Genomic DNA, 144,179 nt, shown 5'->3' on the forward strand with positions numbered 1-144,179 from the left:
AATTTCTTCTTCCGCATTAGCCAGTTATAGGTGGTCAGGATGTTTCCTGTGAGCTGACCAAAGGCATTTTATTTTTCCCCCTTTATGTCAAGCTTTGTGCTTATTTTTATTTATTTATTTTTAATGGAGGTGTTGGTCTGTGTTGGTTTCTGGTGTACAACAACACGAATCAGCCATAACTATATACATATCTCTTCCGTCTTGAGCTTCTCTCCCCACTCCAGCCCACCCCTCTCGGTCATCACAGAGTGCCAAGCTGAGCTCCTTGTGCTACAGTAGTTTCTCACTAGCTATTTCACACATGCTAGTATATATATGTTAATGTGACTCTGGCAATTCATTCCACCCTTTCCGTCTCCCACTTTGTCCACAAGTCCATTCTATGTCTGCATCTCTATTCCTGCCCTGCAAATAGATTCATTTGTACTGATTTTCTAGATTCCATATATACGCGTTAAAATATGGTATTTGTTTTTCTGTTTCTGACTTCACTCTGTGCCCTGGCTATTGTAAATAATGCTGCTTGTTAATGTTCGTAACAAAGGCACTTCACTTAAAGTTATTCATGGGAAGCGGGGTTCCCAGAGATGGGCCATTATCAGGCTATAGGCAATATCCCTTTAGTGATTAACTTATTAATATCAAAAGCAATACAATACGAAAGTTAAAGAAACAGATCTAATATGGAGTCATATTTGTTCTTCTCTGTTATACATCCCTCTTTACCTATTTTTTTCCTCAAGAACATCCATCACCAAAAGCAAAACACCGATGATGATATCACAAACCCCCTTCAGTTCTATTCCTTCTTTACAGCTCAAATTGCACTATGCATTTTCATAGGAATAGTTGTGTGTTTGTGGCTTATACAAAACTCACAAAGTAAAAGACACAAGTCACTGAATGTCTCATTTCTTACTAGTTTTGTGGTAAAAACCAAATTGATACTCTCTTTTCTCCTCCCCACCACAGGACAGATTCTCATTTCATGCAGTAGTATAGATAAGTGTCAACACTACACTCTCACTGGGAATAATTTATGGTTCAGTGAACATCTAATGAATTTAAAATATGATTCTGATTCCATCTAAAAAAAAGACAGCATTCTGCATAAAACAGTATTCCATCAGGATAAATTCTGAGCTTTTATTTTTCCATCATAAAATTCATGTTGGGAAGGTGGAGGGTTGGTCCTCCCACAAAGACAAGCATGTGATAAAGGCTGTATCCCAGAATTTTAAACTCCATCTAACACATTATCCAGACAGAGAAGATTAGGGCTCTTGGCAGACTCACTGACAATTTGCCTCCATTAGAAGTGAGAGGGCTCAAAGAGAAGACTCTACAGTGTATTCCATCCGTTCCTTTGGCAACAGGGATCTTCCCTTGTTTTAAACCAAACAAACATTAACAAGGAAAACCAGCTGCTTTTACAATGAATAAACCCATTACCTCAACTCTTTGTACATTACTGAGGTATTTTTACTTGTCAGATTTTCTGTTTTGTGGAGGCTTGGATATTTTCAGTACGCTGTCAATGCAGACAAAACAGAGCTGGTTTTAGCAGCAGTACCAGATGTGGATGAGAACATGCACCTTCCTGGCCCTTTGATTCCAGCGTTTGGTGGTAAGTTACTGCTGCCGTCAAAAATAGTAACAACAGCATTTGGCATCTTGACACCACGCTGCCTGGCGCTGGCTCACTATCTGCACAGTAGCCGACAGAGTGGAGGCTGCACGCAGAGGGCGCCCCCAGAGTTTCAACTCAGACTATGCATCCAAAGTCAGCCCCGCTGTAGTCTCCACCGCAGGAAGGAAAACTGGTTCGAATCGATCCAAGGAGCCAACTGATCCTGAGGGTCACTGCGTTTGACCCACGACAGTCGTTAACGGTGCCCAGGGAACAAATGAACCCTAAAACAAGAGCAGAGGGGTTTTTGCAAAAGTACCGGCATTAGGGTTCCTTCCCCTTCCCATAGTCCCTCTCTTCTAGATTATTAGGTACCATACATGCTCAGCCTAAGAGGGGCTGGTGTTGGGAGTGCCATATGCTCCTAGAATCTGTCAGAGCTCCCCGTGACCCACAGGTTAGGAAACTCCGGTCTACAGAGCCAGACAGGAGCGTTGTTTGACTGGTAGAGTGGAGACAACAACCCCCACTTAAACAAGTGGAGTCTACAGGAAAGGTCAAACTGTCACAAACTAGCACAGTGACGCAAGTTTGGAGGTAGGACCTCCAAAATGATTTGCAGTGGAAGCTAAGGGTGTAGCCTTAAAAAATGTGGCTGTACACCTAGCCCCTTCTGACAGTTAGCCTCCAGCCTTGACCTCCAATCCAGTTTCATCTAGTTTTTATGGAGTCTAGGCTATGGACTGAGTATGACTTCAGACTATTTCTGCCTCGATCTTGGCACAAGCCCTTATTAACCAAGTGACTCTGAGCAAGTTTCTTCCATGCTGTAGCCTTCATTTTTCTCACTTACACAGTGGGGACAATGAAATAGTATCCAGGCTTCCCTGGTGGCTCAGGGGGTAAAGAATCTGCTTGCAATTCTTGCAGTTGAGACCCAGGCTCAATCCCTGGGTCAGGAAGATCCCCTGGAGAAGGAAATGTCTACCCACTCCAGTATTCTTACCTGGATAATCTCATGGACAGAGGAGCCTGACAGGCTATCGTCATGGGGTCACAGAGAATTGGACACAACTGAGTGACTAATACTTTCCTAGAGCTTATTGTGAATATTTACTGAGATGATGCATGAAGTACACTTATCACAATGTCAAACATAAAGTCAGCGCTCAATAGATGCTGCTGCTGCTGCTAAGTCGCTTCAGTCGTGTCCGACTCTGTGCGACCGCATAGACGGAAGCCCACCAGGCTCCTCCGTCCCTGGGATTCTCCAGGCAAGAACACTGGAGTGGGTTGCCATTTCCTTCGCCAATGTATGAAAGTGAAGGGTGAAAGTGAAGGCGCTCAGTTGTGTCCGACTCTTCGTGACCCCATGGACTGCAGCCCACCAGGCTCCTCCATCCATGGGATTTTCCAGGCAAGAGTACTGGAGTGGGGTGCCATTGCCTTCTCCGCAATAGATGCTAGTATGGCTTTTAGACAGCAATCACAATGTTTCCCTTTCAATGGCGGCCCAATGCCCATAAGAACACTATGAAGTCTGATATGGCTGAGAGAGTCTTCATATTGGGGTCCCTGCCTCTTACTAACCTTGTCTCTCAGCATTCTCCCCTCTGAATTTAATGCTCCAGAGATGTTGAAAATCATTCAGGTCCTCAAAAATCTGATGTTCTCTCTAATTCTCAGGCCCTGGGACATACCCTCCCTTTCTGTGGAACACTCTATCCGCGCCTGTTAGTCATTCAGGCCCTAGTCATTTCACGCTGACTGTGGTCTCCCTGCCCCGTGCTTCCCAGAGTACACATTCTATTATATAAACTTGTTCAGTACTGGTCTTCTCTATGTGACTGACAGCTTCCATGACAGCAGGGACAATGATGGACATCTTACTATCCATGAACTCTAGTAGGGGTCTCATCCCATAACAGGTGTTCTGTCAATATTCATTGAAAGAATGAAGCTATAAAACCACGCAGGGAACTCAAACTTATGAATACCCTCCTTCCAATTCAGAAGTCAGTAGACCTGAGTAGGATAAGAATAGCTGAGTGAGTATCAGTACAGAAGTGAGTCAGATATCTCTTTTTCTCTAAAGAAATGGATTTGCTGTAGAAATGATTAGCTGTCTCCAAATACATAGTCTATTCTTCTTTCATAGCAATAGAAGTTCTGACTTTTTATTGAGTCCACGGTCATTAAAAAAAGACAAAAAACCTTTCCTAACATCCTTTGCAGTCAGATGTGATCAGGTTTTGGATAAGTTCTGACCAATAAAATATAAGCTAAATATTTCCCCCTTTTACTCCATTCTCTTTATAAAATCCAGGTTATAAGCATATAGTCAAAGTCATAAGACCACCTACCACCTGCTGGCTGTGTGTTCTGTGACAACCTGTGGCAATCCACCTTGAAAGACAGAATGATCTTTGTTGTCGTTCAGTCACTCAGTTGTGTCCAACTCTTTGCGACCCCATGGACTGCAGCACTCCAGGCTTCCCTGTCCTTCACCGTCTCTCGGAGCTTGCTCAAACTCATGTCCATTGAGTCGGTGATGCCATCCAACCATCTCATCCTCTGTCATCCTCTTCTCCTCCTGCCTTCAATCTTTCCCAGCATCAGGGTCTTTTCCAATGAGTCCATTCTTCCCATCAGGTGGCCAAATTATTAGAGCTTCATCTTCAGTATCAGTCCTTCCAATGAATATTCAGGGTTGACTTCCTTTAGGATGGACTGGTTTGATATCCTTGCTGTCCAAGGGACTTTCGAGAGTCTTCTCCAACATCACAGTTCAAAAGCATCAATTCTTTGGCACTAAGCTTTCTTTATGGTCCAACTCTCACAAACATACATGGCTACTGAAAAAAACCATAGCTTTGACTAGACAGACCTTTGTCAGCAAAGTAATATCTCTGCTTTTTAACATGCTGTCTAGCTTTGTCATAGCTTTTCTTCCAAGGAGCAAGCGTCTTTTAATTTCATAGCTGCAGTCACCATCTGCAATGATTTTGGAGCCCAAGAAAATTAAATCTGTCACTGTTTCCATTGTTTCCCCATTTACTTGCCGTGAAGTGTTGGGATTGGATGCCATGATCTTTATTTTTTGCATGTTGAGTTTTAAGCCAGCTTTTTCACTCTCCTCTTTCACCTTCATCAAGAGGCTCTTTAGTTTCTCTTTGCTTTCTGCCATAACGGTGTTGTCACCTGCATTTCTGAGGTTATTGATATTTCTCCCGACAATCTTGATTCCAGCTTATGCTTCATCTAGCCTGGCATTTCTCATGATGTACTCTGCATACAAGTTAAATAAGCAGAATGACAGCATACAGCCTTCTGTTGAAAGGAGTACAACATACTCCTTTCCTGATTTTGAACCAGTCTGTTGTTTCATGTCTAGTTCTAGCTGTTGCTACTTGACATGCATACAGTTTTCTCAGGATGTAGGTAAAGTGATCTGGTATTCCCATCTCTTAAAGAACTTTCCACAGTTTGTTATGATCCACACAGTCAGAGGCTTTAGCACAGTCAATGAAGCAGAAGTAGATTTTTTTTTCTGGAATTCTCTTGCTTCTTCTATGATCTTATGGATGTTGGCAATTTGACCTCTGGTTCCTCTGCCTTTTCTAAATCCAATTTGAACATCTGGACATTCTCGTTCCACATACTCTTGAAGTCTAGCTTGGAGAATTTTGAGCATTACTTGGCTAGCATGTGCAATGAGTTCAATTGTGGGGTAGTTGGAACATTCTTTGGCACTGCCTTTCTTTGGAATTGGAAGGAAAACTGATTTTTCCTATCCTCTGACCACTGCCAAGTTTTCCAAATTTGCTGGCATATTGAGTGCAGCACTTTAATAGTATCATCTTTTAGGATTTGAAATAGTTCAGCTGGAATTCCATTACCTGTGCTACTTCCTCAGGCCCACTTGACTTCACACTCCAAATGCCTGGCTCTAGCTGAGTGATCACACCATCATGATTATCTGGGTCATTAAGATCTATATGGTCTATAATGCTCTTTTTTCCCTTTTCCTCGATTCTGATACCTGGAATGAAGGTAAGACGGCTGGAGCTTTGGCAGCCTTATAGGACTTGAGGAACAAGGCTGTCCTTTAGTGCAGAGATGGAAGGAGTTTGGATCTCTGAGTATTTTAGGGAGCTAACCACCATACCAGCTCTGGACTGCTTACTCCGACTTTTTCATTTGCTTAAACTATTGTTATTAATTTTTCTCTGTTACTCACTGTTGGGATTCAAAGAGAACTCTTTATTATCAAGAACTGCATTACAAAGATAATTATTCAAGCTGGAGGAAAAAGACTTAAAGAATTCCAAAGCTATTTTTACTGAAGATCTTTTATAATAGAATTTCAATAACAATAATGCATTTTACTAATGCTAAATAAAGATTTTTAAACATCTTGTAAAGTGAAGTGAAAGTCGCTCAGTCATGTCTGACTCTTTGTACAGCCAACTCATTGGAAAAGACCCTGCTGCTTGTAAAGATTGAAGGCAAAAGGAGAAGGAGGTGGCAGAAGATGAGAAACTTGGATAGAATCACTGAATCAATGGACATGAACTTGAGCAAACTCCAGAGACAGTGAAGGACAGGAAAGCCTGGCATGCTGCCGTCAGTGGGGTCACAGGGAGTCAGATACAACTTAGCGACTGAACAACAACATAACTAAACAAATTATAAATGTCCCAAAATATTAAACCAGAGTCGATGAATTTCCAGATTCAAAACACACAGTAGAACAATACAAAACTACCATCAGTGAACAAAAGAATATAATGTCTATTGAGCAGCCAGTCACTCTAGAAAGCTGCTCTGTTTTTCAAAGCAGAGTTCACAATGCCATTTTTTTTCTTAAGTTCATGGTGTGTGTGTATGCACGCGCGCTAAGTTGCTTCACTAGTGTCTGACTCTTTGTGACCACATGGACTATAGCCTGCCATGTTCCTCTGTCCATGGGATTCTCCAGGCAAGAAGACTGGAGTGGGTTGCCATGCTCTCCTCCAGGGGATCTTCCCAACCCAGGGATGGAACCTGCATCACCTGTGTCTCCTACACTGTGGGTGGATTCTTTGCCACCGAGCTGCCAGAGAAGCCCCTATGCTCGCGGCACTATTTCTCAATTACAGGCCCATGATAACTGGGAACAATATTCAAAATGTTTATCAATCTGTACAGTCTAGATGCTGTAACATCAGAACAGATGCTGGCTGTAGAACAACGAATATTTCCATCCTGGTGCCAACTGATGCCTTGCCAGCCTGAAGACACCCACCGCAGTCTGTATGGAAGTCTTGCATCCTAAAGAACTGGCCATGTTCTGTGTTTTCTGTGGTAGAACACAGGGGAGAAAGCCTAGACTGTGCACATAATGCCCTGGTCTACACAGCTCTTTGCCTTTTGTGAGTTTCCTAATGGGTTGATTTAGAAGAAAAGGAGACTCATGGATCCGTTGAGAGATTTTTGGGATATGATAAGCTAGCTTTTTAGCATATACTTTCAGTAACCATTGTTTGCCTGTGTTCAAATGAGTGCTTATGCACAAGCATGTGTACACACAGACACATGACACATAAAGTAGTGTGATTGCAATCACAAGTGCATTGAATTGGACCTGGGACAGCAACGCTACTTCCTTTCATTCCAGGAACAAGAAACATCAGAACCCCCAGCATCCTGGATCTGCTTCTGGCATTCATGTCGCAGCTCCCAGTGTCTAAAAGACTACTATTTTTGATGCGCAGCTGTTGAGTTGAAACATCTGATAGTTTCTCTTCTCCAGGCGGGTTTGGTGCAAGATACCAGTAAACGATCATTTGTTTCAGTTCTTATAAGCGTCGAGAGACTAATATTAGAGAAAGCGTCGAGAGACTAATATTAGAGAACAGTTCCTCCCACACAAGCTCCTTCTCTTCTGGCTTTCAGCCTAGGGGATCTTAGACCCCAAAGGAACCATGAGAGCTGTGACCAGGCAGACCTGGGCTTTTAGCCTCAGTGCCTGTGGGGATCCATCTAGCTTATAAGACTGGTCAGTTGGAGAACAGGCACATCCAAGGTTACCCCCAAGGTCACCCCCATACCTTGGAGTCCACACTAAGTCCTTGCTGTGGCTAAATGAAGCTCCTTTTGCCTTCTTCCCTGTGGATTTATAGACTCACTGCTCTGATTCACTGAAACAGTCGTTTGTGTACTCGGAGACCACTGGTGAAATATCCCTTTCAGTTCCGGGGAAGAGAGTGGTCAAAATAGTTAACAACTGGTAAGATTTATACTGCAAGGAGATCCAACCAGTCCATTCTAAAGGAGATCAATCCTGGGTGTTCATTGGAAGGACTGATGCTAAAGCTGAAACTTCAATACTTTGGCCACCTCATGCGACGAGTTGACTCACTAGAAAAGACTCTGATGCTGGGAAAGGTTGGGGGCGGGAGGAGAAGGGGACGACAGAGAATGAGATGGCTTGATGGCATCACTGACTCTGTGGACATGAGTTTGAGTGAACTCCGGGAGTTGGTGATGGACAGGGAGGCCTGGCGTGCTGTGATTCATGGGGTCGCAGAGAGTCGGACACAACTGAGCGACTAAACGGAACTGAACTGAACTGAACTGAAGATTTAACAGGGTGTCCCTGGTGGTTCAGACTGTAAAAGAATCTGCCTGCAATGCAGGAGACCTGGGTTCGATCCCTGGGTGGGGAAGATCCTCTGGCGAAGGGAATGGCTACCCACGCCAGTATTCTTGCCTGGAGAATCCCATGGCTGAGACCACAGCATTACCCAGCTGGATCAGCTACTGGACACAGAGCTTGAGCAATTTCCTGAAGGATCCTTGTCATTGACTCCAGGGACTCAAGGAAGCAGCTTTTTGCTTGTTGGTGTAGGACATATCTCCACATCTTAACAATAGGCAGGTCTGCTCCAGACTGTTTCTAATGGAGAATATCTAGCCTCAAGTCTGACTAATCACCTTGTTTATCTATCCTCAAGGTATTTATCAATCTTGCTCACATGATGACCCACAACTGGATAATTCACAAGGTCAGAAAGACATCCCTCTATGTCAATAGCCAGATGGTCTTTCCCCATATCTGGAGAATTATTTAAGATCATTTACAAAAACATAATCAAATTGTTATCGTGTGCAAATGAGAGATTATAATAACATAAATGCCAATTTGAAAAAAAAAGTTAAAGTTTTAGTTGCTCAATCGTGTCTGACTTTTTGCGACCCCATGAACTGTGGCCTGCCGGGCTCCTGTGTCCATAGAATTCACTAGGTAAGGATACTGGAGTGGGTAACCATTCCCTTCTCCAGGGCTTCTTCCTGACCCAGGGATCGAACCTGGGTCTCCTGCATTGCAAGCAGATTCTTTGCCATCTGAATCACAAGTGAAGCCCAGTTTGCACCAGGTTATTGCCAGTTTAATTCTGACATAGAGTATACTGAAGTTTGTTGAAATCGGCAGTGGAGGGTCAGGTGTTAAAATGACCATTTCAGTTTTCTGCAGTGTGAGTGTGATGTTGTATGGTGCTTGCCAGTCAGGCTGTACCTGTTCTCTGGGCTCTTGTCCTGGCCACCACATTTGTGGAGAAAGTGAGACAAGAGTGGACATATCCATGTATGGGTGAGGAGTCCTAGAAATGTGGCATGTGTGTAAGACTGAGGGATGTTTCCCTAAGGGGGGACATTTTCATGAGGCTTTGTTTGAAGGAAGAGATAGACTTATTCTGGGTTGCCTCAAAAGGATGAAATAGGGGCAGTGAGTAGAAGTTAAAGGCAGGGAGAATTGGGTTCAATCTAAGGAAGAGTTAACAGAAAGAAAATTAACTGTATAGCAATGTAAGTTCAAGGTCATTACAATTCATTTTAAGAAACATCTGTGAGACACTCACCATGGCTCAGTTACACGCAATGTTGTAGACATAAAGAAGAGTATAGGAACGTCAGTCTGCAATGAGATACAGACATGGAAAGAATTAATAAGAAAACATCAGACATGTGCCCTAAGAGATGCTTTTATAAGAGTACAAAGGAGTAAGGAAGTGATTCATTCTTCTGAGGGGATTGAGAACGTGTCTCTAAAAGAATAAATGACAGATCTAGCATTTGAAGAATGAATCCCTGTTTGAATAAAACAGACAGATGGACAAGAGATGGAAAGTATTCCAGGGTGAGGGAAGAGTTGTGTGTAAAGCCTAGGGAGGCCCTTCAGGTTGTATCTAGAAAACTCTAACAGCTTTGGAACTGATTATTTCGTTAGGGAGCACTGGCTGATATTCTCTTGGGATATTCTACACACACGCAATGAACCAGAATTTTAATTCTTCTTTCATTGGGAAGCATTGTTTATGTTTCTACATTTGTTTGCTTTTCCTTGTTCAATACTCTTCCAGTCACCCTGGAAGGAAATTAACTAGCAAAAAACACTTTGAATTTAGGGAAAGAGAAACATTCAAATATGAGTAAAATTTAAGTTAGTTTTGGTTTCAATGTGTTTTTTTTCCCCCAATTTGGCCTTTTTTTTTTTTTTTTTACTTTACATAAGAATAAGTTTCTACATTAATGGCTTTGGAGAGTGTGTTGCAATTTAAAGAAATATATACACTATCCTGAACCTTGGTTGTTGGAGGGTAGATTGGAAGTCTGCAATGGCTAAAGATTTGGTGAAAAAGATGGATAGTACATGAAGGGTAGTACCAGTGTTAGTTAAAAAAATGAAGGGTCCCACACTCAATTAGATATAGAAAAAATTTTTAAATTGCTTCAGATAATTTTTATTAAAACACTGTTTATGAAAATTGCATGTATTAGATTTTTTTTATTCCTTTCAAGTAGCTTTGGTATTTGCTTTATAGTAAAAAATAAAAATAATGAAAAAAACAAAATATTTCCAGGTGGGGTCTCCTGATACTTAAGTATAGAAAGATCTCTTTGGAGACTGATAGACTGATATTAAAATTATTCTATTTACCTTTAAGCATAATATATTATGTTACAGAAAATGATGCTTCTCGCAAACTAAATTCTATGAAGTTCTTTTCGCCCCTTAAGGTCTTTCTGCATTTTTATCTCCGCACAGGGACTTCTTGCCAGTGCAGTTCATCGTGTTTGCTTGTTGCTGAAATCAGCATCAGTTTTTTGTCTTTATGCCTGTCTCTTTTTTTTAAAAAAAAATAATTTTTATCAGAGCATAGTTGATTTGAAATGTGTTAGCTTCTGCTGTACAGCAATGATTTTTAAATTCTATTTATTTTATATCCAAACCTTGAGGTTCATGGTCCTCTATTCATTAAGCTAGAACCACAGAATGAGGACGAATGGACCCCAGGAACCGAAAATTATGGAGAAGTGGGCTGGTTGGTGGCAGCTGAGCCAAGAGGCAAACCTCTGCTTCTGTCAGGCCTGGGGACTTAGGGATGTTCTGGTGCTTGTCTGACAGTCCTTCTTCTGCCTACTACAACCCACCCTATCACTACCATGGGGGCTGGGGAGGGTCGGCTTTGTGTTCCCCTGACAAACACAGATGTCACGCCTGGATTTGAAAAGTATCCCTCCCCCCGACCCCTGCATTTGTGTGCAAAATAAAAATTACTAATATTCCCAAACCAGAAGCTGATGACTTCCAAATAGCAAACAAATGTCCTTAAATGATCACTATTTTATACCCTACTTTAACAGAAATGTCTGTTGGGTTCGCTGCCAGGTGCCACATTATCACTTAACCAAAAAGTTCTCTGCAAAAATAACTTCCCCGACAGGCACAGTGGTATGTGTACAGAGGGATCTATTTATGTTTCAGTTCAGTTTCAAAGATTTTTTGAGAAATGAGCTGAATGGATAGAATTTAAGCGATATATGCACCTCTGGAAAGACGTGGCAGATGTTAGCTCTTGAATGGGTGGAAATAGAAATGGCAAACGTGCATTCCATGAGTAGACTTATTTAGGTTTGGGGGTGTTGTGCTGACTTTATAACATAGTCTACAGCAGAAGTTCCTTAATGTGAACCACGCTTATCTTATGGCTAAAACTTTTGGTTTGAGGAGTTGCTGGTCATCCTTCGGCCCTCTGGATGTCAATGCTCCATAGAACAGAGGTTCCCAGAAGGGATGCATTAAGTGTGCCAAAGTGCTGGCCACAGGGACAGGCGTTTTACACAGGTTACCTCCTTTAATCCTCACACACTTTTGAAACAATTGCTCTTTGCAGGTAAGGAAAGGAGGCCCAGGGCAGCTGAGCTACAGGGCTCCGAGGTCCTGAGATGTCTCTCTCTTTATGCCTCTTATTACCTCAGCAACCAAGTTCAGCCCTTGGTTCCCAGTATGCTCTGAACTTGCCCCTTTGGTGAACTCGTCTTGTATTTTAATTACCTCCTCCTGTTGGATGTCAGGGATGGGTCATGTTCACTGCCTCATCCCCAAGACCAAGCACAGAGCTGGGAACCTCACTGGGGCTTGTGTTTGATGAAGGAACTGAAGCCATACAAGTAACCAGAGCAGAAAGTGTCTTCAGAGGCCCAAGAGGGATCAGCCTGAACTGGGATGAATGGGAAAGGATTCCTTGAAATGGAAGTTGCAATTCACCTTCAAGAAAACCACCACAATATTGTAAAGTAATTAGCCTCCAATTAAAATAAATTTTAAAAAATAGGATGAGTAGAATTTCAAGCCAGGATGCTAATATGGAACGGGTGGGGCTGAGAAGTGAGGGGCAAATGGAGGCCTTTTTGTCAAGAAAAGTGAACAGAATTGGATGAGGCAATTCTTTCATCCTAATGTGTCTTGGTTTTCTTCTACCTTTCTAAAATCATACCTGGCAATTTGGAAAAATTGAGCTTTTCTTCCTCCCAAAGTAGAAATCTAATTTCACTTGTCATAATAAACACAAATTTATTTAGTGCTCATTCACGGGTTTTGGCCACTTAATTGAAGATATATAGCATGCATTTAATATTTTCAATTTAGGAAGATGCTTTATATTTTTAATCTGAGCTTATTTAAGCTGTCTGTTGTTCAGATAATGCAAGTTTAACTTTTCTTGTAATTAAGAAACATTTTACATTTTGGAGAAAGTTTAATATTCTAAGATACTGAATCTGTTGGTTCTTGACACTATGGTTAGGAGCAAAATTCTATAAAAGGAGGTTAAATACATATGCATTCTTTATTGTTTGCCTTTTAATCTTTTAATGAGCTTGGACAGGCTCTAAGGAAAACTGCTCCTTGGTATTCAAAACAAGAGACCAATCTCTTTAGAACATGAATGTGCAGTCAGATGAAGGCTTCCAAGCTTTCAGGCACTCCTGTTTCTGAGTTGAGCTCTCCCTACTACTGGAGGAAAGGTGGACGGAAAGAAGCTAATGTTACAAGCTAATGTTAATGTTTCTCTCAAGGCAATTAACCTGTCTCCACCTCCTTCCCTATACATAGAGCCTTTTGATGCCAACCGGCCAGGAGCCATGCACTCAAAAACAAACATTTCCCAGTTCAAAGAGGCAGTCTTAGGCTTCTGCTTAAAGTGAGATTGAAAGAGTTGTTTGCTTTCTTACCTCTCTAGACTAGCGAAGGAAAGATGGAGCCTCCACAGGGGGTTCACTTTTTCAACAGCAACCTCTTTCCAAAGATAAGCTTGCTGGGGAAAGAGATGGACTTTCTCAAAGGCACTCATGGAAGGTGGATCTGATTCACCTTGGACAAGACCAGGTGACTCGACCGAGTGAAGAGAAGCAAGATGTCCTTCTCAAGTGAGCAGATGAAAATAAGCTATCAACAAACCTAAAGAGATCTTTAACAGAAAATATGATAATGTTTCAGGAAGCATCACAGATCTGCAGGATGACAGGGGCTTGAATGACAATAGCCCAGCAGAGGGGGTTCCAGGGACATCATTGATCTCAGGGGAAGGTACCTATGCTGGGAAAAGGGGATACCAGGGCACAAGCCTGCTTCCCGAGACAAGTGAAGCCACCCAGGAGACAGAAATTGAGTTCACTGGCTTCAGAGTCACTGAAACTGGCACTCAGACTCCCCCACATACCAGAAGAGGGTGCGAGGTGCTAAAATAAATGACAAGTAGGAGGCGGGAATGCACACTGACTCAGGGAGAAGAAATGAGGCTGAGAGCTTCTCAGGGTGGATCCCAATGTTCAAACCCTAATCTTCGAGGCATGTGCCTTTGTAAGGCCGAAAGACGTCCCCTCAACACATTTTGAATTATCCACGACATTGATGTCTATGGTCGCAGTTATGTTCTGCAGAAAGGACTAATGGCAATTGTTTATCCAAGAGGTATTTAATAAATATCAGCGATGTTATGACATCATGCTAGGACTTGTGAAGCATGTGAAGATATGCAAGAACTGTGTCTCAAAGTTATTTAAAGGGCTTATTCATTATTTTTAAAGGGTGTGTACACACACACACACATAAATATAATATACATTGATGTTGTTCAGTTGCTAAATTGTATCTGACTCTGCAACCTCAAGGACTGCAGGATGCCAGGCTTCCCTGTCCATCACCAGCTCTCAAGAGTTTGCTCAGACTCATGTCCATTGAGTCGGTGATGCCATCCAACCATCTTGTCTTCTGTTGCCCCCTTCTCCTTTTGGTTTCAATCTTTCTCATCATTGGGGTCTTTTCTAATGAGTTGGCTCTTCACATCAAGTATTGGAGCTTCAGCTTCAGCATCAGTTCTTCCATTGATTTCCTTCAGGATTGATTGGTTTGACCTCCTTGTTGTCCAAGGGACTCTCAAGAGTCTTCTCCAGCACCACAAATCAAAAACATCAGTTCTTCAGTGCTCAGCCTTCTTTATATGTACATACGTGTATATGCACATGTACGTATATGTACCTATACACATGTATATATTCTCTTTCTAAGTTATAAATATGTTGATAAAACAGTTTTTCAAAAATTGGCTAGAATTATAGATTTTGCATGAGGTTGTCTGGCATTTCATCCGTCGATGAAAAAGAGGTTTTGGTCTTTGCTATTTTAGAAGACCCTGGATAACTTTCTAAGCACCAGAGAAAAACTCTTCCATGGTTGGAGAAGAGCTGTGAAAAACAGCTGAATCTATAAAGTAGCAAATAAAAGGGTTCTGACTCAGCAATGCCCCTGGGTAACTGTGGATGGGTTTCTTTTTTTTTTCCCCTTTGATTTTTAAAAAAATTATTGGAGTATAATTGCTTTACACTGTTGCCTTAGTTTCTGCTATACAACGGAGTGAATCAGCTATGGGTGTCCATATATTCCCTCCCTCTTAAGTCCCCCTCCCACTCCACTCCCATCGCTTCCCTCTAGGTCATCACAGAGCACCGAGCTGGGCTTCCTGTGCTACACAGCAGCTTCCCACTGTGCTCAGTCATATGGACTCTTTGTGGCCCCAAGGACTGTAGCCCCCCAGCCTCCTCTGTCTGTGGGATTTTCCAAGCAAGAATACTGGAGCAGTTTGCCCCTTCCTACTCCAGAGGATTGTCCCAACCCAGGGGTCAAAATGTGTCTCTCGAGTCTCCTGCATTGGCGGGCGGAATCTTTACCATTAGTGCCACCTGGGAAGCCCGAGCTTCCCACTGCTGCTGCTGCTGCTGCTAAGTCGCTTCAGTCGTGTCCATCTCTGTGTGACCCCATAGACGGCAGCCCACCAGGCTCTGCCGTCCCTGGGATTCTCCAGGCAAGAACGCTGGAGTGGGTTGCCATTTCCTTCGCCAATGCATGAAAGTGAAAAGGGAAAGTAAAGTCGCTCAGTCGTGCCTGACTCTTAGCGACCCCATGGACTGCAGCCTATCAGGCTGATCCATGCATGTGATTTTCCAGGCAAGAGTACTGGAGTGGGTTGCCATTGCCTTCTCCGAGCCTCCCACTAGCTAAAGCAATTTGAAAAGTCGTGGACGGTTTTACTAAAGACCGAAGACTCAGTCTGCAGGAAGAAAAGCATCTCCTTCAAAGCACTGGGTGAGGAGTCCATTTTCTAACAGTGGCCTGTGGCAGATTCTCTGTAAATATCAGTTCTTTCCCCAAGATACTTTCCCTTCGGTTGTGTTTCAATACCCTGGAATAACAGACTATTTCATACACTGAAGTCGTTTGCACACATTGACTGCATTAAGGAGCAGGTTGGCTTCTTTGGCAATATGGACCCCAACAAATCCTAAAATCTGCTCTTTTCAAACCATGTTATGACGTTGGATCAAGTATTAAACGATTTTTAAGTGCATGGCTTGGGGATAATAAAGCAAAGCAAGAGCACAAATCCAGAGAGGTGAGTGCTAAAACTGTCAGCAGCCCAAGTTGCCCTGCTATTCTGGGAGGCTAGAGCTTTGGATTTAACTTGGCAGTGAGCTGATGGTTTAGGTGAACCCACGTAAATCTAGGATCTTCAAAGGCTCATGCCCTCTGTGAAAGGATGAACCAAAGTATATCCTTCCACAAAATGTAAGTGACCAGGTATGTTATCTGAGAAGGAAATGCAACCCACTCCACTATTCTTGCCTGGAGAATCCCACGGATAGAGGAGCCTGAAGGGCAATAGTCCATGGGGTAGCAAGAGTCGGACATGACTTAGTGACTAAACCACCACCAGGGATGTTATCTAGTGTCAGTGTTGATTCTGGTAAGAGGAAAGAAGTGTTCTCTGAGAACTTAAACAACTGCACATGGGTTTCAGACATTATTCCTAGTAGGCAGGTGGTTGGCAAAAATCAAGCTGAGAGGGTGACATTCTGGTGCCAGATTGGTGGTGGCTCCAGGCACTTGGGACCTTTACTCTTCTCAAGAACAGATTCAAAGAAAGTTCCAAAATTCCTGAGTTAAAAAAAGATCATAGAGTACATATGTAAATAAGGAACAACGAACAAGGGTCTGCATAAACAATATACAGCTGAATAAAGCCAGAGAATATCAGATATTGAATTTACTAGATGAAAATATAAAGTAACTATGTTTAAAATAGGAAAGATCCCCTGGAGGAGGGCATGGAAACTCACTCTAGTATTCTTCTTGAAGATTCCCCTGGACAGAGGAGCCTGGTGAGCTATGGTTCCAAGGGTCTCACAGAGTAGGACATGACTGAGGCAATTTAGCACATATGCTTAAAATAAGAAAAGGATAAGTTGAAAACATGAAAAAAAAAAAAGCCAGTATGAAAATTGATGAGTCATATTTGAAAAGCAACAATGCATTGTCCAGAAATAAATCAAAAACGAATAAAGTTTGAAACTCAGTGTTGAGACTAAAGGCGGTTTAGACAAGCTCCATTGGAGAAATCCCACCAGAGAAGTTCCCTTAGAAAAGCTGAGCAGAGAAATGGAGAAAACCAAGTGAATCTTGGAAAGTTTTCCTGACTTTAGTACAGAAGTGGAAACAAGGAAAACACGGTCGGAAATGCACATAAAGTGAGAAGGTGCATAACTTAACCCACATTCAGCTGGTCTTATGGAAAGCTATGATAAAATGAATACAGGGCTATTCACCTAACATTGAACAGGTGGTGGTCAATATTCTTGAATTCATGAAACTTGTGAATTTCTAAATTTAAGAATTTTAATGCATTGCAATTAAGAGAAATTGTACTGATTTGTTGTAGTGAAACAGCTGAAAACCTGTTTGAAAAGTAGAGGAGAGAAAAGAGGAATGACCTAAAAGGAGATACAATTAGACAGGAAGTTGCTTCTGCAATGGGGACAGTAGGAGGTAAAATGAAGAGCAGTCACAAGTCATATGTATACTTATCGCTGATTCATGTTGATGTTTGACAGGAACCAGCACAGTTCTGTATAGCAATTATCCTTTAATTAGAAGAATAAATAAATTTAAAATTAAAAATAAAAACAAATTCAGAGGGCTGGGAGAAAACAACTCACCCCAAAGCTGTGTACCCAGTGGAAATGTCTTTCAGCAAAATAAAGATATTTTTCAGGCAAACAGTAATGAATGAGAGAATCTATTAAGCAGATCTTCACCCTTGGAACTTCTATAGAGGATACACTCCATAAGAAAGAAAAATGACCCCAGAAAGATGGTCAGACACAGATGAAGGACTGATGAGCAAGGAAAATACGTGGCCATCACAAACACAGTTGCTTTTACAGATTCATTCATTCATCAGAGAGCCATATGCAAAGGTTTAAGTACTCAGTCGCTCAGTCGTATCCGACTCTTTGCGACCCCATGAATCACAGCACGCCAGGCCTCCCTGTCCATCACCAAATCCTGGAGTTCACCCAAACTCATGTCCATCGAGTCAGTGATGCCATCCAGCCATCTCATTCTCTGTCATCCCCTTCTCCTCCCACCCCTAATCCCTCCTAGCATCAGAGTCTTTTCCAGTGAGTCAACTCTTTGCCTGAGGTGGCCAAAGTATTGGAGTTTCAGCTTTAGCATCAGTCCTTCCAATGAACACCCAGGATTGATCTCCTCTAGAATGGACTGGTTGGATCTCCTTGCAGTCCAAGGGACTCTCAAGAGTCTTCTCCAGCACCACAGTTCAAAAGCATCAATTCTTCGGCCATCAGCTTTCTTCACAGTCCAACTCTCACATCCATACTTGACCACGGGAAAAACCATAGCCTTGACTAGATGGACCTTGGTTGGCAAATTAATGTCTCTGCTTTTTAATATGCTATCTAGGTTGGTCATAACTTTCCTTCCAAGGAGTAAGCATCTTTTAATTTCCTGGCTGCAATCAGCATCTGCAGTGATTTTGGAGCCCCAAAAAATAAAGTCTGACACTGTTTCCACTGTTTCCCCATCTATTTCCCATGAAGTGATGGGACCAGATGCCATGATCTTTGTTTTCTGAATGTTGAGCTTCAAGCCAAACTTTTCACTCTCACTTTCATCAAGAGGCTTTTTAGTTCCTCTTCACTTTCTTCCATAAGGGTGGTGTCATCTGTATATCTGAGGTTATTGATATTTCTCCCAGCAATCTTGATTCCAGCTGGTGCTTCTTCCAGCACAGCGTTCCTCATGATGTACTCTGCATATAAGTTAAATAAGCAGGGTGACAATATACAACCTTGATGTACTCCTTTTCCTATTTGGAACCAGTCTGTTGTTCCATGACCAGTTCTAACTGTTGCTTCCTGACCTGCATACAGGTTTCTCAAGAGGCTATTTCAAATCCTGAAAGATGATGCTGTGAAAGTGCTGCGCTCAATATGCCAGCAAATTTGGAAAACTCAGCAGTGGCCACAGAACTGGAAAAGGTCAGTCTTCAATCCAATCCCAAAGAAAGGGAATGCCAAAGAATGCTCAAACTACTGCACAATTGCACTCATCTCACATGCTAGTAAAGTCATGCTCAAAATTCTCCAAGCCAGGCTTCAGCAATATGTGAACCATGAACTTCCAGATGTTCAAGCAGGTTTTAGAAGAGGCAGAGGAACCAGAGATCAAATAGCCAACATCTGCTGGATCATGGGGAAAGCAAGAGAGCTCCAGAAAAACATCTATTTCTGCTTCATTGACTATGCCAAAGCCTTTGACTGTGTGGATCACAATAAACTGTGGAACATTCTGAAAGACATGCATGCTTAGTCGAGTCCAAGTCTTTGCGACTTTATGGACGGCAGCCCACCAGGCTCCTCTGTCCATAGGATTCTCCAGGCAAGAATACTGGAGTGGGATGTTGTGCCCTCCTCCAGAGGAGCTTCCCACCCCAGGGATCGAACCCGTGTCTCTTATGTCTCCTGCACTGGCAGGCAGGTTCTTTACCATAACGCCACCTGCGAAGCCCTTATTTTTATACCTTGAATGTAACGTACATGCACATGTATTCTTTGGTATGCCTAAACCATTTCTTAATATAAAGGCTTAAATATAGCTTCCAAATCCACCTTGGTTATTATAGATAGCAAGAAATTTTGAATAAAAATTTCAAAAATTTTCTTAGCGTGTTTTCATTTCTGCAAAAGTGGGGAAGATGAGAATCAAGAGGGAAAAGGAGAGAACTTGGCAGTTAGAGAACGCAGGACTCTCTAGAAGCTCTTGACGTCCACAATTCGGTAACAGATGAATGTCAGGAGTAATGCCGTTTGATGATGCAATCTGTCAGAGTATTTCCAGACACAGTGTGCTCACGTGGTCTCCTGTGTTTCCTTCTTCACTGTGGTCTAAAGGAAGCTCAAGCCCAGTTTGTGGCCAGCTTCTAAGGTTTTCCCTGCAGCGGGGGTCTAACATGGCTTTCCTCTCTGAGGGTTCCTCAAGGCATCCCAGCGCCAGGCCCAATTTGAGGCTGGGGGCTGGTAGCTTTGGGCAGCAAGAGGGAGTCTTGCAGTCCAGTGGAGGATAACCCAGGAAGGGGAACACAGCAGAGGTGGGTACAGAGTTCCCTGTGCTTCCTCTGTCAAAGCACTTCCCAGGCTGCACTGTCAGGGGCTTTTTCTCCCCTGGACTGCACGCTCCTTGAAGGCAGGGTCCCTATCCCTGTGGTTGTGCACTGTGTAGCCAGCAGTACAGGCACAGGGGAATGACCCATAGGAGGAATTCTACAAATGTACATCAAGTGAACAAAGAAACGAAGCATCGTGGGCCAGGCAATCCTGGTTTTCCTACAGATGTCCTCCTGTGATTGAGCCAAGACAAAATGTGTTCTGAGCATTTGAATCCTTTATAAATGGTCCTCTGATGAGTGAATTAATATCTGAGTTTTACATCTTTTGTTTTGCATTACGTTGGTGAGACCCGTGTTTCCTTAGTTCTGTTACTATCCCACTGTTCAGTGTAGAAGACATGGGCTCACAAGCATGTGTGTGCTTGTGAAGACATGTACATCTGTGCATGCCCACACACACACCACACACTCACACACAACACACACACAACCCACACCATATATTACACATACCACACACAAAACTCATATAACACAGCACGCACTGCACACTTACACATGTCACACCACACACAAAAATCACACACTCACATATTGCACACACATCATGTCTAACAGTGCACATATGCATCACCCACACTCACCTTCCACACACACCCCATACAACACACACTATATATTACACACATCACACAAAACACACAACACAACACACATACACACTTATGCACACCACACCGCATACACAACACGCACTCACACCATACACACACACAAACACACCATACACCACACAACATACGTCCTTTACAAGCGAACATTCCACAATGCTTTCCTGCCACCATCTGAGAATTCTAAAGAAAATATCAAATGAAATATTTTAAGTTACTTCACACACGCTATCAGGGCTTCCCAGGTGTCACAGTGGTAAAGAATCCACCTGCTAATGCAGGAGACGTGAGTTCGATCCCTGGGTGGGGAAGATCCCCTGGAGGAGGAAATGGCAACCCACTCCAGTATTCTTCCCTGGAGAATCCCCACGGACAAAGGAGCCTGGTGGGCTACAGTCCACGGGTTCGCAAAGAGTTAGACATGACTGAGCAACTGGGCACACACACCAGCTCACAAGAGTATGAATTCACAAAAGAATAAGACACTGCAAGTGAAGAAGCGCTAGACAACAGACGTCATCTGCCTTCAGAGGGGAGAGCGACAGGCAAAGCGACAGGAGTGTCAGGCAGGACTCAGAGGCTGTGCGTGGGCCTTTGGGGACCCCTCTAGAAGGCTGTTTCCACCTTCCAGGAAGAGAGAGGGGCCTGAGGATTTCTGAAAAGTCTTTTTGTTTACTCCGACTGTGTCACCTCCCCGACTCTGTGCCCCTGGCTGTATGCCCTGTTTCTGGCGGGAACTCTGACCTAAGTTCCTTTATTTGAGAACTAACGAGAATTTCTTGCTGTCTCTGGGCCGCAGGAGTGGGATAGCGGGCCTGAGACTCTCACAGCTGGATCCACAGGCAGGGCTGTTGCAGGGACAGCGAGTCTGTGACGGGGTCCCTGCAGAGGGGTGGCCATTCTCAGGTGGCCTCTCATTGCGTCTCCTTCTCCAGGAGAGCTTATCTGGTTGTGGGGACGTGGCAGACCTGGAGATGGGTACCCTGGTTTTTGTAGGCTGGGTTAGCTCTCTAGATGGGACGGGAATCTGAGAGCTGCTGACTTATTTGCAGAACTGTGTCTCCCTTTCTGGCTTGTCCCCTCAGTGGCTCAGGATTTAATCAGAGGATAAAAGGCATGCAACCTCCATGGGAGTCCTGGAGCAAGGTAGTCGGTGAACTAAGTGTGCTCACTTAGCGTCGCAGTGTGTCCAGGAAAGCCTTCCCCCTCAGCTTCTGGAAAGATGGGGAGTGGGGCAAGGTAGACCCCCAGTCAGAGCCAAGAAAGATCCAGTGTTCTTATAAGCAGCCCTTCCCTTCTCACTTATCTGTCTAAACCACAGACCTCTGACCCTCCTCCTTCAAGACTTTTCTAAGACTTCATTTGCATGAGTGAGTTAGGTGGGTGGGAAAGAGAGAAATGAAAATGGAGTCTGCCTTGCCCCAGCCCCGCCCCAGGACAAACCTTGGTCTTGGGGTCAGAGACCCTTCAGTTTGGAGGGGAGGAAGCAGAGCAAATTGCTGAGGAGTGGGGAGAAGGAGGGCAGGTGGGAGGGGTCGGACGGATAGGACCACAAGGAGGGACTTCCCCAGAAATCTGGCTCCTGCTTTGCCAGCCCTTTCAAACGTGCTGCGCTCCACTGAGATCAAATGCTTAGGAACTGGGCAGTTTTCCAACCTGTCCTTAATTGTACTCTTGACAGCATGGCTTTATTATTGGTTTCATAAGTGTGGTGAATGCCAAGAAAATCAGACACCATAAAATGAAGGCTAGATTTTTAAAGCCAAATATTAACCATACCTTTCATGTTGATATATTTCCCAGTAGACAGCACATTCTTGTACCCATTTTGGAATGTCTCTTCATCATCATAGGATGAGTTATGCAAAGACTTATGCCCACGTTGCACAGGAAAAAAACCTGAAGCTCAGAAAGGTGAAGTAATTTGCCTCAGGTCACACAGCTAAGTCAGGGGAGAAAGCAGGACTAGCAATCAGGGCTTTCTTTCACCTCAGTGAAATGGCAGGCCTCTGTCCCATCTGCTGTTGATTAACACTTGACCCTAGCTTTGCTACAAGGGTACAGATAATTCACGCGTTGACAGTCCTCACCCCCACCCTGTGTTCTTACACTTTCTCAATGAAGTTGGTCATGATTCATATAGTTAGACATCCCTGAAAGTTGAAAATAGGAGGGATTCCGGATTGTAACATCAAGAAAAAGTGTCTTCTGAGCTATAAGGAAATGCTGTGGAAAGGAGTTGAATTCGTCACAGTCTCTTGGGTAGATAATCCACTTCTGTACATTCTCCCGGGGACAATCCATAGGCTAGAGAATTCATCAGTTATCAAGTTCTGGAAAGGTAACTGCACTGTCCAAATTTAGATGAAGACTCCACTCAGAAGGTGGCATGAAACGGATCTAGGGACCATAAATCCTGCACCCCCCTCCCTTATTTTTTGCCAGTGCAAAGCAGGCAGGTTCCTTTTGGAAGCAAAATGCTTCCAAGAATTGGGTGATGATTTATAAGAGAAATTCTGGCACTGCAGATCAGATGTGACCTTCACAAAAGAAACATCTAGTTTACAAGCCCAAGAAGTCCCATTCTTCCCTCTTTATTGCCCTCCATAAAAGCAAGAGTTTGCCTGACCAGAGTAGTTCCTTGTCATCTTGTTGAGCAATAAAAGTAAACACATCTGGATGGCCTATGACTGTAGAAGTTTGCATATCAAAAATTATTTGGTGGGGCCAGGAGGTAAATAGTCTTTCAATGTGGTGCATCTGTGTGACAGTTCCAAAGAGAAAAAGAAATAGAAAGTTTGGGTGTTCCATTTCATGCCACGGGGAAAATGTCCCTGATACACTGTTGTTTGATATGAAAACAACTCAGTGTTTTGGAAAGCAAAATTTAGCAGTTTCTCTAAGGTGCGAAATATGCCAATTTTTTGACCCAGCAATGCTTCCTCTAGGAGTTTATCATAAAGAGATATATCCAGATGCATACAGAGAGGTCCACTCAATGATGCTTGTCTCAGCATGATTTATAAAAGTAAGCAACTAGCAACAGCTCGTCTGTCAGTCAGTGGGGAACGGGTTGGTTAAGTGGTGGTCTAGTTGTGTAGTAGAGTATTATTCGGTTAATGGAGGAAAAGAGATCGACTTCTATGTACTACTGTGAATCTATCTCTACCAGGCATAAAGCAGAAAAAGCAAACTACTGGATAGTTAGAATATTGGGTTTCTATGCTTTTTTTACAAAGAATAAAAGTAAAAGGACATATATACATAATATAAGGTTATATGTTCATGGGCTTCCCCGGTGGCTCAGCAGGTGAAGAACTCGCCTGCAGTGCAGGTAAACAGGAGATGTGAATTTGATCCCTGGATTGGGAAGATCTACTGAAGGAGGAAATGGCAGCCCACTACAGTATTCTTGCCTGAAAAATCCCACCAACAAGGGAGCCTGGAGGGCTACAGTCCATGGGGTCACAAAGAGCCAGACACAGCTGAACAGCACAGTATCAGTGGCATATATACATCAACCCCAACCTCCCAACTCATTCACCCCCCTTCCCCCTTGGCATCTGTATGTTGGGATACCAAATAAAAAGTAAAAATAAAAGGGTATATATGCATAAAATATGTTGAAGATTCAGTTTAGTTTCTAACTCTTTCCAACCCCATGGACTGCAGCACACCAGGCTTCCCTGTCCATCATCAACTCAAACTGAGCTGACTCAAACTCATGTCCATCAAATCAGTGATGCCATCCAACCATCTCATCCTCTGTCTTCGCCTTCTCCTCCCACCTTCAATCATTCCCTGCATCAGAGTCTTTTCAAATGAGTCAGTTCTCGCATCAGGTGGCCAAAGTATTGGAGTTTCTGCTTCAGCATCAGTCCTTCCAATAAATATTCAGGACTGATTTCCTTTAGGATGGACTGGTTGGATCTCTTTGCAGTCCAAGGGATTGTCAAGAGTCTTCTCCAAACCACAGTTCAAAAGCATCAGTTCTTCAGTACTCAGCTTTCTTCACAGTCCAACTCTCACATCCATACATGACTACTGGAAAAACCAAAGTTTTGAATAGATGAACCTTTGTTGGTAAAGTAATGTCTCTGCTTTTTAATATGCTGTCTAGGTTGGTCATAATTTTTCTTCCAAGGAGCAAGTGTCTTTTAATTTCATGGCTGCAGTCACCATCCGCAGTGATTTTGGAGCCCTCAAAAATAAAATCTCTCACTGTTTCCAGTGTTTCCCCATTTAAGGTTATATGTTCATAAATAATGGACTGTGATTCATGGGGTCGCAAAGAGTCGGACACGACTGAGCAACTGAACTGAACCAAACTGAACGGAGAAAGAGACACCAGGCTTGAATGATTTTCACGCATTGGGAGAGAGAATGAGGAGAGAGCTTCCTTTCCTCTTCTTTTTTCTTTCCTTCCTTCCTCCCTTCCTTTCTTTTTGTACACAGTCCAGCATTTTTATGTTTTTGTTTTTTTCTTGGAGCAAGTACTACTTTCAGAACTTCAAATGTCAATATAAATTAAGGAAGAGATAAACAACTTGTCTGGGGAGCTTGTTGTGTTCTAGGCAGAATGCTAAATATCACGCATGTGTAGTCTTGTGGGCTACTCACCATGGCTCTGTGAGGTAGGAAATGACTTGATCCTGTCTTACAAATGAGGACGACGACAATCAGAAACCCAAGTTTACATAGCTGGTGAGAGCAGAGCAGAGACCCACCCGTCTTTTGGCTCCAGACAAGGAGATCACGTTCTTCCCCCCACACTAGGACTCCCACCATGGTGGGTGGTCTATGTTGGAAGGTCTATAGGAAACCATGGAAGTATCTGAATGGGGACCAAGAGATTTGATTTCTCCCAGATAGGGACTTCCCCGGTGGCGCAGAGGTAAAGAGTCCATCTGCCGATGTAGGGGATGCAAGAGACGTGGGTTCAACCCCTGGGTTGGGAAGGTCTCCTGGAGTAGGAAATAGTAACCCACCCCAGTATTCTTCCTGGAAAATTCCCTGGAGAGAGGAGCCTGGTGGGCTATAGTCCCTGGGGCCGTAAAGAGTCGGACATGACTGATCAGGGGCACAGACAGAGGAAGGCTGCAGCTCCCCACCCCTTTCTTTTTCCCGCAGCCCCAGAGGAGCAAGCAGAGACTTTAATTAGGGGAGTGAGGACCCACCAGAATAAGGTGGTGTGATTTTTCTGTACCCGGCTGGTGACACAGTGATGGGAAGTCTCGGGGGCACAACCCCTGGGCTTCGTTTTCAGGGAAGAACACAATCTTTAAGTGTCAACATAATAGCTTCCCCATCCCCGCTCTTGAAGAAAGCCCAGGGCAGCTCACTGTCAGTCATGCTGTTTTCCTGGGTGATCTGGGTCGAAGGTGGGGAAGGGAGAGAGGCTGCCCCATGGGTACTGGCATCACTTCTTCTGGGAATAGGGTTTTGGCTCCTCTGCAAGTGGCCACGGAGATCTGGTTACAGCCGGGCTGAGCTGGAGTCAAGGCCAGGCCTAGGGTCACGCAAGGCCTGAGAAGTGTCCGGGAACTAATTTATCCTCAGCCAAGTGGGGCAGGTCTCAGGGCCCCCTGCCCTCACCTCTCAGAGGCCAGACAGCACCCTCCTGCCAACTTCCCGGAGGCACTGATGACAAGGAAGCTTGAGAAACTGAGCATGTGAAGGTTCAAAAGTTCTCGCGAAACCACTTCAAGAGGCCTGTCCTTTGACAAGGTGCACAACCCTGCTAATACAAAGTTTAATTTCTATCCTGAACTCCTTCATCTTAGAAAGCTTTTGTCTACCTGGACAAGTCTTCCTCTTTTAAGATTCAGCACAGTTATGGCTTTCCCCGGCCTGGTTTGTCCAGCTCTAGACTGGGAAGATCTGCTGCCCTGAGAATCCTGGGAGTCACATCCCAACCCCCCAAACCCTCCCAACCCTCCCCTTTCCACGGTCTCTGCTCCTTTACACATTTCTCTCCTCTACTCCACAGGGAGACCTGGAAAGGCATCAGGGACGCAACCCCCGCCCCCAGCACAGAGCTGACACAGTCAATAGTTCCAACCTGCTTGCACTGAATAGTAAGAGCTCCTCTCTGCCCAACAGAGATGGAGATATGAGCCACCATGCAGGGCCCTAGTGTCGGGTTTGGGTCCCCCCTGGAGAAGGCAAATCCTTCCAAAAGAAGCCTAGGGAAAAGGGAAGGAAAAGCAGCCTGTGAGCACTCTCAGAGGTGAAAGACCCACAAGGTATAATGAACACCTTATCACCTTCCTTTAGAGGGGAAAACAGTGGAAACAGTGACGAACTTTATTTTCTTGGGCTCCAAAATCACTGTGGATGGTGACTGTAGCCATGAGAGTAAAAGACGCTTGCTCCTTGGAAGAAACCCTGTGACCAACCTAGACATTATATTAAAAAACAGAGACATTACTTTGCCAACAAAGGTCCATCTAGTCAAGGCTGTGGTTTTTCCCGTGGTCATGTATGGATGTGAGAGTTGGACTATAAAGAAAGCTGAGCGCCGAAGAATTGATGCTTTTGAACTGTGGTGCTGGAGAAGACTCTTGAGAGTCCCTTGGACTGCAAGGAGATCCAACCAGTCCATCCTAAAGGAAATCAGTCCTGAATATTCATTGGAAGGACTGATGTTGAAGCTGAAACTCCAATACTTTGGCCACCTGATGCAAAGAGCTGACTCTTTTGGAAAGACCCTGATGCTGGAAAAGATTGAAAGTGGGAGGAGAAGGTGAATACAGATGATGAGATGGTTGGATGGCATCACCAACTCAATGGAAATGAGTTTGAGTGAACTCCGGGAGTTAGTGATGGACAGGGTGGCCTGGTGTGCTGCAGTCCATGGTGTTGCAAAGAGTTGGACACGACTGAGTGACTGAACTGAGCTGAATTGAACTGATCACCTTCCTTGCTGATGAGTCAAAACAAAGACAGACATTTAGGAAGACACATTCAAACAGAGAGAGTACTCTCAGGAGACAAATGGCAGCAAACCCTTTGAGCTCCCGCTTGGTCCCTTCCAAGCTGATTGTGCACGTTTGTGCAGCACACTAACTGCAACCAGACACGGCGGCCCTAAAATAACATTCAGTACCACATGCGGAGCTCCTGCTGAAGCTTGAGTCTAGTTCAGCGGCTGTGCACCTGCTACTTTACGGAACCTCCACATCAATTCTATAAAATGGTGATACTATCTTCACTTTAAAGAGAAGATAAAGTGAGGCTTACAAAGGACGTTTTCTCAAGGGGATCCAGCTCATAAGGAGACACTGGCATCTGATAGCACTGTGCTGGCTCTGCTTCTAACTGACAAGCGACTTGGAGTCAGGAAAAGAAAGGCTAAGAAAGGGACTTCCTTGGTAGTCTGTTGGTTAGGACTCACTGCCAAAGGCACGGGTTCAATCCCTGGTTGGGGAACTAAGATCTCTAAGTTCCTACAGGCTACCCCTTGTGGCAGAAAAAAATAAATAAAGCCAAATGCCATCACCATTCCCACGGCACAAGAAGCTAGTGGAAGAGGGGAAACATAGTCAGGCAAAAGAAAGCCACTCTCTTCAGAAAATCAGATTTCATACCAAGGAGAGATATCACCCTGGAAATTTTACAAGACAAGCTGATGGCAAAGCCAACAGGTTTCTGCAGGAGGTGCAGCACCTGCCCGTGTGTTGGGACCTGGGTGGTGGAGAAAAGGTGACACAGTGACATCTGTTCTCTTAACCTGCCATGGCAGAGGCTTTGAGACAGCTGGCAAAGATTACAAGACAGAAGGATGGGCAAGCTCTGGCCTCAGAGAGCCAGGTGGTGGGAAAGGTAAAGATGAAACCACAAAGAATTCTGGTTGGGTGTGAAGCGCTTGCAACAGCAGCAGTAGCAAAAATTCTCAAACCATTAAGTTCGCAAATAAAACGGGAAAGAAATGGGTTGGGAGATGATGACTCAGCATAAGATGAAGTAGAAGCAGCAGATGAAAAAAGAAATGACATTTTCAATCCATTTATTGAAACAAACTATTCCTAAGTATATAAATGAACAGTTAGAAGAATGTATAGACCTGTTTTCTGAGGAATTCTGGGAGAAGCTTGTTTAATGGTAGAAAGAAAAGTATAAATATACTTGATTCATATATAATATTTTATTTTTTTAAAATACGCTTGCTATGAACACACTAAATAATTTGTATGAAAGTAATCAGCATGTAAGTCTAGGTTTAAATCTAAGGTATAGTTAAGATCAATCTACAACTGACATTAAACAGCGTAAGTTTGAACTGTGTTGGGTCCGCCACACACAGATATTTTTCTGTAGTAAATACTACAGTACTACACGGCCCATGGTTGGTTTCATTCAAGGATATGGAAGAACCATGGATAAGGATTGGCAACTCTGAGTTATATGTAGATTCATCCCCTCACTGTTAAAGGGTCAACTGTATTTCAGAAGCAATTATTAAGCAAATAATATCAGTACAAGACCCTGTGGTAGGTTCCAGGGCCACCAAGAAGAACTGGACATTGATTTTGCCTTTAAGTTAGAAGTAAACAATAATGGCCCAAGGGCGGGCAGTGGGTACAACCCAGATTTGGCAACAAGGGGGTGCGTTTTCCACAGAGAATTTTAAAAAATAATAAAACTGACTAAGAGCCATTCTAAACAAAGTCAATGATAAAATACTCCACCTTCCAAGAAAGTCTTTTGTTGATTTAAGTCAGGGTTTGGCAAATTATAGCCTGTGGGCTAAATCCAGTTGGCTGCCTGGTTTTGTAAATAAAGGTTTATTGGAACTCAGCCATGCTCATTCATTTACGTATTATCTATGGCCCCTTTCTTTCATGCTGTAAAGGCAGAATTATGTAGATGTGATGGAGACCAGATGGCTGCAAAGAATAAAATATTTGCTAACTGGCCCTTACAGAAAAAGTTTGCTAACCCCTGGTTTAAGTTATAAACAACAGTTGCAGTTACTATTGAGTTTTGATGCTATACATGTCAACTTCACTTAACACATTTTTATTACTTGTCCTTCAAGCTAGGCTTCAGCAATACATGAACCGAGAACTTCCAGATGTACAAACTGGGTTTATAGAAGGCAAAGGAACAAGAGATCAAATTGCCAACATTCGCTGAATCATAGAGAAAGCAAGGGAATTCCAGGAAAAAATATCTAGTTCTACTTGATTGACTACACCAAAACCTTTGACTGTATGGATCACAACAAACTGTAGAAAATTCTTAAAGAGATGGGAATACCAGACCACTTACCCATCTCCTAAGAAACCTGTATGTGAGTTAAGAAGCATCAGTTAGAATCAGACATGAAACAATGGACTGGCTCAAAATTGGGAAAGGAGTATGACAAGGTTGTATATTGTCACCCTGCTTATTTAACTTATACACAGAGTACATCATATTGGGCTGGATGACTCACCAGCTGGAATCAGAACTGCAGGGAGAAATATCAACAAGCTCAGATATGCAGATGATACCACTCTAATGTCAGAAAGTGAAGAGGAACTAAAGAGTCTCTTGAGGAAGGTGAAAGAGGAGAGTGAAAAAGCAGGCTTAAAACTCAGCAATCAAAAGACTAAGATCATGGCATATGGTCCCATAACTTCATGGCAAATACAGGAGGAAAAAGTGGAAGCAGTGACAGATTTTATTTTCCGCAGTCTAAAGTCACTGTGGACAGTAACAACAGCCATGAAATTAAAAGATGCTTGCTCCTTGGAACGAAAGCTATGACCAACCTAGACAGCATCTTAAAAAGCAAAAGCATCACTTTGTCGACAAAGGTGTGTATAGTCAAAGCTATGGTTTTTTCCAGTAGTCATGTCTGGATGTGAGAGTTGGACCGTAAAGAAGGGTGAGTGAGAAGAATTGATGCTTTTGAACTGTGGTGTTGGAGAAGACTTTTGAGAGTCCCTTGGACTGCAAGGAGATCCAACCAGTCCATCCTAAAGGAAATCAGTCCTGAATATTCAATGGAAGGACTGATGTTGAAGCTGAAACTCCAATACTTTGGCCACCTGATGCGAAGAGCTGACTCATTGGGAAAGACCCTGATGCTGGGAAAGATTGAAGGCGGGAGGAGAAGGGAAAAGAAGAGTGCAGCAGAAACTGAGATGGTTGGCTGGCATCACTGACTCAATGGCTATGAATCTGAGCAAACTCCAGGAAGTAGTGAAGGACAGGGAGGCCTGGCACGCTGCAGTCAGTGGGGTCAGTTCAGTTCACGAAAAGCTAAATACTGCTTAGCAACTGAACAACAATAAACACTGTATCCTACAGGGAAGTTAATTCTACAACTTCTAGGCTATATACTCTAGCCTGAGGGCTAATCTATTTGCATTTGTTTTGAGAGTAAGTTTGTCTCTGGTTGGGCTTGGTTCCCCTCTCCAAACCTTATAATATTCTTACCTCTAAGGAGCAGAGTTGGACTGTGAAGAAAGCTGATCATCGAAGAATTAATGCTTTTGAACTGTGGTGCTGGAGAAGACTCTTGAGAGTCCCTTGGACTGCAAGGAGATCCAACCAGTCCATTCTAGAGGAGATCAATCCTGGGTGTTCATTGGAAGGTCTGATGCTGAAGCTGAAACTCCAATACTTTGGCCACCTCATGCGAAGAGTTGACTCACTGGAAAGGACTCTGATGCTGGGAGGGATTGGGGGCGGGAGGAGAAGGGGACGACAGAGAATGAGATGGCTGGATGGCATCACCGACTCGATGGATATGAGTTTGAGTGTGAACTCCGGGAGTTGGTGATGGTCAGGGAGGCCTGGCGTGCTGTGATTCATGGGGTCGCAGAGAGTCAGACACGACTGAGAGACTGAACTGAACTGAAGGAGCAGATTCAAAATGAGTGATGGTAACACTCTGATTGTAAAGCAGAAGGAACAAAACTTGAGTTACTACAGTTATTTTGTTCTGTGTGTCCGTTTATAATTTTAATTCACATTTAAAACCTAAGATAATGAAGCAGTGTGTAAACTGCAAAGAATAATGATTTTACTCCATAAGTGCAAATTTTAGTTCCTGCATGTGCTATTTTATAGAATTTGAATAGTATTTTTTAAAACCCAAATTAATTTACTAAAAAATATTATTTGGTTTAAAACTAAAGATAAGTTAAGAAAATCATGGTTACTATAGGTTTTATATGATTATCACTGAAAATAATTTTGTAAAAAAAAAAAGAGTTTCAAAGACACTACACCTTCAAGGGTCTGTGACCACGTCATTAGGAAAGTCAGAGGTCGTGGGAAAGTGCAAGGGTCATGAGAAATACGTCAGGATAGAGGGTCCCTAGTGGCTCAGATGGTGAAGAATCTGCCTGCAATGCAGGAGACCCGGGTTTGATCCCCAGATCGGGAAGAGCCCTTGAGAAGGGAATGGCTACCCATTCCAGTATTCTTGCTTGAGAAATCCCATGGACAGAGGAGCCTGGTAGGCTACAGCCCCTGGGACTGCAAAGAGTCGGACACGACTGAGCAGCCAAGCATACAGAGGGTCGTGGAGGTTTCAGATGAGGATGGTCCTCTCATGTGTAGGAAATCAGCGTGTGTCCTGTTTGTAGAAAACCCTTCTGAATAACCATGCTTATGAAGGTGTGAGTGTGGGCATCAGTTTGTGTACCAGCCAGCATGAGCATGCGCAAACACTGATCTTTGCTGGCGGGTTATTCCACTCCTAGCACACATGTGTGATGCAAGACCATCCTCAGGACTGCACTGGGAGAAGGGAAATGAAAGTCAGAATGAAAGTCAAAAGGACCTCCTCCCTTTCTTCCAGAGATATGCCGTGAACACATACCATGTGCTAAGCATTGAGCTAGATTTGGGAAACACAGCCCCCACTCTAACGCGACTTACAGTGGGTCGGGTGTATAAATGTGTGCATGTCCTTCTTGCGGAAGAAGGGGAAGGGTTCACAGAGACTTGGGTGCTTATTCACGTAGCAACTTCAACACTAGAGATTCCTGAAAAAATCAGACGATTGGATAGACTGGAAGAAAGGTGACGAGGATGCTCCCCAGCGCCCCCTGCTGGGCATCTTCACCACAGTTGGGGCGTCTCAGCTCACAAGTCTCAGCCCTTGTGCAGACCCACAGCTTGTGAGTCAGTGAGGACTCAGAAAAGTGACCCCAACCGTAACAAGCATAGCCATGCATTTACCTCTTGAAACGTGACCGGCCGGCCCATTAATTTTGCAGCATTAATTCTAAAAGGAAATTAGATTCCAACCAGAGCCGTTAATCTTTTAAAAATAGAGCCCACAAGAAGAGAGAACACTGATAATCAGAATGTAATTTTCTGAGTTAGGAAGTGGTCAAGACGCTGGTGTCAGGGCTCCTTATGTATGTAGGGTTTCTGAGGCATTTTCTTGAACAGCTTAACCAGGTCAGATCAATAGTTTTAAGTCTGGAGAAAAGACCACTTCAAAGGGCCATTGCTTTAAGACCGTTCTTTAGCAGCGATGAAAGGAGTCACATGAACCGAATCATGAACGCCAAGCCATCAGTTATTCTCCCAACAAAATACACTTCTTACCAAGGCAGGTCTATTTCAGACACGGGTTTACACAGTATTGCTGCTCAGGATGCCTCAGTGAAATGACCCATTTATACTCTTTTGTTTAAACTTGTTAATCCTTCTATAGACAGTCAGCTCTTAAAAAATAATGATGTTTTTCATTAAAGGGAACTAAGTCTTTCTCAATAATTTAATCAGAACATCCCTTAACTAGTTTGTGTCCTTTTAATTTAATTTTTTAAGTCTTCTGTAGACTACTAAAACTGAAATATTACTAACCCAGATTTGTCTTTTTGTTAAATTCATCTCTCTTATTTTTAGTCATTCAATTCCAGGTCTTTAAAGAATACACTCCTATTGTCCTAAGCTTCTAAGGAAAATTTGCTGTTGAGAGTATGAATAAGTATTTTTCTATGTCACCTACTTTTTATAAAATTAATAAAATGAGTAAACAGAAAACCGAGTGATCTGTGCATTTACTCTATCACTCGTAGGCCCAACCAATTTAACTACTTTTCATTGGTAATTAAGGTCTTCAATAGGTTTTGCTATATCTGCACTTAATTATTCAAAAGTTGTAACTATTTGTATCATCTGCCATAATGGAAAGAAGAAAGACAGGCTCAAGAGGACTTAAAATTAATGCACAATTTTCAGGTCACAATAAGAAGGACTGGCGATTTTGGCCAGAACCCAACACTGACAAATCGAAGTTTGCTTTGGTTTCACAATTATTCCCATTGACATGAGAGACTACACATAATCAAATCAGAATCAAGAGGCCATTCAAATTCAATGTGACCTCTACAGATCTTTATGAAAAACATTTTCTCATCTGCTTAGCTCTATTTCTTCTAAAAATACCTCCTTTTTTCCTGTTGCAAATCAATTGCTCTTATTGTTCATCACCAACTATCTAATGTTTTTCTTGCCTCTTTATCCCTAATCCATTGTACATTAAACTCCCCATATGGCTTAGGTTGTATAAGAGATTGTATGTCTACAAACACAGATTGGGATTGTTTGAAAACTCATCAGGAACTGTTCAGAGAAAAGAGGTTCATCTTAAATATTTCTCTGTACTATGGTGGGAACAACACATCTGTCTACTCTGCTGTGGACAGGAAAACGCAAAACTTTTGTCTATGAATGTACCAACATTTCTGCTTATATCTTCATATGCCCATTGGTTTAATATATATTCATAGCCAAGAAAGAAGTAAATCTACGCTGCTTATTTTCCATAGGAAATCTTCCACCTATCCAGTTATCACAATGTGTTTATGATAAGGGTGTCACCAGTTTATGCAGAAACTGTCATCTATTAATGCTGGATATACAATGATGTCACAAAAAGCAAATTTAAAACTTAGAAAAGGTTTCTTTCTATTTACTGGAAACACTGAAATAGAATAAGTACTAAATATTGGCAAATTACTATCCCATGAGACTTCTGGGTTGAGATGTTCGATTTATTTTGTGGATGAGAAATATCTTGATGAATGTGTCATTTAATTCCTATGTCAAGGGCAAATTAATTTTGTTAGAGAAGAAAAAGTGACTTTTATTTTAAATTCAAAACAGCAGAAATGTCAGCAGCCTAAGTGACTGTTGGTGTAACCACATCTTCTCTAAATTGGCAACACAAGGCAGTGGCCTAAATTTAAGCCCTGCAATTGTGGCTTCGGTATCAGAACCATCGCACAGTTGCTAGTTACCATCCTTGAGCAGAGGAAAAAACTGCTCAGGGTAGGAAAGGAATTTGCAAGCTGCCCAGCAGGTTAATTTAGACCAACTTGGACCTCAGTCATAAGAGTTGCAGATGCCTCCTGGAATTATTTGGCCAAGCTTGTCTTGGTTAGATCAACAAGAAAAGACTGCTCTGGTTTTTTAAATTAAAAAGACAGAGAAATGAGAAAAGACATTTCAAAATCTAATGCCCGAGCAATGTTTTCAAATGTAAAAATACCTTCGCTGGAAACTGGAATTTTGAAGACTAACTTTTGGGCTTCAGGATCTTTCAGCCTGCCTATGATAATCACCTATGGCGATTCTTGCACAGAGGTTTGAAATCAAGATTTGTGTTTTGTGTCATGCCGTAATTATGCCATCATGACATGTTACTTCTTTTTGCCTCATTTTTTTTTTACAAGCATAAAATGGGCTCCACGTTTCCAAGGTGATGTGTAATGAAGATGGCAATGATAATGTTTCCATTCATTCATTCAAACAACCCAGAAATTTCACTCCAAGTTTCTACTCTAGAGGAATTCTTGCATCTGTGTATGAGAACACACAAACAGGAATATTTTTGGCCAAAAACGGTAAACGTATAAAAAGCACCGACATTTTTAACACCAGGAGACTGGATTACAAATGGAACCCATGTTATGTATATCAATTTCTGTGTTAGAAGCTACTGTTGTTCAGTCACTCAGTCATGTCCAACTCTTTGCAACCCTATTGACTTCAGCACACCAGACTTTTCTGTCCTTCAGCATCTCTTGGAACTTGTTCAAACTCATTTCCATTGAGTCAGTGATGCCATCCAACCATCTTGTCCTCTGTCGTCCACTTCTTCCTACTGCCCTCAATCTTTCCCAGCATCAGGGTCTTTTCTAATGAGTCAACTCTTTGCATCATGTGGCCAAAGGATTGGAGCTTCAGCTTCAGCATCAGTCTTTCCAGTGAATATTCAGGGCTGATTTCCTTTAGGATGGACTGGTTGGATCTCCTTGCAGTCCAAGGGACTGTCAAGAGTCTTCTCCAACACCACAGTTCAAAAACATCAATTCTTCGGCACTCAGCCTTTGTTATGGTCCAACTCTCACATCCATATGTGACTAATGGAAAAACCATAGCTTTGACTAGATGGACCTTTGTGGCAAAGTTAATGTCTCTGCTTTTTAATATGCTGTCCAGGTTTGTCATAGCTTTTCTTCCAAGGAGCAAGGAAGTATTAGAGGACAGATATGTAAAAACAATGTAATATAATTGAGGAACAAAATATATGTACCAACATGGATATATCTCCAAACACAAAGTTTTAGATGAGAAAAAAATAATAAAGAATGGTACATAGGTATAGTGCCATTTATTTGGAGTTTATCTGCATGTTCATACTTTGTTGTGTTTTAGAAAAACTTGTCGTAAAGCTATAAATCAACACATGGGAATGAGAAATGTTAAATCCAAAGTATGGTTCTTTCCCTGAGGCTATGGGGAGAATGATATCAAGGGACTCGGGCGATGTTTAATTTCAAATACTTCATTGGATAGTACGCACAAGAGTCAGTATTGTACCGCTATTATTAATTTTATTGACTAGTCAATAAGATATATTTCATTATACCCTTTTTTATCCCTTTCTGTATATATGAAATGATTCATGTTTTTCCAAAGTCTAGGGAAAAAGAGGTAGATGGGGCAAGGAGCTGGAGACAGATTCTTTCTAGATACTTACTAGAGAAAGCAACCTGTCGTAAAGGTGAGCAGCAGGGGTTAATCATAACCAAGGTTGTCTGTTTAGTTTAGAGGGCAAAAGTAAGGAAGCCAGTGGGAAAAGAGAGATTTGCTATTCTCTTCAGAATGATGGTTTACATGGTGGGGTGCCCGAGTAGGGTGAAAAAGGTGGAATGAAAGGGGCAGATAGAAAGGTTGACATCATGAAGAATGAGCAGCATTTCCTCTGAGGCTGAAATGGAGTTAAAGATGGAATCAGAGAGAGTGAAATTCTTTGACATTCAGAGGAAATTAGCTAAGGAAGTTCACAGTAGACACTACTGATTTCATCAAAGAAAGAAGGGGTCCTGGCCCCAAGTCTCACATTGTTTCCCTTTCTTCATGCCTTCTTCCGTCACTATCTCAGAAAACTCTGCGTGCCTATGGATCCTCTCCACAAGCCTCTACCACCACCACCACGTTCTTTGAGGGGAAGTTCAGTGTCTGCTTTCTTTATTCTAGGGTCTTCAGCATCTGCATTCTCTTTCAGAACATGTAGGAGAGGGTCAGAAAACCCTCTCCTTAGAAAAAAGTAAAAGGCAAGAAGTAATGTTAAAATTAGATTTCCAAAGAGAAAGGGCAATCTGTAACTTCTTGGCAATACATGTAAGCTCTGTAGCCTAAAGGAATGAAAGTTTTATGGATTGGAACCCAGGTTGCACAATGCAAGGGTGAGGTCTACAAATGCCTGTGACAGTCTTCACTGAAGTCTAAAATCAAGAACTGAAAAGGGACTTTGGAAGTGAGCTGGGGTTGTGGTTGGCTGGGCAGACTCAAGAGTAGGTCAGAGGAGCCTTGAGGTTCTGGGTTGAGCGTGAGAGCAAAGTTGAAGTGTCTGACCACAGAACGTCAGCTGGAATGGGCTTAGGAGCTGTGAGTGGGAAAGATGAAGTGAAGCAGAAATGGGGAAGATACTGGAGGTCCCATTTGGGACAAAGAGCATGAATGTCAGAGGTGGTGGCTGAACTGGTTGGTGACTGTGAGTAAAGTTGGATATCTGTGGAGTCATCTGGGTTATAGGAAAGAAAATTGTGCTTCAGCCACTAGTAAGGTGGCTGTGGAAGGTGGTGACAGTGGGGAAGAGGATCTGTACAGCTGGCCAAGTGGCAGGGATATTAGAGGGAAAATGGAGTGAGGTTCAGGGCTTCCCTGGTGGCTCAGACGGCAGATAATCCGCCTGCAATGCAGGAGACCTGGGTTCGATTCCTGGGTTCGGAAGATCTCCTGCAGAAGGAAACAGCAACCCACTCCAGTTTTCTTGCCTGGAGAATCGTATGGACAGAGGAGCCTGGTGGGCTACAGTCCATGGCATCTGTAGATTCCCGGACTCTACAGTCCGGGCTAGAGTCAGACACGACTGAGGCAACTTAGCACGCACAGAGTGATGTTCACAGACCAGTGGGACGCAAAGGAAAGGCAGGTTGCTCTCCCCTCATCCAACAATGATCTTAACTTTCTAGATATACGATTAGGTCAGTAAAAAAAGTACAAAGAACCAACACTAAGGATAAAGTCCCTGTGGGCCACTGAGAATGATACACTGAGAACCATGATGAGATGGGCACTCTGACATCTCTACCACTGAATACGGTCTTCACCGCATCATTTTCCATCCACATCCCACTGAATTGTGCTGACTTTTCCACACATGCCATAGGACCAGCTAAACTTTCATTTAGGGACTTCCCTGGTGGTCCAGAGTTAAGAATCTGCCTTGCAAGGCAGGGGGTGTGGGTTTGATCCCTGGTTGGGGAAGTAAGATTCTACACAGCAAAGAGCAGCAAAGCCGGTAGACCAGATGACTGAAGCCCTTGCGCTCTGAGCCCTCTTGCTGCAACTGGAGAGTCTGTGCCCTCCAATGTAAGATCCTGCATGATGCAAAGGAGATCGTGCATGCCACAACTATGAGGTAGCCAAATAAACAAATGAACATTAAAACACTTCCATTTTATAATAAATGTACCCAATCTGAGCTTCCCTAGTGGCTCAGACAGTAAGGAACCCGCTTGCAGTGCAGGAGACTCTGGTTCGATTCCTGGGTTGGGAAGATCCCCTGGAGAAGGGAATAGCAGCCCACTCCAGTATTCTTGCTTGGCAAAGCCCATGGGCAAAGGAGCCTGTGGGCTACAATCCATGGGGTCGCACGACTGAGTGACTAACACACACACAATCTGATATATGAATGAATTAAGATGGTAAAAAATGATAAAAATGCACATGTATATTGTTTCTAGAAATATTATTATATAACAAAAAATATTTGGCAATAATAAATAACTGGTCAATAAACAGTGGAAAGAAAACAGCTTTAGTTTATCATGCTGTAACACAGAAAGCAAATTAACTGAACTTTGTAACTTTATCAAGCAAATTAACTTGATAAACTTTCATTTATCAAGGACAGACAACATGAAAGAGTTGTGAAGCCTTCAAAAGCATTGACTCTGATTCTTAGGGTGAGACAAGTGGTTTCCAAATTAAAAAATATATAAAACAACATTCAAATCCAAACGCTATGAGAGGAGGGGAGTGTAAGAACTAGTTTGCAAAATCAAGCTCACGTCTGTGGAGGATTATGGCCCTTCCAGCTTCCTGGTTAAAATGGACTTCAGAGAAAGAGTCAAGAGATGGTGAAAATATTATTTGCTGCCTATCTTCAACAGCCCTTAAATATAATCTGATGTTAAAAATAACCTGAGGGGCTTCCCAGGTGGCTCAGTGGTAAAAAATCTTTACTGCCAATGCAGGAAACGTAAGAGATGTGGGTTTGATCCCTGGGTCAGGAAGATCCCCTGGAGGAGGGCATGGCAATCCACTCTAGTATTCTTGCCTAGAAATTTCCATGGACAGGGAAGCCTGGCGGGCTACAGTCCCTGTGGCTGCAAAGAGTAGGACACGACTGAGAACTGAGCACACACACACAAACATAAAAAGGATGATTAGGGAAAAAAATATTCAAGCCTATGATTCATAGTGAGGGCAAGAGGAACAGGGCAGTTGTGAACAAGAAATTAATCTAGATCTAATGCCTGATGATCTGAGGTGGAGCTGATGTAATAACAATAGAAATAAAGTGCACAATAAATGTAATGGGCTTGAATCATCCCCAAACCATGCCCGCCTTCCAGTTCGTGGAAAATTTGCCTGGTCCCTGAGGCCAAAAAGGTTGGGGCCCACTGGAAAGATGGTTCCGTTCCGTTCCTCAGTAGTGTCCGACTCTTTGCGACCCCGTAGACTGTAGCCTACCAGGCTTCTCCATCCATGGGATTCTCCAGGCAAGAATACCGGAGTGGGTTACCATTTCCTTCTCCAGGGGATCTTCCTGACCCAGGGATCGAACCCGGGTCTCCCACATTGAAGGCAGACACTTTAACCTCTGAACCACCAGGGAAGTGCGCAGTTAAATTGTTTGGTCCCTGGAAGAAGGTTAAGTAAATCGTCCTTCCCCATGCAATTCTTTTCCTTTTTGCAAACCTAAAAGGGAACATCCCACACTATGTCTAATAAAATGGTAAGGATCCTCCACTGCTAAATAGGAAGAAATAGTCAGGGAGAAATTGGGTCTTTAAAATGCTGCTTCAGAGCATGCATATTCCAGCAATCTGACAGCAATGGCTAGCCTAAAGCCGGGTGATCATTTCTCTGAGAGCCGTGTTTACCTAATTAAGAGCTTCTTTGTAGTCCCCAGCTACTTAATTGTGTCATTAGCGGCAGTTTTGACATGAAGAGTAACTTGTATCGGGAGCGGGAGCCTGGCCTGTGATAGGAAGCCCAACAGAGTGGCTCCCGGGGGCGGGGGGGGCGGGGGCGGTGGCTGGCAGGGGTCTGCTGCAGTATGGACAGCACAAAATAGAATAATTGGTCCCTGGAGGGGCTGTCTCTTCAGCTGCCAATAGGGATTGTTTTTTGCCTTGTGATTTAGAAGCCAGGCCTCCTCGACTCCTCCGCTGACTGTTCAATTGTGGCTCTGGTGCTCAGCGGCTTATGGGAGGCACTAGGCCCCAGCCATAGTCGCGGCCATCCTGCCGTTTATGACCGTGGAAAATCGACAGTCCTGAGCAAGGGAATAACGAGGTCAAGCTTCCTGGAAGTCGGACTAATAAAATGTGCAGTGTGCCGTAGAAGTCTCCAACGGTGCGGGATCACAGGGGTTAAACTTCAGACGCAGGGTAGAAAGGAGGCTATGCCATTCTGTACCATGACTTAGCAAAGGGCCCAAACTGCCCCTGACCATCAGGGGGGCCGCTGGGAGCCTCCTGCTGCTCATTCCTTTCTCCAGCAGAAAGAACAGAAGGAAAAGAAGGGTTACCAGCAGCGGGGACAGGGACGGGGGAAGGGACAAATAGGGGAGGGAATTAAGAGGGAGAAAAGATTGTGTAGAAAATGAGCTACAAGGATATGTTGTACAACACAGGGAAAACAGCCAATGTTTTATTAATACCTGTAAATGAAACATGACCTTTGCAAACAGTGAACCACTATATTTTACAGCTGTGACTTATATATGTACTCAGTCATGTCCAGTTCTTTGCAACCCCATGAACTGTAGCCCACCAGGCTCCTCTGCCCATGGAACTTTCCAAACAAAAATACTGGAGTGGAGTGCCATTTCCTACTCTAGGGCATCTTCCTGAGCCAGGGATGTAACATATAATACTGTACACCAGCTATACTTCAGTTGAAATATAAAAATTCAAAAGAGTTAAATGTCTGTGTGTGTTAGTTATTCAGTCACGTCCGATTCTTTGTGACCCCATAGACTATAGCCCGCCAGGCTCCTCTGTCCATGGACTTCTCCAGGTAAAGGTACTGGGGTGGGTTGCCACTCCCTTCTCCAAAAACGAGTGAATGCAAGCGCTCAAAAAGATATTCCTAGGAAAAGAATATCAGCTACTTCTCGAAAGTTTTTTTAAGTTTTTTTTTTCATATTGAAATATGATTCACATGTAATAAATTCACCCCTTAAAAGTGTCCAATTCAGTGACTTTAATATATCCCATTATTGTGTAACTGTCACTGCTGCCTAATTCTAGAATGTTTTTATTACTTCTATAATAAGATTAAGAGATCCAAACTATTATGTATAAAATAAGATACAAGGATATATTGTACAACACAGGGAATACTGCTACCCATTCTTGGGCTGCTACATTTCTTATAGATAGTGGAAGATATGTACATCTCTTTCCAGGGTTCAGATTCAGTTATTCTGAACACAACACCTCGTTAGTTTCATGAAGGCTAACATCAAACAATCCTCAGTTTGTTAAAATAAGATTCAAGTTAAGTGGGCTATATCTGATGATTAGATATCATATTCATTTGTTTTTCAACCACAGATAGTGGAGGAATAAATTTCGAAGACTCTGCTGGAGGAAGGAAACTTGGTAGTAGCCTTAAAAACGTACATGTCCACTTTTGAGAATTGGTCCTAAGAAGATAAACAGATTCATTCAGAACTAGATAACTATATATGAATGATTATTAACATATAGCTAATAATATTGACCGGAGAAGGCAATGGCAAGCCACTCCAGTACTATTGCCTAGAAAATCCCATGGATGGAGGAGCCTGGTAGGCTGCAGTCCGTGGGGTCGCTAAGGGTCAGACACGACTGAGCGACTTCACTTTCCCTTTTCACTTTCCACTTTCACACATTGGAGAAGGAAATGGCAACCCACTCCAGTGTTCTTGCCTGGAGAATCCCAGGGACGGGGGAGCCTGGTGGGCTTCCGTCTATGGGGTCACACAGAGTCGGACACGACTGAAGTGACTTAGCAGCAGCAGCAATAATATTGACAACTACATAGCTAATAATTGGAGAATAGGCAATAAAATTTTGGTATAGCCATAAAATGGAATACTAGGAAGCTATCAAAAACTATAATGTAAATGTGTACCTATTAATGTGGAAAATTGACCAAAATATTGTTAAGCAACAAAGTAAGTTAACAAACTATATGAATCCATTTACTTCAAGTTGTACATGCCTAGAGATCTATTGACCTAGACACATGTTTACCAAATGTTTTACTGTGCTCGTCTCTAAGTAGCACTGTTTCAGGAGAAGTTTTCTTCTGTACGTTCTTTATATCATTTGGGATTTTATAAGTTACACTATTTTATTTTGCAATCTGAAAAAACAAAACAGTAAAGTCATTTTCATTTTGAGATAAATAGACTCTAGCTTTCAGTTTGGGTGAAAACATGTGGGTAGCTCCTACCTTACCAAATTGAGTCTGGGTGTGCTACTTGCTGCAACAAAATGGGATAATTAGCTGACTCAGGGTGCATTGCCACTCCAATGACACATAAGATTTTGACTGGTTTACCTCCGTATGAGTTGAGCAAGATTTGCTAACTCTAAATTTACATGAGCCAAAAATAATTTACCAAAAAATCTGAGGATTCTATCTTTCCACATGTCATTAGCGGGCGCACCTGGTGTGCCCAATATACAAATCACCCAGCCCCAAATCTTGTTGTTGGTTTGCTCAGAATACAAGTGAGTCATTCACACTGAAAGACTGATGTTTGGGACACAGAAACTAAAATCAGTACCAAAGACTGCGTCCCCGTGATTCTCTAAACATCCTTCTTCCTTCTCAATCCTTCCTAGTATTTGCCAGGTTCATCTGAAATTCATCCCTTGCCTTGTCATACTTCTTGGACATATGATTCAATTTCCTAATGAATGCATTGGTTTAAAATATTTTATGCAACCTGTCCAATAGCATATGGTGAGACTATGCAAACTATAGATCACATGTTGATAAAGTCTATTTTGTCAGTCTGTTAATTAGATTAATACACTAATTAATTAGATTGATCTGTTAACTAATTAATAAGCTTGTCAGAGCTTCACTGCTGTAACACTAAGGATTGTCTTACTGATGACTTAGAAGCACATATACCTTCTGATTCATCAAAAGACAATAATTCGAGGGCAGTAATTATTCTTCAAATAATTACTTTGTGTTCTAATGTTCTGAATGAGTGTTAATAGCTCAGTCATGTCTGACTCTTTGTGACCCCATAGACTATAGCCCGCCAGGCTCCTCTGTCCATGGGATTCTCCAGGCAAGAATACTGGAGTGGGTTGCCATTCCCTTCTCCAGGGGATCTTCCCAAACAAGGGACTGAATGCCGGTCTCCTGCACTGAAGGCAGATCATTGACCATCTGAGTCACTTGAGTCCCTGCACTAATGTTCCATAATTCACATGCGATAGTTACAGAAAGTTTTGGTGAATGAAACATCCCTTTCCTTCTTGATGTGAACCGAAGAATTCACTGCATCGTTGTCACATATATGTCTACCTGTGGCTTTGTAAGTATTCTGTTTTCAAGTCCGTATCTTTTTCCTCCCTGGTTGGATAAAAGTCATCCACTATATTCTGAGATCTGGAAGAAATAGCACTACATCTTGGAATCCCCAGTGCTCAGTCATGTCCTGCACCCTGGAAACCCTCCACTCAGGACATGAACATGAATGACTGAAATCTCTGTCTGTCCCCCCTAGGATGTGACTGGCTATCCAAGAGCAGATAATCAACGCTTTAAGTAATAAGAGTTTTGGAGAGGAATCTGAGTGGCCTCTAAAAACAGGACTTTGCTGGGGGAAGCTTGGCAAGAGAATCAGCTGCAGTTGCCATTTTCTGACTTGCATTTGACTGTGGTCCTCTACCCTCAGTGGGTTTGCCAGATGGCACTAGTGGTAAACAACCCACCAGCCAGTTCGGGAGCTATAAGACAAGGGTTCCATCCCTGGGTTAGGAAGATCCCTTGGAGGAGGGCACAGCAACCCACTCCAGTGTCCTCGCCTGGAGAAGCCCATGGACAGAGGAGCCTGCAATCTATGGTCCATGGCATCACAAGAAGTCAGACACGACTGAAGTGACTTAGCATGCACACATGCACTATTTCTTCAGACTAACTACTCCAAGCTTGGATGGATCGAGGTAGAAATTCACAGCTGGGTATCTGCAGAGGACTCTGTCTCTGATACAACCCCTGGGACTTACATTTTGTTTGCCTTTGTTGTTTTTGTTGTCTTTAGAACACAAAGGTTTTAATGAACAACTTTCACTTCAATTCAGTTCAGTTCAGTCGCTCAGTCGTGTCCGACTCTTTGCGACCCCATGAATCACAGCACGCCAGGCCTCCCTGTCTATCACCAACTCCCGGAGTTCACTCAAACTCATGTCCACAGAGTCGGTGATGCCATCCAGCCATCTCATTCTCGGTCGTCCCCTTCTCCTCCTGCCCCCAACCTTTCCCAGCATCAGAGTCTTTTCCAGTGAGTCAACTCATCGCATGAGGTGGCCAAAGTATTGCAGTTTCAGCTTTAGCATCAGTCCTTCCAATGAACACCCAGGATCGATATCCCTTAGAATGGGCTGGTTGGATCTCCTTGCCAGTCTCTCCAACACCACAGTTCAAAAGCATCAATTCTTCAGCAATCAGCTTTCTTCACAGTCCAGCTCTCACATCCATACATGACCACGGGAAAAACCATTAGGCTACTTTAAATTAGTGATTTTTTAAATCTTGAAACTTTAAAAAATTAATTTATTTTTCATTTTTTCCAGACCATTTTATTTGCATAGTATTGAAGATTTGTCACAGGTGAGAAAAAATACAATTGCACATAAAAGAATGGACATTTAGTAGAATAACTATGAAATTTAGGAAATAATGTTTTAGGATGCCTATTTCCCCTTAATAATAGAATGCTATTCTATTACCATGTAGTCTTTCAAATGTCAAGCCAATTCTGAAACCATGTCATTGACAATTAAATGTAGAAATTTTTTCTTTTTAAAAAGCATTTAATTTTGTCTTTATATTTTGTATCCAAATTTATGTCTTTTCCTTCGATTTTTAGGAGTATTTAAAATTATAGATTCATAATTCTGATTATTAGTGAGTCTGGGTTGGGCCCTAGATTTCCTTACTCATTACAAAGCAGCCCCAGTGATTCTCAGAGATGGCTGAGTTTCACAAGCCCTGACTGTTGTTCAGTCTCAAAGAATGGGAAAACCTTGTCTTGCACTTATGAAATTTTCTGACACTCAGCGATCTTCTTCATCTGTCATCTGTAATCCCAATATTCATTAAGAACATAGATATGTGTCAGTTCCTGCTTGGCCCTGGGAATAGAGACAATATGATGGGCTGAAAAACAGTCAGGTAAAAAGTCAAACTCTACGGTTGACGCATTGAATCAATCAGAGTAGTTATGTTTACCAGAAAGAACTAGGTTCTTTTAAAATTTCTAAATAATCTTTGGGAAAGCTAAACTGAGCATTTTAAATAGGATACAACTTATTGCCACCTTTTCAGAAGAATGGTTTACACATGTGTTAAACATTATTTTTTTCCAAACAAAAATGTCATCTAGAACTCCGTGCATATATACCCAAGTGGGGTATTACTATTCAAATTGTACTTACTGAGTTCTGGTTTGTAATTGTTTGGAAGACTCTTCTTCCTCTTCCATTTGTTTTATTATAGACAGATCTCTAAGGCTCCCTTCAGAAAATCTCTTCCACTCTCTTACAGGTTCAGTGGGTGAGGTTGGAAGACAGAGGAGATGGAGCTGGACAGGTGTGATGGAGCCTCATCCTGTCTAGACTCTGGAATCTGCCTGCTCTCTGCCTTGTCAACAACTTTAGCTCCAAAAGGAAGGCCTGCCCCTGGCTGGCCCCATGCTTTCTCTGATAAGTGGGTCAATCCGATTCCAGGGTTCAGTGTTAAGAATCCAATACTGGGTTACAGTATTAAGTTATATAACACACACGTCAGCTTCCTTCGTCAACCTCATTTTTGTCTGTCAGTAATGAATGATGTTCAAGCAGGTTTTAGAAAAGGCAGAGGAACCAGAGATCAAATAGCCAACATCCGCTGGATCATGAAGAAAGCAAGAGAGTTCCAGAAAAACATCTATTTCTGCTTCATTGACTATGCCAAAGCCTTTGACTGTGTGGATCACAACAAACTGTGGAACATTCTGAAAGACGTGGGAATACCAACCACCTGACCTGCCTCTTGGGAAACCTGTATGCAGGTCAGGAAGCAACAGTTAGAACTGGACATGGAACAACAGACTGGTTCCAAATAGGAAAAGGAGTTCATCAAGGTTGTATATTGTCACCCTGCTTATTTAACTTATATGCAGAGTACATCATGAGGAACACTGGGCTGGAAGAAGCACCAGCTGGAATCAAGATTGCTGGGAGAAATATCAATAACCTCAGATATACAGATGACACCACCCTTATGGAAGAAAGTGAAGAGGAACTAAAAAGCATCTTGATGAAAGTGAAAAATGAGAGTGAAAAGTTTGGCTTGAAGCTCAACATTCAGAAAACGAAGATCATGGCATCTGGTCCCATCACTTCATGGGAAATAGATGGAAAAACAGTGGAAACAGTGTCAGACTTTATTTTTTGGGCTCCAAAATCACTGCAGATGCTGATTGCAGCCCGGAAATTAAAAGACGCTTACTCCTTGGAAGGAAAGTTATGACCAACCTAGACAGCATATTAAAAAGTAGAGACATTACTTTGCCAACCAAGGTCCGTCTAGTCAACGCTATGGTTTTTCCAGTGGTCATGTATGGATGTGAGAGTTGGACTGCGAAGAAAGCTGAGTGCCAAAGAATTGATGCTTTTGAACTGTGGTGCTGGAGAAGACTCTTGAGAGTCCCTTGGACTGCAAGGAGATCCAATCAGTCCATTCTAAAGGAGATCAATCCTAGGTGTTCATTGGAAGGACTGATGCTAAAGCTGAAACTCCAATACTTTGGCCACCTCATGTGACAAGTTGACTCACTGGAAAAGACTCTGATGCTGGGAGGGACTGGGGGCAGGAGGAGAAGGGGACGACAGAGAATGAGATGGCTGGATGGCATCACCGACTCGATGGACATGAGTTTGAGTGAACTCCGGGAGTTGGTGATGGACAGGGAGGCCTGGCGTGCCGTGATTCATGGGGTCACAAAGAGTCGGACTCGACTGAGCGACTGAACTGAACTGAACTGAACTGAATGATGCAACACTTTCATTGTTGTCGGTCTGATTCCTCTTCTTATCTCTCACTTCACGCAGGAAAAACAAGAATGATTCCTCAACGTCCTCCAATCCTAAACAGCAGTATCTACTCCCTGCAAGGTCAATTTGTGAGAATGATGCAGGCTGCCTTGATAAATCAGAATTATATGTAAATATTAGCAGTGCTATGGTTAAAAGCACAGAGTAGAACCTCATACTTTCTGCTATTTATCAAATATCTGATCTCAGGAAAACCACTAAATCTCCTCATACCTTGTTTTCCTCATCTGCGAAATGGAATTTTTCTCTTAGGATTATTGTGAAGTTCATACAAGTTGATATTTGTGCATGAGTAACATGTTTACAATAGTGCTTGAAATATGATAAATACCTCTTGAGTGCTTCCTTTTTTTGGTTGATATTGTTTTACTGCACAATATGGAAAAAAAAAAATTTGACTCCTGATACAGAAATAGCCAAGACAGATCATCTCTCTTTCTCTCTTTTTGAAAAAAAAAAATTGGTAATCTGCTTTGTAGAGATAAGGATCCTTTCCCACTAAACCAAGATGTCTGGAGACAATTTACTGTGAGTTCAAACAGTGAATATCACAAGGTAAAGTAATAATAAGTGCATCAAAACTAAATAGATTACATATCTGAGTGCTCATGTTTGTTGTAGAATTTGTGTTTTAAATACTTTTACATAAAAATAGAATTAAATATGAAATTCTGAAGCACTTTCTGGGAACATAGTTTGAGAACTAGTGCTCTGGACTGCACCTGATTGAACCTATCTTTCCTATCCATAGGCAGAACTTGTTGCTCAGTCTCTCAGTCATGTCTGACTCTGCAACCCCATGGACGGCAACACTCCAGGCTTCCCTGTCCTTCACCATTTCCCAGAGTTTGCTCAAACTCATGTCCATTGAGCCTGTGATACCATCCAACCATCTCATTCTCTGTCATCCCCTTCTCCTCTTGCCTTCAACCCTTCCCAGCTTCAGGGTCTTTTCCAGTAAGTCAGTTCTTCTTATCAGGTGGCCAAACTATTGGAGCTTCAGCTTCAGCATCATCCTTCCAATGAATATTCAGGGTTGATTTCCTTTAGGATTGACTGGTTTGATCTCCTTGCAGTCCAAGGGACACTCAAGAGTCTTCTCCAACACTGCAGTTCAAAAGCATCAATTCTTCAGTGCTCAGTTTTCTTAATGGTCCAGCTGTCACATCCATACACGACCACTGGAAAAACCATAGCCTTGACTAGACGGACTTTTTCAGCAAAGTAATATCTCTGCTTTATAATACGCTGTCAGGTTTGTCATAGCTTTTCTTCCAAGGAGTAAATGTCTTTTAATTTCATGGCTGCAGCCACTATCTGAAGTGATTCTTGAGTCCAAGAAAATAGAGTCTGACACTGTTTCCATTGTTTCCCCATCTATTTGCCATGAAGTGATGGGACTGGATGCCATGATCTTAGTTTTCTGAATGCTGAACTTTAAGACAACTTTTCACTCTCCTCTTTCACCTTCATCAAGAGGCTGTTTAATTCCTCTTCACTTTCTGCCATTAGGGTGGTGTTATCTGCATATCTGAGGTTATTGATATTTCTTCCCGAAATCTTAACTCTAGCTTGTCGCTTCATCTAGCCTGGCATTTTGCATGATGTACTGTGCCTTATTAGAGTTTCAAAATTCTAATTAGAGTAACAACAAGAGGTTCATTTCGAGAGCTACAACTTCTAAACTGACGCTTAAGAGAAGCTGTCTTTGGATCGCTGTTTCTGTTGATGTTTCTGACAGCCCTGCCAGGTTCGCGCCACGCGGACTGGTGCCACTCCTGGCGTGCGCATGCTCAGTTGCTTAAGTTGCGCCTCACTCTTTGCAACCCCATGGAACCCTCGAGACTCCCCTGTTCATGGAATTATCCCAGCAAGAGTCCTGAAGTAGGTTGCCATGCTCTCCTCCAGGGAATCTTCCCATCCCAGGGATCGAACCTGGGTCTCCTGGTACTCCTGCACCAGCAGGTAGATTCTTTACCACTTGAGCCATCTGGGAAGTGCCTCAATGTAAATAGCACCCCCAAATGATTGGACAAAATGGTTTTCCAGGGTTTTTCCAGCCACTTCCCTGAGTATTTTGTGGTTATGCTTGGAGATTTGACGAAGGCTGTTATCTCTTGTGGCAAGCAGAACAATGACACCTCAAATATTTCCATATTCCAATCTCTCTCTCTCTCTCTCTCTCTCACACACACACACACACACATACACACATACATAAAATCCTAAAACATGGCAAAAAAGACTTTGGGGCTATGATGAAGTTGAAGACCAAAAGATGGGGAGTGGATGCTGGATGATCCTGACAGGTCCAGTTCAATCACATGAGTCATTAAAAGCAGAACAATCTTCCTGGTTGTGATGGGCAGGAGAGGTGGCTAAACAACAGTGACCAGAGAGATGCCACTCTGCGGGTTTTGAAGGTGGAGGAGGGGACCACAAGCCAAGGAATGCAGATGGGCTCTAGAAACTAGAAAAGGCAAAAAATCCAGATACTTCCCTGAAAACCTCTGAAAGGAATTATACTCTGCTGATGTGCTAATTTTACCCCAGAAGGCCCTACATGGAATTCTGACCTCCGGGACTAGAACATAAGAAATTCGAGTTGTTTTAATCCATTAAGTTTGTGGTAATTTTCACAGTAGCAATAGAAATTTTGAGTAATTCTTCAATGAGTTACTCTTTCAGTGTAAAAATAAATAAATAAGACAGAACAAACAGAAAATCCCATATCCTCCTTGACAAACTGGACCCGATTTAAACATATGTAGTCATCCACTCCATAAAGACGTTTGCAGTTTTTTAAGAACCTACAGGATGCTAAATTCTGTGCTACACTTAGCAGCATCAGTTCAGTTCAGTTCAGTTCAGTTGCTCAGTCGTGTCCGACTCTTTGCAACCCCATGAATCACAGCACGCCAGGCCTCCCTGTCCATCACCAACTCCCGGAGTTCACTCAAACTCATGTCCGTCGAGTCGGTGATGCCATCCAGCCATCTCATTCTCTGTCGTCCCCTTCTCCTCCCGCCCCCAATCCCTCCCAGCATCAGACTCTTTTCCAGTGAGTCAACTCGTCGCATGAGGTGGCCAAAGTATTGGAGTTTCAGCTTTAGCATCAGTCCTTCCAATGAACATCCAGGATTGATCTCCTCTAGAATGGACTGGTTGGATCTCCTTGCAGTCCAAGGGACTCTCAAGAGTCTTCTCCAGCACCACAGTTCAAAAGCATCAATTCTTCGGCGATCAGCTTTCTTCGCAGTCCAACTCTCACATCCATACATGACCACGGGAAAAACCATAGCCCTGACTAGACGGACTTTTGTTGGCAAAGTGAGGTCTCTGCTTTTTAATATGCTATCTAGGTTTTTCATAACTTTCCTTCTAAGGAGTAAGCGTCTTTTAATTTCCTGGCTGCAATCAGCATCTGCAGTGATTTTGGAGCCCCCAAAAATAAAGTCTGACACTGTTTCCACTGTTTCCCCATCTATTTCCCATGAAGTGATGGGACCAGATGCCATGATCTTCGATTTCTGAACGTTGAGCTTCAAGCCAACTTTTTCACTCTCCTCTTTCACTTTCATCAAGAGGCTTTTTAGTTCCTCTTTACTTTCTGCCATAAGGGTGGTGTCATCTTAGCAGCTTAGAGAGGAAAAGAACAGGAAGCCTTCTCCTGAGAAGTTAGCTGTCTACTTGGGAGAAACAACTTCTCCATTCTGTTCCTCTTTCCCCATTGATTGAGCAAAGGATATGCACATGGAGGACTTGGGGCACTGATTTGACTGATTCTCCGACAGTTCTAGTAAGTAGTAATATTATCATCCACGTCTTACTAAAGGGAAAACTGAAACACAGACAAAGAACTTGCCAAGGTCATGTGGTAATAAATGGTACAGTCAGAAAATAGTCCCACACAGTCCGGCTCCAGAGCCCATGGCACTGAGTATTGCAGCACACCGCCTCATGTATGAATAATATACAAGTAGTATCAATGTTAAGATGATAAGAAAAACAACAGAGATGAGTGAGTGGGCATGTTATTCCAGAGTGCTATAGGACATCAAAGTGATAGCTTCTTGAAGAAGATAAAAAATGGTAGCATTCTATCTTACTGTGCATTCATAATACTACCTAACATTTGCTCTTTGCCTATGTATCAGTTAGCTATTGCTGATGGACATTCTGAAACTTTATGGCTTAAAATGATAAGCATTTATTCTTATTCATCAGTCTGTGGGTCATCCAGATGGTTCTCTTGGACTCAATCATTCATCTGTGGTCCAATGAAATTTAGGTGGACAGCTCTTCTTACCTAGGTTGGGCTTCCTTAGATATTGGGAGTCAACTGTTTATGGGCTGGGATGCTGCCCTCTAAGTTTTGGATGCATGTACTGTTCTGGTTGCTGCCAGTATCCCTTGGCTTATGGTTGCCTGCCTCCACAGTCACAGGCTCCTCTGGCCAGGGGATTGTCCAGGCAAGAATGGACTGCAGTGGTTTGCCATTTCCTTCTGCAGGGGATCTTCCCAACTCAGGAATCAAACCTGTGTCTCCTCTACTGGCAGGTGGATTCTTTACCACTAGTACTGCCTGGGAAATGGAGTCTTTGCCATTAAAGGTAACATATTCACAGAGTCTGGCTGCCCAGGTGGCTCAGTAGTAAAAATTCTGCCTGCCAATGCAGGAGACACAGGTTCGATCCCTGAGTTGGGAAGATCCCTTGGAGAAAGAAATGGAAACCCACTCCAGTACTCTTGCTTGGGAAATCCCATGGACAGAGGAGCCTGGAGGGCTACAGTCCATGGGATTGCAAGAGAGTTGAACACAACTTAGGGACTAATCAACAAGCAATTCACAAATTCTACTAATTAGGATGCAGATATCTATTTTTTTCAGGGGAGGGCGTTATTCAGCCCACTCAACTACAGCTCAAAGAAAATGAAAAGTAGGGGGTGTGGGAGCAAGGAGTACCTGGAATTGGGAAGGTCATCTTGAGCAAAAAGACAAGATGGTCCAGAAAGAGTTTGTTGTGGAAGTGGCCACCAAGGATGTCTGGGGAGAAACCTCCTAGGCAGATGCAGATGCAAAGGCAGTGATGAGGAGTGCATCAGTGTGATGCCGGAAGTGAGGGCAGAAGAGAGACACAATAAAGCTGGTTTTGGATGGCTTAAGTTAAGCTGATCATGGAACCTCCAAATCCTGTGCTGAATGGAAGAAAGACTTACAGGGGAAGGAAATGGAAACCCACTCCAGTATTCTTGCCTGGAAAATTCCATGGACAGAGGAGCCTTGTGGACTACAGTCCATGGTGTCACAAACAGTCAGATACAACTGAGCGACTGTGCACACACATACACATGTGTTAGAACTTTCAGAACTCGATACTCAAAGAAGAGGTGAGGTCATGGTCCAGGATGAGTTCAGCTCAGAGTAAAGAACAGAAGTCAAGGGACACAGCCATTCAGCAAACAATGTTTAAGTTATAGTTGACTTTAAGTTCATCTGTCTACAGACACCTGGATTTTCAACAGTAAAGAACTTATCTCTTTTCTTGGATAGCATTCAAGCTAGGCTAGGCTCTGATCTCAGTCCATGGGAAATGTTCAACCTCCAAGCTGTAGACATTCACAAAAGGACTTAATATGCATTCCTTCCTGAGCCACTTTCCTGATCATCACCGAATCACTTGTTTCTTCCACAGTTTTGTATCCTAATCTCCAGGATGTCTCATACTCTGGGCCAGCATCCTGTACTTGTTGGGTACAAGAATTAATTGGCCACATTGGTTTTGACAGCCAGGATTGATAGTGATTCTATCACAGGAAATCAAGACAGGCAATGGTGTTTTCTAATGGAGCAATTCTCTAAGAATAGCTGCACAAAAAAGAGGAAAACACAAAAAGAGGAAGACGCCTGGTTGAAATTTACCTATTGTTATAATCTACTTACATGACAGTGTGAGAAGGCTAAGTATAATTTGATGAAGGTACTAATATTATCAAGGGGTCAGAATTACTATTCAGGTGACAATAAGCCTTATTTGTCACAGTTGAAATAAATATTTCATGGAATATTTTGTACTTTTTAAAAAAGATATATTTCTGCTTGCGTTGCTTTTTAAAATTTTAGAACACTTTATATAGAATATAGTTGATTTACAATGCTGTTGCACTGATTTTTTTCCCTTAAATTTGGTGTTTACATCGTTTCTCTCCTTTGTGATGATATACAGAATTTGTGAATTTGGGGGAACAAAAATTTATGTTAGAGTGAGATTTTATTCCACTATTGTTTGTGTTAAATCCTTGTTTAGTATTCACGAACAAACACAGAGAAAGATGTTTGACTTATCACAGTATGCATGCCCTCTCTAGACTCTCTATGGATTATTTAATGTGAATATGATAACTATCTCAGACTTATAATATTACCCCAAACCCAGTATCTTACTATTGCTGTCAAATTCAGTGGACTGGAACTATCTTTTGACAGATTAGTTCTAATAATAAGCCATGTACTATAGTCAAATCAAACATATTTAACAAATTTGATACAGCTATAAGATGCCATAATCAACGAGAAGACAACAACTTCTCTACTAAATTGAGGCTTCAGATGTGTTATGAAGACCTGGAACACTCTTTATGAAGTGCCTGAACCTGTTGTATAATTATGCTCAGAATCATTAGCTCATCATCAATCATGCCCAAACAAAAAAACCATTGTGTTGGGTTGACTGTTTCCAGCCTGGAATAGAAACTGAAACTAACCTTGATCAATCACTCAGATGTTTCAGCAACATGAGTCTATGATGTATGGCTGAATTTTTCCTTTCCACAAGAGTATTCAGTCTCATATTGACCACCTTTCTGGTTGAGATGGCCACTTGAAAACTCTGCCATTAAACAATTTTAGACCAAGTTCACTCTTCCCCATATTTTACAAGGTGTGTACGTGACAAGGGTGTTGATCAAGGTTGTGGTCTGTCCACACCTTCCCATCCCAACTTTTCTTGAAGTTCCATGATGGTACACTTGTCAACAAAGAGAGTAAGTACACATTCTAAGACACAAATTAGGCCTCCATCAAAATGTGGCCCCTGCTCCTCCTGCTGTGAGTCACCCTAAACAGTGGCTTCCAACTTTGCTGCTTCTTAGAAGCATCTGAGATCCTTTACAGATATCAAAGGTCGCAAAGAGTCAGACAAGACTGAGTGACTGAACGACAGCAACAGTGCTCTCTCACTAGTTCTGTATACTCTATCAAAGTTTGCCTAGGCCAGCCCCTGGCCCTGGGGTATTGGGAGAGAGAGGAGGATTTGACCCTCCAGGCCATTTTGAAGCTTGAGAGAATTAATTACTGACATAAAGAATATAGAGCCCCTTTTCAATCAATACCATGTCCAAGTCTTCAACCACGATTTTCCAAAAGTTTATTTAGATTTCTTACATTTAAGAAAGACTATCTAATAATGATGATGAATTGGCTACCAGGGAGCTGTGTTTACAACCACTGAGCTGTGTGTTGTGTACTTTTTTATTTAATCCCCATGGCAGCCCAATGAGGAAGTTTTATTTATTAGCTTCAGTCTGTAGATCAAGTGTCTGGGGTTCAGCAGAGAAACTTGCTCAAGACCAAACAGTCAGTGCATAACAGAACTAAGACATAAGTGCCTATGTGTCAGATTCCAAGTCATCAGAATGAGATAAAGAGGTTGAAGGCTGTGGGGCTGTTTGGAGTTGGGGAGGCTAGCCAAACCTGGCTTATCAGAGGAAGTGAATCTGGAGGATAAGAGGAAGCCAGAGTGGGGAGACTAGAGGGGGTGATGGGGGAAGAGAGAGCTGCTAGAAAGGAGGGAAAGAGAGTTCCAGGCGAAGGTGAGAGCTGAGGGCTGGGTACCAAGTACCAAGGTCTGGAAGTGAAACAGAATATGCTGGTGATCCAGGTGAGGATGAACATGCAGTGTCCCTAACTGACTTGGCAGGGCTCCCCTGGTAGCTCAGCAGGTGAAGAATCTGTCTGCAATGAGGGAGACCTGGGTTCGTCCCTGTATTGGGAAGATCCCCTGGAGAAGGAAAAGGCTACCCACTCCAGTATTCTTGGGCTTCCTTGGTTGCTCTGCTGGTAAAGAATCTGTCTGCAATGAGGGAGACCTGGGTTCGTCCCTGTATTGGGAAGATCCCCTGGAGAAGGAAAAGGCTACCCACTCCAGTATTCTTGGGCTTCCTTGGTTGCTCTGCTGGTAAAGAATCTGTCTGCAATGCAGGAGACCTGGATTCGATCCCTGGATTGAGAAGATCCCCAGGAGAAGGGTAAGGCTACCCACTCTGGTATTCTGACCTGGAGAATTCCATGGACTGTATAGTCCATGGAGTTGCAGAGACATGACTGAGTGACTTTCACTTTCACTTTCTAACTGATTCAAGTAGAAATGGTGAAGTATCAAAATTAACATATCAGGGAATCTATGAAAAAGAGAGTACTTTGAGTTTACACAATCTGAATTTATATATGATAAAATATTAATAAGTTGAATTTCCTATTCAGTATTATGAAAAGGGCATATTATAATTCAGCAAGCATGTGAGAAAAGCTTATTACAGACAATAGGTAAAAAAGAAGGCTCTACTTTTAAGACCAGCAGTGTGTTTATTTTCTAAGATCATCTCCATCATCCATTCTAGAAGTGGATTTGATAGCATCAATTGTAGTTTTTTCATTTAGTTAAAGAATCTAATTCTCAGAGCTTTTCTTCCAACAAGCAAGTCCAGAGACATCGCTTTGCTGACAAAGGTCCGTATAGTCAAAGCTATGGTTTTTTCCATTAGTCATATACAGATGTGAGACTTGAAGCATAAGGAAGGCTGAGAGCTAAAGAATTGATCCTTTCAAATGGTGGTGCTGGAGAAGACTCTTGAGAGTTCCTTGGACTGCAAGAAGATCAAACCAGTCAATCTTAATGGAAATCAACCCTGAATATTCATTGGAAAGACTGATGCTGAAGCTGAAGCTCCAATACTTTGGCCACTTGATGCAAAGCACTGACTCATTGGAAAAAGACCCCAATACTGGGAAAGAATGAGGGCAAGAGGAGAAGGGGGTGGCAGAGGATGAGGTGATTGGATGGCATCACTGACTCAATGGATATGAGTTTGAGTGAACTCGGAGACAGTGAAGAACAGGGAAGCCTGGCATGCTGCAGTCCATGGGGTCACAAAGAGTTGGAAATAACTTAGAAACTGATCAACAATTCTCGGAGAGGGTCTGTGGCTTGTCCAAGGTCCTAGAAACTGCCTAAATTGGCCTGAGGTGGTCCTGGGATAGGGGGTGATCGATTCTAGAACAGAGCTCTTCTTTTCTTCAGCCACACTTGTAGATGAGTCTATAAACAACACTCCCCTTCAGGCCTATTTTAACCTCTTCCTTCCAAACTCATTTTAAAGTGTTGAAAATGCACATTATGCCTGCAAGTCCACAGTCTGGGAATAAGGACAGTTTTGGAAGTAACAACATGAAATCAGATTAGATTATCTCCCTGTTTCAGTTTACAAGTTGTCTAATTTCACTGACTTCTTGCATCTCAGGCAGGAGAACTCCTCCAGCATATTCCAAACATTTCGCAAATCAGTTCACAAGGAGAGTAATATTCTGATTGCGTATAAAACAAACTGTGACACCAAGTGCAGGGCATCCTTGAAACAGCAGATGCCTGGGAAGGAGCTGCGTGCCCTGGAGTCTGAATTACTTCACACCTGGAGACCAGCAGGCCCTCCACTTCAGGGAGTTGTACTCAAACATTCTTTTTTTTTCCTTTTATTAATATGTCCCATTAACTCTGGTTCCAGCTTTTGTTCCTCCCTGGCTTTCGTAAGGAGTGTCCCCAGCACAATGACACAGTGTTCTGCTTGTTTTGCATGACCAAACACAGGAAGTGTAATGGGGAAAAGGACTGCTAATAAAAATGAGTTCAGACACTTGATACAGACGTGACAAATGCCAAGCTGATTTCCATGCAGGAGATTCTGGTCTCATTTTATGTGGAAATAACGAAATAAAACATGACCAAAGGAGCAGCACAAATCTAATTTCAGCTTCTGAAACAATATAAATCTACTGCTATCTTGTAATAAACATCCCTTACAGTGGGGTCCCTTTCATGCATTTAGTATTCGTGTGTGTGTGTGCCGGTGTGTGTATGTGTATATTCATCTCTCTGTTACCTATCTATCTTTTATCTATCAGAAAGTGTCCTTGTATACAACTCGGAGTTCTCAATAATCTGATAACACCAAAAAAGACCAAGTGAGTGCCTACTCAGTTACGATAAATAGTATATTGTACTGTGTCTTTAGTAGGTGTTATTTGATGCTAAATGATTAACCCCAAATTAGAATAAAAGACACATATCAGGGAATAACAATTAAACATAAGCCTGAAGAGAAAATAAAGCTATGTACACAGATCACAAGGCAACACTTCATCAGTTTGTTTTCTTCTCTCTTTCTGTCTCTCTCTATATCTATATATAATATGGGTATAATATATGCAAGATATTATAATAATTTTATATGCTACATAAAATAGATATATCACATGTTCATATATGACACATACATTTCATATGTATACACAAAGAAATAGAACTGGAAAGAGGGAGGGGACATATGTATACCTATGGCTGATTCATGTTGATTTTGACAGAAAGCAACAAAATTCTATAAAGCAATTATCCTTCAATTAAAAAATAAATAAAAATTTTAAAAGAAACCTCTCTATCTATGTATAATATCTATTGTGTGTATATATATATGAAGCAAGTGTTGCTCATCTGTAAAGAGCAATGCCATTCTCCATTTAGCTATGATACTCATAAGGTGATTGGATTAATAGTGTGAAATGGATCTACAAGATTAATAGGATCAAAGGATAGAAAATACCCTCATAAGAATGCTCAAGAGCTTCTAACATGTAACCAGTCATTTTTCCAGGCAGTCCCACGTGAGGTGAAAATGAAGGAAGATGAAAAAAGAAGAATCCAGGATGAAAACAATAGCAGGAGAAACAAAGCAATCGATTCTTAAAGGCCATCTGTTTCTGTAACTGTGGCTACTCTTATCCTCTTCCTTTACCCCATGGACACCTTGATGCCCTGCTTCATTTTTATTTTTCCAGTTGTGGCATTTTCTGTTGGCCTTTGATACCATGTGAATGAAGGAGTTCAGCCCAGGCCAATACAAACTTATTCATAGGACTGTGTCACTTTCGCAACTCCCCCACCAGCCTGCCTTCTAATGGCTGCAGTAATTTGGATTTAAATCATGCTAAATCCCATCTCCTCTTCTACTTGATCTTAACAATCCATCTGCTCCTCTGCCAAGAAAAGATGACACTCCTTGTCATACTTGCAGTTCCTGTGGTCAAAATTAATTAATTCAACCAATATTTATTAAGCATTACTGTGAGGTAGGCAGTGAGCAAACAATGAAATTTCCCCTGCCTCCACAGTCCTCTATAAAAATACAGAAAGGATAGCTCTTCTCCTCTGGACTTAGAATATGTATTCTTAAAGGAGCTGAGCTGAAAAAACCATTTAATGCCTTTAAAATTATGTATTTAAAACTGTTTAATTCATCAAAGTACCTAGCAAGCTATACTAGTTGATAACCATTTATTTTACCAAACTTTTAATGGAAAGATTTTTATTCTTCGGAAGGAAAATTACTTTATTTTTCATTATGTCTTCAGCCAGGTCTGAAGCTATCAGAATTAGCTTTTGGATTCAATCACAAAAAGGAAGTTGATTATAATGAACTCAAATAGCCAATCAGATTTTTCTACCAAATAAGTACAATGGAAACAAGATCTCATCTAAGTGTGGAAACCATGATCTCATGCCCAAATTTTCGGGAAATGAAGCTTACGTCTAATTATCATTAATATCAGTAATTATCATTCCTTATTTGTTAAACTTGTACCTGTAAAGAACAAATCTAAGATATCAGCCTTTTACAGCTTTTTTAAATTAGAGTATAGGTGTTTACAGTGTTGTGCTGGTTTCAGCTGTCCAGCAAAGTGAATTAGTTATATAGATACGTAGATCCACTCTTTTTTAGATTCTACTCCGATATAGGTCATTACTGGGTACTGAATAGAGTTCCTTGTGCTGTACAACGGGTCCTGATCAGTTATCTGTTTTGTTTAGAGTAGTGTGTATGTATTAACTTCAATCTCCCAATTTATCCCTCACCTCCCTTTCTCCTTTGGTAAACTTAAGTTTGTTTTCCTCATTGGCGACTCAATGTCCATGTTTAAATAGGTTCATCTGCATCATTTCTTTAGACTCCACATATTAGTGGCATCACCTGATATTTGCCTTTCTCTGTCTGACTTACGGAGTTTTTAAAAAATAATTTGGAAAACAATAGGTCTCTTGTCAAGGTCTTGTTATTTCAGGTAATTAGGTTTTTCCACACGTCTTTATTACTCTTTCTTACCATATTTTATAATGCAAAAACAACCACAGCTTTATCCGTATTTGTATACATCCCCTTCTGTGTTAAGGAAAAAGTTGTATAAGCTCACAAAAGATGAGCATGCTCTAGTTCTCATATTTGTTTTTGTTTGGATGGCTTTGCTCTGTATTTATTATTGCTCAGTTGGGTAAATTTAAAACTATCATAGTGTTTTGTGGAAAAGTATTTCTAGATGAATGAAATCTTTAAGAAATCCCCCACATTTCACATTGGCCAAGCTAGACTTACTGGCATGAAGTGTACTCAGCTTCTTGCCTCTGACCCATAATTTTATATGTGAAAGTCATCGTCAAAGCTTGCAAGGCCAGTTGTATTGAGCAGATCCAGATACCAAACCTCCCCTCTGTGATTTCAAACAGTCAACAGCTGCTCAGCCTGTTCTTCCCATCACTGTTCATGATTGCGTTAGAAAAAAATCCACTTTAAAAAAAAAATTGTGAAAACTGAGAACAGCAAAGCAACCAGTGGCAACGAAGAGACACGATGCCATTATCAAGCTCAGCTCATTTTCTTGGGCTCTTGCCCAATGGGACTAAATTCCCTTTACAGCAGGGGATGGTTTCAGCTGACCTGCTGTGAATATCCCAAGTGAGTCACCGCCGTTAACTCCATGAACGCCATTTGCTGTCCACTTGGACATTTCTGAACAGCTGCTGGGCTCCAGTGCCAACTTCTAACTGGAAATATGGCTGGTCTGACTCAGTTTCAGAAGGGGAAAGAAGCAGGGAGAGGGAGGGAGAGGATGAGAGAGAAAACACACATGCCTCCTCTCAAAAAAAGACTGACAGCTCTGTTTCTTTTTCTCCATTGATTATGGTGGAAATGCATTTTGAAGAAGTGAGAATACTAAATCCGGTTTGTCACCTTCTCTGTTTTGTCTTCTATTATTTTACTCATGAAGTTGGGTTGGGGTTTTATATTGAAACTATTGGTTGATGTGGAAACTTGCAGCCTGTAAGATGTCACTCCATTTCACTTTTTGAGACATATTCATCACCTTATTTTCCAAACACAAAAGTGAATATTTCCTTTACTCTAAAAATATTCTTTCATAAAACTGAAAATCCATTTTTATTCAATCAACAACTTTTTTTTGGAGCATTTGCTAGAACAGCCTTCTGGACTAGACATTAACAAGGATTCTGAGAAACATCAGACATGATCCCAAGATTCAAGAATTTGTAATAAAATGAAGAGAAGAGGCCTGTTTAAATAGATAGGCCAGGAACAATATAAGGGAGTGTGCATAAAAGTGCCAGGTGCCTGGTACAGCTACCAGGGGCTGTAGGAACTCAGAGAAGGGCTCTGGGCTGGTGGTTTTAAATCTGGAATGATGGTAACTGATACTAACAACTGACATTAAATTGACTTTATAAACATGGGCTATGTGTCATAGCTGGGCATGCAGCCTCAGGGTCCAAGTTGAAGGCTGAAATATGCTTAGAGGACCTCAACATTTCATTCTTGAGGAAGTCTGTGATTTGTGTGTACATCGTTGTGTGCACACACGCATATATACATTTTTCAAAAACTCTTGTATAACCAGAAACACCAAAGAGGTGACAGTGTACTTGTTCTCTTGAGAATATTTATCTACCGTCTTGTGGGCAGTGAACAAACAGCAATCCAGGTTTCTGGGGGCTTATCAAGACTTAGAAAGTAGATTAACAAGGTAAAAAGGGTTGTTTTACTTTGAAAACTCCCCCTACCCAATTATATTCATTTCTTGAAAGGAGATTTCAGAGGGGACAACAATAGGCTATTTCTTAACCTTCTTTTATGATGATGAGGTACCTATAGACTTATAGAATTTTTGAAACAATTTCAGCACTTACAGATCTTTCCCTGGGTGGTAAAAGTAGAAATGTTCGTCAATATCATTCATGCTTTGAGTTAATTTACCTGTCACTATGTCATGTGGTGCGTGTTGGCTTAGCGGTAAAGAATCTGGCAGACAATTCAGGAGACGCAAGAGATGTGAGTTCTATATCATGGTCAGGAAGATCCCCTGTGGTAGGAAATGGCAACTCACTCTAGTACTCTTGCCTGGAAAATTCCATGGGCAGAGCAGCCTGGTGGGTTACTGTCCACGGGGTCACAAAGCATCAGACAGGACTGAGCAACTAACATTAACACATACTGTGTCATTTACTCCAATTCTTTCCAGATTAGGGTGAAGAGAGCTTGTTCTCGAAATGCTAGGATAATGCTTGTTGACTGAATGAGTGAGTATACATAATTAATCTCAAAGTACTTGATTGTGATGTGACCACAAATTCAATATGGAAAAAATAAGCCTGAAGGTTTAATCCTGAGGAGGCTTGCAAATATTAAAAAATAATAAATCCAAAAGAGCACTTTGGTTTGGGGTCCTAAAACCAACTACCAGTTTTCCCGGTAATTTCCTAATTTATGTCTAAGGCTGCTAGAATAATTAATGAACTATTTTCCTTTTTCCCTAGAAGCAAAAAAAAAAAAAAAAAAATCACACATAATTAAAACATCACCCTTATCTAGAGTTTCATATAATCAAGTCTGTCTTAGACCTTATCCATGGGCTTGATGGGGATAAAAGAGCTTTTCTCCAAATAGGGAGCCACGCCAGAAGGGCAGACACTCTGAAGGGAACTAAGACTTATGCAGTGAATACGGACAATGAACGATACTACAGATTGATTCATGGGTAATTTTGCTTTAATACTGTGGTACAGTGGTAAACCCAGAAGCAGAGAAACAAGAAGGAGAAATAAGGAAGGTGGGTTCTACGGAAAAATGGATGAAGACCTAATTATACACGAGTGAGGGAAAGTTAAGAGGAAATTCCAAAAGGAAGATAACAATTGACCCTGGGTTCTCAGAATGCCCTTGCTCCATGGTTTTGGGCAGGGAGTGAGAGGGAATCCTAGCCAACAAGAGCAATATTCATCCAATAAATATTTACTGAAGTGCTTGTTATAAGCCAGGCTTTCTTCTGAGTAGTGGAGATACTATTGTGAACCAAACCAACTCTTTGGTACTACAATCCTCACATTGCAATGTGGAAAATAGATAATAATAATAAATATATATATATATATATAATAAAATACAGATCTGTATGATAAAGTCAAGTAGACATTATAATATAATGTCTATGATATAATAAGTCTATCATATAATTATATTATAAAAAGTCAAATGGCTAATGTGAAAAATAACACAGGGTAATGTGATGTTAATTGCAAGTATGTGGCACTGTGAACTTGCAGGTGACTTTCACATCTCAACAAGATTTTCTTGTTCTTAGAGCAGAGTGTGCTTGGTGGGAGTGGGGCTAGGACAGGGATGATAAAATTTCTAGAGAGTCACAACATCCAGACTTCAAATTTCATATGATCTTATACACCCTGCTAAGAGATCTCATTTTTCTTCTATAAGCAAATCAGGAAGCAAGGAAGAATCCTTAAGCAGGGAAGTGACATGACATCGTTTGTATATATTAATAGATCAGTTTCACAATAGAAAGTGACTTTGGGGTGAACAACTCCAGAGATAGGGGGTCTCAGGAAGCTAGTTGTTTCTGTACTATCAGTTTAGTTGGGAGGATTAAATGCAGGCCTTAGTGAATCTGGTAGTCTGAGCTTAGACAGATGGAATTCTAGACCAGGTGACCACTGTGAATAGTTAACCCAATTAACTTGCCTAGTGGAAGTGGATTGAGCAGTTTCTCTTAGCTCCACTCTACCTGTTTGGTTTCCTTGCTCTGGCAATAGCAGAGCAGTCTCTGTTATACAAACTGTATCACAGTTAACAATTACACATTCTGGAAAAAATATAAAAATATATAAAAATATCAATTACTGAAGACATTGGAAAGACACAAAATGACACAAAGTGACAGCAGAGACGGAGAGGCAGTGATATTCGGAAGAAGGAAACAGTAACTGATAAGTCTTCTTCTGCAACTGCTCTGTTGTTACTGTTTGTTTTGCCAGATACGAAGTCTCAGTCTGGCAATTAAAACTTGGATAAGAAGCAATAGTTTTTCAGACTTGAAGAGCCCAAAGACCTATTTTTGGGGAGACCAAACGAAATAGGAGCTAGCCAGAGAATTATATATAAGATTTTATGCATAAATTCTATGTCTCTGAATTACCCTTGAAATACGCATGCGTAAGGAAGATTCCAAATAGTTCAGGTGAAGCTAAAAGAAGTAAACAGAGATTTTATCTGCTGCCCACCACAAGGATGACAAAATTAGAATTCAATTCTAACCAAATTAACTGCCTACTCAAAGCAAAAGAATCAATGATCTTTGGAGGAATATAACTGGAGAATCCAGTGTCCCTAAAACATATTTTTTACAATGTTCAGTTTTATTAGGCACACAGACAAACTTACCAAACATGCAAAGAAACATAACAGAAACCTAGAGAAAACACTTAGGAGTTTGGTTTCAGAGTGACACATACATTGGAATTGGCAAACAGGGATTTTAAAGTAAATATTTTAAGTATCATCCAAAATATGAAGAAAATATATGTGTAATAAATGAAAAGTGCTAAATAGAAACTATAAATAATAGCAAAGTAAGACTGAAAAATATAATACCTGAAGAAAAAAATTTACTGGATGTGCTTAACAACTAGGAAATGACACAGGAAAAACGAGTGAAGTTGTAGATAAATACAGTTATAAAGTCTGAAGAACAGGAAGAAAAAAGGTTGGTCTGTGGGACAATATCAAAAGTCCTAATATATGTATAAGTTGAATCCTAGAAACAATAGGGCATAAAGGAATATTTGAAGTATTAATAACTAAAAACTTCCTAAGTTTGGTGAGCTAATTCTAGATTCAAGAAGCTCAGCAAACTCAGTCAAGATACATAGAAAATCATAGTGAGGCCTATATGATTAAAGAAAGCCAAAGATTAAAAAAAATGTTCTTGAAGCAGCCAGAGAAAATGACACATTATATCCAGTGAAACAATAGTATAAGTAGCTGATAACTTCTCATCAGAAACTATGGAAGCCAAAAGGCAATTAATCAATTTGTTGAAATGATAGAAACAAAAAACTTTCAAGTTAGAATTCTATATCTAATGAAAAGAATCTTTAAGAATGAAAGCAAAATAAACCCATTTTCAATTAAATAAAAATTAAGCAAATTTATTGTCAGCAATCTGTACTATAAGATATGCTTTAAGGAACTCTTCAGGCTGAGAAAATTGATGCTTAGTACAAATTGACTCTTTAGAGAAAAAAATGAAGAACACTAGGAATGGGAAACATGTGGGTAAATAAAAAGCAAAAAAATTACAATTTTGTACTATGAGATTTATAAAGCATGTAGGTGATGAAGCTGAAGTTCCAATACTTTGGCCACCTGATGCGAAGAGCTGACTCATTGGGAAAGACCCTGATGCTGGGAAAGATTGAAGGTGAAAGAGGGGATGGCACAGGATGAGATGGTTAGATAGCATTCACCAACTCAGTGGACAAGAACTGATCAAACTCTAGGAGACAGTGGAGGACAGAGGAGTCTGGAGTGCTGCAGTCCACCCAAGTCTGCAGCTGGTCGCAAAGAGCTGGACACGACCAGCAACTGGACAACAATAACAACGGTATTTATGCCAGCTATAGCATGAAGGATAGGAAACACGGAGCTATACGATTGCTAAGTTTGTGCATTAACATAAAGTGATATGGTATTAACTCCAAGTGGACTGTTCAACTTTTAAAATGTATCATCAGTCCTTAGAGTAACAGCTAAAAATTAATGCAAGGCGGTGTAGCTACAATGCCAATATAGATAGCCCCTGACTGACAACGCTTCAAGCTCTGATTTTGCAACCTTAGGATGTTGTGAAAGTGATATGCCTTCGGCAGAAACCATACTTCAAATTTCAAATTTTTATCTTTTCCCAGGCTAACGATATGTGGTATGATAGTCCATTGTGATTCTGGGCAGCAGTGGCAACCCACAGCTCCCAGTCAGTCACATAATCATGGGGGTAAACAACCAGTACACTTATAACCATGCTGTAATCATAGAGCCACTGCTTTTCACTTTCAATATGGTATTTATTACATTATATGAGATATTCACCAGTTAGTTGTAAAATCGACTTTGTGTTGGATCATTGTGCCCAACTGTAGGATATTTAAGGTAGGCTAGGCTAGGCTACTCCAGTACTTTGGCCACCTCATGCGACGAGTTGACTCACTGGAAAAGAGTCTGATGCTGGGAGGGATTGGGGGAGGGAGGAGATGGGGATGACAGAGAATGAGATGGCTGGATGGCATCACCGACTCGATGGACATGAGTCTGAGTGAACTCTGGGAGTTGGTGATGAACAGGGAGGCCTGGCGTGCTGTGATTCATGGGGTCGCAAAGAGTCGGACACGACTGAGTGACTGAACTGGACTGAACTGACCTGAGGCTAGGCTAACCTGAGCCACCAGGGCTTCCCTGGTGGTTTAGTTGGTAAAGAAACTGCCTGCAATGCGGGAGACCTGGGTTCGAAACCTTGGGTTGGGAAGATCTCCTGGAGAAGGGTAAGGCTATCCACTCCAGGGTTCTGGCCTAGAGAATTCCATGGACAGAGAAGCCTGACAGGCCATACAGTCCATGGGGTCGCAAGGAGTCGGACATGACTGAGCAACTTTCACTTCACTTCACTTCAGGCTAAGTGATGATGTTTGGTAGGTTAAATGCATTGAATGCATTTTGGAAAATATTTTAATATTTTCAACTTAAGATGAGTTTAACAGGACATAACCCCACTGTAATTCAAGGAAGATCTGTAGATGAATTAAAATGAATTCTAAAACAATATGCAGTTAGCGTAAAACAAAGCAGGAAATATTATTTCCTCCCTGCTGAGTTCATTCACTTCTATTAACCATACTGCCACTTACAAGATGACAAAAACCAAGAGTTTATCATCAATGAACATCTCTCTCCTAAGATCCAGATGGTAGAGCTAACACAGAGGTAAAAACGTGAAGCTTGTGGCTAGATAAAGTCTTTTTTTGTCTTTTTTTTTTAATTCAGAGTATTTGGAAACTGGAATTTTTTTATAAGACAATCCAAATTTAAAGGTCTTCCTTAAAAAAGTGAAAATCTGGAATATAGATCCTGAATTCCTATGACAGCATCATCAGAGTAAACTGCATAGTGGCTCTGTTCCTTAGACTGGATATTTGCCATTCCCTACATACAGCATGACTGCTGGATGAAGAAAACAGATGAATGAATTATATCCTTAAACCCACCGTTATGAACGCTATAAACCTTGTAATGCAATTGTTTTTATCGACCTGACTCACAACCACCTGAACTGAATTTGCAGTCAACCAGGTCCCTTTTCCCAAGAAGTTCAATTTAAATAGGTCTCTCTATTTTGTATCTTCGTGGTTGACTTTCTGAATCTTGGTGCTGACTTTCCTTTCTATCCTTAGTCAATTTCACATCATCAGTTTCAGGCCATCATCACAGCCGGTTGAGATATTCCAGAATCCTGATTCTGTCATCCACCAGAGGGACTTTCCTTCCGGGTTCCATGCCATTTTAGAAATCAAACACTATGCCTTCTGGGTTTTTCAGTTTAGGTGGAACCGATCTTCGGCGACAACTAAGTTGGTGTGTAATTAGTGTCGTTTTTGAAATAATTTGACTTAGGAACATCTCACAGATGACATTCTATCTTTATCTGAAGCTAAATCAATGTCTGGAGGCATGATTTTATGATTTTTATTTTTCTTAATGTTTGCTTGTTGACCATAGTAAGCTTTCATCTTGACACATTTTTCAGTGTCAGGAACACAAAAAATTTGAATTGACAGTGGCAGAAAGAGAACATTAGGCTGAACATGAAGGGGAGATTGAGGTACGGGCTGGGTTCTGATTAATGCTAGGAATTAGACAGCCTCTGCGGAACTCTCTGATCCAAAGTTTCATTGCTTTTTGCCCCTGGGAATGTGAGAATCTGGGAATGGTTTGCAAATATTTTCATACCCCTCCCATCTTCGTCATCATAAAGAAGAGCATTCTTTTAGCTCCCTCTTCTTTTTACTGGCACACACTGAAAGAAAAATGCAAGACTTAATATACATCTGGGAAACAAAGGTTGCCACATACACGTTCAGACTGTTAAACAGTCTTTGGAAAAATGAACAATTTTGGTTTACATGTGTAAAGGTCTTGAATTCATGCCCTTTTATGGTGAGCAACACACTGCTTCTCTGCTATGCCTCAGGTTCTGAAATGAGGAAGAAAATAGTTTATATTTTAGGAAAAACTGAATACAACTCAAGCTAAGAGTAGTCTTATCATTATGAATCAATTAAATCAAGAGCCAGCCATCCTTCACTTTCAGTTGGGCCAAGAGGCTCTCCAGGTTAAGGTACAGCATCCCTGAAGGAGGGGTTGTGTCCTGGCTTATATAAAAGAAACAAATAGAAACTAGTTTAGAGGTTTTAGAAATTATGTCTTTGATGTCTAGGAAAATCACCCCAAACAATCAAAACATTATATAACCTTTTTACTGAGATATAAAATCTACCACAGAAACCAGCCACTAAAACTCAAAGGGCACCAATCATGGTGGAGATCTTTTAGGAAGAATATGATCAAATGTGAGATATAACAATAAAACAGTGTGGGTGTGTAACTCTTCTCATCTTCAAAGAACCTTACAAGATTTATCTAGTAAACGCCATCGCTGAGATGGCAGGAGGTGCTCTTCAGCTCACTCTGCACAGGATAACCCCAGGAAAGGTGAGTGGGCCACCCCGGGACACTCAGTGGGTATCAGAACCAACACAGTTTTGGGAGTCTAGATTTCTCACTGTGAATGGAAAGAGACTGCCATGCTTTCTGAAAGCCCCAGTGTCCCAGGTTCCAGTCCAAAGGCCAGCAGATTAGAGGTTCAGGGGCGTTGATGATCCAGATGAAGTTTGCTCAGAGAGGTTGGTCTTTTTATCTCATTTAAACCTCCAACCGATCGGACAATGCCCACCCACATTTTAGAGAGTGATCTGCTTTTTCTTCATCGGTTTAAATGCCAACCTCATCCAAGAAACACACTTCAAGTTGAAATATAAAATTTATCATAGTTACTATCCTAAAATGGATAAGCAATTCCAAGAGAATAATTTTAATTTTTGAATAAGTTGGTATCACTCCTGAACAACTGCTTCTTCAGAATATGAATCAAGTAATGCCTTTTTGTGGGCTTCCCTGGTGGCTCAGATGGTAAAGAATCTGCCTGCAATGCAAGAGATTTATGTTTGACCTCTGGGTCAGGAAGATTCTGCTGGAGAAGGGGATGGCTATGCACTACAATATTCTTGCCTGGAGAATTTCATGGACTGAGAAATCCTGGTGGGTTACAGTCCATGCGGTCACAAAGTGATTGAGAGACTAACATGTCCACTTTTCACTTTTTTCAATGCCTTTTTGTAGAGAGAAAGCTGGACTGTGATGAAAGTTATTGTGTTACTACTATGGGTTATGATAGGGAATAGGAATCATGAAACAAAATTTGAGACACTCATGTCGTTCCTCGGAAGCTTCTGGGGTCACTCTGAGCCTGCTGTGGTCTTTGTGGAAACGTGTCATGGAATGACTGTTGGCAAGATGAAGAGCAGGTTGAATTTCACCCTTTAACCATAGTACATGAGGTCTGGTTTTGTGCAGCCTGTGTATGCCGCCGTACCGTCTATGAAATATGACCTTAGACCGTGTTGTAGTCCAAATCTGGTTACACTCTAGTGAGGATGCAATTTAATGATGTGCCACTTATGTAAAAAAAAAAGTTGATTACACTGATCTACAGGCCAAATATAATAGTGTAAATGCAATGGAATCTGTCTTTTTAAAGTTAGGTAGGAATTTGCCCTATTTTTAAAGGTATACTGGACAGATAAGCCACCTTTCCTAGGAATCTATTGTGGGATCTTCAACTAAAACACCAAAAAATTACTCCTTGTGTCAAAGCAAAGTCAATGGAATTTAAGTAAATTCATTGTTTCATTCTGTTATGAAGGCAAGGAAACTTTATTTTCTTCTGTTATTACAGCATAATGACTTTTAAGAATATGACGGATAACAGAATTCGGGGGTTGAGACTTAGAAGTAGACTATTTTTTCCCGTTGAACATAAAGTGATTTTAAGTCCCGACAAGCAGAAGAGAGAGCCAGACAATTTGAAGATCACCTAAAAGTGTTTCTCACAGCTTTCCATTTCCCCGGCATCTTTCAGTCCCTGGACCTTCATGATAAAAGCTATTTTCCCTTTCACAACCATTGCTGGGGTGTGGGAGTGAAGAAAGGGAAGAGCCCTGTCAGCCAGGGCCAAACCAGTCCTAGGGATCATGTGGTCAACCCTCACTTCCACCCACCAAAACCACCGCCAATAAAAATAATGACAACAGTACCTCCCACTTGGGTACCGCATTTATTTTCAAAAGGATTAATTCACACCCCCTTACTTAAAACTCTCGTTTTATGTTTATGTGCCATTAAAATAAAGCAAGGCAAAACATACACACACACACAGTGTGAGGTCATCATCATGTAAGGGGATTGTGGCTAAAAGAAAAGATTTAATAATTTGCATACAGACACATCACAAGTGAGTAACAGAGTAGGTTTGGAAAAAAGACCCTCTTCCATATCGGACCATCTTTCCAGATTCCACAGCATCCATAAGATCTGTGATCTGTGGGGTGTCTCTGCCTCTCCCCCCACTTCCTGCTTACTCATCTTCCTCCATCAAGGCTGCAATTTAGTCCATTTTCCTCTGACCATCCCAGATGGCATGGGTTTGTAGAGAAGAAACACATTGTTTGGTTTCTCTTTGCAATCCATCCTGAAAAGCTGAACCACATACGCTGAAGCAAAGAGCAGAGCAATCCATTCCCTTTCCCACTCATCATACGCGGATCCTATCTTCCTTTTTACCCACACAGCAAGGATGCACAAGAAATATGCAATCCACGGTGGCCCTTCATTTTATCTCATATGTGGTGGTTTTAGTCACTAAGTCATGTCTAACTCTTGCAATCCTATGGACTGTAGCCACCAGGCTTCTTTGTACCTATCTGTATATTCCTGCGGTATCTCATGTTTATTTGGTTCAATGATAATCTTTTTTTTTTCTGTTTTTGTTTTGTTTTTCGGATGTTTCCACAACTTACCCATCTAACTGAAGTGTTTTTGTATTTTTTTTCAGAATTCCAGGACTGTCCGTGGAAAACTGAGGATGTATTCACACTAACTGAGGATGTATTCACACTAACTGAGGATGTATTCACACTAACTGAGGATGCATTCACACTGAGGATGTATTCACACTAACTGAGGATGTATCCACACTAACTGAGGATGCATTCACACTAACTGAGGATGTATCCACACTAACTGAGGATGCAGTCACACTAACTGAGGATGTATTCACACTAACTGAGGATGTATTCACACTAACTGAGGATGTATCCACACTAACTGAGGATGCATTCACACTAACTGAGGATGCATTCACACTGAGGATGTATCCACACTAACTGAGGATGTATCCATACTAACTGAGGATGCATTCACACTAACTGAGGATGTATTCACACTGAGGATGTATCCACACTAACTGAGGATGTATTCACACTAACTGAGGTTGTATCCACACTAACTGAGGATGTATTCACACTAACTGAGGATGTATTGACACTAACACACAGTGACTGTACTTAGGTGTTAAAATTGCTGGACCAGTCCCTCTTCTTCACTCTGTACCCACCCTTTGCTGCTGTTGCTGTTTAGTCACTAAATCATGACCTCCTCTTTGTGACCCCATGAACTGTAGCCTGGACCACCAGGCTCCTCTGTCCAGGGGATTTCCCAGGCAAGAATACTGGAGTGGGTTGCCATTTCCTTCTCTAGGAGATCTTCCTGACCCAGGAAAATGGTTGGATCCAGGGATTCAACCTGCATCTCCTGCTTGGCAGGTAGGTTCTCAGGTTCTTTTCCTGAGCCACTGGGGAAGCCCCTATACCTACCCTTTACCACACTGAAAAATTGATCTTTTTTTTTTTTGTCTCGGAGCACTTCTAAACAGCTAAAGATACTTTCACTTCTAAACCCTGTTAATCACATGGACCAAACATTCCACCACAGCAGCAAAAGAGATGTCAAGTAGGTTCATGTATTTTAAAAGGCCAAAGAAGATCAGTTTAATTTTTTTTTCTTCTCTTTTAAGCATGCAGCCACAGTTTTCTCAAGGAGTCCACAACTTTGATTTGATACTGTTTTTCCCTCTTGGGACACAAATCACACTGAAATATGGAGACCATTTTCCTGGCTTGTCCTCTTTGCACAATACCCTACTTAATCCTGGGATGGATTGAAGACCTAACTAAATACTGCCCCCCCATCCCCCCGCCCCATTCATACTGAGTACACACCCTCCAAGCTCCCAAACCAGTTAGGCATTATATGGAGGGAGTTCTGCCATACAAATATTTTCCCAGTTGCTCTGTCTTGGCCACACCCACAAAACAAATGAAAAAGTTCTAGAGCCTACTGGGTGGTCAAATACAGCTCTGCTTCCAGCCTCTCCTGAGTCAGGCACACATTTGGCCTGAAGCTGTTTTGTTGTTTTGTACAAATGGAAGCCACTCAACTGCTTTCACACCTTATTTTAATGTCTTATTATTTCAAAGGGATCTCTGTTCTTATTGACATTAATTACCCATCAAGTTCAAAGGCTTTCCTGATTGTGAAACTCCTTCTAAGGCCTCGCTGATTAATCCAGCTTGTTATTAAATTAGAAGTATATTCGTGACCTGTTTTAATGAAGGAAATTTTATTATTGCTTTCCTAATATCCTTAATTATCACCTTGAAATCACATTAATATTTTTCTAATCTCTGTTAAGAAGCTATGGGCTCACTCACTATTAGGTGAGCATTTAATGTCTGCTCTAATCTGGTTCTAAATCATCTTTTCAACCTCAAGCTTAACCCCTTGATTTCTCACCAACCCCTTCTGTAGTCCCTCCCCCCACTCAAAGCCTCAGGTCTAACCAAATACTTTTACACTTTGATGCCTGGAAATGACCTGCACTTCTATCAGTCTCTCTGCCTTACTCTGCTAGCAATAATGGTTTTCACAGAAACTATCGCACTGAAGATTCTTTCTCTACATTCTTCCTACCCCATTCCTCTGAGCTCACCCTGATCACTCTGTTCTCAGATCGCAAAACTACCGTGGCCTCTGCCACACATGGCAGTTGCCACGAAGTCAGTTAAAACTTTGCACTTAGCTCTAGATTCGGATTCCACTGCTAGACTGTAAACTTCAAGGAAGTGAGATTTGCTCTTCTACACTACCGTGGCCTCACAGTCTGACAAAATAAGAGAACTGGACCTGGAGTCTAAAGGACCGGCAGGTGGTAAGCAGTTGAAGCGATCTTTTCTCAGCTCTGTGCTCTGCGATATTCAACTTGTGTTCCTTCTCGTCTCAGTTGCTCACTCATAAACTGGAGAAAGTGCTTGCCTGTTTATCTGGCAGAAAAAAGCCCTGGGTCATCCTTGACTCGCCACTATCTCTCCCTCCTAAGTCCAGTTCTGCCAGCTTCTCCTCTATAGTACACGTTGGATAAAACCACGTCATTCCACCTTCAATATGCCCACTTTGGTCCAAGCCCCATCAAATGTCACCTGGATGGCTGCTATGGTCACCCTGCTTCTATTCTCCCAGCCTTGCCTGATGCTTCCTGCAGTCTCTTTCCACATGATCTTTTAAAGCCTATGCTGGAGAGTGTCATTGCTCTGCTCAGAAGTAGAAGCTCAGTCACAGATATAGCAAACAAACTTATGGTTACCGGGTGGGAAATAGGGGAAGGGATAAAATCAGGATATTGGGGCTGACATATATATAAAATCATTGCAGATGGTGACTGAAGTCATGAAATTGAAAGACACTTGCTCCTTGGAAGAAAAGCTATGACAAACCTAAATAACATATTAAAAAGCAGAGACATTACTTTGCAACAAAGGTCCATCTAGTCAAAACTATGGTTTTTCCAGTGGTCATGTATGGATGTGAGAGCCGGACCAGAAAGAAAACTGAGCACTGAAGAATTGATGCTTTTGAACTGTGGTGTTGGAGAAGACTCTTGAGAGTCCCTTGGACTGCAAGGAGATCAAACCAGTACATCCTAAAAGAAATCAGTCCTGAATATTCATTGGAAGGACTGATGCTGAAGCTGAAACTCTAATACTTTGGCCACCTGATGCGAAGAGCTGACTCATTTGAAAAGACCCTGATGCTGGGAAGGTTTGAAGCCAAGAGGAGAAGGGGATGACAGAGGATGAGATGGTTGGATGGCATGACCGACTCAATGGACATGAGTTTGAGCAAGCTCTGGGAGTTGGTGATGGACAGGGAAGACTGGTGTGCTGCAGTCCATGGGATCACAAAGAGTCAGACACAACTGTGAGACTGAATTGAACTGATATATAAAATAACCAACTAATAAGGGCCTACTGAATAGCACAAGGAACTCCACTCAATACTCTATAGTGACTATTTGAGTGCATTCACGTGTGCGTGCTCAGTCATGTCTGACTTTGACTCCACAGACTGTAGCCCACCAAGCTCCTCTGTCCATGGAATTCTCCAGGAAAGAATACTGGATTGAGTTGCCATTCCTTCACTAGGGGATCTTCCCGATCCAGTGACTGAAGTCCCGATCTGAGTCTCTGGGGTCTCCTGCATTGGTAGGGAGATTCTTTACCCCAGCACCACCTGGGAATAGAAGCTAAAAATGAGTGGGTGTATGTGTAAGTGTAACTGATTCACTTTTCTGTACAGCAGAGACTAACAACCATGAAAATCAACTATATTCCAATTTAAAAATAAATTTGGCTTTAAGAAATAGTAAATTAATATGAATAAATTTTTGATTAAAAAAAAAGAAAACTCACCAGCGCCCTGGATCTCACTTGGAATGAAAGGTAAAGTCCTTACAAAGAGTCCTCTCAGCCTGCACCCTTCTGCTTTGCTCTTGACTTCTGCTCCTTCCTTTGCCTCCTTCCTGGTTCTGGAACATGCCAAGCAGGCTCCTACCCAGAGCTCAGGCCGCCTCTTCTTCCTCCTGGCATGGAGGAAGTAGCTGCATGGATCCCTTCCTTCAGGTCTCTCTCTGTGTCTCCAGGCCACTTTGTCAGAGAGGACTTCTCAGCGGACCTCTCCTTAAAAAGCACCATCATCCATACCTGCTTTCTGTTTTAATCACAAGTTGATTCTTTTTTAATTTTTAAGCATGTTATTTTATTTCGTTGAACCCTCACAGTAAATTTTTGAGGTAGGTGTTGTTATCCCTATATTATATATAGGTCAAGAAATTGAACTGCAGCAAAGAAGGAAACGGCAACCCACTCTAGTACTCTTGCCTAGAAAATCCCATGGACGGAGGAGCCTGGTGGGCTACAGTACATGGGGTCGCAAAGAGTTGGACACGACTGAGGTACTTCATTCACTCACTTAAAGTGATATAAGTTGCACTTTTAGTTACACAACTATAAGCAACAAAACTGCAGATAGAACCTTATTTTATCAGATTCTACCAAGGCCTGTCTAGTCTAGGCTATGGTTTTTCCAGTGTTCATGTATGGATGTGAGGGTGGGACTGTGAAGAAAAATGATCGCCGAAGAATTGATGCTTTTGAACTGTGGTGCTGGAGAATACTCTTGAGAGTCCCTTGGACTGCAAGGAGATCCAACCAGTCCATCCTAAAGGAGATCAATCCTGGGTGTTCATTGGAAGGACTGATGCTAAAGCTGAAACTCCAATACTTTGGCCACCTCATGTGACAAGTTGACTCACTGGAAAAGAGTCTGATGCTGGGAGGGATTGGGGGCAGGAGGAGAAGGGGACGACAGAGAATGAGATGGCTGGATGGCATCACCGACTCGATGGACATGAGTTTGAGTGCCAGTTTGAGGCCTGGCATGCTGTGATTCATGGGGTCTCAAAGAGTCGGATACGACTGAGCGAGTGAACTGAACTGAGAATCTACACAAGAACCAGTGAGACGCTTCAGTTTTTTTTTTAATTGGACTATAATTGGTTTTGGAGAAGGCAATGGCAAGCCACTCCAGTACTCTTGCCTAGAAAATCCCATGGATGGAGGAGCCTGGTAGGCTGCAGTCCGTGGGGTTGCTAAGAGTTGGACACGACTGAGCGACTTCACTTTCACTTTTCACTTTCACACATTGGAGAAGGAAATGGCAACCCACTGCAGTGTTCTTGCCTGGAGAATCCCAGGGACGGGGGAGCCTGGTGGGCTTCCGTCTATGGGGTCACACAGAGTCAGACACGACCGAAATGACTTAGCAGCAGCAGTAGCATAATTGGTTTACAATGTTGTGTTAGTTTCTGCTGTACAATGAAGTGACTCAGCTATGAAAGAAACTGAAAATGACGTTGCTCAGTCATGTCCGACTCTTTGCAACCCCGTGGACTGTAGCCTACCAGGCCCCTCCATCAGTGGGATTTTCCAGGCAAGGGTACTGGAGTGGGCTGCCGTTTCCTCCTCCAGGGGATCTTCCCGGCCCAAGGATCGAACCCAGTCTCCTGCATTGCAGACAGACGCTTTACCGTCTGAGCCACCAGGGAAGCCCACCAGGCAATCAGCTATGCTTGTACATATATCCCCTTCCTGTTGAGCCTCCCTCCTGTTCCCTCATTCCATCCCTTCAGGTCATCACAGAACACCGGAGTTCGCTATGCTATACAGCAGCTTCCCACTAGCTATCAGCTGTACCCATGGTAGTGTGTATTTGTCAGTGCTCCTCTCCCAGTTCATCTCACCCTCCCCTTCTGCTCCTGTGTCCACATGGCCCTTCTCTACTCCTGCCCGGCAAGCAGGCTCACCTGTAACATCTTTCTAGATTCCATTTGTTGTTCTTGTTCAGTCACCAAATCACGTCTCCGACTCTTCGTGACCCCATGGACTGCAACACACCAGACTTCCTGGATTCTATACATATGCATTAATATGTGATATTTTCTTTTCTTTTTAGCCTATTTCAGTCTGCGTAACAGACTCTAAGTCCGTCCACATCACTAGTCCCTTATCTTATTTTACTCCTCTTCAGAGCTTATGTCACCGATGACGTATATTTATGTTTGTGTATATTGTCTCTGTGAATCCTCTATTAGAACATTAGCCTTGTTTTATTTACTGCTATATATCCCCAGGCCTTTGATGAGTACCTGGAACATAGTAGGGACTCAATAAATGCCCATTAAGTAACTGAACAAATGAGTAAGTTTCAGTTCAGTTCATTTCAGTCCCTCAGTCGTGTCCGACTCTTTGCGACCCCATGAATCACAGCACGCCAGGCCTCCCTGTCCATCACCAACTCCCGGAGTTCACTCAAACTCATGTCCATCGAGTCAGTGATGCCATCCAGCCATCTCATTCTCTGCCGTCCCCGTCTCCTCCCACTCCCAATCCCTCCCAGCATCAGACTCTTTTCCAGTGAGTCAACTTGTCACATGAGGTGGCCAAAGTATTGGAGTTTCAGCTTTAGCATCAGTCCTTCCAATGAACACCCAGGATTGATCTCCTCTAGAATGGACTGGTTGGATCTCCTTGCAGTCCAAGGGACTCTCAAGAGTCTTCTCCAGCACCACAGCTCAAAAGCATCAATTCTTCCGCGATCAGCTTTCTTCAGAGTCCAACTCTCCCATCCATACATGACCACGGGAAAAACCATAGCCTTGACTAGACAGACTGTGGTTGGCAAAGTAATGTCTCTGCTTTTTAATATGCTATCTAGGTTGGTCATTACTTTCCTTCCAAGGAGTAAGTAAATTAATTTCCTGGCTGCAATCAGCATCTGCAGTGATTTTGGAGCCCCCAAAAATAAAATCTGACACTGTTTCCACTGTTTCCCCATCTATTTCCCATGAAGTGATGGGACCAGATGCCATGATCTTCATTTTCTGAATTTTGAGCTTCAAGCCAACCTTTTCACTCTCCTCTTTCACTTTCATCAAGAGGCCTTTGAGTTCCTCTTCACTTTCTGCCATAAGGGTGGTGTTATTTGGCTCAAGTTTGGATCCATGGTTCTCCATCTTGGCTGCCCATTAAAATCCAGTGGAGAATTTTAAAGAATATCCATGTCCAGACCACACCCTAGGCCATTTAAGTCAGAATTTCTTGGAGTGATGCCCAAGCCCTGATACCTTTTAAACACTCCCTAGCTGTTTCCACTGTATAAACAAGATTGAAAGACCATCGTGCTGGAGCAGATGAAATCGTGTTTGTGTTCTAATGGTCCCTGTGTTCTTGGCTAGCTCCTCACTAGCTAAGCACCTTGTACATTTCAATTACTTAGTAAATACTTCCTGAACGGTGATTAAAGAAATGTCACATTTAGTGCCTAGAATAGTTTGTGCTCTGGGAAAATCTCAATACTATTTAGTTTGGTTGGATTTAGATCTGTATCTTGCTTAGAAAAAGATGACTGGAGAGTGGAACCACAAGCATGGCGTGGTTCCTTCCTCCCAAGTACTCTGCCAGTTACTAAACACACAGATCCCATTTAGTACTCATATAACCAGGATATTATTTTTGATATGGTAAACCAATGTATTGTTTTTATTCTTTGCAAATTATTTTGACTTCTGGTTCCCCACAGGTTGAATCAGAGGCATTTGTTGCTTTAGGTGAAGTCAGATAGATACTGCCTAAACAAAGATAATTTGTTCAGCTTGGTGGAGTAAACTAGGTTTGTTGACTTCAGATGAGAAAAGTTTTGAAAGCTAGGTTTGTAGAGAGAAAAAAGAATTTGATAAATACCCAAAGTTTCCCTTTAATAGAAAAGAGAAAATGTCAGAATGTCCGAATGACAAGCAGATCCTCCAACTTTTTGTCTCAGGACCCCCTTGCAGTATTACAAATTAGTGTAACCACTCCCTTAAAGAGTTTTTGTTTGTTCATTGCAGCTCTTCTCATAGTTACCATACTTGTAAAATAAAATTAAGACTTTTTTTCAAATGTTTACTAAATCATTTAAAAAATAATAATGTTAAATTCGTTGCATGTTAATGTAAATATTTTATGAAAAAATTATATCATCTAAAACAAAAAAGTGACTTTAAAAAATTTTTTTGTAAATCTCATTAATGTTTGTTTTAATAAGAGACAGTCATATTTTCATATCTACTTTTATTTCAATTCATTGATTTGGTTGGGAAGATATAAAAGAAATCTAACTATGCACACACGCATAGTTCAAAAAGGCAGGAATGTCTTAATAGCTATCCCAGAATATTGTGGAATTTTTCTTTGATACTACACCTGAACCCAACAAGTGGCAGTTTCTTAAAGTTTACATACATCATGGGATCTGAAACCATGTCAATAAATGTTCATTCTCTGACAAATTAAAATCAATTGATTTATCTTGCACTTTGACTAGATCTTTACTTATGAATGTTTTTGCAATATCATGCATTGGTCTTTTGGAAAATATTAATTCACTAAGCTATGTAGAGCTTCCAAATGTTGACATATTTCATGACTCAATATTTTAAAAATCACATTTATTAATATCACCACCCATTGCATCAGAAATGTCTTCAAGTATTGGGAAGCCAGTTCACAGTGGTGGGTATAAGATTTCTAAAATTCTAATTTTCACTTGAGAACTCAAATTTTATCACTGGCAATGAAAACTTGCACTTCTAGTGAGAGGTTCACTTTGTTTGCAAGAATAATTTTTAAGTGTCCAAGGCTGAATAGTCAGAGTTGGTCTGTCAGTCATTCTTTCAAGTAGAAGTGATGTTCCAAGAAAAAAAGAGTTCATGATGTTCACAATCCAGTGCTGGTCCTTGAGACGACCACTGGGGTCCAATGAATGGCAGAAGTGCTTTATGTGTGCTTTCTGTCTTGTTCCATAAAATATTAAAAACATGTGTACTCAGGGGTGGGTATTTATAGCATTAATAATTTTTACTGCTTCATCAAGGGCATTCTTTAGTTAAATTGACTTTTTTAAAAACTTTTGAGTGGGTAGCAGTGAAAAACATGATGAATAGTAATAGTGTTTGGTTCACTGGCTTGATTATTGCTAAAATGATAGCAATTTTACCTATGGCTGTTTTTTGCAACATTAGTGAAAATGCCAACACATTTTAAAAAGCACATGATGTCTTAGTATTTACTAAAATAGTTCTATGTTTCATGGAACCCCTGAAAGGATCTCAGAGCCCTCAGAAGTCCATATACCATGCTTTCCCCTAGAGTAATCAGAAGGATGTAAAGTAACAGAAGCTCCATTCCCAATAGCTTTCAGAAAGAAAGGAAAACATCTGGTCCCTCTCTGTGGAACTAAAGGGGAAGGGAAATAAGTGGCAAGCAAGCCCATCTCTTTCAGCTTCTTAGGACAGAGACATGGCAGGGGCGTGGTGTTTGAAACAACCAGAAGTATGTTTTTTCCCCTAGAAAGAAGTCTTTTTTCTACTTCCTCGACAATAACTCAGAAAAACATCAAACTCTCAAGAGAAGCCTGATATTTAACATAGCATGGGATCAAAATGGAGCTGCCCAAATGTGATTAAAAATGGTTCATGCACATCATGTTTAATGGTGAAAGACTGAGGGATTTTCATCGAAGACTGGTATCAAGGATGTTCCCAGCAAGGATGTCTATTCTCACCACTCTTATTCAATAGAATGCTAGAAGTTCTTGCCACTGCAATAAGGCAAGAACATTTTTTTTAAAATTCATGCAGACTGGAAAGGAAGAAATAAAATGGTCCCTATTTGCAAAAGACATAGGAAAGCTCAAGGAATCTATAAAACAAAAAGAATTAGTAAGGAGTGAATTTTAAAAGGCTGTAGGATACATGATTGACTTGCAAAAATTAATTGCATATTCTATATTCTAAAAATGAGCTATGGAAACAAAGATTAAAAACATAGTATCATTTATAACTGTGTCCAAGAAAATGACATACTTAGGTATAAACTTGAAGATTATGCATAGTATCCAAATGCTGAAATTTACAAAATGATGATTAAAGAAATCAGACAATACCTAAATTAATGGGGAGACAGAATATATCCATGGATTGGAAGATACAATGTGTATTAAAGATGCCAATTCTCAAATGTAGACAAGCTTATTCTAAAACTTATATGAAAAGCCATAGGCCCTACAATAGCCCAAAGGACCTTGACAGAAAAAAATACAGTGGGAGGAGAGTGCTAGATGGTAAGGCTTACTATAGACCTCCAGTAACCGAGACGATGTGCTCTCAGCACAGTGAGGACAGTAATACATATCAGTGTAACCGAACAGAAAGACCAGAAATAAACCCACACAAAGTTGCCCAAGTGTTTTTCATAGGAAGCGAATCCTCAGTAATAAAGCACAAGAACTTGCTGTTGTTCAGTTGCTCAGTCAAGTCCAACTCTGAGACCCCATGGACTGCGGCACACCAGGCTTCCCTGTGCTTCGCTATCACCCTGAGTTTGCTCAAGCTCGCATCCATTGAGTCAGCGATGCCATCCAACCTTCTGATCTTCTATCGCCCCCTTCTCCTCTTGCCCTCAGTTTTTCCCAGCACAATAACTAATAACATAGTAAACTTCATCAAGTATGATTCTGACCGTGAGTGATTTTTTAAAAATTGAGATGTAATCCAGTTCAGTTCAGTCGCTCAGTCATGTCTGACTTTTCGCAACCCCATGAACCGAGATGTAATTCACACACCAAAAACCTCCCCTTTTAGAAGTATACAGTCCAGCTGTGTTTAGCATATTCATAAAGGTATGGAACTGTCACCAGTATCTAATTTCAGAACATTTCAATCACCTCCAAAGAAATCTCATATCCGTTATCCATTAGCACTAGTCTCCATTTCCCTGCTCCATTGACCCCTGTCAACCACTAATTTACCTCCTCTCTACGGATTTACCGCCTCTGAGCATTTCATACAAATAGAAATGTGTGATAAGTGGCTTTCTGTGTCAGTCTTCTTTCATGGGCTGGAGAGAACCCAGGGGGCAAACCAAGGATCCAAAGTGGTTCTAGCACCCACCACTTCCACACTGACACCTCAATGATATCCAGCAAGGATTCTGATGCACCCTGGGGAGAAACCACAAGTTGAACTCAAATCCTCAGAAGACTGACCCCTTACTCAGAAGTGACTGAGTTAATTTGAAAGAGTGTGTTTTAAACCAGAAGAGACTAAGCTACCCATACTGACTGACTTTTCTTCTTCCCTTTTCTTGGGGGAATAGGGAAGCTTCAAAACAGAATGAGATCAGTTATGGAAAATAAGGAACATTCTCTTTTTTTTCTGAAAATCTGAGTCATAGCATTTAAGCTCTAGACTTCTCAGCTCTGAACAATTTCAGGTTCAAGAAGAATAAATTGAGGCTCAGAAATGCTCAGTGATTGCCTGGTGTCACATGCCAGTTCAAGTCTACTGCCAAATGCTGCACTCTTTCTGAGCAAAAGTCAGTCTCTTGCTAACGAGATTAACATCACAGTTAAATGCTTTTCCTCTCACATAGAAAGGGTCATATCCTAGACCATCTCACCCAAAACATTGTCTAAAATATTTGTTCTTCAGTTGCTGAGTCATATCCGACTCTTTGAGATCCCATGAACTGCAGCACACCGTGCTTCCCTGTCCTTCACTATCTCCCAGAGTTTGCTCAAACTCATATTCATTGACTTGGTGACACCATCCAACCATCTCATCCTCTGTTGCTCCCTTCTCCTCCTGCCTTCAATCTCCTCTTGCACTACAGTGTCTGAGGATTTATAAAATAGAACAGGATGAAATTAAACTTTCTGATGTTCCGAATGGGCTTCTCTGGTGGCTCAGATGGTAAAGAATCCATCTGCAATGTAGGAGACCCAGGTTTGATCGCTGGGTCAGGAAAATCCCTTGGAGAAGGGAATGGCTACCCACTCCAGTATTCTTGCAGGAAGAATTTCCTGTAGAGAAGAACCTGGCAGGCAACAGTCCATGGGGTTGCAAAAAGTCAGACATGACTGAGCAGCTAACATTAAAGTTCAGAAGGGTTTCCCGGGTGGCACTAGTGGTAAAGAAACTGCCTGCCAATGCAGGATATGTAAGAACCCTGGGCTGGGAAGATTACTTGGAGAAGGGCAAAGCAACCCACTCCAGTATTCTTGCCTGGAGAATCCCATGGAGAGAGGAGCCTGGCAGGCTAAGTTCATAGGACTGCAAGAAGTCAGACACACTGAAACAACTGAGCACACCGCATGCATGCCATGTTCAGAAACTCTTTAAATACAAGCTCCCAAACCTGATTCCTGCTCAAAACTGAGAGCACAGGTTTAAGATTTTTTAAAATAGTTAAAGAATTCTTTCTATAGGTCTTATATATTATTTTGAAAGTTATAACTAGTAATCAATGAGCAGATTAGGTGTATGCCACTCAATAACCAGCTGTCATTAAATGAGCATCTATTAGGTACCAGACCCTGGGCTGAGTCCTCTCCCTGTATTATCTCATTTCATCCTCACAACTACCCCTTGATGTCTGCTGAGTAATAAAACCCAAGATATAGTATGAGTCAGTGACAGCCTCATTCTAATCTCTTCTCCTGGCCTCCAAGTCCACGTTCTTAAATGATCCGCCATTCTGCCAACAGACTATTGAATCCTACAAGTTCTGGTCTTACAATTTTTCAGGCCATAACATATGGAAAATATGAAGGGGTCACCACAGGAAGCTGATTTCATTGGCCAGATATTTTAGTCTCTCCCTTTGTTCTGTTTTAAATGGAAAAGTGAAAAACCGGAGTGAAATTCTTTCTTGAATGCATATGCATGATAATTCAAAGGGTGTGTTATAGTTTATCATAAAATATCTAAAAAAAGAAGTGAGTGAGTGAGGAGAGAAAGAGCAGAAACCAAGGGGGTATGCGTGCTAATGCAGGCTTCCCTCAAAATACTGAGATTTTATTTTGAATAAATAATTTTTGTGATTAAAGCTTTCAATGTATGTATTATCAAAGAAATTTTAAGCCATACTTGTGGGGGTATTTGAACTCATACTACAAACTAAATGTAAGTGACACAGGATGTTATGGGTTGAATGGTTGAATTGTATCCCCTCCAAACCAGTCATCCTAAAGGAAATTAACCCTGAATATTCACTGGAAGGACTGATGCTGAAGCTGAAGCTCCAATACTTTGGCCACATAATGTGAAGAGCTGACTCACTGGAAAAGACCCTGATGCTGGGAAAGATGGAGGGCAGGAGGAGAAGGGGGTGACAGAGGATGAAACGGTTAGTGGGCATCACCGATTCAGTGGACATGAATTTGAGCACGCTCCGGGAGATAGTGGAGGACAGAGGAGCCTGGTGTGCTGCAGACCATGGGTCTCAAAGAGTCGGACACAGAGACTGAACAGGAACAGCAACAAAAGATATGTTGCAATCGTAAGGTCTGGTGTGTGTGAACGTGACCTTATTTGGAAATGAGGTCTTCACAGATGTAATCAAGTTAAGATGAGGTCATTCGAATGGGCCCTAATTCAAATATGACTGGTGTCCTTTTAAGAGGAGGAGAGTCTGGACACATGCATACCGGGAGAACTCCATGTGAGGACAGAGGCCGAGATTGGAGTGACACAGCTGCAAGATTAGAAACTCCAGAGGGTGTCATCAAAGCCAGAGGCTGAAAAAGGCAAGGAAAGAACTCAGCCGGAGCCCAAAGGTCTGCTGACATCTTGGTTTTGGACTTCTGGTATCTAGAAGTGTGAGAAAATCAAGTTCTGTTGTTCTGAGCCACCTGGCTTGTGGTATTTTGTTACGACGACCTCAGGAAACAAATTCGCTGGGGTTTGGGCAGAAAAAGGAGGGTGCAGTTTGAAGAAAAGGGTGATTCTGTCCTCTTGGAAAGGGGAAGAGAAATAGCAATGACATGGGAAAGAGGTGGCGTGTTCTGGAAAAAGAGGAAGTTTTGACATACCTACTTTCGTGTTTTGATTTTCTTAGAATTCAAAATACGCAGAAAAAAATATTAAGTAAATGGGGTGTCACAGACATCATCAAGGAAAACCACCTATAAATCTTGCTGTACTGATGCATAAGCCTTAATCAAAATGGATGGTATAATTCACAAAGTGGAACCAACCACATATCTTCATTACTGAAAAGAATATACATAATGTGTGTGCGTGTAATGCAGTGTACTTAAAAGTATTGAGCCTCATTCAGAAAGAACACTTTTTAGGGACTTTCTTATTAGATTTTTTTCCCAATCAGGGTCTCACAGTTACAAAATCACCCTTTATTCAGGTGTTGATCAACAGCTCTCAGAGTTCCTTAACTCAGAAATCTGTGATCACGGAAGAATTGGATCATTGTTACTGGATGCACACAGGAGGGAAGTGTATGCTACTCACCATACAGATTTACATAAAATGATCTGCAGAGGGCACAGGGCAGCTTCTGGGATGAGTCACCATTTTGTTCCCATCAAGGGGAGGGAAAGACGCCTTCCAAGGGAGACCGCAGGGCTGTGTTGGAGGAGGGCTGGTCTGAGGCCTCTGCTGCTCATTGCCCCATGTCCTCAGGCTAGACAGTTGATTTACGTTCTTCTCAGGATCCTGGAACCTGGCCTGGCCTTTGCTTCCACCCAAGCTCAAAGACTCTCCTGTTCTAATCCCAGGAGTGACCAGAGCCCTCCAACTGTGGCAAACTTGGCCTGAACACCCTGAGATGCTGGATGTTTTTTTTTTTTTTGCCAGCTGTGTCAATGCAAGGGTCATTTTAATATTCCCATTTTGGAGAGACAGATGGCGTAAACGGTAAGCAGATGCGGCCTTCACCCTCTTCTTTCTGTGGTTCGATGCCCACCCTTTGAAAGGAACCTGATGTCAGGCTCTAGTCATGACATTTAATAGCTGCCTGACACAGGATATCTTCCTTAACCCCAGGCTAAGGCTCTTCACCTGTCAAATGGACATGTGAATATCTCAGAACTTTAGTAAGCCTCGAATGAGGCCATTTTTAAAAGTTGATTTCTTTTAGGAATCCCCTAACAGTCCAGTGGTTACAACTCTGTGCATTCACTACAGGAGGCATGGGTTCCATTCCTGGTAAGGGAACTAAGATCCAAATGCTGCATGGAACAGCCAAAAATAATCTTTAAAATTTTTATTATTATTATTGTAAGAATGAGAAACTTATTTGTTCTAGCATTTTTAGAGGGAAGGGATGGTGAGCCTGGCTATACCCAGAGAAGTGAAGGAATATCTCAAATTGGAAGTTAGATCCCAGGACCTTCTTAGAATGAGTACTATGAGGTTTATTCAGGTCTGCTTTCAGATGGGCTTCCCTGGTAGCTCAGATAGTAAAGAATCTTCCTAAAATGCAGGAGACCTGGGTTCTATCCCTGGGTCAGGAAGATCCCCTGGAGAAGGGGATGGGAACCCTCTCTAGTATTCTTGCCTGGAGAAATCCATAGACAAAGAGCCTGGGGGGCTTCAGTCCATGGGGTCACAACGAGTCAGACACGACTGAGCAGCTCACACTTTCACTTGCTTTCAGATGACACAGGTTCATGGCATCACAAGGGGATGATCACGCCTGTCCTCCCCTGTTGTCATGGTTCCTTCCTCTCTCCCTCTCCCCCCCCACACACCCCTGGCTGAGCACCTCCATTCCCAGGGTGAACAGATCTTTTTAATGGTGAAGGATCTCAGAACTCCTCCTCCACTTGGAGCATAGCCATCTCAAATTTAAATAGTCCAAAGTGGCTCTATGGCTTCCTGCCTGCCCCCACCCCCATCTCTCCTTGCTTCTCCACATTTCAGAAAATGGTGCTCTGGGCCACCCAAGCCAAGCCAACCGAAACCATCATCCCATACTCAAACACCAGCGAGTTCTGTCGATGTTAAGTTAAAATTTCCATAGCAAATCTGCCACTTCCCCTTTCCCCCAAGACTCTCATCTCCCGCCATGAATCTCTTTATTCTTTACTCCTGCGCTCCCACCAGTGTTGCACCTACAGTCAAAAGGATGGCTTCCCAAACTGCAGATGAGCTCATTTCATTTTCCTACTTACTACCCTCTGTTGATAGTTTCTTAGTGGACTTAGCGTAAAACCTGAACTTCCTACAGCTTCCAAGGCTCTGAGTGGCCCCCTCCCTGCCTGCTTCTCTGCCTCACCTCAGGCCGCTTTCTGCACATTAGTTTTGAGCTGTGATTCATGCTTGGTGCATCCTGCCTCAGGGCCTTTGCACATGACGTGCCCTCTGCCAGACAGCTCTCACAACTGATTTTCCAGAATAAGCGCCTCTGCATCCCATAGGTCTCGGGGAAAATGGCACCACAGAGATGTCTACAGACCACTCTGAACGCAGATTCTGCCATTTCAGCTCTACAGTTGTCCTCTTCAGAAAGCATGGTGTGTAATTATTTTTGTCTGTTCTGTTTTGCACTGCAGTATGACATATACTCAAGTGCCCTGATTATAAATACACGGCTTGATGGATTTTTACATATCCATATCTATGCTACCACCAGACATATCAAGAAATAAAACATGACAAAATCCCATACTTCCCTGCATCCTTCCCAAGTCAGTCTCCACAGTATCTTCCTTTCCTGTTTCCAGCTGGGAGAACCATTCTGACTTCTCTCAGCCCCTGATTAGCTTTGCCTGTTCTTGAACTTCATGGAATCTTAATCACATGTCATGCATACTCTGTTGTGTGTGACTCCTTTCACTTAACAGAATGCTGCAAAATTCATCCTGTAGTCATGTCTAAAATAATGTGTTCTCTTTTCTTATGATTGTAATTTTCCATGTTGTGATTATTACACAGCTCGGGTTCCAGGTTGTTGTACTTTTGGTGGACATTTGGACTGTTCCAGTTTATGAGTATTCTGAATCAAACTGTATATGCCTTTTGGTAGACTTCAGAACCTATCTTGTGGGTAAGTATATATCTAAATATGGAGTTGCTGGATCAGAGTGTGGACATATATTCTACTCTTACAGATTAAAGCAATAGTTTTATTTTGATTTTTGTCTTCCCTAGTAGAATTAGACCTGGCTTGAAAGTGAAAAGTGTTAATCACTCAGTCATATCTTATTCTTGTGACCCCATGGACTGTAGCCCACCAGGCTCCTCTGTCCATGGAATTCTCAAGGCAAGAATACTGGAGGGGGTAGCATTGCAGGTGGACTCCTTACTGTCTGAACCAGGCTTGAAACTCAACATTAAAAAAAGCTAAGATCATGGCATCTGGTCCCATCACTTCATGGCAAATGGAAGGGGAAAAAGTGGAAACAGTGACATATTTTTATATTCTTGAGCTCCACAATCACTGCAGACAGTGACTACAGCCATGAAATTAAAAGACACTCCTTGGAAAGAAGTCTATGACAAACCTAGACAGTGTATCAAAAAGCAGAGACATCACTTTGCCAACAAAGATCTGTATAGTCAAATCTATAGTTTTTCCAGTAGTCATGTATGGATGTGAGAGTTGGGCCATAAAGAAGGCTGAGAACTGATGCTTTCTAATGGTGGTGCTGGGGAAGACTCTTCAGAGTCCCTTGGACTGCAGGGAGGTCAAACAATTCAATTCTAAAGGAATTAACCCTGAATATTATTGGAATGAATGATGCTTAAGCTGAAGCTCCAATATTTTGGCCACCTGATGCAAAGAGCTGACTCACTGGAAAAGACCTGATGCTGGGAAATATTGAAGGCAAAAGGAGAAGGTGGCAGCAGCAGATGAGATGGTTAGAGAGTATCACTGATTCAATGGACATGAATTTGAGCAAACTATGGGAGATAACGGAGGATGGAGGAAGGAGCCTGGCATGCTGCAGTCCTTGGGGCCAGAGAGAGGCAGACACAACTTAGTGACTGAACAGCAGCAAGTAGAATTAAGATCTGTGACGACAAGGACCTGTGTGCCCTGCCTAAGTTAAATTCCTAACATCCAGCACAGAGGGCACATTTTTTCGGCACTCAGATAACTTGAACAGGTGTTAGATTCTATTCCTTCAGTCTCTGAGTCTTCATTTTACTTACAGTTTTACTTCCGAGCATCACCAGCTTGTCATGTCTCTTCCTGGTATCTTTTAAGCATCAGCTCTCACTGGTGCCATATTTCCTTCCTGATGCGAAAAGTCCAAGGACAGTCTGAGGAAACAGTCTACCCTTTCCGGTCAGCCCCAGAGTGGTGTGAGGAGACTCTCACTAGTTCCCTGGGCCTGTGACCGCCCTGGGCCAATCAAGTGTGGCTGACGGTCAGAGTCACGTCATCAGCTTGTGCCCACTTCTATGGAAGGATTGCATCCATAACAGAAATTGTGACACTTGTCCCGACCAGCATATGTATGTCGTCCCTGACATAAAGTTGGTGCCCAGCAAATAAACAACTATTATGTGTTACCATTGTTACTCTGACTCTATCAGAACTATGGGCTTCCCCTATAGCTCAGTTGGAAAAGAATCTGCCTGCAATGCAGGAGACCCAGGTTCGATTCCTGGGTCAGGAAGATCACCTGGAGAAGGAAATGGCAACCCACTCCAGTATTCTTGCCTGGAGAATCTGATGGACAGAGGAGTCTGGCAGGCTACAGTCCATGGGGTCACAAGAGTCAGACACGACTTAGCGACTAAACCACCACCACCATCAGTACTATAGTTCATAATTGATTCTCCCCATCTTACACCATCAAATATTCCTTAAAGATATAACCACAGTTTTTGAACATCAGTCTCAATTTCTGCATAATGTTGTCTGCGGATTAGAAAATACAAAATTCTTAATAAAAGGACACAGCCTTTTTATGCAGTAGACAATAATGAATCATTCAAAGGGTATATTTGTTCTAATTTCCTTTAGGAAAGGGGTAGGGGCATTCATGTGAAAAGGCATCACTTTGTACCTGAATACCCATCTGTAATGGAAAGGCTCTTAGGGTGGACTCCATAATTCCTGCTTTATAGTATTCATACCCTGGTTTGATCCACTCATCTTGAGTGTGGCCAGGACATGTGACTTGCTGCTAATCAATAGACTGTGCTAAAGATGACAGGGTATATGGCATTGGGATTGTGTATGCAGTTAACATGATTGCACTACATAAACCTATATCGTCCATCTTGATAGTGTCTCTCTAGTCCATATGGGCTTTTAAGAAGTAAATGATCATGTTGGGGGACTCCACACAGCAGGAAATGAGAGGCAGTACCCAGGAACTGAAGGCAGTCTCTAGCCTGCAATGGCTTCCAACTGAGATCCTCAATGAAACAAGCTCTTGAGTCCTACAATTGCAGGGAACTAAATTACATCAACAACGGTGTGAGTGTGGAATTGAATCCTTCCCCAGTCAAACCTCAGATGAGACTGAAGCCCCAGTCAACACTTTCATGGTAGCTTTGAGACCTTGAAGCAAACAACCTTGGGAAAATGTGCCCAGGATCCTGACCTGCAGAAACTGTGATGATAAATATGTGTTTTTTTAAGCCATTAGATTGTAATATTGTTTCACAGCAATAGAGTTCTATATAGCATCCATTGTGTCATTTGTTTGCTGCTGCTAAGTCACTTCAGTCGTGTCTGACTCTGTGTGACCCCATAGACGGAAGCCCATGAGGCTCCCCCGTCCCTGGGATTCTCCAGGCAAGAACACTGGAGTGGGTTGCCATTTCATTTGTTTAACTAGCATCTATTATGAGCATGCTGCCAAACATGATATTTCGGTGGGATAGAAGATAGTTTATTTAATTATCATTGAACCCAAATAGAACCAGCTTGAAAGTCATCCCCCCGCATTCTATATTTTGTTGTTTCACAGACGTCAAAACAGTGACACAGAGACAATGTATTGCACAGCACTGCTATTATTTTTCTCATTTAATGCTGTTCCCATAAACAATTTCCCTTTAGGCAAAATTAAGTGTTCATGGTAAACAAACTTATTTAGTATCATCACTCCACTTAATTGAATTATCATGTTTTAATAAAATTATTGATGTCTTAAAGTTTCTGAAAAAAGTTTGAAAAATATCGTTATTCCAGAAGGAAGAGCATAGGGACAAACCAGGCCTGCTAAGCACATGCAGCTACAATAAATTATCATCATCAAGTCTGGGATCAATGTTGTAGTCAGAAGATATGGGATTGAGGTGAATGGAAGGGAGGCTTAGGAGAGTGGGGATATATGTATTCTTATGGCTGATTCACATTGTCGTATGGCCGAAAAACCAACACAACATTGTGAAGCAATTATCCTCCAATTAAAAATAAATAATGACCTTTTTATAATATGAACTGTTTTAGATACAAATATTAAATTAATATTTCTGGTTTTATATATTATATGTGGTTAAATATTCTGCATTTCTGTGGTTAAATAATTGGAACTGTCTTGGTTTTCAGCAACTGTGAATTTTGTGGTTAAATTATGTTGTCTAGTTTTATTTTAACAGCTAGGTATATGTGTGTGTGTGTGTACATTTGTAGGTGATTTTCACACAAGTTATAGGTCATTGTAACGAAGCCACAGAAATCTATGAAACTAGCCTATATATGAAAATCATATAAATCACTTTCACTTCAGGTTTAAATTTTGTCCTGTAAGTCTTAGCCGTTAGTAGGAACTTGAAATTGCTCCCAAGGCTTATAAACAGAGCAAATTCTTCTTATTGTTTTTTAGAGATACAATTACCATAATGGAACTGTAGTGTGTGATTGTAGAATGGAACTCGCATCCTTTATAGAAGTGTAAAATGTACTTCTTCTGTTTGAAAGTGTAATTCTGATGTTTTAGTTCACCCATAGGAACACGTTTTTCTATGAAACTGACAACTGCAATTTCATTATTTGAACAATTTTTCCAAATCTCAATCTTTTTTATCAGATTTTAAATTACTGTTTATGTTGTTCTTATGCTCTCTTATGGTATGTTTCTGAGTTTTTATTTACATGAAAGTGTGTTTTCTCCGAAAACAAACAAAACCATACAAAAGCCATATTTTTGTATCAGAAAAAGCAGGTTAATATAACTAGTATGTCGGTGGACAGGTAATGAGATTACAAGGTCTTTACAACCAAATGCTACTATTTTGACATTGATCTACTGTAATCAAGTATTGTTTATTTTTTAATCATATCTGTTTGTCAGCCAAACAGATGCTCCACTGTATTTCAATTGAAATAAAAAATGATATCATGTTAATTCAAAATCTATCCATGTGTGTTTCTACATTTTTATTTCTCTTCACAGGATTTATTAGTATGTTTTTCAAAAGACAACAAAAGTATTTTTCCAAGATCATTTACTGTTGATGAGGGATTAATCACATACTCTACAGATGAAAGCATAAACTGAAACCAATCTATGTAATAAACAGTTTAACAATAGCTATTAAGAGCATAAAATAGTTGATCCTTTGACTCAATAGTTTCTTCCAGGAATTTATAATATGGGTTTAATCAGAGATATGCATAAAGACATATTCAAAATTATTCATCACAGAGTACTTTATTTTATTATAAAAGTAGAAGTTGAATAATATTTCATCTTGTATATGTGCCACGTCATTTTTATCTATTCATCTGTTAATGGGCATTTGGGTTGCTTCCATATCTCGGCTGTTGTGAATATTAATATGGTAGGTCTATTTTTAATTTTTTTGTGAGACCTCAGATTATTTTCCATAGTGGTTGGACAAACTTACCTTCCCATCTATAATGGTTCCCTTTTCACCACATCCTCAGCAGCACCGGTTATCTCTTGTCTTCTTGATGATAGCCATTCTAACAGGTGGGAGGTGATCACTTACTGTGGTTTTGATTTGCATTTCCAGTTGATTAGTGATGTTGAGCATCATTTTTGTGTTGGCCATTTTAATGTTCCTTTTGGATAAATGTCTATTTAGTTCTTCTAGCATGAGAAAGGGAGATTTGTAACCTTTCTCATGGATAAACAGACCTTGAGCATACTATGCTTAGCAAGATAAGTCAGAGAAAGACAAGTACTGTGAGATATCATTTATACGTGGGATCTGAAAATAGCTTAACCTGTAAAAGAACAGCACAAAATGGTGGTTACCAGGCAATGAAGTGATAAGGATGATGGTATTTAAGGGTACAAACTCTTAGTGGGTAACAAGTATAGATATTTAATGCACAGTATAATGAATATAAACAATATAATATTGTACTATAATTATGTAATATGATAAATATCTCTACATCTGCAATCATATCACAGTACATAAAACTTCAAAGTAACACACTGTACACATTAAACTTATACAATGCTACATGTAAAATTCATTCAATTTTTTAAATTGTCAATTTTTTTAAAAAGTAGAATTTGATAACATAAGGATATATATATTATAGAAAATAAACAAAGTGTGGCATCTCCATATGGTAGAATAGTATGCAACTACTAAAAAAAGATTTTTAAGAATTATATAATGACATAAGCTGGTTTAATGTTGAAATAGCAGAATACAAAACTAGATTATTGAAATAGACACCTATAGAAGAAATGTGGAAAGGAAAAACAGTAATAGTTTAACATTGTTTCTGATGGAAATATCATGGATAATGAAAAATGATGGATACCTAATTTTACCTCCTATCAAGTTTGTGCCACAGCTCTTCAGTAAACCTTAATGTCACCTTAGCCCATTTGTAGATTTACTGTGAAGAATTAGGATATAGACAGTGTCTATATCCAGGATAAATAAAAGAGTCAGAACAGCCTTCTCTGAGCTGCACTCTTCCTACAGTTGGTGGTAGAATAATTTTCTAGACTAATCTAGAAATTTGAATTCATAATTCATATTAATTAATGCTACTTATCAATACTGGGAGAGAATTATTTGATATTGCAGTATTAAGCCTCATAACTATACAAGTATTTTGTGGGTTATTTTATGGAAATGTGAATATAATTAAAACTACCGTGAACAGCAGTGAAGACCCTGGAGGCGGAAGATTAAGGCACATATCAATAGCTGAATAGTTCTTACCTGAATATGACTTGGAATTTAGGAATGTGAGGGAGAAAGAAGAAGAGAGGGGAGTAGTGAGGGAAAGATGGAAACGTGGTGAAGAGCATCCCCAAATTCCTGAAGGACGTTTATGAACAAGAATCTCGTGTTTAATTTTAAGTACTTTCGTTGTTTGTTCACTCGGTCGTGTCCGGCTCTCTGTGACCCCAGGACTACAGCTCACCAGGCTTCCCTGTCCTTCACCGTCTCCCGGAGCTTGCTCAAACTCAGCTCCATTGAGTCGGTGATGCCATCCAACCATCTTGTCCTCTGTCGTCCCCTTCTTCTCCTGCCTTCAATCTTTCTCAGCATCAGGGTCTTTTCCAATGAGTCAGCTCTCCGCATCATGTGGCCAAAGTACTGGAGTTTTAGCTTCACAACAGTCCTTCCAATGAATATTCAGCGTTGATTTCCTTTAGGATTGACTGGTTTGATCTCCTTGAAGTCCAAGGGACTCGCAAGAGTCTTCTCCAACACCACAGTTCGAAAGCATCTATTCTTCGATGCTCAACCTTCATAAAGAAGCTCTCACATCCATACATGACCACTGGAAAAGCCATAGCTAAATTGTGATATACAGTATCCTTCCATCTCTCCCCAGATAATGTCTGTTGAGTACAAGGATGTTATATACAGGTTTTGTTTATGTAGCTGTTTGATAAGTGTGTTGTGTGTAAGAAGCACCTGGATGTGTGTCTGAAAGAGGAGTGTGAACATGTGTGTCAGTATGTACACATGTATGAGTGTGGGCAAGAGAGTGAATGTGGTCCAAGCAGGAAAGAGATGGAGACAGATGAGCTTGAGTATCTATTTGTGTGTGTGTGTGTGTGTGTGTGTGTGAGTATATACGAGAGAGTAAATATTTGTCAGAAGGGGGAGAGGGTGATTGAGACCGTGTGTGTTGTGTGTGAACAACAGAACATGTCTGAGAGAGTGAGGCGTGCATGCGTGTGAGACAGCACGCTGAAGGATCTGTCTGGTTAACTCTTCTGTCCGGTTCCAAGGAGCCCAGAGGAACACTGTGTTCAGAGGGACAGGGAGACATAACCCAGAACTATTTGGCAGAAACAGGGGTTGAGAAGGCCCCGGAGGAGACTTTGTGCATCCCAAACTCATCCTCATCCCTCTCAAACCATGAGTTTGACAACCTTGAAAGTGAGGCCATTCTCCTTTCCACAAGCCACAGAAGTGGCGTTTGGGCTAAACTCTGAATCTTGAGTAACTGAGGACTCTGGCTGTAATCAGCGTTGATCACAAAGATGAATCTACATAGTTTTCAGCCCAATGAAATGATGTTCAGTGCCTAGAAGGGCCTCTAAAGCAAAGGTGGTGGTAGAATGTGGGACAGGCATTCTCACACGTGCATACAATTCAGGGGCTTGTCAGTTGTGAAGGCCAAGCGACCCTACACACTTGACCGTAGGGATGAACTGAACGAAGCAGGTCAGCTAGTGACCACGTCCTGCACCCTGCTAGCTAATACCACTGCCTCACGGAGTTCTTCAATTGCTTAAAACACTGGGTGAGATGGGAGAGACCCAACTACTTGGGCTGTTCAAGCTCAACCAGATAAGGAAAGCAATCGAGTCCCTGCAGTGTAGACTTGGTGAGAACACCTGGACCTTAATAGATGTGCATTCTATTTGAAGTGCTTTTGTTACTGTCTGGAGCACTGATTCTCCTTAAACAGCCAGTGGAGGTGAGAGGGTCCCATTATAACAGACTGGTTGAGAGGTTGACTTTTGATATAAAACAGACCTATCAGCAACCACGTTTTAGACTGGGAATATTGTGATGTTAATCTAGCCAACCTACCAAGTCTTCTTCAATAGCATGTAATCAACACTACTATTTTGTCAAGGTTGTTGTATGCTTCCCTGGTGGCTCAGATGGTAAAGAGTCTGCTTGCAATGCTGGAGACATGGGTTCAATCCCTGGGTGGGGAAGATGCCCTGGAGAAGGAAGTGGCTACCCAGTCCAGTATTCTTGCCTGGAGAATTCCATGAACAGAGAAGCCTGGCAGGCTACAGTCTATGGGGTCACGTAGAGTCAGACATGATGGAGAGACTAACACATTCACTTTCGTGAGATAATATACATAATGTGCTTCAGACAATGTTTTAAGACAATGGTAACAATATTGGCTATCATTATTAGCATCAACGCTAAGTAAAATCACTCTGGGAGATACTGGGATTGTTTCATAGCAGACACCTGACCCCCAGGCTATAAACATCACTGTGTAGCCAGAACTCACTGCCATCCACTTGGGATTTGCTTTCTTGTTTCCCCTGATAAGTTTTGATTGAGCTAATGCAGAAGGCCAGTGGCAGTGTTCAGCTTTGTCACTCAAAGGTAAAAACCATATTACTGTCCTCCTTTCTTGTTCTTATAATCACCTTCACCTCATCCAAAACAATCAGTGATAGAAAACAATTTGGATTCGGGTGAGGAAATGGGAACTCTGGGACTGCAGTTCAATTTTCACTGAAGCTGATTTGCCCTTGCTCTTTAGCACTGATAAGGAGACAGAAATACAGTCAGATACCAGGTTGGGAGAGAGTGAAAGACAATGGAACCCAAGTTTGTAACACAACTAGATGCCCTGTGCTGATACTGGGGCTCAGGGCCAGTGTCTGGCAGCCTGACAGTAAAGACTGGAAAACATCGAGAGGGAGAGAAAGGAAATCAAAGCCTGAACCGTTTACCACACAGCCATTGGACACAAGGAAACTTACCCCTGGCACCTGGCCTTTGAGGTAATGCTCCTTCTTCTCCCAGGAGCATAATAGCTCCATTGTTCACCTCGTGAGGAGCTCAGGCGTGCAATCAGGGAGGGAGAGAGTCAGACCCAGGGCATAAAAAGAAGGTGAGCATGGCCTTTGATGTGCTTCCAGGCCCGGGTTGGGGACCCGGGCTGTGAAAAAGAGGCATGTCAGCGATCTTTGTCTTCTCACCTGGGAAGACACTTCTAACATTGCAAATCCTCGCCTTTATCTGCCCCCAGCGCATTAAATCAAATGGGCACGGCTGTCATCAGCTGGGGCTTGAAACCAAAGCACACACTCGGGTTTGACTTCATCGACACGCCTCACTCGCAAGAGCAAGATCGGATAACTTGGGGCCGAGAGAAGGCGGGCGGTACAGCTGTAGTGAGATGTTTCTTACTATGGCTCGTTAGATGTTTTCCCAGACAAGTTCTGTTGGTGCAAGTGAAACAGTACTGAAGTTCAAGAATACTTTCAGACGTAGAGGATGCCAAGGACCCTGGGCTCAAAGGCCCTAGTTCCAACAAGGAGCGACATTCATTCTACTTATTACAAACATTACAGTGAGCCCCCAGGAACACAGGACTTCGATGTTTTATTAACATATATCAACTGTTATCAGATGTCAATAGCTCTGGTTCCTGTTCTCCAGGTGTCTATAACTTTAGGCCTCTGATTCATGATGTCAAATATGTCCAATCATTTCTAGAACATGTCTACTTTAAAACTTCTAGCTATACAGGATTAGGATTAGGTTAGGATTCTAGCTATACAGGATTAGGATTCTACCCGGCTAGATTAGGATTCTAGCTATTACTGATTAGGATTCTGCACTTGTTGATTTAAAGCCACAAGCCTTTAATAAGAAGCTTTCTGTCAAAAGGGCTTCACTGGTGGCTCAGCTGGTAAAGAATCCACCTACAATGTGGCAGACCTGGGTTCGATCCCTGGGTTGGGACGATCCCCTTGGAGAAGGGAAACGCTCCCCACTCCAGTATTCTGGCCTGGAGAATTCCGTGGATTGTATAGTCCATAGGGTTGTAATGAGTCCGACGCGACTAAACAACTTTCACTTCTGTTAAAAAAAAAAAGTATAGGAACAATTGAATTATAAGGACTGAGCCATTAACCTTTAGCCACTGGCCATCTCCTTGATATCCTCTTCACCCACATTACTGCCCTGTGCTACCCAGAAATTTATTAAGTGGGATCTTCCTAAAGCAGCAAGACACTGCTGGTCCCTTGAGCCTCATAAAGGCTGCTGCCCTCCTATTTCTTCAGATTCTGTCACCATGGAGAGGGACTTTCACCTTGCTGCTACTGGCCAAAGCTTACTCTGGCAACATAAGGCTAATATATATATATATATATATATATATTTAAATTGTATTTATTATTTATTTATTTGGGCTATGCCGGGGTTTTTTTTTTTTATTGCTGTGCGGGCGTTTTTCTAGTTGCGGCGAACAGGGGCTGCTCTCTAGTTGCGGTGCGCCGGCTTCTCATCTTGGCGGTTTCTCTGGTGGTGGAGCAGGGCTCTAGGGCTCATGGGCTCAGTGTTTGCAGTTTCTAGGCTCTAGAGCACAGGCTCAATAGTTGTGGCGAATAGGCTTAGTTGCTCTGCAGCATGTGGGATCTTCCCAGATCAGGAATCAAACCGGTGTCTCCTGCGTGGGCAGGCAGATTCTTTACTACTGAGCCACCAGGGAAGCGTGGGCTAATATATTTAATTGATGCAATACAGTGTATCCTTCATAGCTCAGTAGGTAAAGAATCTGCCTGCAATGCAGGAGACCCAGGTTCGATCCCTGGGTCGGGAAGATCCCCTGGAGAAGGAATTGGCAACCCACTGCAGTTTTCTTGCCTGGAAAAATCCCAATAGACAGAAGAGCCTGACGGGCTTCAGTCCATGGGGTCACAGGAGTCGGACACGACTGAGCGACTAAACCACCATCACAGTGTACCCTTCCTCACACTTCTGTGTGCCTGCTAAGGGACTTCAGTTGTGTCTGACTCTTTGTGACCCCATGGACTATAGCCCTCCAGGCTGCTCCGTCCATACGGATTCTCCAGGCAAGAGTACTGGAGTGGATGGCCATCCCCTCCTCCAGAGGAACTTCCTGACCCAGGGATAGAACTCATATCTCTTGTGTCTTGTGCATTGGCAGATGGGTTCTTTACCACTAGTACCACCTGGGAAGCCCTCCTCATACCTCTAATTCTCTATAATTTCTTAATTTTGTAAACATGTATTATTTTAATAATTGAAAAATAGATGAGTTATCTTTAATACTCAGTTCTAGTGTCAAGCTGCGTGGAGGAAACCAATAGAAAAAAATATAATGAAAAGAAATCCTACAGTTCTGTTTCCAATGTATATTTGTTAGAATGTAGTATTAAGCCACAAAGCTCTCTGTCCCATATCTGATTCTGTGAGCCTCGGTTTTCTTATTTGAAAATGGCAGCAGTAAGGACCTACCTCTCAATCTTCTTGTGGATATCATAAAAGCATCTAGTTCAAGAGTCTGTCATGATGTCAGTTTCCAGCCTCCTGTTTATTCTCTATTCACATCTCTCATGACTTTTAGATAAATGTCCATGAATGCAAGAGAAAATATAGAACCAGTCTTGAAGGTAATGTTCAGTTCAGTTCAGTTCAGTTCAGTCGCTCAGTCGTATCCGACTCTTTGAGACCCCATGAATCACAGCACCCCAGGCCTCCCTGTCCATTACCAACTCCCGGAGTTTACCCAAACTCATGTCCATCGAGTCGGTGATGCCATCCAGTCATCTCATCCTCTGTCAGTAATGTTATCTGAATCCAATTTTAAAAATTGGATCATGTGGAAAAGAGCTTCTGAACTGGCTCCCAGTGATCCCTGCCTTCTGGTGTTTATATCATTCTGTAATTCTCTCCCCTTGAGCGTGGGCTGGACCCAGGAACTTGTTTCTAATGAATGGAATACAGCCACAGTGATAGGAGGTCACTCTGAGAGCAGGTTATAAAAAAGCCGTGGCTTCCACCTTGTCTTCTCTCTCTTGCCCCTTCTGATGGAAGCCAGCTTCCACCTTATGAACTGCTAGATGGAAGATTAACTGAGGGTGTCCTGCTCCAACCATGTGAGTGAGCTTGTAAGTGCATCTTTCCCTTATTTGAGCCTTCAGATGACTGCAGCCTCAGCTGGTACTTGACAACAGCCTTATGGGAGACTCTGAGCCAAAGACACCCACCTGAGCTGCTCCCAGATTCCCAATGTACAGAAATTCTGAGATAAGAAACATTGTTGTTTTTAAGATACTCAGTTTTGGTGTAATTTTTACGTAGTGGTAGAAACCTCGTGTGAACCAATATATTCTCTGTCTTAAACATTCATTTATTTTCCATTGAAACACAGTTAATCTGCCATGTTGTATTAGTTTCAAGTGTACAGCAAAGCAGTTCAGTTCCTTTTTCAGACTCTTTTACATTATGGATTATTACAAGATAGTGAATACAGTTCCCTGTGCGATACAGCAGGTCCTGGTTGTTTACCTGTTTTATAAACAGTAGTGTGTACCTGTTAATACCAAATTCAACACATATTTATTAATGAGATAGCTTACATTCCTTTTTCTTTCCCATACTAGGTCTTTGAACTCTTGTTGTGTATTTCACGCTTACAGCACAACTCCATTCTGACGAGTTATATTTCAAGTTGTCAGCAGACTCATGTGGCCAGAGGTTTGTTATCCTCCTGAGCAGTGCTACAGACCAGTGTATTTTCCTACACTCTTTCTCTACTGTTTTTACTCGAACCCTTCCAGGTGGCCATGACTAACATTTATACTCCTTTTTGTTAAACACAAACACACTCAGAAAAGTTTGCTATCCTCTTTCTAATATCCCATCACTCCTATTACTCCTATATTCTATGAAGACCTAGCTAGGCACTATATACTGATGAGGGGGTGATGTTTTTGTTTCATAAATACCCTACACTTGTCCTCAAATCACCCCCTAATAGAACCAATGTAGCTGTGAAGGTGTCTTAGAAACTGCGCCTTCCCTCATGGGGATGTTGTGTGCATGGTGACCGAGTAGGGAGGCCACATCATCAGGCCGTGATGGCTTCTAGGAGGTGCCAGGCAGGCTGAGAAGGGCTGCAGTGCTGAATAACCAAAACTTGAAGCACAGGGTCAAGAGAGACATGGAAAATGACAGCAAACTGGGACAGCTGGCGAATTGCTTTGCCAGCCAAAATGTGTGCCAAAGCCCACAGATATTTTTAAATCTCTCCCATGCCTGCAACTGGGAGGAGAAAAAAGGAACAGTGTGGTTGAGAAAGACCTATTGTCTGCATGGTCAAATATTTTATTCTTATTCAAATAATAATACTAATTGTAAGCAGTTACCAAAAAAGGGGGTCCAACTAGAACAGATTCCAGTGAGAGGATTGGGTTTTTATTGAATTAAAAACAGTAAAAACACGCATCTAGCTCATTTAATTGTCGCCTTTAAATCACACAGTAACACTATCCATGTGTTGATGTCACAAGAGGCGAAATTGCCGATTATTTATTCACCACATAATCCAAGTAAGTAAAAAGAAAATTTTTTAGTTCCAGTCTTTTGGTTAACTATTTTAAAGGATCCACACAATAATATATAGAACCCCAGATTTTGCTGATTTGGTTGTCACTGTCACTTTGACTCTAAGCATGAGTGTTTTTTTTTACTATGCTCTCTTGGTAATAGCCACCCAGGGAGGTCTGGGAGTGCTTCCTCCCCCAATTTTCTCATAACTTGTGGCTTTTTTTTTTTTTTTAATCTCCATGTCTGAGCAGAGAACAGAACTGGGATGTGAGAAAAAAATTATGTGCAGGAAAATATTTCCCATCACTATTCCTACAATGTCATTACATTTAATTGACCAGCAGAAAGAAAATAAGAATTGCTTGTGTGCCTTCACCAAAGAGAGAAAAACAAGGAATAAATAATGGCTCTATTTCCTAGCTGACCTTGGAAAACAGAACTAGACTGAAAAAATCAAAACTCCTCTACTGCAGGGGGCCCAAGTCCAGCGAAAGAAAAAAATGAAAGCATTCGCCACTAGGAGGGTAAAGAGAGGGGAAGAAAGTGCCCTGGGGGATGGGTTAAATGGAATAAATCACCAGCAAACATTAACCCATCAGCCGAGGTGTGCCTCATTTTGATCAGTCTCCTGATACTGTCTGGGGTCCTGAAATAGCCCCCAGAAGGGACAAGTTGACCTGTCCATGGCCTGTCTGCTTTCAGAACCCTGGATCTTGAGAACTTGGCTGTGGCTAATGGATGTTCACAACAGGTGTCCCATCAGAAAGTGGACTGAGCTGGCTCCCTGTCTTCCACTACATTGCCCGTGGGGCAGGTATGTTCTCCAGAGATGCTTGTAGAATGAGTGAACAACTGTAATGGGGGCAGCTGTTGGTCTAGCTGTAAAAGGAATTCCTACTCAGGAAGCATAAAAAAATCTATAGGAAATAAAATTTAAAACTCTATAGGGAGGTAAATACAGTATCTTCCACGTTTTTTAAAAAATTTTCTTGAATTAATTTTTACTGGAGTATAGCTGTTTTACAATGTTGTGTTAGTTTCTAGTATACAGCAAAATGAATCAGTCGTACACAAACATATATCCTCTCCCTTCTGAATTTCCCCCCCATTCAGGTCACCATGGTATACTCTCATTAGCTACTTATTTTATAAAGAGTATCAGTGGGGTATATGTGTTCATTCCAATCTCCCAATTCCTTTCACCCAACCCACTTTCCCCCTTGGTATCTATATACTTATTCTCTATCTCTTGCAAATAAGATCATCTATCCCATTTTTTTAGATTTCACATATATGTGTTAATATACGATATTTGTTTTTAAATTGCAGGCTCCCCTCTGTGTGACTCCTTGTGAACCAATCCCCAGAATAACCTCAGGTGATGGGACATGTCTTGCCATTCCTCTGCCATAATATCTTTCCTCACTACCAACTCAACTTCTTTCTAGGCTGCTTGTTTTCTTAACCTTCCCCCATGTTGTTTGGTTTTCCTGCACATGTAAAAAGTATGTATAGTCTCCAAAATTGTGTGTGTGTGTAAAGTTCTACATGCCTGTGTGGCTATTCACAGGAACTTTGTTGTGAAGAAAGTGCTAGAAGAAGATTCTGATTCTAGAATCTTCTAGAAGACAGCACTGGAAGAAGATTCTGATTCTAGAATCTTCTAGAAGAAAGCACTGGAAGAAGATTCTGATTATAGAATCTTCTGGAAGAAAGCGCTAGAAGAAGATTCTGATTTCACCAATTAGAAAGGCATCTAGGAACCCCAACTTTAACATATGTCCAGACTTTAACAAAGCAAAACAATGGCAATATATGAATAAAATTTAGCATTAAAATTATTTAAAAACCTTTCTATTATTAGGAAGGATGATGTCATCAGATATATTTCTTAAATCAGTGCATGATAAGTCTGAAGTGAGGTCAACTCATTCGACAATTGACTCGTGGAAATACAAAGGATGAGGTAGAAAAGCAGAGGGTTTGGTGTTTGTTATATTCTTGTTAATACTCTTCAGCTACATGTAACTCTCCCATGTCACACGTGGCATCTTCTCCAGGAGTGAATTTGAGGGTGGAGATGTGGAAAGAAAATACAAACTTGGTTCTCAAGTCTCTGAGGTGACTACTTCCTATCCCTCCATGACAAATTCATCATTCGTTTCTAAATCTAGAGAGAAAAGCAGGGATATGCACTGTGTTGGAAATAAGGTGACTAATATACAGCTTCTTACAAGAAAAACATTTGTGTGTCATTATATCAGAAAACACAGACACTGAGTCAAGGAACTTTTTCAAGGCATCTGTTTGGCATCCTCCTCGCATGTGTCGCTTCAGCTGGCGGTAGTGGCGGGAGCGGAGGCCCGGAGGCTGTGCGACCGCCTGGGTAATAGCCCCTCGGGCCGCTCCCGCTTCGGAGACGCTTGTAGAGGCCGTGGGGAGGCTGAGATGCTGTCTGGCGGAGGGGGCCGGGCCGGGCGTCTCCACACCCCCGCCCACGCGGGCCGCTCTGGGGTCCCCGGGGTTGCCCTCTTCGCTTCAGGTTTTGAAATGACTGCTGACCTTTCTGAATCCGGTGGCATGATTGCAGAGGAGGCCAGAGGAGCAACACCAAGTGAGACGCAGATGACCCGCTTCGAGTCCTTTACTGTGGAGTCTGTTCATTACCAACAGAGTGCTGTGAATATATGCCTGATGCTGTTAGATGTAGACAATGGTTACAGAAGACTTTTCCAAATGAGTTTGCAAAACTTACTGAAGAAAATTCACCCAAACACGAAGCTGGAATTGGTGAGGGTCAAGGAACAGCAGGGGAAGAGGAAGAGAAGAAAAAAACAAAAGAGAGGTGGAAGGGGTCAAATAAACAGAAAAAGAAAACTGTACCACAGAAGGTTACGACAGCCAAAATTCCCAGAGCAAAGAGAAATATGTAGCAAGAGTGTGTGGCCTTGCAACTTTTGAAATCGATCTTCAGTTCAGTTCAGGCGCTCAGTCGTGTCCGACTCTTTGCGACCCCATGAATCACAGCACGCCAGGCCTCCCTGTCCATCACCAACTCCTGGAGTTCTCTCACACTCATATCCATCGAGTCAGTGATGCCATCCAGCCATCTCATTCTCTGTCGTCCCTGTCTCCTCCTACCCCAATCCTTCCCAGCATCAGAGTCTTTTCCAGTGAGTCAACTCGTCGCATGAGGTGGCCAAAGTATTGCAGTTTCAGCTTTAGCATCAGTCCTTCCAATGAACACCCAGGATTGATCTCCTTTAGAATGGACTGGTTGGATCTCCTTGCAGTCCAAGGGACTCTCAAGAGTCTTCTCCAACACCACAGTTCAAAAGCATCGATTCTTCGGCGATCAGCTTTCTTCACAGTCCAACTCTCACATCCATACATGGCCACGGGAAAAACCATAGCCTTGACCAGACGGACCTTGGTTGGCAAAGTAATGTCTCTGAAGCACAAAGATTTTTTGCTCAGAGATTCTCCTGTGGTACCTCAGGGGAGGATGAAATCATCATTCAGGGAGACTTTACAGATGATATTATTGATGTCATTCAGGAAAAATGGCCAGAGGTGGATGATGATAGCATTGAAGATCTTGGAGAAGTGAAGAAGTGATTTTGAAAATGTGTCTGTATTTAATGATCTGAACTGATTGTTGATATGGCCAAAGGGAGAGAGGCCTTTTTAAAATATATATATTTATCCTACAGTAAAACTGTAGCCTACCCTCATCCTTGGCATTTTCACTGTTCTGTCCAAGGCTGCTTGTTTTTTGGTGTGTTTTTTTTTTTAATTGCCAAAGTCTAATAAACAGGAGAGACTGTCATGCTTATGCATGAGATAGAATTTAGTCAAATAAAAAATTTTGATCATTTGGTACTGAAAAAATAAGTAAATAAATATTATATTACAATATAATAACCCATAATAAAAAAACTTAAAATTAAGTTTTAGTTATGGATTAATTGGATGATGAATTCATTATGTTTAAATAATAGTGTATAATGTCAAAGAGATGATTTTGGGGGAATAGGTCTCTAAACAGCTGTATATATGCTTACATATTTGGGTGCAAGCATATATAAAATCAATAATATTGAATATATACTATGCACAGGTTTTTTAGTATTAAAAGAGCACTGGAGGTCTCTATGTCTACATTTACATCTATAACTACATGTTTGCATGCTAAGTCACTTCAGTTGTGTCTGACCCTTTGTGACCCCATGGAAAGAGGAGCCTGGCGGGCTATTGTAGCCCGCCACGCTCCTCTGTCCATGGGATTCTCGAGGCAAGAATGCTGCAGTGGGTTGCCATTTCCTTCTCCAGGGGATCTCCCCGACTCAGGGATGGAATCCTCGTCTCTTGCGTCTCCTGGATTGCCAGGTGGGTTCTTTACCACGAGTGCAACCTGGGAATTTCTACATCTATTTCGACATCCCTCGTTCTCTCATCTGGGGTCCTATGGCATCCTCTCTCTACCATTATCTTTACTTTCACAAAAAAGTTTTGTTGTACCACAACTTCCTTTTGAAAATAGTTGTCTTGGTCCAGTGCTGACCCAGTTGAATAGTCACTCCAACAGCAGCTCCAGGAGGTTCACCAAGAACAGACTGCATTGGAAAATCAATTGGAACAACTTTGTCCAGTCACTGTGTTGAGACCCCCTTCAAGATTCATGTCACAGTGGGTGACCTCTTCTGCAAAGATCTTTCCTTTGAATGTTTCAATCCTACTGCTTGACACAGATGTCTAACACTGTGTCAAAAGCCGTGAGCCATGGAATCTACCCTTATCACCTTTTCTCTTGTTCTTCACGTGTATGTTTTACTGCGGTGAAAAAAATAAAACTAATTGTCATCAGTGGAATTTATCTCCCATTATTAAGCACTTCCTCAAGGTGTTAAAATGTTGTTGTTCAGTTGCTCTCATGTCTCTTTTCCACCCCATGGACTGCAGCATGCCAGGCTTCCCAGACCTTCACTGCCTTCCAGAGCTTGCTCAAACTCATGTCGACTGATTTGGTGATGTCATCCAACCATCTCATCCTCTGTCGCCCCCTTCTCCTCCTGCCATCAATCTTTCCCAGCATTGGGGTCTTTTCCAATGAGTTGGCTCTTTGCATCAGGTTTTCAAAGCATTGGAGCTTCAGCTTTAGCATCAGTCCTTCCAATGAATATTCAGGATCAATTTCCTTTAGGGTCGACTGGTTTGTTCTCCTTGCTGTCCTAGAGACTCTCAAGAGTCTTCTCCAGCACTGCAGTTGAAAAGCATCTTCAGTGTTCAGCCTTCTTTATGATCTACCTCTCACATCCAAACGCAACTACTGGAAACATTACCAAAACCAATTTTCTAGCAAATAAAAATAATTTAATGCCTCATTTTAAAAAAATGTCCTTGAAGGCAAGAACTATGTTTTTTTTCAGGGTTGAGTCCCCAGTACCTGGAATCTAATAAGTGTAGATCACATGTTTAGAAAAGAAACAAGGAGTAATTTTAGTTTTATCAACGATCAAAATTTACTTCATCTAAGATCCAGGATTTTAAAGGATGGCCTCATGGTATCAAAGTTTTAAACTGTTTGTACTAAGAATAATATGGGCTTCCCTGGTGGCTCAGTAGAAAAGAACCTGCCTACCAATACAGGAGATGTGTCTTCTCCAAGGAAGACAGATCCCCTGTAGAAGGAAATGATAACCCACTCCAGTATTCTTGCCTGGGAAATCCCAGGGACAGAGGAGGCTGGAGGGCTATATTCCATGGGATTGCAAAAGAGTTGGACGCGACTTAGTGACTAAACAATGAAAACAACTAAGAATAATATACCCTAGCTCTTCCTGATTTTTTTTTTTAATTCCCAAGAGAAACATTTTCCTTTCCACTAGCAATTACTTATTTAATTCGTAGTCTATTATAATAAGCTTTCTCTAGTCATCAATTGCTAGGCAGCAAACTATCCTATAGTTCAGTAGCTTCAACCAAAGATTTTGTTTTCTCTGCAGTTTGAGGGAGTTAAGAATTTGCAGAGGTCTTGACTGGATGACCCATCTCTGCTCTTTGTGGCTTCAGCTGCGGAGTGACTGGGCTGGAGAAACCACTTCCAGGATGTCCTCTGCACTCACACGTTGGGCTTCTTAGTGCATTTCCCTCTCCTTCTCCCTCCCTGTCTCTCTCTCATGCTCTCTCTGTGTGACATCTCGTTTTCCAGAGCCTCCCTTGCCTTGTGGCTTGGGTTCCTCCCAGGATACATGGCAGCCTCGGTCTCTGTATCCTTCTTTCTATAGGATGTGTCGGGGTTCTAAGAGCAAATTTTCTGAGACCCAGAAGAGGCAAGACTTTTGTAGCCTAACCTTACATGAGAAGGACAGCATGTCACTTAGCCCATATTCCCTTGGCCAAACAAATCATAGAGCACCCCCCCACCCCAGATTTAAGGGTAGGGGTCTTAACACGCTCCACAGGAGTTGGGTTGAAGAATTTCTGGCCATCTTTAATCTGCCACAAGACTCACAGGGAAGACATGGCAATGAGCCCCTCTCTTTAAAAACACGAGACTAGGCTTTCCCAGTAGCCCAGTAGTTAAGAATCTGCCTTGCAGTGCAAGGGACACCAGTTCGATCCCCATTCTGGGAAGATCCCACATGCCTTGGAGCAACAGAGCCCATGCACCACACCTGTTGAGTCTGTTCCCTACAGTGTCCAGGAGCCATAACTACTGAGCCCACGCACCCTATAGCCTGTGCTTCGCAACAAGAGAAGCCGCTGCAACGAGAAACCCCTGCACTGCAACATTGAGGAAGCCCTGCTCGCTGTAATGAGAGAAAGCCCGTGTGAAGCAACAAAGATCCACTGCAGCCAAAAAATAAAAGAAATAATCTTAAAGAAACAAAAACCACGAGGCTATGTTTCGTGAAGCATGGCTGGACTCAGAGCCGATGCTCCATGTATTTTTTGTGACTCGATTGAATAGATGATTTGATTAAGGAAGGGAGTACCAATTCTGTTTTCAGTGCTGCAGTCTGCCTGTTATTAATAGTCTTTCTTTTAAATAGGTAAATAGATTTAATCATGCCAGTATAAATATTATGCCCCGTATACTTAATGCAATCCCCCTCTGGGTGGAAAAATGTAGTAATATGAATCTATTTAACTGTGGCCCAAATTTTTCATACTAAACACATGGAGTTTGTGCTGGAAAACTGAATAGTGGTTACTTTTTATGGAATCTGTTTTTGTTTGAGTATCTACCCTATAGTATAGTTATAAATTTTAAAACTGGAGGATATTATTAATTTGAAGATGAAACCAACCAAAATCTGATTACAGCCAAAATCAGAATAAAGTTAAAGGACAGATGAATAGTTGTCTGTATCAAACGAATCTCTAAATACTTTATTAAGTCCTCGATGCTTTTTATGAGACATTTCTTCTCTAGATTTTATTTTCACTTATCATGCAAAAGAATCATGCATTTATGATTCATTTTCACTTTACTGAGCAAAATGCTGTTTTGTAGCAATTTACTTGATATTCATACAACTTCTGAATCAATTCCATCTTCTTAAAAACAGGGAGGTGACTTTTGCCAAGAATAAATGAACTTGAACATAATGTTTTAAATGTGGCTTAAAGGATGGAATCCTCCATTCTCAGGCCCAGTCTGATGTTGGCAAGACCCTTCTCCTGAGCAGACTATGAAATAATAATGATGCCTTTTAGAAATTTAAGCTTTGGGTTAAAAAAAAAACAAAAACCTGAATGTGTTACTAAATTTCACTTAACAACAGGATCGTATTTTTATCTTTAGCAAATATCCTGGGACATGTTTAAGTACCAGAGACAAACTGGTACATTACAGATTTTAACTGTGTAATGATGAGCAAATCAATATTTCAAGGTATAACAGGAACAGATTCTATGAAATGAATACAAATTATTGCATTGGCCAACTTCCAATGGAGACACAAAAAATTGAGAAGTTAAGTGAAGTGAAATAATAAGTGATATAATAAAGCTTTTGAGATGCAAGCCTGAAAAATTTGAGGCTTACCAATTTAAAACATAAGACAAAAACCTAATTTTAACATGTTAATATATAGAACTCTTTTGTTACCTATTTTTTAAAGGAATAGTAGCCGGTAGCAACTTGTAGATGCTTGCATGACTAGATCTAGAATCTGTGGTTCTAGCAGATCAAAGGATCCATGAGTGATTTGTGAATATTAACCAAACCCCTTCTGGATGCTGTAAGATATTTTTTCAAAGTGGATTCTTATACCCTCCTCTGAAACTTTCAAATGGACTTCTTTAATTCATTAAGGCAGCATCATTTTCATTTTTGCATTTTACTTAATGCAAAGTCAATTTCAAGGAAATTAAATTGTATAACCTATTATTAGCTCTAAGGCAGCCCAGGTCTAAACTAGAAACATATACATAAATGCTTCAAATAATCTCATTCTAGACTCACTATATACTTGAATTATGGTGTTTGAATAATGGATAATTTAAATTTGGCTCTGGGAAATATATTGCACCAGAAAAGAGTATGTTTGAAAAATATGCATGTGGCTATAAACCTAACCGTGCATTCCTACCACAGTTATTCTAGATCTGGGATAGAGAAAGGAATGAAAGCCCAAGAAGGAGTGGTCTACCTATTGTCTGTGTAATGTTTCTAATCCAGGTAAGCTCCTCCAGGTAACTATCAGTCAGTTCAGTTGCTCAGTCATGTCCGACTCTTTGCAACCCCATGAACCGCAGCACGCCAGGCCTCCCTGTCCATCACCAACTCCCGGAGTCCACCCAAACCCATGTCCATTGACTCAATGATGCCATCCAACCATCTCATCCTCTGTCATCCTCTTCTCCTCCCGCCTTCAATCTTTCCCAGAATCAGGGTCTTTTCCAATGAGTCAGCTCTTCGCATCAGGTGGCCAAAGTATTAGAGTTTCAGCTTCAACATCTGTCCTTCCAATCAACACCCAGGACTGATCTGTTTAGGATGACCAGGTAACTATAGGCAATTGAAATGTAGCTCACTATTTAGTTGCTGATTCTTTTATTCAGTATTAACATATCTCCTCCATTTGCCTGAAATACGGTGTTAGGCGATTTTGGCAGAGAACATTGCTATTCATGGAATATTATAACTTCTCTATATTTCCCTTTTGCTTGAAGGTCAGGCAAAAGAGAAATGACCCCTTGTTCTCTGGAGCTCTGAAAATTGTATGTGCTTCCTCCATCCCTAGTTTCTCTGCCAGAGAGACTCGGGAGCTTTATTATTTTCCATTGCTACTCTGACAAGTCATCACAAACTGGTGTCTGAAACAACTCAGACTTATTACAGTTCCAGAGGCTAGAAGTCCATCCTGAGTCTCCCTGAGCTAAAAATCAAGGTGTTAGCAGGGCTGAGCTCCTTCTGGAGGTCCCCCCGGAAGAATTTTCCTTGAGTCTTCCAGCCTCTAGAAGACAGCTGCCTGCCTTCGCTCATAGCCCCTTCTTCTGTCTCCAGAGCCAGTCCTGGTGGATCAAGGGCTTTTCCCAACGCTTCTCTCTGACTCACAGCCTATACTCACATCTCTCTGACTCACTTGTGAAACATTCTTTTTGTCGCGATTCAGAGATTGGGCCTAGTCAGATAATGCAGCGTGGCTCAAATGGTAAAGAAGGTGCCTGTGATGCAGGAGACCAGGGTTCAGTCCCTGGGTCGGGAAGATCCCCTGGAGGAAGCCATGGCAACCCACTCCAGCATTCTTGCTGGAGAATTCCATGGACAGAGGAGCCTAGCAGGCTTTAGTCCATAGGGTCGCAGAGTTAGACATCTACAAAATCCATTTTGTAGTGTCAGGCAATGTGTTTAGGATCTAAGAATTAGGGCGTGGACATTTTGGTGGTCTTAATCCTAACTGTGGTGCTGGAGAAGACTCTTGAGAGTCCCTTGGACTGCAAGGAGATCCAACCAGTCCATTCTATAGGAGATCAGTCCTGGGTGTTCATTGGAAGGACTGATGCTAAAGCTGAAACTCCAATACTTTGGCCACCTCATGCAACGAGTTGACTCACTGGAAAAGACTCTGATGCTGGGAAGGATTGGGGGCGGGAGGAGAAGGGGACGACCGAGAATGAGATGGCTGGATGGCATCACCGACTCGATGGACATGAGTTTGAGTGAACTCTGGGAGTTGGTGATGGACAGGGAGGCCTGGCGTGCTGTGATTCATGGGGTTGCAAAGAGTGGGACACGACTGAGTGACTGAACTGAACTGAACTGAACTGAATCCTAACACCATTAAGTCATATGTGGAGATATTGGTATGCAAGTTGAAGAAGCCTGTATCTTTCATTTCCGTTCTGTCGCTCAGTCGTGTCCGACTCTTTGCAACCCCATGGACTGTAGCCTACCAGGCTTCTCCGTCCATGGGATTCTCCAGGCAAGAATACTGGAGTGGGTTACCGTTTCCTTCTCCAGGGGATCTTCCCGACCCAGGGATCGAACCCGGGTCTCCCGCATTGGAGGCAGACGCTTTAACCTCTGAGCCACCAGGGAAGCCCATAAGATGGAGAAAAGACATTAATTACCCACATAGAACTTTGAATGACAGGATGTGAACTTTTTTGGTATGCCAGTGGGATGTGAGTGCTTTACTGTGTGACTGCTAGCATTAATCATACCAACTAACATGGCAATTAAGAATTTGTGAATTTACTGTTTTTTTTTCCTAGCTAAATAATCTGGGTTTTCCATTACAACAAATAATTGATTTGCATTTACAGTAAAAAATTATATAAAGATTACCCAAAGATAATTTTGGATAAATTATCCAAAGATAAGATAACTTGTGGATATTATTTTCAAACCAGATCATTCAAAATGCTCTCAAAGTGATAGTGCAAATGATTTCAAATTATGTAATAGCACAAATGGCCCAGTAACAGATAATAACTCACCATTCACCAAATGTGGTGGGCAGTCTGAAAGTAACAGTATCAGACAGAAAAAAACATTAAACTATGTCAACTTAGATTAGTCCAAAGTGTTCAAATGATCTGCTTTGCTTGGTAATGACCATGAAAGTTTGCTCTTAGAGGGGTGGGCGGTGGGAGGGGGCTTCAAGAGGGAGGGGATATGTATACCTATGGCTGTTTCATGTGAAACCAACACAATATTGTAAAGCAATTACCCTCAATTAAAAATAAATTAATGCATATAATATGTATAAATTTTCAGTTTAAAAATGGCTTTAGATTTATCGAAAAGTTGCAAATATAGTATGGAGAGTGTTTGCATATCCCTCACTCATTTCCTCCAATAGTTAATATCTTACATACAACCGTGGCACCTGTGTTCCAACTAAGAACCCAACATTAACAGCTCCTATGAACTGCACTCTTGGTTTCATGTGGATTTCACTCATCTTCCCCCCAAGCCCTGTTTCAGTCCAGGATCCCCCCCGCCCAACATTACCTTTGTTCATCATCTCTCCTTCAGACTCCTCTGCTCCGTTTTTTCATAGTCATTCCTCGATGGTTTGAGGAATACGTACTGCATCTTGTTCTTCCCTCTATTTGATCCATCTAACGTTTCTCTCATAGTTAGACTGAGGTTATGGGTCTTGAGGAAGAACCTGCTATCAACATGACTTATCTCTGATGATGTCAGCCTTCATCATCTAGCTAAGCTGAGGCTTACAAGATGTCTCCACTTAAAAGTCACTTCCCCCCACCTTTTCATAGTCTCCTCTTTGAAAGCACCAAGCCCAGCCCACACGAAGGGCCAGTGAGAGGAGTAAGTTGTACCCCCTGGAAGGGAGAATCTATGTATATTATTGGTAATCCATTTGAGGAAGCTTTGTCATCCTCTCCCTATTTATTTTCTTAATTTACTTATTCAATTATTTATTTATATCAGTATGAATATTTATTTTAAACTCTGGATCATGACCCAGTACTATGTCATTTATTTTGTTCTTCAAACTGTTCCAGCTTTGTCTTTGGGCAATTCATCCAGGTTTGTGCTATGTCTCTCTGACATGGGCTCATCTCTTTACTTTTTTTATACAGCTTCCTTACTTTCTGTCAGTACAAGATGCCCCAGGCTTTGTTCTTTTCCATATCTCAGTTCTAGAATCTATTCTTTCTTTTCATTTGCTTTTAAAGATTTAAAAAAATATATTACCTTTAACCTAAAAGTGGACAAATTCAGAGATGTCTCAAAACATTGCCTATATTCATAGTTTTTAAGTTAGAGATCAATAAAGGGACTATTTTGAAAAGCAATTTTTTGGAAGAGGCGCTAGCTACAACTAGATAGCATAAGTGTAAATATTTAGAACCTGGTCAAACGACTGATTTTTGTAACCCTGAATCCTTTACTAACAAAATCCTAGCCAAAGCATCCGTGTTTTCATGTGGGTCAAGTTTGATATTCTGCTGCCAGTCTGAAAAAGAGGTCTCAGCCTGGATAACTATGACCAGAGAGAAAGGTACCTTCAGTCTTGAATAAAAAGAGTTTTATATGTGCCAAGTCAGAACACTTGGACTAAAAGTTTTAGGGACACACTGAATCAACAAATGGCTGCAAAGTGTGGGGAAATGAGACGCATCTATTTGCTGTCTATCGAATATACATTTTCAAGACAACCATTTGTTGGTTAACAGTTATGCAGTTGGCAATTTGACAGGTCTCCACTGAAAAGTTCCTCTGCTGGCCTCCACATGACAGCCGTCAGCTGGCAGAGCTTGGTGGAGTCTGGTGGCCCAAGAGTACATCATTCACATGTCTACTGGTTGGTCTTGGCTGTCAGCTAGTCCCCTCTCTCTATGTGGCCTGTCATTCTCAAGGAGACTGGCCTGGACTTCTCCCCCCATCATACAGATAACCTTCAAGTTTGTGTACCATTTAGTGACGGTAACCTTGGTCTCTGGACTCTGACAAGTCACATAGTAGCTTGTGCATTCTAACAAATAGCTTAACTGCTTTAAACCTTTGTTATGATGATAAAAATAGGATTAAAAATGACTCAATATAGTGCCTGGTAAATAGAAGGTCTCAAAAACTATCAGCTACTACAATTGCTATTATTGTTGTTGATGCTTTAAAAATTATTATTATTATCATTAAATCTAAAATATTTGTTGTTCTTCCTATTATGTAGTCAGGCGTGACCATGTGACTGACTTCTGGCTGAAAGAGTGTGGGAAGAAGTGATACAAGCTCTTTGTAGGCCTGATCCTTAAAAACTTCTCCAGGATGCTAAAGCTGAAACTCCAATCCTTTGACCACCTCATGCGACGAGTTGACTCACTGGAAAAGAATCTGATGCTGGGAGGGATTGAGGGTGGGAGGAGACGGGGACAACAGAGAATGAGATGGCTGGATGGCATCACCGACTCGATGGACATGAGTTTGAGTAAACTCCGGGAGTTGGTGATGGACAGGGAGGCCTGGCGTGCTGTGATTCATGGGGTCGCAGAGTCGGACACAACTGAGTGACTGAACTGAATTGAACTGAACCGAGGATCCTTCAAAACTCTCTCCTTCTTGGTCTACCAACTGCGTACTGAAATCCTGACAAGCACCAGGAGAACCTAGAGGATGATAAGCCAGAAGCTGGTAGGGGCCCGGATCCCTGTGTGACCATGTGGAAGGCCATCCATTAAGCATCTGTTGTGTCAGCAAGAGATACAGTTTTATTGTGTTGAATCACTGAGATAGTGAGGGTTGCTATTAGAGATACAGGGCTTCCCTGGTGGCTCAGAGGTTAAACCATCTGCCTGCAATGCGGGAGACCTGGGTTCAATCCCTGGGTCTGGAAGAAGGAAATGGCAACCCACTCCAGTATTCTTGCCTGGAGAATCCCATGGATGGAGGAGCCTGGTGGGCTACAGTCCACAGGGTCACAAAGAGTTGGAAGTGACTGAGTGACTTCACTTCACTTCATTAGAGATACAAACAATACTTAACTAAAACAGAAATTAAAGGGGAGTCTTAAAGGAAACTTTCTCGGTCAATTTCTTTTTTTCTGAAGGAACAGAAACTCACTTGAATTATAGAAAATTCAGGCAATATAACTGGAAGTATATGGAAGTATCTCAAGAATCCCAGGGAATAGTTACAGCCAGGCTTTATGAGAGGCAGAAAAATGAACTGTAAAGCTAACTATGCAAGTTACTCCTTCCATCTCTCCATTGGTCCTTGGAACCCTATTTCTGGTTCTTTCTGAGGCTCTCTATTCAGTTTTTCCTGCCTACAGACTGGCTTTCTCTGCTTCTGCCTACATCTAGGCAAAAGCTGCCATGTCAGATACCCTGGAGATCCTCTCAAAGAAGATGATTGATGTAGGCTGGGCCGAATTTATGTCCAGTCCAATCAGCTGTGGCTAATGGTGGGGCAACTTCACACAACACTGGTCTTTTTTCATAGAATGGAGGCAACACCCAAAGGTATCCATTGGAATATTAGTGAGATTAGACAGACTCTTGTTTAACCCATTGGGATAAGTGTTGGTGGATACAACACTTCACATTTTATTTTGTTGTTGTTTACTTGCCAAGTCCTATCCGACTCTTTTGTGACCCCATGGGCTATATCCCACCAGGCTCCTCTGTCCATGGGATTTCCCAGGCAAGAATACTGGAATGGGTTGCCCTTTCCTCCTCCAGAAGATCTTCCCCACACAGAAAAGAAAGAAAATCAGAGCTGGTCCAGCTCATTTGTTCATTCTTTCCAGGAGCCCCGAGGTCTGGTGCATCCAAGGAGGAGAGTGGCTCCCTAAGGGTGCAGTTGTGGCAGCAGAGGCAGGACTGGGGTGGGGGGCATCTTTAGACCAGGGGCTACGTTTCCTGTGCCCAGGACGCAGTTAGGCGCAAACACGCATGGCACAGTATTAGGGAAGGGTGATAGGCCAAAAGAAGCCACATCATCAGCAGGAGCTGCACCACCACAGCACCATTTTTTCATTTATTTCATCTCCCACATTGGCAGGCAGATTCCTTACCACTGAGCCACCAGGGAAGCCCATTTTACTGCTAGTCCCTTATTTTTACATCTTACCCTTCAGTTCAGTTCAGTCGCTCAGTCATGTCCAACTCTGCGACCCCATGGACTGCAGCACACCAGGCCTCCCTATCCATCACCAACTCCCGAAGTTTACCCAAACTCATATCCATTGAGTCGGTGATGCCATCCAACCATCTCATCCGCTGTTGTCCCTTCTCCTCCAGCCCTCAATCTTTCCCAGCATCAGGGTCTTTTCCAGTGAGTCAACTCTTCGCATCAGGTGGCCAAAGTACTGGAGTTTCAGCTTCAGCATCAGTCCTTCCAATGAACACCCAGGCCTGATCTCCTTTAGGATGGACTGGTTGGATCTCCTTGCAGTCCAAGAGACTCTCAAGAGTCTTCTCCAGCACCACAGTTCAAAAGCATCAATTCTTTGGCACTCAGTTTTCTTTATAGTCCAACTCTCACATCCATACATGACTACTGGAAAAACCATAGCTTTTCTCCTTACCCTCAGTTAAAGGTAACTTACCCCTCAGTTCTTTTTTGAAAATGCGTATTTAATGGAAGACTCATCTCTTTGGTTTTCTATTGGGATTAAGGCTATACTTGACACTTTTATCCCTTGGAATTCCATCTCAATTATGAAGACATAGTCATACTATGCTGATGAGGCAAAATTTATTTCCATATCAATTGTCATCCAATTTTGTGTGCCGTTGAACCGATTCAGGCACAAGGCAGACTGCTTGGTTGAAATGTTGACAATTTCCTGCTGGCCTTGACTCTTAGACAAGAACATTTTGTAAGACACCATTACTTTCAGGTAATACAAATCATGCAGCGTGTTGGCAATGCAGTGATGTTGTCTTAATGCTGAACTATGCTATGTTTTAAGCTTAGGCATGCAGGTATCCCCTGGGCTTACTCTCGAGCTCCCCATTTGAGTTACTTTATACTTTAGCTCTCAGTTGGAATCTCCTCCAACTCCCTGGCTGAGTTACTTTGCCACATTTGGGGCCAATCAGCAGAGCTGTTTATGTCTCAGAAGAGCATGAGCCGTTGTTTCTCATTGCACTTAGCACTCCCTTTCAGTGACATCAATAAGCGTCATTTTCATTAAGTAATCTCCACTGCATTTCTGGTGCCAGATAACCAAGGATGATATCAAAGATAAGAAAGCTGCAGGGAAATTGTTAATAAAAAGTTTGACTGCATCTCCTTAGCTTGTCATAGTAGGGATACCAGAGAAAGGGGGAAAAAAAACCCCACGGAATGAAGAGGGAGGGAGACTCCAAGGGTACTTCTCATGAGATGCAGAAAGGGTCAAAGGGCGGGGCGCTGACACTGCGTGAGAAGCACACACAGAGCTGGCATCTCCTAAAAGCAGCGGGGCTTCTGCCTTCCCTTAGGTTGAAGCCAGCAGCACGAGCGGCAGCTGTGAAATGAAACCAGGAAACTAACACACAGCCAAGAGCGTAGGGTTTTCAGAAGGTCTGAAATTGCTGACCATCAATAGGCGCATGCGAAATACTCAACATCGCTGATTATTAGAGAAATGCAAATCAAAACTCCAATGAGGTACCATTTCACACTTTTTGACGGCCATCATTAAAAAGTCGACAAATAACAGTGCTGGAGAAGGTGTGGAGGAAAGGAACACTCCTACACTCTTGCTGGGAATGCAAGTTGGTGCAGCCACTGTGGAAAACAATATGGAGTTTCCTTTAAAAAAAAAAGCAAAAATAAAGTTATTATATGATCCAATGATCCCACTCTTGGGCATATGTCCAGACAAAATTACAGTTCAAAAAGATACATGCACCCCCTATGTTCATAACAGCACTATTTATGATAGCCAAGACATGGAATCAACCTAAATGTCCATTGACAGATGAACAGATAAAGGAGATGTGGTACATATATACACTGGAATATTACTGAGCCATAAGAGGAATGAAACAATGCCATTTGCAGCAACATAAATGGAACTCGAGCTTATCATACTAAAAGAAGTAACTAAGATAGGGAAAGGCAAATACCGTATGATATCACTTATACAGGATTCCACATGATAACACAAATGAACTTATCAAAAACAAACAGACTCACAGACATAGAGAACAGACTTGTGGTCTCCAAGGGGGCCAAGAGTCGGGGAGGGATGGGAACTTGGGGCTAGCAGACACAAGCTATTACGTATAGAATGGGTAAACAACAATGTCCTACTGTATAGCGCAGGGAGCAATATCAATATCCTGTGATAAACCATAATGGAACAGAATGTTAAAGATGAATGTATATGTGCATATAACTCAGTCCCTCTGCTGAGTAGCAAAACTTAACACAACATTATAGATCAACTACACTTCAATAATAATAATAATAATGACAAAGTTAGTTACTGGCCTTGACTGAAAGCCATTTGCTTGTTGTATGCCATTGAAACAAGTAAGAAAGCTGCACCCAGAGAGCTCCAGCACTTTGGCAATCAGGGGCAGATGGAAGCAGCCAGAGACTGAGAATCTGGTTTCCCTGGTGGCTCAGACGGTAAAGCGTCTGCCTGTGATGCGGAAGACCCTGATTCGATCCCTGGGTCGGGAAGATCCCTTGGAGAAGGAAATGGCAAGCCACTTCAGTACTTGTGCCTGGAAAATCCCATGGACCGAGTAGCCTGGTAGGTTACAGTCCATGGGGTTACAAAGACGCGGACACAAGTGAGTAACTTCACTTTCTTTCTTTCTGGTGGTTTAGGACATCTCAGTTCCCATATTCCCATTGGTGGATTTGTCATTTGCTATTTCTAGCTTCTGTTCTGATGACTTGTGGTACAGAATGCCAAAGAGAGTGGGGACCAGGCCATGCTCCCTACATTCTTCAGACTGTCCTATGGGTCCCAAGAGGGACAAGCTTGCTGGCAAACTAGCCACAGTGCCCATTTATTACTGTGGGTGGGCACTTTACTAAGAGGTGCACGTCCTCACAGAAGCCCCAGGATGGAGATGCTAGCGTTGCTCATTTACAGATGAGGCGACAGAGCCTCAAAGAGACTGCGCCTCTTGGAAAAGCTGGGCATGGGTCCTGGTTGCTCTGACTATGGAGCTTCCCTGTAACCACAGAACTCCATAGCTCTCAAACTGTTTGGGGGAATCAGGAAGCTTCACTCAACTCTTACAGGAAAGGTTCCAGCATGGTATAAACAACTATTGGCTTGTTTGAGTCCTTTGCTTTGCCACTTGGTGGAGGAGCTGCCTTTGAAGGAGATGCTGGGTCAGAGCAATGATTTTCAGGGTCAAGCGGACCTCCAGATCTGCTCCTTCAGCCTCTCCCAGAGAAGCCCAGCCCCCGGGTGAGGGGGGCATCTTGTGCAGAAACAACATCTGCATGTGGGTGTTATACGGAGGACGTCCAGCTCATCTATGCATCCCTTCTAGGAGTCCCAAAGTCTGGTTGCACCCCAGGGGGAAAACAGTTCTATAAGGGTACAGAATTGGCAGGAAAGGCAGGACTGGGGTGGGAGGTGTGGGTCTTTAGACTGAGGGCTCTGTTCTCTCTGCCAGGGATGCAGTTAGGGGCAAACACTCCCGGCACGGTATTGGGGAAGGGGCAATGCATGGAAAGTAGCCAGGTCATCAGCAAGAGCAGCACCATTGCAGCGCCTTGGGGATGCCATTTGTCAGACTGCCTGGGTTCCTGCTGCCCACCCCCAACACCCTGAAATTCACCAGAACCAACGGTATTGGCAACCACCGGCTGCTGACTCCCCAGGAGGGGATTTTGTTATCTTATCAACCCAGATGACTCACAGACGCCTACGTCAAAAAGGGGTGAGATGTAGAGGAGATGGAATCTGGGGTGTTTCCCAGTCTGAGATGATGATCCCATGATAACACAGTATATGTCCATGCAGCCCACTGCTCGCTTTGGGAAGTGAGCTCCACACTCCAAACGCATGGTGGCTGCCTCTGCCTCAAGACTGTCGGTGACCTTTTGCCCTCTGACTAAGTCCTCCTCACCTTGGGATGACCCCTGTGGTCCTTAACCTCTCTGTGCCATGCCCTGGGTCTCTGGATCATTTAATGACACAAGGCCTTTTGGACATCTGGACCACTACACTTTTGCTCTTCCTTCAGTTACTGGAGTTTGTGGGACACGTATTGTTATAGAAAACCCATTCCTGCTGTCTTTGGATTCATGAGCTTTGGGAAGCCAGTTCTAGCAGGGCCAAGAGCTTGCAAGGGTAATTATCATAATAGATGACTCTAAGGAAACCAGTTAACAAATCTTATTTTAAAGGTTGTTTTTGGGGGAGGTCAGATGCCCCACACAACGTAAATCCATGTGGAAACCCAGCCAGCACCACTCAGGGTGCAGTGTCCAAGGTGAAGGTCAGGCTGCACAGCATAATGACCAGGGAGGACTGTCCACTGGGAGCAGCTGCATGGCCCGTGTGTCAGCGAACAGGCATGAAGCCTACCCTTGCATCCCTTGGGTTGCTCTTCTTTTTTTATTTTTGCTTTGGCAATTCTACCTATCCTTCCAGACTTCAGATATATTCTCCCTCTTGAATGTGTCCTTTATTTCTTGGAAACGCTACAGTACAGATTATCAGGACTGTTCACATCTGCAGTGCTCGGCAACCTGCTTCCATTTCTGAGTGTGTTCTTCCAGCTGCTTCGAGAACACCTGGATGGTGTGAATGACCTTTAAATACCTTCTGGTCCCCTATTTCAGGGGTAGCACCTGGTCCAGCATCTTTGATGTGAGTACTCAGGGATATCTGCTGAAGGAATGAGTGATCAATTGTAGCTGTCTTGGCTGCTTAGACGTCTTTCTTTGCCATTAACATCTGATTTTTATTTTCATGAGCCCACTTCTTGGACTATCCTTTCCTAACCAACTCTATGGAGAGAATACGAGACTATTCTTTTAAGCATAGTATCTGTCCCTGGTGGGCTACAGTTGGCAGCAACAATGGTCTGAAACCTCCAAAGGCTTAGTAAGAGCTGTGGGGAAGCACGAAACGTGTTCAATTAACTCCTGTTACTCAAAGTAAATGGAGGTCCTTAAGCCAACAGTCATATATTCTCAATGGCTCCTGTGACTAGGCTGTGAACACCCTAAACACACTATCCGTCTCAGCACAAGCAATGCAGCACACGCCTGGCACATGGTTGGCTCTCTAGACACCTAGGCCAAGGGCACAAATAGTGAAAGGACACGAGCCTTGGGCTCACTTGGAAGGGACAAGCTCCCCAGTGGCATCTGGTCTATGGTTAGGAAGCCCACTGAGAGGCAGCTGCACATCCTTGTGAAGGGCACACTACGTTTTTACCGTCCACCCTGGTCCAGTTTAGATGTTAAAAGACAGCAGCAAGCAGGTGAAAATGTAACGATAAGTAGGATCGACTATTTCCCTTCCTCCCTATCACCTGCCACCACTTAAAGTCGCATCATTTTCTCCCACCTTCAATCATCCTGTCCTATACCCTTCATTCTTTTTTTTAAATTTGTTTTCTTTTATTGGAGGATAATTGCTTTACAATATTGTGTTGCTTTCTGCCATACATCAACCTGTGTCAGCCATAGGTATAACATGTCCCCGCCCTCTTAAACTTTCCTCCCACCTCCCACCCCATCTCACCGCTCTATTAATAGGCTGCCGCAGAGCACCAGGTTTGAGCTCCCTGCATCACACAGCAAATCCCCACTGGCTATGTATATTACATCTGACACTTTCCATTCTATTTGTCAGGGATCCTGATGAAGAGGGTCCCTCCTTCGCCCGTGTAACCAGACGAAGGAAGGAAGTGATGGGTTATCCTTCTCTGCCTTCTTTCTTTTCTCTCTTACATGATGATTTTAATGCATTTCATTTGAAAATAGGAGAAGGAAATGGCAATCCACTCCAGTCTTGACTGGAGAATCCTGTGGACGGAGGAGCCTGGTGGGCTGTTGTCCATAGGGTCGCACAGAGTCAGACACGACTGAAGTGACTTAGCATGCATGCATGCATTGGAGAAGGAAATGGCAACCCACTCCAGTGTTCTTGCCTGGAGAATCCCAGGGGCAGAGGAGCCTGGTTGGCTGCCGTCTATGGGGTCGCAGAGTCGGACACGACTGAAGCGACTTAGCAGCAGCAGCAGCTTTTACAAATATCAGCATCATGTCTATTTTTGCATGAGCTCGGAGTGTCTGAATTTGTGGTCTCTTCCAGCCCATTCATCACTGTCTTAATTCAGAAGCAAAGAATGAGAGGGTCTCTATATGGTGAAAGCCGGGAAGGAGGCTCCACAAGTGGAAGGCCCAGATCTTCCATAAGAATTCTGCTCAAACTTGTACCATCCCTGACAGAATTGCCTCCCTCCCCTTTCCCTCCTGCTGATGGGAGGGGAGGGGGCTCCTCCTGTTTTCTGCAACCGTTTACTTAGGCAGGCATCAATAATTCAGGACACCAGCTCCCTTTCTGAAAGCCCAGGTGAGGGCCACGGGCCTCTCCAGGCCAGCAGCTCATTTGCTCTCTCCTGCAAGACTCCGTGGAGATCACTCCAGGCTCCTGGCTGGCCAGACCACGGCTGCCCTTGGAGAGGAGAACACCGTGAGCTCTGACTTCTGAGTTGAGAGCTGCTTTTGTGCTCTGTCTTTAGCGGCTTCCCAGATCTCCTGAATCTGTGACGATATCAGAGGCCACATCTGGGGTGGAGATACCATAGTCCACGAGCAGCAGCCTGACACCCGGAGAGGATTCTGATCTAGCCTCAGACCCAGACTCCTCCTACCAGGCCAGGTAAGGGGACTTCAAATCCATTCTTTGGTTTTAGAAATATTTACACAAGACTCAAAGAAGAAGATGTGGCCATGCCTAAGAAATGTTGACTTCCAGCCTGAGTTAGACTTTATATCCAGGGTCTAGAATGGGGTGGAATGTGCTCTTAAGACCTCTAGGATGTGTGTTAAGTTTCACAGCTGCAGAGATTTACTTAAGCGGGTACTGACACCCTCTTCTTTCCCAAACATTCACAGTGCTTTGTCTCTGGGATCACTCTTTGTTCTAGGGTTGAGTCTGGCTTCTCCCTGCAGTCCTCAACCTTCCCCACCAACCCCCATTGCCCCGCCCAGCGAGGTTGCTCCGCTCAGTAGTTGGATTGCTAATTCAATTGTGAGAAACGATTTCACTTCCAGAATAAAGACATAAGAAAACATGTTCTTCTTTACCAAACTTTTTAACTGCTTCCCCCGCTGACCCCATCCCATAACTTGAGTTGAGACACTTAAACACCCCTGCCTGGGGACGGCCATCCTTATTTTTTAAAGAACTCCAGAGAAATTCCAGAACTTTCTTTGAGATCCCACTCTTGTGCAGTGGTCCCCACAGGCAGCACAACCTTCTCATACCCTCAAATGTTCATACCACTTCTGAGGGTGCTTCCTATCATCTCCCCCAAACAATCAGCGATGGGTTGTTTGATATCCTTCTACTAATAGTAGTACCTTTATTAATTCAAAGACGTTTCATGGTTGTGTTTCTAGTTTGAGGTGTCTGCCAGTTATTTAAGTTGCTTGACTAACTTTTTCTGACTGTAGACCTTGCCTAGTCCAACTTATACTGCAAGCTCGTTGCTGTTGTTCATTCCCTAAAGTCATGTCTGACTCTACGACCCCATGGGCTGAAGCACACCAGGCTTCCCCGTCCTGCACTGTCTCCCAGAGTTTGCTCAGATTCATGTCCACTGAGTTGGTAATGCCATCAGCCAACTCATCCTCTATCGTCCTTTCTCCTCCCGCCCTCAATCCTTCCCAGCATCAGGGTATTTTCCAGTGAGTTGGCTCTTCACATCAGGTGGTATTGAAGTACGGAAGAATTGAAGCTTCAGCTTCAGCCTCTGTCCTTCTGCCTGTTTAACCCTCCTTTGACACAGTTCCCATCAAGCCACCCCTGGCCATCCCCCCAGCCATCAGCAAGGGCCTATGAGAGCACCCTATTGCCTGGTAAACTGAGTATGAAAGCATCACATGAGGCTTCTGTAGGGGGCCATTCCTGGCACTCATGCCTTCCAGCCAGGCCCCAGCCCTTCTCTAAGCATCCTTCTTGCTCAGATCTTCTCTGAGATCTTGACCATTTCTCCTCTTAAATCTCCCTCCCTCATCCTCATTTCTACCAAGTGAAATCCTACCCACTCCCTGAGTGTCACTGGGGTGTGCCAATTAGTTACACAGGGCCCCTCACCTACTGACTCATAGTAGTTCGAGCTACGACAGACAAAACACAGACATCTCAACATGTACAATGTGATCAGCCCAGTGCCTCGGGGGCTGCTGGGGGAAAGAACGTGGGACCCCATAACCTTCTTTGTGAGGGTGAAAACAACTGGGATGAGCAGAAAGGAATTACTCACGTGAAGAAGTTGGTGGCAGGGGATTCCAGGAAGAGGGAGTCAGAGAAGTGAAGGAAACTACAGTGGTTTATCAGAGTGTATAGTACACAGCGGAGAAGGGCCAAGACTAGTCTTTACGAGAACTTACCACAGAGCGAGGCTGCACAGCACCCTCTACCTGGCCTGTCTTGCTCCACTTGCCTATTGGCCTGTAAGGTGGATGTCGTTACCATCAAAGATGTTCAACAGATGAAGACCCTGGCACTCAACGAACCGGGGGAAGACAGCTGTGCTCACAAAGACAGTGAGCCAAGCTTAGAGGCTGGGTCCGAACCCAGAACCCAGCTCTCCACCATTATCCTGCTTCAGTTGACCCTGCAGTCATAGGAAGGCTAAATGCCTTCAAAGCCGTGTCGTTCATGGGTTCCAGGTCTGACTTTGCACTGATTTCTCAAGCAAACCCAGACGGGCCATGTGGGCTTTCTGGGTCTTATTTCCTCCTGTATACAACAATGGTTCTCAACCAGGAGGGTGACTGTGATCCCCAGGGGCGACAATCAGCTGTGTCTGAAGCTATATCTTGGGTGGTCCCACCTGCGGGGAGGGACCAGCATCTAGTGAGTGGAGGCCTGGTGAGATGCTCAGCACCCTACAATGCACAGGGCAGCCCCTCAACACGGGGGGGCCCTACTCTTCCGAGCAGGCCTCGTGATGTATCCTATATCACATGCCACTCTGAGATATTAATTCTGGGAGCCAATGTAGGTGAATCCCCCCAGGCAGAGACCATTGGCTTAAACGGCACGGTCCCCAGTAGGAATCGAGCCTCTTGGATGGAATTCTCCCTGTTTGCTTCAATGAAAGGCTCCAATTCCTCCATGAAACCCATGTTTCCTACAGAGTAAAATCCTGCAGGGCTTCACTGCAGCCGGGCCTGCTGGCTGCCTGCCGTTCATCAGCTCCCGTTACCCTGGGTTGTTTTCTCCAGGAGGTTGGACCTCCTTCCTCAAACTGTTCTACATCTCGCCTGTTCTTGGCATTGCCTCTGGCAGCAAGAACTTATTGAGAGACCAGGCCCCAGAGGAAAGTGCTCAGCACCATCCTGCCACACTGCCTGGCTTGACCGGACCCAGAGCCACAGTCAGACGTCTCTACTCCGCAGAGCAATGGTCTCTCTTTTCCCGGCTATCTGTGTTTACTTGGAAAAATGATTTCCTCTGCTTTACTCCATTTTCCTTTGAGCCCCATCGCCTGTTCAGTTCTCTGTCCTTTCTGTTTATTTCCACTTCTCATTTTTCCCCATTGATCCGACGCCCTGGAAATACAGCAGGAACAGAGTGTGCCCTGTAATATTCAGTTACACTTAATATTTCTCCACGAAACATTGACTTGGAACGCCGAGCCGTCAGAGTGCAGGCCTGCTCTGCTTACACTGGACAGGGGCTTCAGCACAGGCTTCAATTCATGTCAGATCTCTTCCCTGCTTAAAGGGGAACTGTGCCCAGGCTAACACAGGAAGGTGCCCTGGCTGGGGGGTTGGGGGGCTGCCAAGCACCCCCCCACAGAATGTAGTTTCCTCAAATAAGTGAGTGGCTATAACGCACTTGGTGCTTGGAAGGATAAAGACATCGCATCCAAGAAGACTGCCAGATGAATGTACTGCAGAATCCCAACACGCTCCTTAAACAGAAAGTGTTTTTTAAAGCAGCCTTTGCCGGCAGCGCTGCTAATGCTAGTGTTCTCGGATGCCACTTTCTGACGCTGTGTCACGTGGAAGGCTAATGAAGCTCTTTGGTGCTGCAGTGTTGATAGACCTCTTGGGTGCGCTGATGAAAGCATCAGACTCTTTCTCCAAAACCCCCTGCCAACGACACAAACTAGCCTGAGTGTCAGGAACTCATATGGGTGAAACCCACTATCCATGAAGGAGACCATCAGCTTATATAGCAGAGACCTCAAGGGGGCCCAATCCTCTTGGGTGGATCTTGGCATCAATGATAGGATCCACTGCTTCCACAAACCCATGTTTTCTTCAGAATAAGATCCTTCAGGGCTTACCCCTCGGGAGGACCCTGTCTATGGATGGCCTTGGTTTCAAACTGAAGAACAAGTCTCTGCCTTCCTGGTTTAGGAGACACTGTTAGGAAATACTGCGAGTGAGTACAATAAGTCTCACTCAGACATAAAGACATTTTGCATCCTGAAGTTTCTCTTTGGGTGCAAAGATACGCTTTGCGTGTAGTTCAAAGAAGTCAGGAAAATGAATGACATGAAGAAGGGCATTGAGAACCAAGGTTTCCAGGAAGCCTGTCCTCACCTCTCACATAAGAGGATGCAGTTCACAAGTGGCCCGCTAAGGCACTGGGCAGCCTCCAGGGGCACCTCGGAACTAAAGTCCCAAGTACGGGAGGGCATGACCCAGTGTTCCCTCAAAGCTCCGGGAATGAACCGCAGGGCCACATCCCCCCCGGAGTGGGAAAGTCTTTATCTCAGTCCTCTTTTCTTCCGCTGAGTCAGAGGCTATGCAGCTAGAGTATCTGCATCACTGCCCTTGGCCTGGCCTTCTAAGGAGGTAGATCTGGACCCACCTGCCTGACCGTGGTTATGGGAAGTGTGTGTGTGTGTGTGTGTGTGTGTGTGTTGGGGGGTGGGGTGCACTGCCACAGAGCTCATCAAGTCATCTCGAGTAAGAAGCAAGAGGAGGGGCAGGGCAAGGGAACCAGTAAGCAAGGCGAATCATTGAGAGGTGGGGAGAGTGAAGGGTCTGGAACCCGGAGCGGGGAGAATGGTAGAGGGGGCGCAACAGTTACAAGGAGAGAAGAGCCCGCAGAGCGGCTGTCCAGGAAGCCGTCCAGGATAATATGGTTTGCATTCCCTCTTTCTCCAAGGCCTGAGTCAAGAAGCGCATCACTGCCTGACTCTCCTGCGGTTGGGTGTGTGCTTCCACTAATGCCTAAAGGAGCTTCGCACAGCTCCTCGCAGAGACTTGAGGGGGATCTTGTAGATACATATGCTGATTGAGATGGCCTGTAAGGACCCAGACTTACTCAGATGCCACAGATTGTTCTTTTGATGGAATATGTTCCACGCTTTCATGCAAAAGACAGAGTCATCAACAGTCCGGGGTGAGAAGAAAGACGAGGTAAACGAGAGCAGGAAACTTTCCTTGGGAAAATGTTTGAAACTCTCATAAAGACCTTTCAATAAAAAGAGTCATGCTCAGACTGTTCCATGGGGCCATATGAGAATTGTTCATCAGAGAACAGTCAAGATAACCCGCCCAAACTGTGGGTTTTTTGAGTCAGAAGTGATTTTCAGCCACAGGTCAAAGGGTTAGCTGGTCATTGTGGGATTAACATTTAAGTATCAAGCACCTCCGGAAAGGCTTTCCCAGGAAAGGCAGAGAGTTTATTTCTAGTTAAAGTTTCTCTTTACTTAAGCCTCTAGAGCCTTCTATGTCATCTATTGGGATTAGGACCAGAAATGAGAAAGAAAAAGTTAGTCAGATAGTCAAAAGAGCCAAATACGTTTGAATTATATTCTTATCTGTAATTAATGTCTTTTTTTTTTTGCTGTTTTATTTTTATATTTTTGTGTAACTAATGTCTTTTTTAATAAAAAAAAGATTATCATTATTATTTTTGGTCATGCCACGTGGCAGACAGGATCTTAGTTCCCTGACCAGGGATTGAACCCATGCCCCCTACATTGCAAGCATGGTGTCTTAACCACTGGATCACCAGGAAAGTCCATAAGGTCTTCTATATTCTGGGCTGCTTGGAGAATGTAGGTACAATCCACCCGTATTATCCAGGGGTTACAATCCCCTTCCACCTGCATTGCTGTAGAGAAATAATATTTGTGCACATTTGGATTTCTCTGCATTTTCCTCTCCCTCTGAGCAAGGCAGGCAACTCATTGCTTAAGCAGGAGGGAGGAAGGGTGAGAAATGCAGAGAGGACAAGGAGACACACTTCATACCAAGAAGATTTCTAGACCCGGGTCAGAGGAAGGGCGCTCCTTTTTCCCAGCTTATCAGGATCTCCATTTCACCATCACAAGCATTTTACCATGCAGATGAGCCTATAACAGAGGTGATAACCCATTCCAGCCTCCCAAGCCCTCACCTCAAAGGCAGCGTTTCTGAGCCTCTCCGAGGGAGAAGAGTTGAGCCCTTTTCTTTTCATCTCATCCGTATTTCGGGCTCTTCGTCCCTTGATTTCAAAGCCTTTCTCAAACAAATGTGAAGTTGAAAGGATAGCCTTCAATTATTTCATTTTGTGAAGGTTAAAAAGGTTCTTGTAAATGATGGATGCAAATCCTGGAAACCCGGTTAAAACAACTGGATACCAGATGGCGAAGGAAAGTGGTTTACTGTAAAGTGTTGCAGAGTGTAGAAGCTCATTTACAAGAAGCAATTACACAAACAGCCCTGAGCATCCAAGATCCCATAAAAGGATTGCTGGGGTAGGTGCACACTGTCAGCCGTGCTTGTGTGAGTTACCCCCGCACACAGAACACGCCAACCGTGCGACCGGTCACCTTCCCGGCTGCCCTCATGATGATAAGTCTGGGCTGAGGGCTGACCTGCCAGTATGCAAAGAGCTGCAGCCCCGTGGGGAAGACTTCCACGTGCTCCATCACTCATGTGCCCGGGGGAAATCTCCTGATCAGAGAAACTGAACAACGTAAGAAAAGTATGCAGATGTCATTGTCAATGGTCTAAGTCTAGGGAACTTGACTTGTACTTCAGGTCAAAGAAATAAGAGAAAATTCCCATACAACCAGGATGACTTTTCATCCTCAATCTCTCTTGAAATGGAAAGTGAGCATAATATGTTTTATTACATAAATTCATATATAACAGCTATTATTAGTATATAATATTAGTTATATTAGTACATAACTAATATTACACTAGTATATACAATTATATATAATACATTAATTATATATATATTAATTAATTTGGGGGGAGTGGGGCTCCAAAATCACTGCAGATGGTGACTGCAGCTATGAAATTAAAAGACACTTGCTCCTTGGAAGAAAACCTGTGACCAACCTAGACAGCATATTAAAAAGCAGAGACATTACTTTGCCAACCAAAGTCCATCTATACAAAGCTATGGTTTTTCCAGTAGTCATTTATGGATGTGAGAGTTGGACTATAAAGGAAGCGGAGCGCTGAAGAATTGATGCTTTTGAACTGTGGTGTTGGAGAAGACTCTTGAGAGTCCCTTGGACTGCAAGGAGATCCAACCAGTCCATCCTATAGGAGATTAGTCCTGGGTGTTCACTGGAAGGACTGATGCTGAAGCTGAAACTCCAGTACTTTGGCCACCTGATGCGAAGAACTGACTCATTGGAAAAGACCCTGATGCTGGGAAAGACTGAAGGCAGGAGGAGAAGGGGACGACAGAGGATGAGATGGCTGGATGGCATCACCAACTCAATGGACATGAGTTTATGCAAGCTCCGAGAGTGGTGATGGACAGGGAGGCCTGGCGTGCTGTAGTCCATGGGGTCACAAAGAGTTGGACGTTACTGAGCGACTGAACTGAACTGAATACATTAATACTATATTAGATATAATATTGTATGAATAGATATATTCTTGCAAGTGTGTTGATATAATAGACAGGTTAGAAAACTATCGGTGAGAACTGGACTCTATGTTGCCGTCTTTTTGCTGTGCACTCCTGGGCCAAGCTGAGCTGACCTGTCTGCCCTCTTCCACAGAGTCTCCTATGCTCAGTTCAGTGGCCCTGAGTCTGAGTCTCTGTCTGCATGTGCCATATCCTCTCCGAGATCTTATCCCACTCTGGTCAGACTGGGCAGGCTTCCCCGCATCACCACCAACTTGACTATCATCTGTGCGGGGTGAGACCAGGGGCTCACCCAGCGCTCAGTCCTGTTGTAGGTGAAAACATAAACTTTCATGGAGGCCTCCTGTAGCCCACACTTCAGGAGCTTGTTGCTGCTTTTGTCCAGTCACGAAGCTGTGTCCTGCTCTTTGCAGCCTGCTAGGCTCCTCTGTCCATGGGGTTTCCCAGGCGATAATACTGGAGTAGGTTGCCATTTCCTCCTCCAGGGGATCTGCTTGATCCAGGGATCAAACTGGTGTCTCCTGCATCTCCTGCATTACAGGCATATTCTTTACCAGTGATCTACCCAGCAAGAATGAAGGTCGTAGCTTGCCAAGGCAGTGAGAAAAATACTTTTGTGCAGGTGGGCCTTTCCAGGGCTCTGAAATCTCAGTATCCATTCCCATGGTCTTACCACATGTGTGCCTGTGAACCTTCATCCTGGATTAGAAACCAGTCTGCCAGGCTGGTACGAACACCCCATGAGCTCCAACAGACTCTAGCTTGGTGAAACAGGCTTCCAAATTCCCCAGGATACACTAAAATGGGCCTGGCATATAAGAGTCAAATGGAATATGCTTGAAAAAAAAATCTGATTCCCAAATGTCCATCAGTTAATGAATGAATAGAAAACTGTTGTTATGCACGCTTACTAGAGCTATCATAACAAAATTCTACAAACTGGCTTAAACAGAAATTAATTTTTTTTATGGTTCTGGAAACCAGAGAGTCCAAGACAAAGTGTTGGTAGGTTTAGTTTCTTGAAGGCCTCCTTCCTTAGCTTGCCTTCTCTCTGCATCCTCTACTTGGTACATGTACGTGTTTGTGTCCAAATTTCCCCTTCTTATAAGAACACAAGTCATATGGAAATACAGCCCAAAGGAAAGACCTTCTCTTAACTTAATTTCCTCTTTAAAGAACTTGTCTCTGAATACAATGGCATTCAAAGGTACTGGGACTTAGAACTTCAATATAAGAGCTTGGAGGAAACAACCAGTTCCTAGCAGTGTACGTCTTTGCCACAGCAAATTATTTGACAATAAAAAGGAATGGAGTACTGATATATACTATCCAATACAACATGAGTAAATCTTGGAAATATTATGCCAAGTGAAATTAGTGAAAAGGACCACATAGTGTATGATTTTATTCACATGACGTGTCCAGAATAGGCACATTGGCAGAGATTGAAAATAAATGAAGGTTTCCAGTGGCTTGGGGAAAAGGGGATTGGGTGTGATTGCTGACAGGTATGGTTTTCTTTTTGTGACAAAAATATTCTGGAATTAGATAGTTGTGATGGTTGCCCAATCTTGACTATAAATTAAAAGCTGCTGATCTGGATCCTTTAAAGGAGTGAGCTTATGCAGTGTGAATTACATCTCAATAAACCAAAAAGCATGTAATGTTTCTGCTTCATAGGGTCAGTGGTTCCTATGCCCAGTTGGTGACTCAGATGGTAAAGAATCTGCCTGCATTTTGGGAGACCTGGGTTTGACCCCTGGTTTGGGAAGATCCCCCGGAGGAGGGCATGGCAACCCTCTCCAGTATTCTGGACTGGAGAATCCCATAGACAGAGGAACCCGGAGGGCTACAGTCCATGGGATCGCAAAGCGTTGGACACGACTGAATCAATTAAGCACACAATCATCACAGTGGAACACTGTAAGTATTTTTATAGCAGATTTAGCACTCAGATTAAAGCAGATTTAAACAAATATCTTTTTCCTGAGGGTGAACCACATCCTTGGGTATTACAAAGCCGGATTCAAATCCCTGCTCTGTTTTCAATGGGGTTTGGGGAGGATGTGGCAGACATCAGGGACCCCCATTCAAAGACAGTCACTGTTCACTTTAGCTCTTGGGCTTCATCAGAACTGAGACCTACAATCTGACTCCAAGAAGGTAACCCCTTTTGTGAGAGGCTGGATGACCCTTCTCAATCCTCCCAGTCCTCTTCTGTCCTCTCTGAACTCCAATTTGTTAAGCCCTCTGGATTTGAGAAAGTCATTCCTTCCTTCCTTGCTTTGCCTCTCCTCTGTGAAGCAATGGGTAAGTGTTTATCCCACCCACAAGGGTAGCCATTCCTCGCGATCTCTCTTTCCTCCCTGCCATGTGCGTGTCTCCCAGGACTATGAAGTTGCTCCTCATTTCCTCAGACCCAGATCCATCCACTCCTCCGTTCTTTATACCCCACCAGTGTTCACTGAGCACTCACTACATGCCAAGCACTGCCCCAGAAGTCAGGAGTATGGTGCTGAGCAAGACAGTCAAGGTAAAGGGGGGACAGGACACAAATAAGCCAGCACCGGTGGCGCCCCAAGTCAGAACACTCACCGGTCAGTCCTCAGCGAGCTCATCCTACCAGCCTGCCCTCCCCTACTCTCTCTTCCCTGCCTTCTTCTTTCTCCGTGCATGCCTGCCATCTCTTCCTTGAGGTCACAAATGGTAGACTTCTCCGTTTACTAGTTCATAATATTCTCCTCTGTCATTTGCATGCAGTAGGCATTGAAGCAATATTTATTGTATAAATGCAAAAATACAGCACATACTTCACGCTTTGGGTAGTCTGTCTGTTTGTGTTGTTTTATATCTCATGCAGTTCTTGGCACGATGCCTCTTGGTAACGTGGTAGTGTACCAAGGGTTTGGTTGGGTCACTCCAAGCTCAGAGCCTTCCTATGAACCCCATGGGTTCTCTGCTGTGAATAAAAGAAAGTCTCCCTAAAGCCACAAAGAAATAAAAGGCCGTAATTCCGTTGTATATTAGTATGTATTTTGTGGTATATGACTATGTTGGGATATTTGAAAGAGTGTGTTTGTTTTCATTTATGTATATGTGTATACATAATACACACAGACACACACTCATACCTAGATGAAGTGATCATGGCTCTTGGGATGAACCTGCACCATAATACTGACCAAGGTTGGTTATCTGTGGATGTGTTTGCTTTGGGTTTGATCCCTGGGTATGGTTGCTCTGTTTTGCTCATTTCCACGAAGCTGGAGCCTAAGGTGACTGGAGCATGGCAGGTGCTCAGGGGGGTGCCAGCAAGTCTGTCTAATGAATAAGTGACATCACCAGCAACTCTCAAAATTTATGTTTTAGGTATATGGGAATTCTGCTTTTGTGGGACCCATGGTCCCCAATGTTTGTGATTTCTTATCCATCGATCTTTAAATATACAAGGGATGAAAATAAGTTCTCTCCTTAAGACATGGAAAAACTTAAACCACAAAGAACTTACCTACAATGAGACACGAAAGTTCACAACCTTGAACCTGTCCTGGCAGAGCTGTCCTGTGACTTGTCAGCGATGTCATTTACCCCCCACTCCCAGTTATGACAGCAAAAAATGCCACAAGAAAATACCAAAGTTTCCCTAGGGGAAAAATTGTCCTTGGTTGGGAGCCACTTTTAGAATTGTATGGGGGAGCCTTCTTGGATATATTTTTCTCTATGTTTAGGCTTTCCTGGTGGCTCAGTGGTAAAGAATCTGCTTGCCAATGCAGGAGACACAAGAGATGCAAGCTCAATCCCTGGGTTGGGAAGATTCCCTGGAGTAGGAAATGGCAACCCATTCTATTATTCTTGCCTGGAAAACTCCATGGACAGAGGAGCCTGGAAAGCTACAGTCCATGGGGTCACAAATAGTTGGACATAACTGAGCATGCACACACCTATATAAACTTGTTTTTTCATTGAAAAAGTTCTAGTTTCAAATTCCTTTGCACATCTCTTATTCAATCAATGAACATAAACATCTAAATTGACTACATTCTATGTTCTAGTTACACTAATCACACATCTTCATGGTCAACTTTTATGCATCACCCAGGCATAAGACCATTTAAAAATCACTTTCAGACTAGAAGAGTACCTAACAACATCACACTGCTCTCTTCATTCAATTCATCTCCCCGAAACTCTGTCCCCTTCTCTCTCACACAATTACACACACACACACACACAGAACTTCCTTTCTAAAATGTGAATAATTAACATCTTCTAGGGCTCTGTCTCGGAGAAGGCAATGGCAAGCCACTCCAGTACTCTTGCCTAAAAAATCCCATGGATGGAGGAGCCTGGTGGGCTGCAGTCCTTGGGGTCGCTAAGGGTCGGACACGACTGAGCGACTTGACTTTCATTTTTCACTTTCACACATTGGAGAAGGAAATGGCAACCCACTCCAGTGTTCTTGCCTGGAGAATCCCAGGGACGGGGGAGCCTGGTGGGCTTCTGTCTATGGGGTCACACAGAGGCGGACACGACTGAAGTGACTGAGCAGCAGCAGCAGCAGCAGGGCTCCGTCTTCATCCTGCTCTCTGGTCCTGCCAGGCACGTGGCACTTCTTTCCTGCCATTTCCAAGTTGCTAGACCCGTGTGGATTAGTTCTACCCAATGGGTTATAAGATAAGTGCTATGTCCCTCTGATTACCCTCTGCAGCATCTGTGGAAGAGGCCCTGAGCTAACATGGTTGGGCCTCCTGATGGAAACAATCTGTCAGGTTGCTACACGGCATACAGTTGCCTTGAGGAGTTTCCCAAAGCTATGGTAGATTTTGCTCGACTGAGAAATAAACCATGGTGTTATTAGGTCACTGAGTCTGTGGGCCTGTTTGTTACACAGCCTAACTGGGCTTATGATGCACTAGTAACTGACTGGTATGTCCACCGAGGAACATGTCCTAAGCTGCATGTGAGTTCTCTGGAACATTCTCTGGACATTCTGATGGAAGAACAGGTCACACAGGCCATACAGTAAGTTCTGCCAGATTGAGAAGGAAAAGAGAACAGGTTGATTATATTTCATATTCAGTTTCACTTAAATTACATGAGCAATCGGTTACATAAGCAAAATTGTAATTACCAATAGCTTTGATGATCAATCCCATGGACAGAGGAGTCTGGAGGACTTCAGTCCATGGGGTCACAAAAAGTCAGACACAACTGAGCAACTAACACTTGATGATCAAATTTGATGACACAGGGCATTCAAAATGTGCTCCTGTTTTTTAAATATTGGAGGGAAACCTGAGGAATCCAGGGAGCTACTTGGAGTGGCTTCCCATCCCAAAGATGTTTTTGTATTTTGGCCTCCAGATGTATTTTGGACCTCCGGCAGTTCACATTCAATATAAACTACCCCAAAATAGCTTCTGATACCAATAGGTGGCATGACCTTGAGCTGATCATTTATTTAGGTTTCAATGAGGCCAGACTGTCCTGTGTCTTTTTAAGCCACTCTCTGCTTTGATTCTGGTCAATAGCCTGTTTTAAGAAAAGCTTTGGCCAGATTTAAAAAAAAAAAATCTGCCTTCCCTTGAGTAAACACGGTAACCCGACAGCTCCAGTGGGTAAATAATGCACGTTTTAAAAGCCTTTCCAAATAGGTCTCTACCCAGCAAGCTGCTTTTATAAGCTACCATTCTTCCTAATATCCACTTATTCAAAACTCCTTAAAAAATACCATGGGTTGAAATGATAGACATCCCACTAGATCTGGGTTTGCTGGATTTTTTTTTTAAGAAGAAGAAATGTAATTTTCCCCTTTGGTTAGGAAAAGAGTCTTTCCTGAAATATGATCCTCTCAGATAAATAATGGCAATAAAAGTAAATGGAAAGTGAGAAAGAACATGGTTTCTTAGTGCAGTGTGCAGCACTTTCTAATTGGAAAATGCTAAAAGGGAGTTTTCCTTGGAGGCCTCCCATCTGACTTGAGACCAAACAAAACAGTGATTTGCTTATGAGCGTTGAGGTCTCTGTTTTCCTTGTTAAAGAAGAAGCGAAGAAAGGAAGAAAAGTACTAAGTTATAAAACTGTATTATAATCATTATTTGAGTGGATATTTCATACATTAGGGTAGAATGGAGAAATGCCAGAATGTGAGGAGCAAGCAAAGAACTTTGGGGTCATCTGGTTAACCCCAGGAGGAAACAAAGATTGTTGCTATGAAGGATGTTGATGAAGAGCTGTGTATATTTCTTATTCTTGCTAGCATAGTGCTTCTGCTCAGATGGAAGCATTCTTTTTTCCACATAAAAGAAATCTATCTGGTTTAGCTGAGTTCTTCTGGAATTTGGTGAGGCATTTACTCATCTGTCTCAGAATGGGCTGGTGGCTTTGAAAGCCAGAACTTTTGCAGTTGAGGGTTTTCTGGGTCCTCTGGTCCTGTTATTTACTTGGTTGTCTAAAATGGATAATGTCCATGTTTTTTCAAAGTTTCCTCATTTCTTTAACTAGAAATAATATACCTACCCTCAGGATATGAAGGCTGAGGTGCCTTCCTCAGGATCGACCCAAGGGACACAGCTGGTGTTGACCACACGTGCAGACAAAGTTTGCTACAGTAAATGGTCCAGTCTAAAATGCTTCCACTGGAAAGCTGGCAGGCACCTGTGATGGTATATTTTATGTGTTGGCTTAGCTGGGTCACAGTATGCACACATTTGGCCAAACAGTATTCTAGCTGGACACCTTCTTCCTAATACAGTCTAGTGCACAAAACATTCATCTGAGTCAGCAGTTTCCTCCCCAAGGGAAACATGCTACAGATCCCAGGAAGGAGATTGAGGGAAATTAGTAAATAGCGGCTTCCTGTACTTTGCCATCAACAATAACAAAATATATCAAAAGAGGAGAATCCAGAATTCAGTAGTCAATTCAGCAGAATTCCAAATGATTTTCTCATTCCTGACACTCAAAGGACTTTCTAACAGAAGAGATTCTCCCAGCCTAGTGCTTATCATTGGTTTCAGCAGCAGCCCAGGAGGTCTCTCTAAACATGTTAAGCATTTAACACTAGATGCCTGAGACCCCAACTGTGTACTTGCTAGAAGAGGCCTCTATACGCTCAAAGGTATAGGATTAGCAGGACTTTTCATAAGGACTTTTGCCTATTATACTCTCTAAGGCATAGCATAATACTAATAAAATACTACTGGGATACTAGGTAATTTACTGGATTTTTTAAAAGCAAATTCAGGAGGGGGAACTTATGTAAACCCGGGGCGAATTCATGTCAATGTATGGCAAAACCAACCAATATAATATTGTAAAATAATTTGCCTCCAATAAAAAATAAATTAATTAAAAAAATAAAAAAAAAAGCAAATTCTTCTAATTCCAGTACAAGTTTCAGTAATTTAAGATATTTGTAACACAGGACACAGGATATGTATGGAGAAGTCTAAGTTAAGAGAAAATGTGAACTGATTATTAACATGGAATTTCACTGTATTTTAGGATATAATATTAATTCTCGACAACCAGGGTAGAAAGAAATGAGTGATTCTTTTTATAGTGAACAAAGTTCATAAGAAAACTATGTGGATATTCTCTAGAGACCCTATAAACAAAAAGAAATCAAGTAAAAGTAAATCAACATAGAAATCCATGAATGTTTCTGTAGAATACCAGAAAATCAGCACTTAAGAAACTGATACATCCAAATTATTATTACTTATTTTTATTAGGCCAGTTATTTAATTATGTCACCAATGAGAAGAAAGTGGTACATTTTTCACTCTGGTATTTTCAGAACTGCCAGGATGAGCTAAAGCAAATAAATACGTAAGCAAGTTATTTTTATGTCTTTCTGTTATAGCTAAGTAGCTGGTCAATTGTCTTTATAGATTTTATTTCTAAAAGCCACACATAAGAAAGGAAGGTCAACAGATGAAAAGGATCCAGCACTTTAGCTTCAATTTCAAGACCTTGAAGGTAATAGTCCAGATGTCCTTAAGCCTTGATGATCAGGATACCCAATAAATGCAGTGCCACTATAACACTCAGAACTCTAAGTTTTGAATCACAATTGCATTGTACATGGTCCACTGAAATATTTAAAACATCCTCCTTTATTTCTACCATATGTCTAAACATATTCCAAAACATGCAACTGGTTTGTGGTCCAATAGAAATTACAATAATTGTTGGTGAAACACAATTAGGCAGGTAGGATAAGGTTGGAGAGACAGGACAGGATATCTATATTTTGGGTTATACATGGACTCAGTTGATCCATAGATTAAGTAGCAGATGATCAAGAAGGAAGTGCACAAAGGGCCTTAGCAGATACACACGTGTTGTACTAAAGGCTTCCCTGGTAGCTCAGATGGTAAAGAATCTGCCTGCAATGCAGGGGACCCAGGTTCCATCCCCAAGCTAGAAAGATCTCCTGGAGAAGGGAATGGCTACCCACTCCAGTATTCTCGCGTGGAGAATTCCACGGATAGAGACTGGCAGACTATATAGTCCATGGGGTCGCAAAGAACTGGACAGGACTGAGCCACTGACACATTTATAAGGGTACTAAAGGCAAGTGGGGAATCTAGGCCAACAACAGTTGTGGCTGAGTAGGTCGCCTGAGTAGGGTTGGCCATGCTGTCAGTCATCTAGTTGACTTCTGCTTTTTATCATGCAAAACTCTGGCTTGAACTAAACTATTCTTTCATCTTTTGAGACGAGTTTGATAAAAATTACTTATTGTTAAATTGGCATAGGTTGGTCTGCTCCTGTTGTATCACCATCTCTAAGAAGTCAAAACGAAAGCCATCTGATTTTGTCTTGCAGAGCTGTGCAGTATTTCCCCGCACTGGCCAGGACTGTTTCCCCACACTGATCACTGTCTGATCAGTGTCTGCTAGTGGTACCATTCTTAGCACTGAATGACCCATGCTTCAGTCTGCTATAGCGCACCCTTGACAGGGAGTGCTTGCTCTGTCTTGCAAGTCTACCTCAAATGCATCAACCAAGTTAATGCTGCAGAGCTTCCCTGGTGGCTCAGTGGTAAAGAACCTGCTTACTAATGCAGGAGACATGAGTTTGATCCCTGAGTTGGGAAGATGCCCTGGCAGGCTACAGTCCATGGGATTGCAAAAGTGTCAGACACAACTTAGCGATGAAACAACAAAGTTAATGCTGCAGATAAGATCTGACTTAGACTCTAGAGGAAGCTGGATCTGGGTTCAGATTCTGTCTCTGCCACCCAGCACCTCTGTATTCCTACAGAAGTTACTGCATGCTAAGTCTGGTTTCCTCATCTGGGAAAGGGCCACCGTGTTGCTGCTGCTGCTAAGTCGCTTCAGTCGTGTCCGACTCTGTGCGACCCCGTAGACAGCAGCCCACCAGGCTCCCCCATCCCTGGGATTCTCCAGGCAAGAACACTGCAGTGGGTTGCCATTTCCTTCTCCAATGCAGGAAAGTGAAAAGTGAAAGTGAATTCTCTCAGTCGTGTCTGACTCTTCGCAATCCCATGGACTGCAGCCTACCAGGCTCCTCCAACCATGGGATTTTCCAGGCAAAAGTACTGGAGTGGAGGGCCATTGCCTTCTCCAAGGACCACCGTACTAGCTAGTATTTACTGATGGCCTACAGTGTACCAGGCTCTGTTCCCACCAAAGGCAGTGTCACTTAATTGTCATAATAACAGCAGATACCATTATCATGCCATTTTAAAGGTGTGGAAACAAAGGCCTAGCACTCACATGGAAACTGGCAGAGAACTGTTGGTAATCCAGGCCTGTGTTCTCACAAGTGTCTTATACTGAATCTCTAGTTGCTGAATTGCTGTGTTCATCACCGGGCAACTATTCTGACTCATTTCAGCATCTGCTTTAAAGTATTGCTTCAAGAAGGAAGTAAATCAGTACACATGGCACTCAGCAAAGGATTCACATGTACACTACTTCATCCACTCAACAAATATCGAATGACATCCCCCTAATGTGTCAGGTACTGTTCTAGGACTCAGGTATACAAGGTAATACAAGGTTCTGCCTTCTTGGAGCTTGTAATCTAGAATGGAAACAAGCCACAGCTGAATCAATGCATCTTCAATGAAGCATTACAAATGCCACGAAGCAAAATAAAGCATGGGACAGAGACACGATGTTAGCAGGCAGTGGTTGAACATGGGTGGAGGGTGGTGGGGGAAGATGCTTCAGAAAGAATGGGCTCTGTGAGGAAGTGACCTTTGAGCCAAGCCCTGATTGATTAGATAGAGAAGCCAGGCAAAGATCTGGTGAGTACTGTCATTGCTTTTATAATAAAATTAATTATGGAGAATTTTTGTCACAACTGCCAACAAAAGATCTTTTACCCTTTCTTCAGTTCTCCACAATAAAAGAGTAAAACTGGAAGTGTGATGGAAAAGGAAAGAGCTATTCTGAAAACTGGAGAGAGTCTGTGTGCTTAGTCACTCAGTCGTGTCCACCTCTTTGCAACCCACTGGACTTTAGCCCCCCAGGCTCCTCTGTCCTTGGGGATTCTCCAGGCAAGAGTACTAAAGTGGGTTACCGTGCCCTCCTCTGGGGATCTTCCCAATTCAGGGATCAAACCCAGGTCTCCCACATTGCAAGCAGATTCTTTACCGTCTGAGCCACCAGGGAAGGCCGGAGAGAGTTTGGTTTCTGCAAACTCTGAAGGCATCATAAATGAAAAGAGATCATTCCCAACTCTTTGTTGATAATTCACAAAGTCTCCCAGAGACAAAACCACAGTTGGCCACAGTTTTGTTGGTTTCACTTAGTTCTCTGACTCTGACTCCTTGTGTGACTAAAAGCATATCATAATCACAGTAAATTCTGCTTCACTTTGCTCCATTAAAGGGAACCCAAGCCATTTCACACATCATCTTCCCATTCAATCTTGATTTTACAATGCTTTTCACTGAAGATTAGAGTTAATGCTTTTCTAAGAGGTTTGTCACAAAAGGGAGTTTAATTGGGGCTCATTTTCTCCATCTACACATTTTGTTCAAAAGCTTCACTTTTAGAGAGTGTGTTTAGTCATATATATGACTTTGGAGAAACAAGCCATAAGGGAAAACCTTCCTTGACTTCCTGGGGATATAACCATTTCACTCTCCATAGTGGATTGAATATTGTCTCCCCAAAAAGAGAAGTCCAAAGACTAACATCCATACCTGTGAATGTGATTTTGTTTGGAAATAGGATTTTTGCAGATATAATTAAGGATCTTAATATGAGCTCAGTTTGTAGTAGGATGGGTCTTAAGTCCCATAATAAGTGTCCTTCAAAGAGAAAGGAGAGGGAGATTTGAGAGATAGGGACACAGGGTAAGATTAAGTCAAAGGCAGAGATGGAGACTTGCAGTTTCAAGCCAGGGAATGCCAAGAGTGCCAACAGGTTTCAGATGCTAACAGAGAGGCATGGAATGGATTCTCCCTCAGAAGCTTTGGAAGAAACCAACCCTGTTGACACTCTGATTTCAGAGGCCACCCTAATCGTGGACTCCACAATTGTGAGGGGATCAATTTCTGTTGTTTTAAGCCAACAAGTTTATGATATTTTGTTAAGGCAGCCATAGGACTCTCATATACTTGGTTTGAATTTTTGACATTAAATAGAAGACTTACTGTTATGAGTCATTTATCTCTGACTTCAGATTATACTACAAAGCTATAGTAATCAAAATAGTATGGTACTGGCACAAAAACAGAAATATAGATCAGTGGAACAGGCTAGAAAGCCTAGACACCTATGGTCACCAAATCTATGACCATGGAGGCAAGAATATACAATGGAGAAAAGACAGTCTCTTCAATAAGTGATACAGGGAAAACTGGACATCTACACATGAAAGAATGAAATTAGAACATTTTCTAACACCATACACAAAAATAAACTCAAAATGGTTTAAAGACCTAAATGTAAGACTGGATACTATAAAAATCTTAGAGGAAAATATAAACAGAACACTCTCTGACATAAATCACAGCAAGATCTTTTTGAACACATCTTCAAGAGTGATGAAAATAGAAATAAAAATAAACAAACAGAACCTAATTAAACTTAAAAACTTCTGCACAGCAAAAGAAACCATAAACAAAATGAAAAGAAAACCCACAAAATGGGAGAAAATATTTGCAAACGAAGTGACCAACAAGGGATTAATCTCCAAAATATACAAACAGCTCATGTAGCTCAATATCAAATTAAAAATAAAAAAGTGAGTGGAAGATCTAAATAGATATTTCTACAAAGAAGACACGCAGATGTCCAAGAGGCACATGAAAAGACACTCAAAATCACTAATCATTATAGAAATGCAAAGCAAAACTACAACAAATTATCACCTCACACTGGTTAGAATGGCCATCATCAAAAAGCCTACAAACAATAAACGCTGGGGGGCGGGGTGTGGAGAAAAGGGAACCCTCCTACACTGCTGGTGAAAATGTACATTGGTACAAACACTGAGGAGAAGAGTAGGGAGGGTCCTTAAAAAACTTAAAATAGAGCCACCATACGATCCAGCAATCCCAGTATTCAGGTCAGAATATAGGCTTTATAGACTTTAGTGCCTACCTCATTTGCCTCTCCTCCCTCCTGCCACCCAGGGGACAGATCCTGGTCACAGTCATGAGATGGACCAACCCAAACTGAGCCCACCACAGCAACTTACCTTTGCAGCAATCCTGATTGGTAAATGAGCTAACTGGCTGCAACTGGAATTTTTTTCATTGGACAGGAGGGAAAGTTCTTTTCCAGACACTTAATTAGACTTGAAGTCTGTGAATCTAGAGCTTCTCATCATAGTCTTTCTGCAGGCAAAGCCACAACAAGAGGTGGGGATTAAACTGAAACCAGAGCCCCAACACAGAGTGCCTGGGTTGGCCTTTACCCCAAAGGCCATGAGGATCCAAGGAAAGGAGCTCATCAGAGCTGACGTAAGTAGGCTAATGTGACCATGAGAAGGTAGGGCTGAAGTTGATAAAGACCTGTCATGGAGTAAGAGGTGCTGGGAGGAACGTAGGAGTACTCACCCAGGACTGAACCAAGGTGGTACCAGCAAGAGCCAAGAAGAGAGAAAAGATTCAATTGTAATAATAAAAAGTTATACTGAAGACAGCACTCCTCCAGTGGCTCAGTGGTAAAGAATCTGCCTGTAAGGCAGGAGACACAGGAGACATGGGTTCAGTCCTTGGGTTGGGAAGACCTGGAGTGGGGCATGGCAACCCACTCCAGTTTTCTTGCCTGGAGAATCTCGTGGTCCAAGGAGCCTGGTGGGCTGTACAATCCATAGGGTTGCAAAGAGTCAGACACAGCTGAAGAGACAGCACATGCTGAAGACATGGATGCCAACTGCATGCAGAGAAGAAAAGAGAGGGGAAGTCAAAGGCGCCTTACTAAATTCG

The 144,179-nt window shown here is 42.4% G+C and overlaps 1 long non-coding RNA gene and 1 pseudogene across 1 annotated transcript; one reads left to right on the forward strand and one right to left on the reverse strand.

The window, feature by feature from the left end:
- Nucleotides 1-1,145: 1,145 nt before the first annotated feature.
- On the reverse strand, nt 1,146-75,402 carry LOC129549014 (uncharacterized). The gene is made up of 3 exons (XR_008684433.1): nt 75,301-75,402; nt 31,077-31,311; nt 1,146-1,914 (listed from the first exon to the last, which is right to left on the reverse strand). It is a non-coding gene; the product is annotated as an uncharacterized LOC129549014 (long non-coding RNA).
- Nucleotides 75,403-103,732: 28,330 nt separating this feature from the next.
- On the forward strand, nt 103,733-105,643 carry LOC129552367 (density-regulated protein-like; annotated as a pseudogene).
- Nucleotides 105,644-144,179: the final 38,536 nt, after the last annotated feature.

The sequence above is a fragment of the Moschus berezovskii genome, chromosome 1 (genome assembly GCF_049115385.1).
Source record: "Moschus berezovskii isolate FMDL1 chromosome 1, NW_MosBer_1.0, whole genome shotgun sequence".
NCBI classification, from domain to species: domain Eukaryota; kingdom Metazoa; phylum Chordata; class Mammalia; order Artiodactyla; family Moschidae; genus Moschus; species Moschus berezovskii.